This window comes from Takifugu rubripes, chromosome 1, assembly GCF_901000725.2.
Source record: "Takifugu rubripes chromosome 1, fTakRub1.2, whole genome shotgun sequence".
Classification (NCBI taxonomy): domain Eukaryota; kingdom Metazoa; phylum Chordata; class Actinopteri; order Tetraodontiformes; family Tetraodontidae; genus Takifugu; species Takifugu rubripes.
In genome coordinates, this window is record NC_042285.1 from 8,204,174 (window position 1) to 8,339,865 (window position 135,692).

At 41.3% G+C, this 135,692-nt stretch overlaps 15 protein-coding genes, 1 long non-coding RNA gene and 4 other non-coding genes across 50 annotated transcripts in view; 11 read left to right on the forward strand and 9 right to left on the reverse strand.

Annotated features, from left to right (window-relative positions):
- The first annotated feature begins 3,449 nt into the window (after positions 1-3,449).
- On the forward strand, positions 3,450-8,055 carry LOC115249867 (uncharacterized). Of its 2 annotated transcripts, none has more exons than XR_003888495.1 (2): positions 3,450-3,674; positions 7,161-8,055. It is a non-coding gene; the product is annotated as an uncharacterized lncRNA (long non-coding RNA). The 2 variants fall into 2 exon arrangements; XR_003888496.1 differs by lacking the exon at positions 3,450-3,674 and adding an exon at positions 5,059-5,522.
- Positions 3,688-6,443, reverse strand: LOC115249843 (glycine-rich cell wall structural protein 1.0-like). 2 transcript variants are annotated; one of them, XM_029836281.1, is made up of 5 exons: positions 6,320-6,443; positions 5,221-5,271; positions 5,060-5,143; positions 4,172-4,872; positions 3,688-4,132 (listed from the first exon to the last, which is right to left on the reverse strand). In XM_029836281.1, exons 1-5 carry the CDS (start codon positions 6,372-6,374, stop codon positions 4,076-4,078), a joined length of 948 nt encoding a protein of 315 aa, XP_029692141.1. In that variant the 5' UTR covers positions 6,375-6,443; the 3' UTR covers positions 3,688-4,075. The 2 variants fall into 2 exon arrangements, with proteins under 2 accessions (XP_029692141.1, XP_029692136.1); XM_029836276.1 differs by having other exon boundaries at positions 3,688-4,872.
- mrpl38 (mitochondrial ribosomal protein L38) lies at positions 7,191-9,843 on the reverse strand. The gene is made up of 9 exons (XM_003977372.3): positions 9,694-9,843; positions 8,950-9,138; positions 8,713-8,844; positions 8,423-8,625; positions 8,202-8,274; positions 8,052-8,097; positions 7,730-7,888; positions 7,457-7,593; positions 7,191-7,368 (listed from the first exon to the last, which is right to left on the reverse strand). The coding sequence occupies exons 1-9, from the start codon at positions 9,776-9,778 to the stop codon at positions 7,232-7,234; spliced, it is 1,161 nt and encodes a 386-aa protein (XP_003977421.1). The 5' UTR covers positions 9,779-9,843; the 3' UTR covers positions 7,191-7,231.
- Positions 9,844-9,966: 123 nt separating this feature from the next.
- trim65 (tripartite motif containing 65) lies at positions 9,967-14,603 on the forward strand. 2 transcript variants are annotated; one of them, XM_011618536.2, is made up of 8 exons: positions 9,967-10,135; positions 10,577-11,013; positions 11,214-11,309; positions 11,693-11,923; positions 12,117-12,285; positions 12,351-12,458; positions 12,548-12,765; positions 13,047-14,603. In XM_011618536.2, exons 2-8 carry the CDS (start codon positions 10,600-10,602, stop codon positions 13,353-13,355), a joined length of 1,545 nt encoding a protein of 514 aa, XP_011616838.2. In that variant the 5' UTR covers positions 9,967-10,135; positions 10,577-10,599; the 3' UTR covers positions 13,356-14,603. The 2 variants fall into 2 exon arrangements, with proteins under 2 accessions (XP_011616838.2, XP_003977431.2); XM_003977382.3 differs by having other exon boundaries at positions 12,369-12,458.
- A 199-nt stretch (positions 14,604-14,802) lies between these two features.
- wbp2 (WW domain binding protein 2) lies at positions 14,803-22,791 on the reverse strand. The gene is made up of 8 exons (XM_003977371.3): positions 22,576-22,791; positions 21,646-21,754; positions 21,324-21,459; positions 21,108-21,200; positions 17,069-17,215; positions 16,861-16,983; positions 16,357-16,433; positions 14,803-15,758 (listed from the first exon to the last, which is right to left on the reverse strand). Exons 1-8 carry the CDS (start codon positions 22,632-22,634, stop codon positions 15,711-15,713), a joined length of 792 nt encoding a protein of 263 aa, XP_003977420.2. The 5' UTR covers positions 22,635-22,791; the 3' UTR covers positions 14,803-15,710.
- Positions 22,792-22,897: 106 nt separating this feature from the next.
- On the forward strand, positions 22,898-39,254 carry unc13d (unc-13 homolog D (C. elegans)). 4 transcript variants are annotated; one of them, XM_029836014.1, is made up of 35 exons: positions 22,898-23,037; positions 23,637-23,818; positions 24,373-24,484; positions 28,911-28,967; positions 29,047-29,103; positions 29,187-29,294; positions 29,375-29,434; positions 29,543-29,609; positions 30,377-30,557; positions 30,736-30,780; positions 30,861-30,932; positions 31,006-31,075; positions 31,147-31,251; positions 31,394-31,486; positions 31,577-31,677; positions 32,031-32,148; positions 32,426-32,547; positions 32,621-32,711; positions 32,782-32,838; positions 32,919-33,016; positions 33,233-33,284; positions 33,388-33,518; positions 33,618-33,735; positions 33,809-33,961; positions 34,482-34,577; positions 34,650-34,856; positions 34,947-35,021; positions 35,101-35,180; positions 35,445-35,559; positions 37,534-37,605; positions 37,689-37,772; positions 37,851-37,971; positions 38,056-38,179; positions 38,254-38,474; positions 38,794-39,254. In XM_029836014.1, the coding sequence occupies exons 3-35, from the start codon at positions 24,473-24,475 to the stop codon at positions 38,904-38,906; spliced, it is 3,276 nt and encodes a 1,091-aa protein (XP_029691874.1). In that variant the 5' UTR covers positions 22,898-23,037; positions 23,637-23,818; positions 24,373-24,472; the 3' UTR covers positions 38,907-39,254. The 4 variants fall into 4 exon arrangements, with proteins under 4 accessions (XP_029691874.1, XP_011616836.1, XP_029691882.1 ...); XM_011618534.2 differs by lacking the exon at positions 24,373-24,484 and having other exon boundaries at positions 22,899-23,037; XM_029836022.1 differs by lacking the exons at positions 23,637-23,818; positions 24,373-24,484 and having other exon boundaries at positions 22,961-23,037.
- A 489-nt stretch (positions 39,255-39,743) lies between these two features.
- unk (unk zinc finger) lies at positions 39,744-47,726 on the reverse strand. The gene is made up of 15 exons (XM_011618532.2): positions 47,424-47,726; positions 46,763-46,972; positions 45,215-45,391; positions 44,996-45,117; positions 44,713-44,848; positions 44,520-44,637; positions 44,362-44,446; positions 43,947-44,251; positions 43,592-43,657; positions 43,319-43,502; positions 43,135-43,236; positions 42,874-43,059; positions 42,620-42,801; positions 42,141-42,401; positions 39,744-41,992 (listed from the first exon to the last, which is right to left on the reverse strand). The coding sequence occupies exons 1-15, from the start codon at positions 47,570-47,572 to the stop codon at positions 41,834-41,836; spliced, it is 2,442 nt and encodes an 813-aa protein (XP_011616834.1). The 5' UTR covers positions 47,573-47,726; the 3' UTR covers positions 39,744-41,833.
- A 184-nt stretch (positions 47,727-47,910) lies between these two features.
- LOC101070785 (histone H3.3) lies at positions 47,911-49,873 on the forward strand. Its single transcript, XM_003977370.3, has 4 exons — positions 47,911-48,067; positions 48,762-48,899; positions 48,988-49,141; positions 49,222-49,873. The coding sequence occupies exons 2-4, from the start codon at positions 48,772-48,774 to the stop codon at positions 49,348-49,350; spliced, it is 411 nt and encodes a 136-aa protein (XP_003977419.3). The 5' UTR covers positions 47,911-48,067; positions 48,762-48,771; the 3' UTR covers positions 49,351-49,873.
- On the reverse strand, positions 49,775-55,405 carry LOC105418641 (uncharacterized). Of its 2 annotated transcripts, none has more exons than XM_011618543.2 (16): positions 55,215-55,405; positions 54,929-55,036; positions 54,658-54,733; positions 54,014-54,170; positions 53,871-53,916; positions 53,730-53,788; positions 53,593-53,628; positions 53,194-53,246; positions 52,977-53,109; positions 52,683-52,897; positions 52,566-52,611; positions 50,769-50,834; positions 50,634-50,693; positions 50,344-50,429; positions 50,075-50,169; positions 49,775-50,008 (listed from the first exon to the last, which is right to left on the reverse strand). In XM_011618543.2, exons 1-16 carry the CDS (start codon positions 55,273-55,275, stop codon positions 49,974-49,976), a joined length of 1,332 nt encoding a protein of 443 aa, XP_011616845.2. In that variant the 5' UTR covers positions 55,276-55,405; the 3' UTR covers positions 49,775-49,973. The 2 variants fall into 2 exon arrangements, with proteins under 2 accessions (XP_011616845.2, XP_029691994.1); XM_029836134.1 differs by having other exon boundaries at positions 54,014-54,176; positions 55,215-55,356.
- Positions 55,406-55,689: 284 nt separating this feature from the next.
- Positions 55,690-61,200, forward strand: LOC101070558 (butyrophilin subfamily 1 member A1). Of its 12 annotated transcripts, XM_029836153.1 has the most exons (13): positions 55,690-55,823; positions 56,090-56,133; positions 56,230-56,275; positions 56,705-56,810; positions 57,179-57,296; positions 57,589-57,687; positions 57,887-57,994; positions 58,143-58,301; positions 58,476-58,616; positions 58,776-58,827; positions 58,916-58,942; positions 59,301-59,327; positions 59,481-61,200. In XM_029836153.1, exons 4-13 carry the CDS (start codon positions 56,779-56,781, stop codon positions 60,038-60,040), a joined length of 1,323 nt encoding a protein of 440 aa, XP_029692013.1. In that variant the 5' UTR covers positions 55,690-55,823; positions 56,090-56,133; positions 56,230-56,275; positions 56,705-56,778; the 3' UTR covers positions 60,041-61,200. The 12 variants fall into 12 exon arrangements, with proteins under 12 accessions (XP_029692013.1, XP_029692034.1, XP_029692040.1 ...); XM_029836174.1 differs by lacking the exon at positions 56,705-56,810 and having other exon boundaries at positions 57,133-57,296; XM_029836180.1 differs by lacking the exon at positions 56,705-56,810 and having other exon boundaries at positions 57,182-57,296.
- On the reverse strand, positions 61,111-84,169 carry itgb4 (integrin, beta 4). Of its 5 annotated transcripts, none has more exons than XM_029835904.1 (43): positions 84,135-84,169; positions 79,537-79,623; positions 78,176-78,258; positions 77,875-77,957; positions 77,561-77,662; positions 77,270-77,474; positions 77,090-77,186; positions 76,832-77,003; positions 76,344-76,607; positions 76,158-76,247; positions 75,955-76,077; positions 75,712-75,879; positions 75,556-75,632; positions 75,260-75,468; positions 75,049-75,152; positions 74,860-74,955; positions 74,586-74,718; positions 74,363-74,479; positions 73,882-74,000; positions 73,758-73,791; positions 73,490-73,684; positions 72,981-73,084; positions 72,187-72,245; positions 72,048-72,071; positions 71,813-71,961; positions 71,518-71,697; positions 71,282-71,430; positions 70,680-70,887; positions 70,274-70,591; positions 70,026-70,189; positions 69,743-69,923; positions 69,341-69,478; positions 69,074-69,256; positions 68,868-68,996; positions 65,368-65,535; positions 65,123-65,269; positions 64,681-64,815; positions 64,301-64,450; positions 63,732-63,920; positions 63,500-63,655; positions 63,223-63,387; positions 62,139-62,258; positions 61,111-62,045 (listed from the first exon to the last, which is right to left on the reverse strand). In XM_029835904.1, the coding sequence occupies exons 1-43, from the start codon at positions 84,155-84,157 to the stop codon at positions 61,915-61,917; spliced, it is 5,928 nt and encodes a 1,975-aa protein (XP_029691764.1). In that variant the 5' UTR covers positions 84,158-84,169; the 3' UTR covers positions 61,111-61,914. The 5 variants fall into 5 exon arrangements, with proteins under 5 accessions (XP_029691764.1, XP_011616831.1, XP_029691758.1 ...); XM_011618529.2 differs by lacking the exon at positions 84,135-84,169 and adding an exon at positions 82,644-82,704; XM_029835898.1 differs by lacking the exon at positions 84,135-84,169 and adding an exon at positions 79,882-79,953 and having other exon boundaries at positions 61,111-62,042; positions 79,544-79,623.
- A 10,482-nt stretch (positions 84,170-94,651) lies between these two features.
- On the reverse strand, positions 94,652-115,069 carry sap30bp (SAP30 binding protein). 4 transcript variants are annotated; one of them, XM_029836305.1, is made up of 11 exons: positions 114,921-115,069; positions 112,231-112,406; positions 105,285-105,391; positions 104,375-104,419; positions 101,639-101,678; positions 98,366-98,454; positions 97,188-97,279; positions 96,984-97,096; positions 96,860-96,918; positions 95,487-95,577; positions 94,652-95,336 (listed from the first exon to the last, which is right to left on the reverse strand). In XM_029836305.1, the coding sequence occupies exons 2-11, from the start codon at positions 112,346-112,348 to the stop codon at positions 95,158-95,160; spliced, it is 933 nt and encodes a 310-aa protein (XP_029692165.1). In that variant the 5' UTR covers positions 112,349-112,406; positions 114,921-115,069; the 3' UTR covers positions 94,652-95,157. The 4 variants fall into 4 exon arrangements, with proteins under 4 accessions (XP_029692165.1, XP_011616823.1, XP_011616822.1 ...); XM_011618521.2 differs by lacking the exon at positions 114,921-115,069 and adding an exon at positions 112,537-112,740; XM_011618520.2 differs by lacking the exon at positions 114,921-115,069 and adding an exon at positions 112,503-112,739.
- A 2,258-nt stretch (positions 115,070-117,327) lies between these two features.
- On the forward strand, positions 117,328-123,712 carry LOC101072816 (cerebellar degeneration-related protein 2-like). Of its 2 annotated transcripts, XM_003977378.3 has the most exons (6): positions 117,328-117,698; positions 120,266-120,378; positions 120,558-120,706; positions 120,798-120,962; positions 121,043-121,250; positions 121,355-123,712. In XM_003977378.3, exons 1-6 carry the CDS (start codon positions 117,620-117,622, stop codon positions 122,120-122,122), a joined length of 1,482 nt encoding a protein of 493 aa, XP_003977427.1. In that variant the 5' UTR covers positions 117,328-117,619; the 3' UTR covers positions 122,123-123,712. The 2 variants fall into 2 exon arrangements, with proteins under 2 accessions (XP_003977427.1, XP_011616820.1); XM_011618518.2 differs by lacking the exon at positions 117,328-117,698 and having other exon boundaries at positions 120,283-120,422.
- Positions 123,713-123,831: 119 nt separating this feature from the next.
- trnar-ucg (transfer RNA arginine (anticodon UCG)) lies at positions 123,832-123,904 on the forward strand. The gene has a single exon. It is a non-coding gene; the product is annotated as a tRNA-Arg (tRNA).
- A 153-nt stretch (positions 123,905-124,057) lies between these two features.
- trnam-cau (transfer RNA methionine (anticodon CAU)) lies at positions 124,058-124,129 on the forward strand. The gene has a single exon. It is a non-coding gene; the product is annotated as a tRNA-Met (tRNA).
- An 82-nt stretch (positions 124,130-124,211) lies between these two features.
- On the forward strand, positions 124,212-124,283 carry trnam-cau (transfer RNA methionine (anticodon CAU)). Its single transcript has one exon. It is a non-coding gene; the product is annotated as a tRNA-Met (tRNA).
- mrpl58 (mitochondrial ribosomal protein L58) lies at positions 124,270-125,900 on the reverse strand. The gene is made up of 6 exons (XM_011618517.2): positions 125,543-125,900; positions 125,401-125,425; positions 125,262-125,321; positions 125,069-125,151; positions 124,778-124,947; positions 124,270-124,507 (listed from the first exon to the last, which is right to left on the reverse strand). Exons 1-6 carry the CDS (start codon positions 125,732-125,734, stop codon positions 124,423-124,425), a joined length of 615 nt encoding a protein of 204 aa, XP_011616819.1. The 5' UTR covers positions 125,735-125,900; the 3' UTR covers positions 124,270-124,422.
- Positions 125,901-126,103: 203 nt separating this feature from the next.
- On the reverse strand, positions 126,104-126,175 carry trnaq-cug (transfer RNA glutamine (anticodon CUG)). The gene has a single exon. It is a non-coding gene; the product is annotated as a tRNA-Gln (tRNA).
- A 275-nt stretch (positions 126,176-126,450) lies between these two features.
- On the forward strand, positions 126,451-134,630 carry daglb (diacylglycerol lipase, beta). Of its 2 annotated transcripts, XR_003888440.1 has the most exons (16): positions 126,451-127,144; positions 127,236-127,387; positions 128,288-128,462; positions 128,545-128,812; positions 128,933-129,055; positions 129,462-129,589; positions 129,689-129,815; positions 129,896-129,979; positions 130,801-130,878; positions 130,965-131,045; positions 131,354-131,481; positions 131,704-131,772; positions 132,115-132,187; positions 132,272-132,525; positions 132,961-134,369; positions 134,427-134,630. XR_003888440.1 is itself a non-coding variant. In XM_003977376.3 (15 exons), exons 1-15 carry the CDS (start codon positions 127,050-127,052, stop codon positions 133,154-133,156), a joined length of 2,031 nt encoding a protein of 676 aa, XP_003977425.1. In that variant the 5' UTR covers positions 126,451-127,049; the 3' UTR covers positions 133,157-134,630. The 2 variants fall into 2 exon arrangements, 1 of the variants encoding a protein (XP_003977425.1); XM_003977376.3 differs by having other exon boundaries at positions 132,961-134,630.
- Positions 134,631-135,619: 989 nt separating this feature from the next.
- Positions 135,620-135,692, forward strand: part of spag9b (sperm associated antigen 9b) — a 27,396-nt gene continuing 27,323 nt past the window's right edge. For 2 of the 4 annotated variants that reach the window (XM_011618514.2, XM_011618515.2), the window contains exon 1: positions 135,622-135,692. This exon is cut by the window's right edge and continues 529 nt beyond it. The gene's annotated coding sequence lies outside the window, so the exon portion shown is untranslated. The other 2 variants (XM_029835965.1, XM_029835960.1) reach the window with 2 other exon arrangements.

Genomic DNA, 135,692 nt, shown 5'->3' on the forward strand with positions numbered 1-135,692 from the left:
AGGATAATGGTGAATATCTACAAATTCAAAAAGGCTCCCATGGTTAAATGCCATCCATCCATCCGTTCTCTACCGCTTATCCGGGTCGGGTCGCGGGGGCAGCAGCCTAAGGAGAGAAGCCCAGACTTCCCTCTCCCCAGCTACCTCCTCCAGCTCATCCGGAGGGATCCCCAGGCGTTCCCAGGCCAGCCGAGAGACATAGTCTCTCCAACGTGTCCTGGGTCTCCCCGGGGGTCTCCTACCGGAGGGACATGCCCTGAACGCCTCACCAGGGAGGCGTCCAGGGGGCATCCTGACTAGATGCCCAAGCCACCCCATCTGGCTCCTCTCAACGCGGAGGAGCAGCGACTCTACTCCGAGCTCCTCCCGGATGGCAGAGCTTCTCACCCTATCTCTAAGGGAGAGCCCAGCCACCCTACGGAGGAAGCTCATTTCAGCCGCTTGTACCCGTGATCTTGTTCTTTCGGTCATTACCCAAAGCTCATGACCATAGGTGAGGGTAGGAACGAAGATCGACCGGTAAATCGAGAGCTTCGCCTTTCGGCTCAGCTCTCTCTTCACCACAACGGACCGGTGCAGAGTCCGCATTACTGTGGACGCCGCACCGATCCGCCTGTCGATCTCCCGCTCCATTCTTCCCTCACTCGTGAACAAGACCCCGAGGTACTTAAACTCCTCCACTTGGGGCAGGATCTCCTCCTTTACCCGGAGAAGGCACTCCACCTTTTTCCGGTCGAGAACCATGGCCTCGGATTTGGAGGTGCTGATTCTCATCCCAGCCGCTTCACATGCGGCGGCGAACCGATCCAGTGATAGTTGGAGGTCACGGGCCGATGAAGCCAACAGGACCACATCATCCGCAAAAAGCAGAGACGCGATCCTGAGGTCACCAAACCGGATCCCCTCAACACCATGACTGCACCTAGAAATTCTGTCCATAAAAATTATGAACAGAATCGGTGACAAAGGGCAGCCCTGGCGGAGGCCAACCCTCACCGGAAACGAGTTCAACTTACTGCCAGCAATTCGGACCAAACTCTGGCACCGATCGTACAGGGAGAGGACAGCCCGTATCAGCGGGCCCGACACCCCATACTCTCGGAGGACCCCCCACAGGACCCCCCGAGGGACAAGGTCGAATGCCAAGTCCACAAAACACATGTGGACTGGTTGGGCAAACTCCCATGCACCCTCGAAGACCCTGCGGAGGGTGTAGAGCTGGTCCACTGTTCCACGCCCAGGACGAAAACCACATTGCTCCTCCTGAATCCGAGGTTCGACTATCCGGCGGACCCTCCTCTCCAGTACCCCTGAATAGACCTTACCAGGGAGGCTGAGGAGTGTGATCCCCCTATAGTTGGAACACACCCTCCGGTCCCCCTTCTTAAAAAGAGGGACTACCACCCCGGTCTGCCAATCCAGCGGCACTGCCCCCGATGTCCACGCGATGTTGCAGAGTCGAGTCAACCACGACAGCCCTACAACATCCAGAGCCTTAAGGGACTCTGGGCGGATCTCATCCACCCCCGGGGCCTTGCCACCGAGGAGTTTTTTAACTACCTCGGCAACTTCAGCCCCGGAGATACGAGAGCCCATATCCAGGTCCCCAGGCCCTACTTCCTCACTGGAAGGCGTGTTGGTGGGATTGAGGAGGTCCTCGAAGTATTCCTTCCACCGATCCACAACATCCCGAGTTGAGGTCAGCAGCACACCATCACCACTATACACAGCGTTGACAGTGCACTGCTTCCCCCTCCTCAGACGCCAGATGGTGGTCCAGAACCTTTTCGAGGCCGTCCGAAAGTCGTTCTCCATGCCCAAGTCTTTGCCTCGGCAACCGCCGTAGCTGCACTCCGCTTGGCACGCCGGTACCCATCTGCTGCCTCAGGAGTCCCACAGGCCAGTAAGGCCCGATACGACTCCTTCTTCAGCTTGACGGCATCCCTCACCGCTGGTGTCCACCAGCGGGTTCGGGCATTGCCGCCACGACAGGCACCAACCACCTTGCGGCCACAGCACCGGTCAGCTGCCTCAACAATGGAGGCACGGAACACGGTCCACTCGGACTCAATGTCCCCCGCCTCCCCCGGGACATGGTCAAAGCTCTCCCGGAGGCGTGAGTTGAAGCTCCTTCTGACAGGGGACTCTGCCAGGCGTTCCCAGCAGACCCTCACAACACGTTTGGGCCTGCCAGGTCTGTCCGGCATCCTTCCCCACCATCGGAGCCAACTCACCACCAGGTGGTGATCAGTTGACAGCTCCGCCCCTCTCTTCACCCGAGGGTCCAGAACATGCGGCCGCAAATCCGATGACACAACCACAAAGTCGATCATCGATCTGCGGCCTAAGGCGTCCTGGTGCCAAGTGCACATGTGGACGCCTTTATGTCTGAACAAGGTGTTCGTTATGGACAATCTGAGACGAGCACAGAAGTCCAAAACACCACTCGGGTTCAGATCAGGGGGGCCGTTCTTCCCAATCACACCTCTCCAGGTCACACTGTCATTGCCAACGTGAGCATTGAAGTCACCCAGGAGGACGAGGGAGCCCCCAGAAGGGGCACTCTCCAGCACTCCCTCTAAGGACTCCAAAAAGGGTGGATACGCTGAATTGCTGTTTGGACCATAGGCACAAACAACAGTCAGGATCCGTCCCCCCACCCGAAGGCGAAGGGAGGCTACCCTCTCATCCACCGGGGTAAACTCCAATACACAGGCACTGAGCTGGGGAGCAACCAGAATTGCCACCCCTGCTCGTCGCCTCTCACCATCGGCAACTCCAGAGTGGTAGAGAGTCCAACCCCTCTCAAGAAGACTGGTTCCAGAGCCCTTGCCGTGCGTCGAGGTGAGGCCAACTATATCTAGTCGGAACTTCTCAACCTCGCGCACCAACTCAGGCTCCTTTCCCACCAGAGAGGTGACATTCCATGTCCCTAGAGCCAGTTTGTGCAGCCGGGAATCAGACCGCCAAGGTCCCTGCCTCCGGCTGCTACCCAAAACACAATGCACCCGACCCCCTTGGCCCCTCCTGCAGGTGGTGAGCCCATGGGAAGGGGGTCCCATGTTGCCTCTTCGGGCTGCGCCCGGCCGGACTCCATGGGCAGAGGTCCGGCCACCAGGCGCTCGCCAACGTGCCCCACCCCCAGGCCTGGCTCCAGGAGGGGGCCCCGGTGACCCGCATCCGGGCAAGGGAAACTTGGCACCAAAGTTGTTCAGCATCATTAGGGGGTCCTGGGCTACGCTTTGTCTGGTCCCTCACCTAGGACCTGTTTGCCATGGGTGGCCCTACCAGGGGCATATAGCCCCAGACAACGGAGCTCCTAGGATCATTGGGACACGCAAACCCCTCCACCACGATAAGGTGGCAGCCCAGGGAGGTTAAATGCCTTCATGGAAATATTAAGAGCAGTTATGTGTTTGACTCCATGAACTGCAACTAACTCAACATACTTCGGTTGGTGTCAGTCGATTCCCATAATGCACGTGAACAGTGTTATCGGTTGGAAATAACTTGTTTTGTGTCTACAGGAGTGAAACCAGTGCTTTTCTCAGACTGGGAGAAGATTGACAGTGTGGAGACAAGGGTGAAGCCATTGGAAAACCCAGAGAAAAAATATTAACTGTGCAGGAAATGCTCCAAGTTGTGCATAAGTGAAGCAAGCATAGCACCTACAGGTGAATGAAACAGTTTGTGGTGCATTGATGGATATCTGCTGTATTTTATTGTAATGAACTAAATGTCCTTTATACTTTTGTTTACAACATTTAACCGTTTCTACATGCTGGGTTCTGGCCAAAGTGTACCATAAGACATGGTTTAGAAAGTTTAACATGACATGTTGCATGTACCACTATTGACAGATTTAGTGTAACAGTAGGCCAAGCAAGATTCAAAAGCTTGAGCTGAAATTTGAGTATTCAAGTTGACATTTGCCAATGCCTGAAGTCCAATAATTTGAAACATGTCAGGTCTATAACACCAATCTGTTGGCACCATGTTGCTTTAATACCCATGGGGGAGAGAAAAAAAAAAAAAAAGTCAACTTTCCAGAAGTACATGTTAAGTCCCACGACGTTTAGTACACAACAGTCCAAGTTTGCTGTCTCGCCGCACGCCGGTCCCGATTAACAGCCTGCGCCCCGCCGCCGTAGGTCGCGTTGGACGCGTCAGCCTGCGCCCCGCCGCCGTAGGTCGCGTTGGACGCGTCAGCCTGCGCCCCGCCGCCGTAGGTCGCGTTGGACGCGTCAGCCTGCGGCCCGCCGCCGTAGGTCGCGTTGGACGCGTCAGCCTGCGGCCCGCCGCCGTAGGTCGCGTTGGACGCGTCAGCCTGCGCCCCGCCGCCGTAGGTCGCGTTGGACGCGTCAGCCTGCGCCCCGCCGCCGTAGGTCGCGTTGGACGCGTCAGCCTGCGCCCCGCCGCCGTAGGTCGCGTTGGACGCGTCAGCCTGCGCCCCGCCGCCGTAGGTCGCGTTGGACGCGTCAGCCTGCGGCCCGCCGCCGTAGGTCGCGTTGGACGCGTCAGCCTGCGGCCCGCCGCCGTAGGTCGCGTTGGACGCGTCAGCCTGCGCCCCGCCGCCGTAGGTCGCGTTGGACGCGTCAGCCTGCGCCCCGCCGCCGTAGGTCGCGTTGGACGCGTCAGCCTGCGCCCCGCCGCCGTAGGTCGCGTTGGACGCGTCAGCCTGCGCCCCGCCGCCGTAGGTCGCGTTGGACGCGTCAGCCTGCGCCCCGCCGCCGTAGGTCGCGTTACATGCGTCAGCCTGCGCCCCGCCGCCGTAGGTCGCGTTACATTTGTGGTCTTCAAATGAGTTTGCCAGTTTTCCAACACGTTTTAAGATTGAAGCCCGTGTTTCCACTTCAATGGTTTCCACTTGTACTGAAAGAAATAGTGGACTCCTTTCACATTTTTAAGTCTGACCTTTCGTCACATGAAAATTAGACTTGAGCTTCAACCTGCAAACACTGTCAGTGCAACAGTTGAGTTTCAGTTGCAATAGAGCATAGTTGTGATTGGCAGTTAATGCCAAATATATTAAATAGTCACATTCAGAATAGAATCAAACCTTTTGCATTTCTCTCCAACTTGGACTCCATTAACTGGAGAAGTTCAAGGACCTTCCCTAAACCAAGGTCTTTGGGAGATGAGTCTAAAGCCCAAGCAAAATTAACTTTAATTTCATGGAACAATTATACTACACATTTTAATTTGGGTGCAATCGTTTACCTTCTTTTTTCTGCAACACCTCTCCATTTACCCCAACTACTGATGGTGAACCTGCACATTAAAAATGGCTGTTAGTTTTTCTTTCGCAATATGGCTCTAAAAGCATAAACAACTTTTCCTAAATTGTCTGAAGTGTGCCAACATGTCCCCAAAAGCAGCTGCCAAGTTAAATTTTTTTTTTTAGACGTCGGGACAAAAACATGGACAGCGTCAGTATATTTAATAGACATATGCGATTGTGCACATTTTGTCATGATACTTTCACAGAAACAAACATGGGGTCAAAAGAAGTCACCACCAAGGTATTTTTCTAACCAAAATGTTTTTAACAATTTCAGGCATCTTATCACCTCTTGCAATATAGTTACATTTTCCTAGAGGGAAACAACTTTGAAATTTGAGACTAAGGGTTAGTTCTATAGGTTTACATGCCTTTCATCTTGCCATCCCACTGATTAATCACAGGAGGCATTGTGTTAAGCAATCTTGTTAGGACTTTTTTTGCTGGCATGAAGATTTTTTTTGACAGCAGTCTTCTTTCACAAGTCTATGTACATATTACCCAGGTAGGATGATAAACAAAATAAATTAAACTCCTACTCAAAGACTTCATTGAAGCTACTTATAGGACAACTCCAGAATGTTCTTATGAGCTGCCACACAGTTTCTACAGCCTCTTCAGCATGTAGGTTGTCCTCTCCATTCAGATTTTTGAATTATGAGGAGTTTGCATTTTTCCAGAGGAAATCTCTCCAGTCATATGGCTGTAGTGGCGATTTGTGTGTCAATTATATATTAGTCCAATTCAATTACAATTTTTACCATCACCTTAATATAAATTTGCCAAGTTATCTTCATCTAGGTAGCCAAGGAGCTTTCTAGACAGTTTTGTATTATAAGCTTTAAGAAATACTTTGGCAGTGCCCAATGTTTCCCAGTACAAGTCCTTTAATGTTCTGTTCAAAAATAAACAGGCTAATTAAGGCTGTATCCACCAGATATGGTCTTGAAGTCTATAGAGTCCATTACTCACCCAATGAGTGCAGTTACAAATTACCAGTATTGAAAATCTAACAAAATGCAAAAATAATACACCCACCTGTGACCAGCCAAATAGCCAGAACAGACATAAACCTGGTCCAAACTACTTCCATTGTAAGAGCTTCCAGTCCCAAGGAAGACTCTCTGCCTCAGATGTCATGTTTTAAAGCCCATCCTTCAGGCAGAACAGCTGTTGCCAATGAGCTCAAATTGATCCTCATGAGTCAGCCCTCACTGTGACTGAGCCCCGTCTCTGGCACCTTTCAATCTCACAAGAATAGATAAAATTTCTTAATCTGTTTGGGTGTTTTCTCAAGATAAACGTGCATTTATTTCACATTAGCCATCAATGCCTGAAAAAAAAGAAAAGTTCAAACTTGAGACTATTTTTGGTTAAAGTATACTGAACCGATTACATTCAGCTACATTAAAATGTCATTTCATGTCATCAGCAGTATACCAAAAATTGTCCATACTTATATGTCCAAAATACTGATGTATGCATTGTTGGGTCACCTTCATATAATCTTTTTTTTATTTTTACAATAAGTTTGTGTGTGTGTGTTTATGTGAGAAGGGGGGTGTTTTTAACATTCTAAAAGGGGAGAATTATGGTCATTATTTTTAAGCCAATTTAGCAACAGGCAGTGATTATCTTTTAAGGGTTCCAGTAGTGTAACCAGCCTAATGTACTGACACATTAGATTCTTTAATTTCCAAGACGTATCAAGAAATTTTGCAGTGTGTAGGTTGTCAGAAGAGATGTCAAAAAAAAGCTTAGCACTGGACCAGAACCAATGTATCTCAAAAGTCTCAGCTGACCTAGTGTCTTATTTTAGCCTGGTTTCCCTTTTATTTATTTTTTTTTTACATCTTTTTTTTGTGTACTTGTGTACTAGAAAAACTGAGAAGTAGACAATGCAATCACATCAGGGTTAAAGGGTGCTTTAATTATGGTAAGTATGTATCATCAGTATATTCCATATGTGTGCTCCTTTCCATCTCTGTATCTGTCCAGGTAGCGCAGTGGCCGTCTGTGAGGGTATTTGACCTGTGGAGGGTGGTAAACTGGAGGCCTGATGAACTCGAAGACCGGCTCCTTCATGCCTGTAGGGATCAAGAATCAATGCGAGAAATGACATATTATTCATTGAAATTCTACTACTTCAAGAAAGAATGTAATTAATTGACTCACTAAGCGTGCTGTGAAAAGTTTTGGTGACTGATTCATCCCACTGGGACTGGAAGAAGGCCAGGCCTGCAGGAGTGATGCTGTCCTGGTGCTTCCTGTAGAACTCTAATGTGTTGAATGTACGATCTTTAAGGGAATGACTGAAGGAGAGACATCGGCTCAGTGTCTTTTGCACAATTCACAGAAAACAATTTTGTGACCAAACATCTGTACATACTTCCTTTCAATGCACCAAAGTTGGAATGCTGTAAATGATAATCAGGTATGTTTGCTTACCATTGCAATGGTCTGATATCCTCCTTGAAGTCGATGCGTGCGTCCTGTTTAAAGAGGACATAAATGTAGCGGTGGAAACCTGTTCCTCTCGCAGGGAAGGGTGGAAGGTAGTGACACAGCTCTTGACCAGCCTGCACTGCCTTTCCTGGTATGTTTCCTCTGTGGTAAACATGTATAGCAAAAATGGAGGTCAAAAGATATCTTCCTCAACATGAAAACATGACATCAACTGTAACACAGCAATCTAGATACATTAACCATAACAAAAACTTGTTCTAAAATAAAGATTTATCATCCAACATGACATTAAAGACGTACTTACACCAGCCAGTGGATATATTCAGCTTCATTATCCAAGAGATGCTCATCTGAATATTAAAACATGCATTTATGTATAAAATTTTGAATAACTATAACTCCACCAATTATCTTGCTTCATTTATATAAAACTGGATGAAAATTTCATCCTGACCTGGACTAGTAAACAGAAGAGTCCACAGGGAGCCCTCCTCTGCATCAAAGCTAACCTCAGGTAGAGATGCAGTCTAGATGGGGGCAAAAAAAAAAAGCAAAGGATAATGGTGAATATCTACAAATTCAAAAAAGCTCCCAAGGTTAAATGCCTTCATGGAAATATTAAGAGCAGTTATGTGACTCCATGAACATCAATGAACTGCAACTAACTCAACATACTTCGGTTGGTGTCAGTCGATTCCCATAATGCACGTGAACAGTGTTATCCTGGTTATAGCAGATGTGGAGTGGGACCTGTGGTATGAAATAGGCCATTGAGAAAAGATCTTTGAAAACTCCATAATGATCTGCTAGCCTCTTTATCTGAAACGGGCCATTGCTTTGTTCCCAGGTCTCTTGTACGCGGTCTAGAGGGATTTTGACTGTGAAAGAAATGAAGTTAGCATATTTGACTCAATTATAGATTTAAACATGAAGTGTTCCTTTTAGATAGTGTATGGTCAGCTTACAAGTTTGCCTTCTCAGTGCCCTTTCCAGTTCCACATTCTTTTTGTTGTTCTTAATGATTTTCTGCCTCTCCCTCACTTGAATGGTCCTGCAGGGTCTATAAAATGGCATTCCAATGTCCACTCGTTCAACATCTGCAACAATAACCTTCTGTGATTTTTTTGAAAGTTTAGCCTTGACTAAATAGCTCATAACAGTTTCATATAGTCAGAAGGAGAAAACCCCTTGTTCTTCCTCACCATTTACAGGATCAGCCTTTTCCAAATAGCCCCTGTAGGTCTTCCACCACACTTGTTTGTTTTTAGCCTCCTCTGCTTGCCTCAGGTAAGGAGTGTAGCTGCGGTATTTCTCCAATGACTCCAGGTTTTTCACATCAATCTCATCATTTGGCATTGGTCCCAGAGGAGGAGTATGTTTACAGACAATTGCTAGCATATGGAAAAATTCCTTAAAATTAATCAATTGTGGTATGCACAGATGTTATGTTTTTAAATGGCCGCTTGGAATCTCATCAAATTTATTCTGAAACAGAATCACATGCTTAATTACACACTTTCCACATTTTTAAAACAGAGAATAAACATACAATGTCTGATAGTAAAAAAAAAATTAAAATGCCCGTATACATGTCGGAAAACTACCTACAAAATAGTAGCTCGTCCAATTATATCACTAAAATTGCGCCTTATAATAGCCAATTTAGGATGCAACTAATTTCTGCATATTTTATTGGAATTTAAAACAAAAGATTCCACAAATTCCGTTTAATCGACAACAATAAAGTCTGACACAATTCGAACCACATGGTTTTTTTTCTTAACATTTCACCCACGTATGACTTCTCACGTTTTATCTCGATTTCGACACGCTACTGCGACAACACGCTAGTTAATGGTGCAAGGACATGCTTATATACAAATACGAAAACTACATTTTCACATTTAACTCTATGTAATCATTTGAAAAATAAATCGTAGCAATACCTGTAGTAACAAGTGTCCTCGCAGTATTGACAACTAAATCTGTTGCATTTCGCAAAGCAAAGGAACGTATCATGCGCAGCGCCATCTTGGAATGAGTTCCGGGGGTTGGGGGGGAGTTCCAAAAAATACGGTAGCCGAAAGGGAGAATACTACTCCTTTTATTTTGTCTCTTTTGCAACTTATTTGTTTACTGTGAATAAGACGTGCTTGAATTATGATATTAACTACGTGACATATGTCTGTCAACAGCGTGTGGTGTTGGTTAGTTTGTTTCGTCACCACAACATTTTAATGCACTATAAATAGTTACAAAACCGCTTCCCGACGACACGTGAAGGCAACATTTTTTGTATATTGTCGTCATCAGTGAAGCTATCCCAGCCTGACGGCTTTCAGCTTAATTATAGATGCTGTCCACTAATATAGATTTCAAGTTGAAGCGGTAAGCATCGGTATTAAGTAAATAGTTTGGTGTTGATAAGCGGAGAATACAAACGTGAAGTGAAAATACATAAATCAGTTTGCCCCTATGTTCTGATTATTGCTGATCTATAAGTGATGTAGACTGAAATGTTTAAAAGCTAACGTTAGCTAGCATTAGCGTTTATTTTACTTGGCTAAATAATGTTATTAAATTTCATGCTAATGTCGCTGTTTGGACCGAGATATTTACTGATATTTTGTTTGTTAATATTGAAGCTTTATGACTGACGCATCAAAAAAATGTGAATTTTGAGAGTGTTTAGCTATCTATTCTTGTTATTCTTTTGTCTAATCAAGGAAGGTTAAGTGACATAACTGTAATTTTGTGATAAGGTTATAATGTATAGGTAGCTTTTAGTTCTATAATCTTGATTATCCTCCTTTTTTCATTTTTCCATAGGTGTGTCACTTTCATGGTTAAAAATGGATTCTCAAAATTCAAACTTGACCTGTGCCATCTGTCTGGAACGTTTCAAAATCCCTGTAACCATCCCCTGTGGTCACACTTTCTGTCATACCTGCATCAGTAAATACTGGGAGAGCAAATCTGATAAATATCAGTGTCCATTTTGCAACACCAAGTTTGACACTAGACCCATGCTGAAGCGCAATGTGTCCATGTCTGGCCTTGCTGAGGCTGCAAACAGCACCACTTGTAGAGAGTCACTTTTAAGGGGAAATGATGGAGTGAAGGCCATGCAGCTGTGTGATCGCCATAAAAGGCCTCTGGTTTATTACTGCAAACAGGACAGAACACCTGTGTGCCATGAGTGTGGCATTTTTGATTGCAAAAATCACGAGAAGGTCTTGTTGGAGACGGAAAGAGAAAATCAAGAGGTATGTTAACATATTGTATACGACAATATAGTTTCACCAAGCTAAAGTTCCAACAACTCTGGAAAAATTAGTTTTTTATCACCTGAAGGCTGATGTTTTGCATGGACTTTCCAATGTTCTCCCCTTCAATGTGTATGTTAAGGTTGATCATGTGCCACAATATACATTTTTGCTGTGTTCATATGATGCATGTGTTGCAGCTTCTGCTAGAAAGAAAAAGCAACGAGGTTGGGAAACTTATCAAGGAGACAGAGGAAAAGATCATCAGCCTAACAGAGAACATTAGTCAAACCAAGGTGAATTCCAGCCAGAAGTCCCCTATTGTCTGACAATTAGCTCATAAAACAAGTGAAACAGCCATGGAATGAAAATTATTGAGTAGGAGAAGGATAAAACTTTTGTGTACTGTAGGTTGCATCACAGTGGCTATAATCCATAATTTATCTATTACAAATGTGCTCTCATTCAATTTTCAATTAAAGCTTGTCATTAATTTGTGTGCTGCTAATAATAGTGAGTAATTAATGCCAGATAATATTGGCAACATTCTGAAAATCAACTTAAACTAAAGGGTTATTGGTTAGTCTTGAACATTTAGACATTTTATCGAAATGGACATCCATTAAGACATTGCCATGTTCATAACAGCCATCTAATAATTTGTGTTTTTCATTAACAGGTGTCTTTTCAGCAGACATCCACATGGGTCAACATCAAGTTCTCCAGCATGATAAAAGTACTGGATGAGAAGCAGAAGGCAACAGAGCTCTTTATTAAGGAGCAGCAAGAAATCACTGTCAGTGAAGCAGAGGCTCGACTCGCCGAGCTCCGAGAACACAGCAGGATATTGCAAGAGAGCCAGGCCCGCTTAATGGCTGTACGTAACCTCCCTGACACAAAGCTCATCGAGGTTGGTGCCTCCGTTGATATTTCTGTCATTTGGCTAAAATTGAAAAAAGTAAATAGATGTGCTTGATTAAGAACATTTTTTGTGGATTTTCTGTTTAAATGCAGCAACATTTACAGCCTAATGCAACGTTATATGCATATTTCTGCTCTCAGACTGTAAACGAAATGGTCACATTTACCATTATTCTCAACAGGAATCAGTGGTCATTGAAGTTCCACGTCTGAAGGGCGTTGCCACAAATGTAAAGCCGAATATCCAGGATCATTTGAATGCCGTAACAGAGATACTTTCCCGCATCTCCAAGCTGGTATCTGATGACCTGGACAAGGCTGTGAGCTCCACTGAGGGTCACGAGAAGGAAGGTAGTCAGTCTCTTGAAAAGGCATACTTACACTTTAAGTCTAAATCTGATTTTTTTTTTCTCAAGCTTCACACTGTTCTCCAGGTTCTCCTCAGGATAAGAGGCCAGTTTTAGCTGTGGTTCCCAGTCCAGCTGCCCCAAGTCACCCTGGCGGAAAAGAGGGTCTCGGTGCCTGTGAGATGTTAGATCTTTGCTCTCTGACGCCTGCAGTTTGCGTCTGAACCGTGTAACTCACTTCCGTTGTTCTCTGTGTCTCTTTACAGACCGATGCTCCCTGACATTTGACCCCCGCACAGCCAACGGAAACTTGTTCCTTTCCCAGGAGAATTGCAGGGCAGAGCATCTGACATCTGGGCCTCGCCCTGTTCCACCACACGAAGCTCGCTTCGATCACACATGGCAGGTGCTCTGCTTTCAAGGTTTTACGCACGGCCGGCACTACTGGGAGCTGGAGTTGTCCAAGCCGTGGGCCTACCTCGGGGTAAACAGTCACCACTGTCGTTTCATCCATCCACATTAGCTGCACAACATAATATTTAAAACAAAATATATACTATTATACATAAATTTAAGGTGGTACTTGGACTACAGTTCAATAGTTCCTTTATCTGTTACTTTAATCTTCTGCTCTACTACATTCTGGATGCAAACTGGATTGGTCATTTGGAATTTCACCAGAGTACATTTCTCAACATTACTTTTACTGACGTACCTAAATGCTCAAATATTACAACAATGAATCCAGCTGCATTGTTTCGACAGGTGACCTACGAGACCATTCCCAGGAAGGAGAAGGGGAAGAGGTGCATGGTGGGTATGAACGAGCTGTCATGGAGCCTGCAGCTTGACGATAACAAACTCAGTGCATGGCACAATGGCCAGCAAGAGACTCTGGTGGGCAATACGCAGCACAGTCGCATTGGCATGCTGTTGGACTACGAAGCAGGGACGCTGACCTACTACGGCGATGGCCAGACCCGACTCCACACCTTCCACTGTGCCTTCACACAGGAGCTGTTCCCTGCCTGCTGGATAGGAGAGGGAGTTAGCATAACCCTGCGCTCCAAATGAGCTGACTGAGTGGAGCATCATCATGTAGCCTCCCGGAAGCACCCCCTGGTTGTTCATTTGAAACTCTGCACAATGACTGGATTTTTGGAAGCAGAACTGATGGTGAAATACACATGCTCCATCAAACTTCTCCTGAAAATTAATTACAAACTGTGGTCTGATATTACTCAGGGCTGTGTTGCTGACTAATGGCATATTTGATTTACCTTGAAAATGCTGATAGTATTTTTGCTACCACAAGGGAAAATGGCTCTGTTCATTTAATCACTGTGTTGATAATCATTTAAAGGATTTGAGGTTTTTTAAAATAAAGATTTTCAGATTTTAGCTTCTCGGTATAAGTATTTTCTGGGTTCTTTTAAAAAAAAAAAAAAGCAGAATACTTAAACATTTTTTAACCCAGATAAAGCTGATTGATAGATAATGAAATTACAGGAAGCACTTTCTCAGACCTGACTTGAAATCCTGCCAGATATTTAGTGGTGATATTTGTCAATATTTATACATGTCTTCGCTAATTTGTTATTTTGGTTTCTTCAAAATGAAAATCATGCATCAAATCACTCTTGGATTGTACACTACCCTAACTGTAAAAAAACATTTGTGAAGAACCCGTCTACGGTACATTCATCCTACATGAACCGCCACATTTGGGATGATATCACAGTTTTGTCTAACATTTTGGCACATGAGCTGTTTAGATTGTCACTAGACTTACATTACTGCAGCCTATTCAGTGACATGTTCACAGGCTGACTCTTGTGTGCTTTCAAGAAAAAGTTTGGCTGCTGAACAGCTCATCTTAAAACACTAAACATGTAAATACAGGTAGCATTCTGGTATCATTAAGTCTTTGCAAACTTTAAAGCTCAATCAATGTGAATCTTTTTGGTGACTTCAGGAATCACGCTATCCATTCAAATGATTACCAATGTTCCATAAAAACTTCTTTCATACAAAACTGAAATGTATGAACTTCTGGTCAAGGCAGGGAGACTTCAAGTAGTCATTACAGCGTTGTAATAATTTTCCTTTTACAGTGGAATATGGGAAAGCATCTATAGATTTGCAATATGCTGTTGAATTTTTAGCATTTTAATGTTGAAGCTGGATATAAATGCTGAATTTACACTAATATGTGTACAATTTTAGCTATGTGGGCATGAACTCCCACAGAATGTTTGTTCTCCTTCGCAACGTGGGTTAAAAGAAGGAACTGATAAATTATTGATGAATAACTATGAACTTCATTGCAAAAAACTGATCACTCAGCCTGTTAAAGTGTTTTGTGATGAACTTGCTTGACTGTACATATGTAATTTTTTTTGTGTGCCAGAAGCACTTAAGGGGGTGTAATTGATTTCTCTTTTTTGTTTTTACATAACATGCAATAATGTTTGGAAAATTGCTGCCCTTTGCAAAAGTTGTAAAAAAAAACCAATTGTGGTTTACATGAATTAAGATAAATTTAATAAACTCAAATGTACACCTCATAATAATTAGTTCATGCTTTAACAGATATTCAATAAATTAGATTATAATAAATATAGCTTTACATACAGTCATGACAGAGCAGAGGAGCCGGGTGCATAGCATTATGATACGACTAGATACGTTGTACAGACAGGTGGCCGTAAGAAAGAACTGGAGACTCAGACAATACAGAAATAATAAAAAGAGGAAGAGTAAGTAGACTGAGTGCTGTTCTTAAGTGTTCAGAGACAGGAAGTGACATCATTGGGTGACTGCTCCACTCTACTGCACATTAAAACGATAATCCTCTCCAGTCCGTTGTTCCCTTCCAGAATCAAGGATTTGCTCCTGGGGCTCTAATCTTTATGGTCTTCTCGTCTTGCAGAATCATATTAAAGAAATCTACTGTTGTGAAAACTTCTCCACATTAGCGTTCCTGCGAAAATAGACTTTTTTCCCTTTTGGATCTATTTAATAAATGTCTGTACACACAAATCATAGAAAAATAAATCACTGCACTCACCTGAATAGATCGACCAAGTGATTAAAACCCACCTGGTTCAGTACCGTAATAGAAAATTAGGAAGCTTCAATGCAGCTGAAGATAAATACTGAAATTCTTGGGGAAACAGTGAAAAAACTTCCAAATGTGGTCACAACTATCTGGCTTCTTTTGTCACAAATATCCTCAATACTTCTCATGACATTGAAGCTGAATTACAGTAAAGGAATGCAATAGGTGCCAAATGAGGGAGTTAAGAGTAGGATAGGAAAGGGGAACATGACAATATTGAAGGAAAATTGGTTTCCCTGGAGTCCACGTGGAGAAACAAGGTGATCTGTTAGGATGGAGATTCAAGAATGAAATGAAGTCATGCAGCTCTACTGGTTCTTCTTATCTTCTGGAGGGGAGTAGGGAGGAGGCTTGTCCTGTGAGAACAGTTTTCAAGACAGCAGCAAATCGTTTCAAAGTACAAACAGCATAAAAGCAGACTGTTGACTTTTTGTTTATATTGTTGACTTCAATAAAATGCCCAGATCATCTCTCCTAGAAATTCTTAGAACCCAAAAGCAGGTAGAAAACAGTAGTAATGAGACAGTCCAGGGACTAAAATGGGCATGCTGAAAGAATTTAATACATTCAGGAAATTCAGCTGAAGTCCTTCCTCAGCCAGTAATCGAAAAACTATTCAAAGCTGCAATTAATCTTGTGGCTGAAAAGTAAACATGGCCCTCCCACTGCCAAAAAATATTAATTATACACAAATTTTAAAGAACATGATATGCAATAGCAAAGATATTCCAAGTGTTGACATTTAGTGATTTCAAGAAAATAGAATAGAAATATTTTTGAGCATGTTGATGAATGTTCTGTCATCCAAGTGGAAGCTAATGCTGGGCTTAAGAAAATTCATCTGGAATTTTCCTAAACAAAAAATCAATTTTTGAGCACAAAATCAATGCTAGAATGACAACATCTGCTAAAACATCAGGCCTGATATTAACCAGACTAACAGAGGCAGCTCACCTGTGGCAGGTACAGATGTGTAGGGGGCAGTGTGGCATTGCTGGCACTTGCTGCTGCTTCAGCTGCTTTGGCCTCCGCTGGAAAAGAGATGGCTTACGCGTATTATTATTATTGGGTTTTTTTTTATTTGTTTTTTCCCCACAAATGAATCAGGCTTGCAAGATGGCGCAATCTAATTGGCTGTCAAATTGATAAAGTCATAAATAAGCACTCAAAGAAAAATGGAAGTAACGAAACATGAAAATATTAGATCCACATCTTTCATTATTAGCAATACATTCAAGATAGTTGTAAACTACTGTCCTGAACATAGCATTTTCATTGAGGGAACCATATGCATTTTTTACATGGTTTAGCAAAAGTTGTAATTCTCTCAAAGGGTCCAGGGGATAGTTTTCCATGGAAAGATTAGTAAGAGTTAAAAAATGAAAAATAATAAAAATCCAAATGTGTAAGAACAAAGGCAAAAACCTTCTGTTAATAGTAGATACAAAAGAGAATCACCTGCTGCTGAAGAGGGGAGGTCTGGGTCATGAGGGGGCTGTTGACCAAGAGGAGCAGAATAAGGAGGCGGGGGAATGTAGGCAGCAGAGGCATCAAATGGTGGGGGGGTTGTATAAAATCCATCTGGGCAGAAGTAGAGACAGGTGCACTTTTGCATGGCTCGATTTGGAAAAACAGCAATTAGGATGGGATTGTTTACAGTTCCTACCTGGTGCAGGAGGACAGGGATAAGAGTATCCAGGTGGGGGACCACAGGGGTACATCTCATTAGCAGGCGGAGGAGGATAAGCACAGGCCCCATTGGCCATGTAAGGGCATCCATCAAAGCTAGCAGTTACAGGACAACCTCTTGAGGCTGAAAGAGGATAAAGCAAGTGGCCAGCGATGATATGTTTAGCCGCATGTCGTCGCTTAGTCGCTGGTTGTCACGGTGGTGCCCCAAAAACCTTTATAGACAAAACCTTTACATAGGTGGCCTTTATAGACAATTGGAGCACTTTTTGGGGAAAACCTGGTCTGATTAGGAGAGACGGTGACCATCCCACACGGGATGGTGCCTCTCTCATTTCTAGTAATTTGGCAAATTTTATTAGACCCAAAGTGACCTGACAATCCAGGGTCCAGACCAGGATGCAGAGCTGTAGTCTTACACACCTCTCTGCTACTTCCATAGAACCCTCATCCACCAACAATAATATATTTAACACTATAGAGGTAGTCTCTGTTCCACGGTTAAAAGTTCACCAAGCACAGAGCAGGGGAGCGGTCAATCACCATAATCTTATTAAAATTAATACTAAAGCACAAGTTGGAGAAACTAATATCACAATTAAATGTGGACTGTTAAATATTAGATCTCTTTTGTGTAAATCCTTGTTAGTACACGACCTGATAGCGGACCATCACATTGATTTATTTTGTCTTACTGAGACCTGGCTTCAGGAGGAGGAGTATGTTAGCTTAAATGAATCTACTCCTCCTACCCATCTTAATTATCATATTCCACGTGTTACTGGTCGAGGAGGGGGAGTGGCAGCAATCTATCACTCCAAGTTATTAATTAATCCTAGCCCAAAATATGGCTCCAGTTCATTTGAAAGCCTTACTCTTGGCATCACCCATCTGAACTGGAAGGCAGAAAAGCCACTTCTGTTTGTAGTTGTATATCGGCCCCCTGCTGGGCCACATTCAGAGTTCATGTCTGAGTTCTCTGATTTCTTATCTGACTTGGTCCTTAGAACGGACAAAGTCATTATCATTGGAGACTTAAATATCCATGTAGACGTTGTAAATGACAGCTTTAGAAATGGCTTCATTTCATTACTTGAGTCAGTTGGTTTCCTCCAGCAGATAAACATACCAACTCATAACTTCAACCACACCCTAGATCTAGTTCTGACTTATGGTGTTGAGGTAGAACATGTGTCAGTGTTCCCTCAGAACCCACTCCTGTCAGACCATTCTTTGATCACTTTCACATTTATGATTAAGGATTCTTCTATGCTCAGAGCACAGTCTTACTATAGCAGATGTCTTTCAGATAATGCTGTAGCTAAGTTTAAGGAAGTGATCCCTGTGCTAATCCCAGGACCACCGTGTGTTTCCCCAGGGATAAATCATTACAATCTTAGCCCTGCTGAGGTTGACTCTGTTGCTGAAGGTGCAGCAACCTCACTGAGAATCACGCTTGATTCTGTTGCCCCCCTGAAAAAGAAAATAGTAAATCAGAGGAGGTGTGCCCCCTGGTATAATTCACATATCAGGACCCTCAAGCAGAAAGTGCGAAGACTGGAAAGGAAGTGGCATTCTTGTAAAATAGACAGCTATCATGTAGCCTGGAAAGACTGTCTATTAGTTTACAAAAAGGCCCTTCGCAAGGCTAGAACAGCTTATTCTTCTTCTTTAATTGAGGAAAATAAGAGCAACCCCAGGTTTCTTTTCAGCACTGTGGCCAAATTAACTAAGAGTCACAGTGTTTTAGATCCACGTATCCCTTCTTCCCTTAGTGGTGAAGACTTCATGAGCTTCTTCACTGATAAAGTTCTAGCTATCAGAGAGAAAGCTTACCAGGCCATCCCAACAACTGGACCATCACCAGATGTGCTGACTGTGGGAACATACAGGTTCTCCAACGAGCCCTTAAACTCCTTCACTCCTATATATTTTTCTGAGGCGTTATCACTAATTCAGAAATCCAAGACCACCACGTGTCTTTTAGATCCCATCCCCATCCCCTGTTGAAGGATGTTTTACCATTGATAGGCAGTCCTATCCTGGACCAGATCAATGGTTCTTTAGTGACAGGTTATGTACCCCGGTCCTACAAGGTGGCAGTGATTAAGCCGTTGCTTAAAAAAACATCACTAGATCCTGATGTATGAGCAAATTATAGGCCAATATCCAACCTTCCTTTTATCTCTAAAGTTCTTGAGAAGGTGGTGGTGACTCAGTTACTGGAGCACCTGCAGAGGAACAACCTGTTTGAGATGTTTCAGTCAGGTTTTAGAGCTCATCACAGCACAGAAACAGCACTTCTTAAAGTTACTAATGATCTTCTCATAGCTTCAGATCATGGACTGGTCTCTATGCTGGTTCTGCTGGATCTCAGTGCTGCTTTTGATACAGTTGATCACAGCATCCTGTTACAGAGACTGGAACATGTGATTGGGATTAAAGGGACAGCACTAGACTGGTTTAGATCATATTTATCTGATAGATACCAGTTTGCTCATGTCCATGGTGTTCCCTCCTCATACAGTAGGGTTAGCCATGGAGTTCCTCAAGGTTCTGTACTTGGACCAATCCTCTTCACCTTGTACATGCTTCCCTTAGGGAACATTATTTGGCAGCATGGGATAAATTTTCATTGTTATGCTGATGACACTCAGCTTTATTTATCCATGAAACCAGAGGAGACAGAGAAGTTAGTGAAGCTCCAGACCTGTCTTAAAGACATAAAGTCCTGGATGTCTTCACATTTCCTCCTCCTTAACCCAGGAAAAACTGAGGTCATGGTGTTTGGTCCTGAACCTCTCAGGGATAGATTAGATCACATGATCACTCTAGATGGTATCTCATTAACATCTAGTCTCTCTGTGAGGAATCTAGGAGTACATTTTAATCAAAATCTCTCCTTCAACTCACACATTAAATTAGTCTCTAGAAGTGCCTTTTTTCACCTAAGGAACATCACAAAGATCAGGAAGCTACTGGCGCGGCATGATGCTGAAAAGTTAGTCCATGCATTTGTTACTTCCAGGCTGGACTATTGTAATTCTTTATTATTAGGGTGTCCAAACAACTCTTTAAGAAGCCTCCAATTGATCCAAAATGCTGCAGCCACAGTTGTGACAGGTATTGACAAAAGAGATCACATAACTCCTGTAATGGCGTCGCTTCACTGGCTGCCCGTTAAATTTAGAATAATTTTTAAAACCCTTCTTTTGACCTACAAGGTCCTCAGAGGCCTAGCTCCATCCTACCTGGAGGAGCTAGTGATACCTTATCAGCCCAATAGACCGCTCCGCTCTCAGAATGCTGGTCTACTTGTGGTTCCCAGAGTTTCTAGGAGTAGAATGGGGGGCCGAGCATTTAGATACCAGGCCCCCCTGCTATGGAACCAGCTCCCTGTCGAGGTACGGGAGGCTGACTCCATTGCTACTTTTAAGATCAGACTTAAAACCTTCCTCTTTGAAAAAGCTTATTGTTGTTAATTCTGTAGTTCCAGTTATTATCATAGACAGACAAATTATCATACTTAGGGGGTCGTCTAATCGTTAGGTCACATCTTAGCTATGCTGTTATAGGCCAAGGCTGCCGGGGTCCGGAAACATGATCACCTGACAGGCCTCTGTCACCCCATTGGGTCATGGTTTCCTCTCCTCTGGACCCCTCCCCTCCCCTCTCCTCTCCTCTCCTCTCCTCTCCTCTTCCCCCTCCTTCTCCCTCTCCTCTCCTTCTCCTCTCCTTCTCCTCTTCACCCAGCCGGCCATCAGCAGGAGGGTCCCCCTACATGAGCCTGGTCCTGCTCAAGGTTTCTTCCTGTTAAAGGGGAGTTTTTCCTTGCCACTGTTGCTTGTCTGAGGTTAGGCCATGGGATTCTGGAAAGCACCTTGAAACAATTTTGATTGTATAAGACGCTATATAAATAAAGATTGATTTGATTTGATTTAATGGAGGGGAAAGATTAAGAAAAATGTTTTAATGAAGTATATCACATTTCATCATTGGCATGTAACCCCACATACCTTGAGATGCAACTTGCATCATGTACTGTCCAAACTCTATTGCTCCACCTGCAGGAAAGACGATTTTAAAAGTCGCACTGCCCTCCCAGCCACCTGTCAGAGTAGAGGAATCAATGTATGTGTTGTGTGATGCACAAACCTTAAACTTGTATTTGAAATTTATCCACAAAGTTGTGAATAATTTCAAAAAAGTTGTATAACTGAACACAAATGTACCTCCAGGCTCCGCGTTGATTGTTCCCTTAATATAATTGGCACCTAGTACAGGTTGCTTGATCTCGCAGCCTTTTATTAGGTAGAAGGGCATCATGAAGGACTGTAGCACATCACGCCCTTTAGCCAGAAAAATCACCTGAGAAAGACGGAATGTGTTAGATCTCATATAGGCCTCTAAGCCAAAGCTTCTTTTGCCTTCCATTTTGGACACGGAGAAAACAAAAGCTGCTTATAAGTAGAGAAGTCCAGCAGATATGTCATCAGTCACAGATTTAGCTAGCATCTTCATCTGGGTAAATGATTAGAGTTTCTGGTTTCTTACCCTGTATGGAGTAAGATAGATGCTGCCCTTCTTGCTTTTTCTGAAAGCTTCAGGCAAACTGTCCGCATCGGAGAGAACCAGCTCCACGTTCTCACGACTTATCAAAACACTGATCACACAAAGAAAACAAAGCATTTCAACTGCCTAAAGATTTTGTCTATAAAGGCATTCCTGTTACACTACATCTTTTTGTCAGCTTATAAACGTAAAACAAAAAAACAAACATTCGACATATATATATATTCACATATATATATTCATAATGAATCAAAATTCAATGTCATATCTTTGAAATTAAAATGAGATCCCTGGGTTTAGATTTCAATCCAGTGCCTTAACAGGAGCCATTAATTGCGTGTACTAAATAGTATAGTGGAAAATGGATTAGACTATCTAGTGACAGGTGTAAGGACTGGTGCAGGTTGACCTAAAATGATTTAATTATTATGCAAGTTGTAGAAGGATCACTGTGGTTGTGGCTATGGAACACATTTTCTACAGTTTAAGAGGCCTATATACAAGCAAGCATGAGTCTGATTAATTTTAAAATTCTCTGATAAAGTAGCATTTCTCTCTAAATATCCATATATAGATTTATGTAATCGCAGGTGATTGTGTCGATGATATATCACATTGAAGTCCTTGTTAGACACAATACAATATTTTGTTTAGGAAAAAGTACAATTCATTATTGTAAAGTCTTCCCTTTAATCTCCGTTGGTTTAATATTGGTGATGATCTATGTGGTACTATTTGTTTCGTCACCTGTATGATGTAATATAACGAAGATAATCGCTACTTAATTCATTTTATTATAATAAGCAAATAGAAAAGATGCACGCTTCTATCTTTACATTAAAGCTTTGGGGGAGTCTGGCTCGAAAGTGGACACTTGACTCGTTAGCTAAGTTAGCTTATTATTTCCGTTACCTTTCACTGTTGTTGATGATAACTCCACCGGACTCAGAGTTGTTCTGGTTCAGAGACATGTCGCAGGGTTCTTTAACAACAATACAGGCTGTGAGGGTCTTCTATCAGGAAAATTTATCCAGAATTCGAGCCAAGGCTCCGATAGCGGACCTCTCTACGCTGACAGAAGGGATGTTTTGAGTCTTACTGCACCTGCTCTTCCGCGTTACATTAAGACCCGCCCCCACATGACGTAACAGAAGACGTCAACATTAACGTCGTATACTGCCAAGCTCTATGTTTATTACCTTGGGAATAGTTTTGGTCTATAATCAACAGGCCCTGTGATATACTCGCTGTGTGTGTGTGTGTGTGTGTGTGGTGTGTGTGTGTGTGTGTGTGTGTGTGTGTGTGTGTGTGTGTGTGTGTGTGTGTGTGTGTGTCTAAGCAGGCTGTGCTGGGTAACCATGATGCTATTTGCAGGTATGTACCCTAAAAACATGCTGTTTTTGACACCTTGTCAAAAACTGATATCAAACAGAACAATATTCAATGATAAGTTTTCTAATTCACTTAGTTTAAATAAGTTTAGATCCTTAGAAGCTGGTAGATTTTCTAAATCCTCTTTGGGATGGCAATATAGATGAACTGTTATATGGATGATTGCTCACAAACAATACCTTTAAGGTGTTAAATTGTGCCACAACATTTAGGCATTTGTAGTTCAAGACAAAGCACAATTATATTCAGGATGCAGGATTTTTAAAAAAACAACTCAAAAGAGTTATTTACAATTTCTGCATTGTAAAACATTTTATATAAATACTTGCACTATATGACAGGCCAGTTTTTCCTTCTGTACTTAAAAAAAACCCCACATCAGACGGCATAAAACACAACAGACAGCCTCTTAACAGAACATATAAAAAGTAACACAGGCTAAGTCTACTAATATGCAAACCTGAATACTGGAAATCAGCTGCATTAGAGTATTCTATTCAATGATGATATTAATGTGATAAAACAAGTGTGCCAGAGAAATGTCTGAAAGTGTTTGAAGCCACTAATGTTACCACCTTCAGGAGGAAGTGATCACTTCCGGCTTCTATGTGATCTTTCTACAAGACAACGCTTCCCTATACCACAGAGGCACACTAACACACACGACAGTATTATACCAGACAGAATCTGGATATAAATCATAATGTCCATGCAAAATGAGCATCAGAGCGCTGAAGACAAGCCACAGCAAACACCTGAAAAGGTAACGAGAAAATATTTTTCTGGATGATTTAGAAATTTTACTAAATATTGGTTTCGGTTTGGTTTCCTGTCACATTCATAGCATGACACCACTGTGATAGGGGGATTTTAAAGCTTTCTGAAAATTAACTTTTAAAAATAAACTTTTATTTGTCATTTCTATTTTGGTCTTAAGCACTATAAATTGTTATTTGCATTTATGTAAAAACGCCACATCAAAAGATGTTAGCTCTGAGTCACGTTGGTCCAGAGCCTATTTAAAGATGCAGTGACTTTGAGTCATTGCAGCCTAAAAACACTCCACTGAATGTATCTGTAGGCCAGTGTCTCAGCTAGGAAGATCAGCTAACGGACGAAAATCAGTCCTCCAGCTGACAGTAAAAGGCTTACCGCGTTAATCTTAGATGCGGATATTCATTTACCGGTTGTTCGGGGTATGCCTCGGTGGTCTGTAGCATATATGCTACAATCAAAATAGTCTCTAGGCACTTTATAGAAACCCAGGGCCTGATCCCCAACAAGCAACAGTGGCAAGAATAAACTCCCTTTTAACAGGAAGAAACCTTGAGCAGGACCAGGCTCATATGAGAGGTCCTCCCTGCAAAGGAGGAGAAGGGGGAGGACAGAAGTAGGAGAGAAGAGACACTTCTTGCTGATGGCTGGCTGGGTAAAGAAAGAGGAGAAGGGAGAGGAACAGGAGAGAATAGATATCATAAATGCAAATTTTTTTTTACACAGAGGATTTTAGGGTCTCTCGTCCAGACTACTTGCAAACACAGTTGTTTTAAGATCAATAACCACAAGGTCCCTCAGATCCTTTGTTTGTAATATTGATGTTTGATCCTATTTCTGCGTAATGTCATGTATGTTTCTATTTGTTCATGTGGCATTTTCATTTGCAGTTCTCCTTACACTAGTAGGCACTGCCATTGGACCTTAATATGAAGGGCTTTCTCCCAACAGTAATTGCTATTAGGATGGGGCATTCTACCAAGGAGGTTATGTGACAGCTGGCATCTGTCAGCAAAATAACTCAAAAGTTAAGACTGTATTTTAATGAAATTTTCAGGAAATGTTAATCATGGACGAAGGAGGAAGAGATAATTAAATTTTGGTGATGTCCAGATTCTGGACATACTTTGACCTTTGACCTTCCAAAGGGCTCCAGTATATTATGTAACAACATAATAGGATAATTTGTGAGGTTTTGTGTAATTTTCTTGACCACTTTATCCCTTTCATGGTCACAGGGAGGGTGCACATACAGGCGAAAGCCGGGTACCCCCCCTGGATGAGTTGTCAGCTCATCACAGGCCCCTATGTGATCTAGGCATGATTACACAATGGGCCCAGACCAGACCCTCCACCCATCAATCAAATCTCCCAACAAACTGCATCAAACCAGAAAAAATGTGCTGGTGTTAATAGTTATTTCCCTATTAAATGTAAACACTTTAATCTTTGCTTTCCAGGAAGGCGGTTCAGCAAAACATCCACAGATGAATGAGTCATGCAATAATCTAAAATTTTATCTCATGTGTTCTGTTTTTATATCTGTTGTAGTGCCTAGGGCATATACTGAGGGAGCAAATTAGTATTATTTCTAATACATGCAAACAGTGGATGACTCTGACCATCTGCAGTGACTCTCAAGAGTGATGAAACATCATATCTAAAGATAATTCCAATCGGCCTACAGTGGGATAGCATTAATATAAATCCTATTTCTACTGTATTTTAGACTCTTAAAATAACAATAACTTTGGTGAACATGTTTAACATATTTGCTTAACGAAGGACATAATTACGTTATAGTTATTCTGCAAAGAAAGTTTAATTTGTAATGGACATGATATAGATAAAGCTGAATTTAACTGCATTAGGATAATGTGTGGGCTCACCACCTGCAGGAGGGGCCAAGGGGGTCGGGTGCATTGTGTTTTGGGTAGCAGCCGGAGGCAGGGACCTTGGCGGTCTGATTCCCGGCTGCACAAACTGGCTCTAGGGACATGGAATGTCACCTCTCTGGTGGGAAAGGAGCCTGAGTTGGTGCGCGAGGTTGAGAAGTTCCGACTAGATATAGTTGGCCTCACCTCGATGCACGGCAAGGGCTCTGGAGCCAGTCTTCTTGAGAGGGGTTGGACTCTCTACCACTCTGGAGTTGCCGATGGTGAGAGGCGACGAGCAGGGGTGGCAATTCTGGTTGCTCCCCAGCTCAGTGCCTGTGTATTGGAGTTTACCCCGGTGGATGAGAGGGTAGCCCCCCTTCGCCTTCGGGTGGGGGGACGGATCCTGACTGTTGTTTGTGCCTATGGTCCAAACAGCAGTTCAGCGCATCCACCCTTTTTGGAGTCCTTAGAGGGAGTGCTGGAGAGTGCCCCTTCTGGGGGCTCCCTCGTCCTCCTGGGTGACTTCAATGCTCACGTTGGCAATGACAGTGTGACCTGGAGAGGTGTGATTGGGAAGAACGGCCCCCCTGATCTGAACCCGAGTGGTGTTTTGTTATTGGACTTCTGTGCTCGTCTCAGATTGTCCATAACGAACACCTTGTTCAGACATAAAGGCATCCACATGTACACTTGGCACCAGGACGCCTTAGGCCGCAGATTGATGATCGACTTTGTGGTTGTGTCATCGGATTTGCGGCCGCATGTTCTGGACACTCGAGTGAAGAGAGGGGCGGAGCTGTCAACTGATCACCACCTGGTGGTGAGTTGGCTCCGATGGTGGGGAAGGATGCCGGACAGACCTGGCAGGCCCAAACGTGTTGTGAGGGTCTGCTGGGAACACCTGGCAGAGTCCCCTGTCAGAAGGAGCTTCAACTCACGCCTCCGGGAGAGCTTTGACCATGTCCCGGGGGAGGCGGGGGACATTGAGTCCGAGTGGACTGTGTTCCGTGCCTCCATTGTTGAGGCAGCTGACCGGTGCTGTGGCCGCAAGGTGGTTGGTGCCTGTCGTGGCGGCAATGCCCGAACCCGCTGGTGGACACCAGCGGTGAGGGATGCCGTCAAGCTGAAGAAGGAGTCGTATCGGGCCTTACTGGCCTGTGGGACTCCTGAGGCAGCAGATGGGTACCGGCGTGCCAAGCGGAGTGCAGCTACGGCGGTTGCCGAGGCAAAGACTTGGGCATGGAGAACGACTTTCGGACGGCCTCGAAAAGGTTCTGGACCACCATCCGGCGTCTGAGGAGGGGGAAGCAGTGCACTGTCAACGCTGTGTATAGTGGTGATGGTGTGCTGCTGACCTCAACTCGGGATGTTGTGGATCGGTGGAAGGAATACTTCGAGGACCTCCTCAATCCCACCAACACGCCTTCCAGTGAGGAAGTAGGGCCTGGGGACCTGGATATGGGCTCTCGTATCTCCGGGGCTGAAGTTGCCGAGGTAGTTAAAAAACTCCTCGGTGGCAAGGCCCCGGGGGTGGATGAGATCCGCCCAGAGTCCCTTAAGGCTCTGGATGTTGTAGGGCTGTCGTGGTTGACTCGACTCTGCAACATCGCGTGGACATCGGGGGCAGTGCCGCTGGATTGGCAGACCGGGGTGGTAGTCCCTCTTTTTAAGAAGGGGGACCGGAGGGTGTGTTCCAACTATAGGGGGATCACACTCCTCAGCCTCCCTGGTAAGGTCTATTCAGGGGTACTGGAGAGGAGGGTCCGCCGGATAGTCGAACCTCGGATTCAGGAGGAGCAATGTGGTTTTCGTCCTGGGCGTGGAACAGTGGACCAGCTCTACACCCTCCGCAGGGTCTTCGAGGGTGCATGGGAGTTTGCCCAACCAGTCCACATGTGTTTTGTGGACTTGGAGAAGGCATTCGACCTTGTCCCTCGGGGGGTCCTGTGGGGGGTCCTCCGAGAGTATGGGGTGTCGGGCCCGCTGATACGGGCTGTCCTCTCCCTGTACGATCGGTGCCAGAGTTTGGTCCGAATTGCTGGCAGTAAGTCGAACTCGTTTCCGGTGAGGGTTGGCCTCCGCCAGGGCTGCCCTTTGTCACCGATTCTGTTCATAATTTTTATGGACAGAATTTCTAGGTGCAGTCATGGTGTTGAGGGGATCCGGTTTGGTGACCTCAGGATCGCGTCTCTGCTTTTTGCGGATGATGTGGTCCTGTTGGCTTCATCGGCCCGTGACCTCCAACTATCACTGGATCGGTTCGCCGCCGCATGTGAAGCGGCTGGGATGAGAATCAGCACCTCCAAATCCGAGGCCATGGTTCTCGACCGGAAAAAGGTGGAGTGCCTTCTCCGGGTAAAGGAGGAGATCCTGCCCCAAGTGGAGGAGTTTAAGTACCTCGGGGTCTTGTTCACGAGTGAGGGAAGAATGGAGCGGGAGATCGACAGGCGGATCGGTGCGGCGTCCACAGTAATGCGGACTCTGCACCGGTCCGTTGTGGTGAAGAGAGAGCTGAGCCGAAAGGCAAAGCTCTCGATTTACCGGTCGATCTTCGTTCCTACCCTCACCTATGGTCATGAGCTTTGGGTAATGACCGAAAGAACAAGATCATGGATACAAGCGGCTGAAATGAGCTTCCTCTGTAGGGTGGAAGCTCTGCCATCCGGGAGGAGCTCGGAGTAGAGTCGCTGCTCCTCCGCGTTGAGAGGAGCCAGATGGGGTGGCTTGGGCATCTAGTCAGGATGCCCCCTGGACGCCTCCCTGGTGAGGTGTTCAGGGCATGTCCCTCCGGTAGGAGACCCCCGGGGAGACCCAGGACACGTTGGAGAGACTATGTCTCTCGGCTGGCCTGGGAACGCCTGGGGATCCCTCCGGATGAGCTGGAGGAGGTAGCTGGGGAGAGGGAAGTCTGGGCTTCTCTCCTTAGGCTGCTGCCCCCGCGACCCGACCCGGATAAGCGGTAGAGAATGGATGGATGGATGGATGGTGTACTGATTAACTTAGTATAGAGCTGTTGAATTATTCTACATCAGATAAAAGAATAATTCAGTTGCAATAATCAAAGTTTTTATTCTCTCTGTTTTTAAATAAACTCTACTTCGTACACTGTAGAAACAACTAAAAAAAAGGTCATATTCAGAAATGAGCAGTAAGGCAATATACAGTGATTGTTTAGGGTTTAAATTATTTTCTTTCTTTGGGAAGAGCTGTCCTGGGTATGCCCGCAGAATAGCACTGATAAGAAAAATACGAATAAGGAAGGTATGTGGCACCTACAATGCAATCATCAAAGCTCATAATTGACTTCATGCATCTCATGAGGAAATAACTTTTCATTCAGGATTTTATGGAAAATGAAAATCCTGAAGAAAAAGCCAGGAGACACAAGGAACAAGAGGTATAATCATTATGTGCTATGTTCTAGATGAGGAAAATGATTTATTTTCACCATCTGTGTTCTCACTTTATCTGTGTTTAAAGTTGAAGCCTCTGTATAAGGAGCTGCTGTACACCATCATTCATAAACTGGGCAACCCGTCCTCAGGTGACATTTTTACCGACAGCCAGCTTCATGAATACATCAAGGAGGTAAATAGCTCAGCTCTGCACTTGCACCACCACCACAACCAACGGAGCTGCTAACATCTCTCCTTTCATTTTCCTACTAGGCTTTTGGAATGACTGAGCAAGAACATGATGCGCTTCTCAAAAAAGTAGAAAACAGTGAGGTAGGAAAAGTTTGATGCAGTGCATGTGCATTTAAAAACAACCAATAGATCATTTTAATTGCTACTTGTTAGATAACCTGCAGTTAATCATAAATAAACCCTTTACAGCCTCCAGTGTACTGCCTGATGGCCACAGTAAAGGAAGCCAAGGGGATTCTGGGAAAAGACATTAGTGGTAAGCAGCCAACATTAGCATTTATAGTGATTATCAGATTTATGTTTTAGTAAAGCACTAATAAAATAACAGCAGCAAGCCTGGCTTCCCAAATACTTTCTATAGATCTAGTACAAGAAATTAGAGAGGAGCATTGACATTACATGAACATAAGAGAGGAGCAGTGCCCCCTATGTTGAAGAAAGCTTGGGGCTAAGTGCCAGCCTCCACAAAGAGCAGTGAGCCAGAACTATACAGAAAGGTGCAGGGGAGAAAGAACAGAGTTGAAACAAGTGCTCAATACAAGAGTGAGCAATACTGGCAGAGAGGAAGAATTGCACAGCACCAGCGTATATTAGTTAATGGATCAGAATGCAGGCTCCAGAAATATTCTGGAATATAACTAACAGCAGCTAGCAAAACAAAGACACAAGCTGCTGATGGGTGAGCCCCACCTACAGTGGGTAACCCTGGACTGTGCAATCCTGTGGGAGTTCACATAACCTTGAGTGAGTAGTCACATTGGTCGAGAAGCTCATGTTGCAATACATGAGCAGAGGTATACAACATCAACAGGAAACATTTATCAACTACAGTGACGCTATGGAAAAAAGGAACCAAACACAACTTAACTGCCCAGTTCAGCATCAAGTGCAGCATGCTGGAAAGAAATGCCCTCTTGTGACTATGCTCCTGCATACACCTGAGCCATTCTTGTTCTTCCTTTATAATTTGGGGAAAATGTGATATAGGTGTTACATAATGATGTTCTATATTTTTTTGTATAGGTTTTAGTGACCCTTACTGTCTGTTAACCATAATGGAGGATGAAGATGAGAGTCGAACATACCTTTCCAGAACTAAGCCGTCTAAATCTGTCGTAAAAGACGCTGTTTCAGTGGAAAAAATCTACCAGACTGACATAAAGGTCCAGACTCTGAACCCTATATGGAACCAGACCTTCATCCTGTAAGTCTATCTATCTATCTATCTATCTATCTATCTATCTATCTATCTATCTATCTATCTATCTATCTATCTATCTATCTATCTATCTATCTATCTATCTATCTATCTATCTATCTATCTATCTATCTATCTGTCTGTCATGTGTCCTCAAGCATTTTTAAATTTCTTTTTGATTTAGAGAATTTGATGACATCATTGCGATGAGCTTTCACCTTGAAATATGGTGAGGGATCCATCCAGAACTAAAGCTGCTACATTCCCATTTCATTGCACCCATATCAACAGGGATTTTTTCTGTTTAAGGGATAAAGATGAAGGTGTTTCCCTCACTCATATACTGGAGGAGATGAAAGGCCACCTTTCCAGTATAAGAAGGTATCACACTGTCTGTAAGCAATGACACATAACCAGGTAGCCAAGCAAAAGCGCTGAATGTGTGTGTTTTTAGAGTGATTAAGGAGGCAACAAAGGAAAAGGGTACTGATGACTTTTTGGGAAAAGTGGTCCTGAAACTACAGGTAATACGCTACAGGATGTGTTTTTCATATTTCTCTGATTCCAGTCAGTAACCATATTCTTTTTACTTAAGGAGCTTCACTGTATTGAAGATAATTGGTACGATTTGGAGCCCAGAACAGAGACCTATCCTGATCGGGGACAGTGCCACTTGCAACTTAAGTTCATCCATAAATCGGTAAAAATGCTTTCCTATACAGCTTAAAAAAAAAAAAATCCAAATCCCTTTATTTACTTGATTGTTACTGAATTAAAGTTACTTCAGAATGGAACATTTCTCTTTATGGTTTATTGATTGTTCTGTTTTTGGGGACTGACAGAGAGATGGGTCCCTGAGTGCTGGTCGTAGCGCTTACATCAACTATTCAGGCATTCTGCAGCAGTTTGTCCAGGCCTACATCACCAAGCAACAGGAAAGAATAAGCATATATTCCCTCTAGAATTAAAAAAAATAATCTCCAAATATGATTTTTTCATGTTGCTCTCCTATCTTGGGCCCTCAGACCTCTGGTCCTTGGAAAGGAGAACTGTGTGGTGAAGCTCAGACCCTGCTCGAGTTCTACGCAACACAGAATGACCTTTCACCTTTTCTTCAGGACCTAGCGTAAGCACCGTGGCAACTCAGCATGTGATTTTATGAAATTGTATACAGTGTTCTGAAAAAAATTATGATTCAGTTGATTTAAAATAAATAAATAAATAAAAATAACCCTGACTGCATCACAGATTAGGTCTCATCACATATTACTTATTACAAGTTATCAAGTTTGAGCATCGACTTTCTATAAAATCACTAGCTTAAATTATCCATCAATGACAATATTACTTTACTTGGATACAATGTTGTAATTGTTTCAGTCTGCTAAAACTGTGATGACTGTAGTTTGGAACATTTTATTTAGCGATGTAACCACAAAACCTGTCCTGCTCATTTTTGTTAATATTTGTCTCTGACAGGAAGTGGGTGGCCTACAGCAAACTTTACCAGAGATTGGAGGTAGACTCTTCTGTCCTGTTTCAGCAACTAACAAGCATAGAATACCACTGGCATCAGCAGGAGCTGCCCTATCTACAGGTAAGCCTGATACTGAATTCAACCATTTATGCTATCAATTAGACATCACATTTGCATCATCTCAAGAAGGCTCTGCTGTACAGGTGAGTTGTGGCTGTTTAACTCCTTATTACACCTCTTGTCTCTTTGCACCAAAAGAAGGTATCGTGATTCACAAATTTTTGTGTATCAAAAATATTTTTCAGTGGATTTGGAGAGTCTTTCACATTCTGCGTACTAAAATATTGAAACCAGGTGTTGTTGATTTTTCTGAGGAAAACGTTCTCTCTGTGAACAGAAACAGGAGCTTGGTGACTCTCTTCATGGCTTGCTGCAGTATGGTCTCTGTCTGGTCGCCAAATACAGAGATATTTTCCCTCCAACATCCACTGCAACACCAAAGTTGTACACACTGCTCAGGTATGTGCACTGAAGGTGTTTGTAGGTTTCCTAAAAGGGTCATTAAGTTATTATTTTTGCACATTTATTTTAGAATACTGGCCCAGATCTGTAAGACCAAGGCATTTCAGAAAATGAATCCAGCTGAATTTGACCTCCGTGATGAAGTCAAGGAGGCCATACTGGTTAGTAACATCACAACGTGATTGCACATGTGATGATCTTTGATGAAATACTGTAGGATTTTTATGCCAGACAGGAACAGAGGAGTGGTTTTCCATTAAAAAAGGTTTACATCAGCCAATGACCAAGGTAAATATATTGTTTTTTATAGAATTTTGATGTGAGCATGCATGTGACAGCGTGTGTATTTACAAACCACTCACTCATAGGACTTGTCGGAGATTGTGGATGCTCTCTCCAGGTTTATAGGAGAGGTACAGGAAGATGTCAAACACAACAAGGATGTCTGGAATCGGGTGTTTGTCAGGTATGATGGATCAAAGACAATGTTTTTCTTTCAAAGACACAGACCTGATGGTGTTACAATGATCACAGCTAATTTTACTACCCAGCATGCTGCCTGCCCCAATGTAGTTACATAGATTTTTTCTGTGAAGCCACATTTCCCCTGAGGTTTTATAATGTTACACTATTACAAAAAGTGATTTGCAAATCAAATATCATATTCTAATCATCATCCTAGTGCTGTGCAGGTGGATTCATTTACTGTCATCTACAAGAAGCTGGATTCTTTAGTAAGTTCCCAATAGACCCAGTGAGTCTTTTCACAACTATTAGCTTTTCTAATACAATTTTTTTTCAATTTAACTTGAATTTAACTCATTTTGTTCTGCACAGCTGGCAAAGGAAGTGAGGGAAAACCTGTCCCTGATTAAGGGTCATATGGAACAGAAGCTGGCCAACAGCCTGTTTCTTGTTTACCAGAGCCTTCAGAATATCCAGAAAGACAAGGCTTTCTTACAGAAGAGGTCAGTAATGACACACTTCATTTGATATAAATGATATCAGCCCCACTCATAATCAGATCAGTTAGTGGACGATAAAACTCAATGTGTTTGTGATTTCAGAGGAATTCTTGAGCTGACAAACTTTCAGGAGGACTTCAGGGAGGCTCTGCCTTACTGGCTGAACCAGGAATTTAGTACAACCCAGGAGAGGGTGGAGAGGGCCGTGCAAGTAGACCAGGTAAGTTTTTTGAAGTTTTACGCTAAATTTCTTTTGCAGTTCTTTCAGTACAAGTTGTTTCTTTCTTTTACAGCTCCACCCTTTGCAGACTGGTGCTACACCAATAAAACACAGCTCTTCAGCTGTGGATCTGGTGTCATGTATCCAGCCTATCTGCCAACTGTGGGAGAAGCTCTCCTGGCCTGATCCTGAGGAGGCCTTCATGCTCATGGTCAAAATCACTGAGGTCAGGAAAATCCAAGTTCTGACATTATTCCAAGAATACCACAAGTCCCCCGGTGCCTTTTTTGTAAAAGTAAAGCATACTGAAGTCCCATCTAAGGTGTCTTTTTTACAAATGGAACTTAAAAGCATGCACTTACCAGTGGATAAAAAAGATGGAATGTTCTCTAATGTACCTATGGAGTAGATAGGCACTATACAATAACCTCTAAGATAGAATTCTTTTTAATAGAGACAAAACCATGAAATGACTCTAGGCTACTATCTCTCAACAAAATCCCTCCTTTTCTCCCAAACTGAACAAAATACAATGAACTGCAATTGATTTTCTAGTATTTGACACACTGTGCAAATACACTAATTTCATTTAGAATAGATGTCTTGTAAATAAACCCAAATAAAATGTCCTTTCTGTAAGTGTATCCTTCAGAATGGTTGTAATGTGTCCCCTCCTGACTACACGCACAAAAAAGAGTTCATCTTCTGAAAGTATGGCACTTACAGATTTTTTGGTGCTTTCACAGGATGTGTGCAAGATTGTGGTGAACTATTGTCAAATCTTAAAGCGCAAGGTCTGGCTACTGTCTGAGAACTCTGACCATGGCAGTGCTATAAACATGGTGAGTGCGACGTGAGAGGAAAATGTTTTTCACAAAGCAAGGATTTATTTTGTTAATCATTATTTCGTGCAGTTGTGTGTAGTTGTGAACGACTTGGAGTACCTACGGTCAGTGATCGCCAGACTCCCTACAGAGCTGAAGTGGGCAGTGCTCCGAGACCAGACCCAAAATGTGATCGGAGAGAGCCAATTCAACAACACCCTGCCGTTGCAGCTTGAGCAAGCTCAAAGTTTTCTTTGTCGAGAGATTCGTTCTGCATTAGACACACTTGGAAAAAAGGTATGGCATCAACCATCCGCTTTGGCACAGTCAGAAAATACTTGTGAAGGAACAATCTTTATGATTAGCCCTCTTGCACTGGCCTATCAGTTAAACACAGATGTTGAGAGCCATGTAAGAAGCATGTCCACTAGACAGAGACTTCCCTCCATGTCTACAGAGGATGTAAGTGAGAATTAGTGTGATTTAATCTAAACATAATATTGTAGTGTGCACATGATGACCATCCTCTGTTCTGTTTTAGGCTGTGGCCCCACTGATGCGACATCTAGAGAAAGAGCTGGGGTACATGAATGAAAACCTGGTTCAGGAGAACTTCAACAGGTGTGAGACCTAACCGTGCAGCTCAGTTACTAGTCTTATTGTTATAAAGTATTTATATACCTTTTTACAAAAACAGTTGTGTTAAAAGTAAATGCTTGATATGCTGAAATAATGACTTATAAGTGGAATAATTCATTCTGCATTTCATCCACTTTATTGGCTGGAATTATAACTGAAGTTTGCAAAAAATTCAAACAACTTGTCTTGGTGACAATCATGTAAAAGGATGTGGTTTTGAACAACCATGTTTTTGTTTTTATGAAGTCTATTGACTCCTCTGTGGGAAAATTCTGTGAGGATCCTCCACCAGATGGCTACTCAGCATCCACAACAGGCGCAATTCATGGTGTACTGCCAACGGCTGTTGTATACTCTGCAGGTTGGTTGTCAACTCCAGGTTTGACTGGGTTTATACAGTGGTATGAGAAAGTTTGTGCACCCCCTCTGAGGTTGTGTAATAATGGACTCTGACTTCACACAAAATTATCTTGGTGGCATGTCCTTCATTTGCCCATAAGAGTCAAGTGTTAGCTTGATTTCCAAACACAGATGTTAAGTATTCATAGTATGCAATTGTATGAAATTAAATCAAATGTTAAAAATAGGCTGTGCAAAAATGTGGGAACCCTTGTCATTTTGTTGCTTTGATGGCCTGTAACTAATCATCACAAGATAATTGGACACACAAAGTTGGTTTGGTGAGCTCGTAAAGCCTTGAACTTAATTGACAAATGCATCCAATAATGACAAAAGGTATTTAAGGTGGCCAAATGCCAGTTCTTATTCTGTTTGACTCTCCTCTGAAGAACATGGGAGCCTCAAAACAACTTTCTGATACCTCAAAACCAAGATTATCCAGCATTATGGTTTAGGGGAAGGTTACAAAAAGCTGTCCAAAAGATTTCAGCTGTCAGTTTCCACTGTCAGGAACATTGTGAGGAAATGGAAGGCCACGGGCACAGTTCTTGTTAAGCCCAGAAGTGGTAGGCCAAGAAAAATTGCAGAGGTAAAGACAAAGGATGGTCAGAATGGTTAAAAACAACCCACAGACCACCTCCAAAGACTTGCAAGGATATCTTGCTGCAGACGGTGTCACTGTGCATCGGTCAATGATACAGCACAATTTGCACAAGGAAGGGCTGTACGGAAGAGTGATGCGGAAGAAGCCTTTTCTTCACAGTCGTCACAAACTGAGTGGCCTGGGGTATGCGAAAGAACATTTGGACAAGCCAATATCATTATGGAATGAGATACTGTGGACTGATGAAACAAAAATTGAATTGTTTGGTCACAACAAGAGGCGATATGCATGGCGGCAAAAGAACACAGAGTTCGAAGAAAAACACCTGCTTCCCACAGTAAAATTTGGTGGAGGTTCCATCATGCCGTGGGGCTGTGTGGCCAGTGCTGGTACTGGGAATCTTGTTAAAATTGAGGGTCGGATGGATTCCACTCAGTATCAGCAGATTCTTGAGAATAATGTTCAAGAGTCTGTCACAAAGTTGAAGTTGCGCCAGGGATGGGTGTTTCAACAAGACAATGACCCCGAACATTGCTCAAAATCTACCCGAGCATTCATGCAGAGGAACAAGTACAATGTTTTGGAATGGCCATCCCAGTCCCCAGATTTGAATATCATCGAGAATCTGTGGGATGACTTGAAGCAGGCTGTCCATGCTCGGAGTCCTTCAAACCTCACTGAATTGCAGAGGTTTTACCAGGTGGAATGGGACAAAATACCATCATCCAGGATCCAGACACTCATACAGGCTGTTATTTTTGCAAAAGGAGGCTCTACTAAACACTAATATGATTTTTCTATTAAGGTGCCCAAATTTATGCACAGGCCTTTTTTTTGTTTTGGGGCATATTGCACATTTTCCGTTAACCCAATAAACCTCATTTCACTGCTGAAATATGATTGTGTTCATCAGTTATTTGATTTATCAAAATTAAGTTGTGAATTAAAACACCCAATGATTGGTGAATAAAAATAATGCCAATTGTCAAGGGTGCCCAAACTTTCTCATACCACTGTAAAGATAAACAAGACTCTTTTTTGGTTGCCCAGTTTTAATTGCAGCATAATAGAACAGTTCAGAAATTTGAGAACATTCATACATGAAAACTAATGTGAATTAACTGTTTCTATAAACTATTGTGTTCAATATTATTACCGATAAATCAATTGATAACATGTTATATTATAACGGATTTTATTTTCATTACAATATGTTTAGGTTTTTTTCGGCTTGTGACCTTGTTGTAATGGAGGAATGTGTGGAGGAATCTGTGTAACTAGAAAAACTAAAATTCATATTTTTGGTGCTCTTTTAATTTGTATGAACATCAGTGTATGGAGCAGTGCTTCTACGCTGAAGGGAATGGGCTAACTCTGAATACACTGCACTCTGAAGACTACAAGGTGAGTTCATGGACATAAAATATGGTCACTGTAGCAAATATCAGCTTGTAATGGAACATTTTATGTTTCCCTCCCAACTTTAGGCCCTCAAAACATACCTGACTCACAATTGCCTGAGCAGCCAGCAGCTTGTGGAGAAATTTCTTGAGAACAAAATCTCAGAGCAGGTGAGACAGTCGGTTGGAGGATGACACTACAACAAACACAAGGCAGTTGTTCAAATGCTTTGTTTGTGTGTATGACAGGAAGGCTACAGTGGAGAGAAATATGGGGCTGTTACCCTTCTCGTATCCTACAGGAAATCAGACTACATGCTCCATGTTGAAGTACTGAATGCAGTCAACCTCCTTCCAATGGACTCTAATGGTAACACCCACAGCACTGTTGTTCATATGATTATTATGGTAGTGAAACGTTGGTATAACAAACTGTGTCTAATGCTTCTGTCAGGCCTCAGTGATCCGTTCGTGCAGCTGTGTCTGGAGCCCAACCATGTTTTTCCAATGGTGGAGACCCGCTGCACTCAAGTCAAAAGATGCGATCTCAACCCACTGTTTGATGAAGAATTTGAATTGTAAGTTTTGGCTTTATGCAGATCTCAGGCATCCCTCCTGTTATGATCTAAAATCTGACTGTTCGATGCTCCAGCATGGTTTTTCCGGATCAGTGCCTGGCTCCCGGGGCCTGTCTGGTTGTGACAGTTCTCGATCATGACAAGCTGAAGAGAGATGACTTTGAAGGTGAGGCCTTCCTGGCCCTCAAGGATGTTCCAGGGGTCAGAGGAATAAAGGAAGAGAATGAAGTCCCTGCACAGCCAGACGTTAAACCAGAACAGATTCGACTGAGGCTAATGCATCCCAAGCCAAATGGTAGTATTATCCATCATGGAACACCTGACAAATGCTACAAGGCAAAAGCATATTACCAAAATGATTAATGATTTTTTTAATCTGAAAAATTATCTAAAATTTATAAAAGCTTTTATCATAGTAAGCAAATTGGAATTTAAAGCCAGAATAGCTTTTTATTTTTCCATAAATCCTGAGGAGTGATGATTTTTTTAAATTAAAGAATGTTTTTAAATTAATTTATTAGAAGTTAAAAATAAATTTAGACAGTGATATTTTTTGCACGTTTCTTCATCTTTTAAAGTTGAGTTCTAATTCTAAGGACTATTGTTTCTTCTAGAGGACAGCTTTCTGAGGTTGCTGGAATCCAGAAAAGGTGAGCGTGCGAGTCAAGCTTTTCTGAAGAAACGAAGACAGAGAGAAAGACAATCCCAAGAAAGCAAGCAAGTGTAATGAAGACTCAAACCCCTTCTATCTTCAAAAATATAAAATTTGTTTTAATGATCTGTACCAAAAACAAAGATAGAAACACTGGCATTGAATGAGCTGTAAGCATGTGTGCACAATATGCTGAGCATCACAGTGATAACATTCCAACGCCTGTATATTACACAACTGTCCGTTTCCTGATGTTAAATCTACTCAGTGCACCAGATAATGGTATCATATCAATCCTCTATGTGTCAATATAAAATATAGGAGACTACATTTGACACGCTGGGCTGTAAAAGATTACTACAAATGTAAAAATTTTGGCAGAGAAATTGTGCTCATGCTGCAATAATAAACTTATCAAAATGACCCTGGACAAAAAATGTGTTAACATTAAAAACTTAAAGTAAAAATACGGATTATGTAATTCAAAAAGACTACACATCTTATCTGAGTACATTTGTTTGGTTGTGTTAACATGCTTTTCCCCCTTTCAGTTTGTGTAGAATACCACAGAAAACCTGAGAGCTTTCATCGAAACCAATCTTGCCACCAAATATTACTACATTCTTAAAAATGTTTTCTGTTCATTCTTAAGAGAATTGATAAGATTCAATATATATTCATCTTAGAAAATAGGAAAACTTATAACCTGACTGGTATGACAGCTGTATTCTGGCTGTGATGATAAAGGCATCAGAAATAATTAATGTGGATGGTTTTTGATTGTTATTTGTTGAAACAATTAATCTCTAAACAGAACAAACCCACACCATCCATCCGCAGTTTACGGAACAATGACCTGCATTTTCACACGAGCATCTGAATGAGGCAACAGAGCCTCATACTGATCAGCACTTTTTCTCACATCTGGTTTAATATATATTCAGTACTGCACACACTCCAGTATCAACATTACAGTAATTCTTATATAATTATTAACTTTTCTTTTCTCAGAAGGGAAAGCTCATCTATTTTTTATGTTGTCTTACTATTAAAAGAGAGCTGAAAATTAAGTCTAATTGTTTTGTGGAATTTTTTTTAAAAACATTACATTTCAGAATTTTGAGGGTAGCACTGTAGCTGCAGGCATGTTATGACCGTTAAAATTTCTAATGTTCATATGAATTATGTCATAGTTCACCACCTGGATGTTAACAATGTTATACAAGAATTGATTATTTTAAATGTTTAAAAAAATAAAATGATCAGATATCAAACTAGCATTCCCATCATCCACTGTGGTTTTCAAAAACTAAGGAAATTAAAGTCTTTCTTTTTAGTATATTCTATTATTATCTAAAACATAGGTTTAAATAGGCTTTTTACAATTGAGAACCATGTGGCAGGACTAAAGAAGGGCCAAATCAAGACAATTCTTTGGATAAATGAATTACAATACAATAATTAGCTGCAGCCTGGGTGGAATTATGTGAGTAAAATAAAAACTGAAATATCAGGTATTAATATAATAATATATTAATATTAACAAGATTTTTGACTTTTAACAACACTGCATCATGAAACTGTTTTTAAGGGTGGATGACAGCAGAAATACACTCAACGGTCATTATAAAGAGGCCTTGCTACTAAAAGGTTTGACCCGATTTTGCCTTCAAAACTGCCATAAGTTTTTGTGGCATACTTGCAACATGTGAACCTGTGAATGTTGAAAACATTCCTCAAAAATTTTGATCCATAGTGACATGTTGGCTACACATCGATGATGGCAATCTCCCAATCCATCACATCCCAAATGTGTGCTATTGTATTGAGAACTGGCAACAAAATTATCCTGCTAGAAGTAGGCACCAGAAGATGGATCCACTGTGGTCATTAAGGGCTTGACAAACAGGGTTTGTACATTGTACATGTGGGGACATTACACTACCACCATCAGCTTGCACCGTGGATCCATGCTTTCATTTTGTTTAAGCCAAATTCTGACCCTACTATCAGAATGTCACATCTGAAGTCAACACTCATCAGACCAGACACTCTTCCAATCTTCTCCTGTCCAATTTTGGCAAGCCTATTCAATTTGCAGCCTCACTTTCCTGTTCTTAGCCAGCAGAAGTGGCACCCGGTGTAGTCTTCTGCGGCTGTGGACCAACTTCCTCAAAGTTTTAAGTGTTGACCCTTCAGAGATGATATTCTAAATTCCTTGGAGGTAACGAGTGGTTATTTGAGTTACTGTTGCCTTTCTTTCCTTCATCTCAAATCAGCCTGCACATTCTCCTCTGAACTCTCAAAGCAATCATGCAATTTCATCCACACAACTGCCACTCAATGGATATTTTCTGTTTTTCAGGCCATTCTCTGTAAACCCCAGAGAAGGTTGTGTGTGAAACTCCTAGTAGATCATCAGTTTCTGAAATATTCAGACCAGCCTGTATGGCACATTCAGTCACTTAACTCCCCCTTCCCTATTCTGAAGCTCGATTTGAACTACAGCAAGTTGTCTTGACCACGTATATATGCCTAAATGCATTGAGTTGCAGCCGCGTGATGGGCTGATGTTTGTTACCAAGCAATTGAATACCTAATAAAGCGGGCGGTGAGTGTACGTTCTTATTTGATATTGTTATGTCTTAACACATTAAAATACAAGTTGTACTTAAATATCATGGCAATTATAAAAATACATTTTACAATCTATAAAAGAGTTCCTAGTCAATTGCTTGTAAAATGTACCGGTGGTCCAAAACACTGAAAATTCATGACAAGAGCTTTTCACTTGGTGACCTGCGCTGGATTAGCAAGTTGAACATTAGTGAACGTCATCAATAAAAATACAAAACCATGTCTCATTTTGTCATTAACAACAATCTAAGACCTTTCTTTGACCTTAATGTCAATGTTAAGTAATGGTTTAGATGGAAGGCTGGTATCTGTGAATTCAGGACTCTAAGGGCTGGAAACAGCTGTGATCCCAATGGGTAGTGAAGTCAAGAAAGTGGCTGCTCCAGGGTCTGTTCAGAGCAGAGTGGGCACTCTGTGGCTGTGGAGCAGCTATCACATTGGAGTCCATGGCCACAGGGCAGCGACACTGAGCCTTGCTCTCCACAAGTTACACAGCACTGCCGCCTTTGCTTCCTGTACACTACCTGGAACACAAAACATTTACACCTCAAACATTACCTACAAAAAACATGATTATTCAAGCTCTGTGTGTTCCACATGAAGGTTAACACCAGCCTTGTGTGTGCCGCTGATTCTAAGATGAAATATTTTTTTGAACTGTATAAAAGTTACCTGTTCTACAGCTTGTAAGCAGCTACAGAGTTGAGCCTGCAAACTAAGTATGGACTCCAAGGGAAGCCGGTGGAGTAGCTGGAGTTGGTGAAGTGCTAGATGAGGATTGTCTCCACTCCTTAAGCTCTCCAGCGCCTCCTGCAGGAGAGAAGCCTTCCTCTGAGCCTCTTCCTCGGCCTGTCTGGCTCTCTCTGCCTCCATGGCTAACCTTGCTGCATGGGCACGTGACTCTTCTGCATCTGCTTTTAATGCTGCCCAAGACTACAATAGGCACAGAGTATAAACAATAAAGTGTTTCTGTAAATACTGGAAAAATACACAGATCATAAGTGTTATCATATTTGACTGGTTTGTATGGTCTGCTCTGACTGGTGAAACTACAAATCATGAAGGTGGTCATACTTGTCAAAAGGTAAATGTGACTGTGCAAGGTCACCCTTAACTTATTGTCAAGATAACATGCCCCAGCAGTAACCAACCTGAGCTGTGTGTCTCCAGCTGTGACCCCACTGTTTTAATGCTCGTTGGGCTTCCTCCAGTTCTTGTTTGAGACGAGAAGACTCAGCACAGAGGCCAGAGGCCAGAAGGGTGGGTGGTGTACCAGGAGAACCCTGGCCTGAAGGAAAATGCTCCCAAATATTGGGGCTCATGCCATTTAAGCCTGCGAAAAAAATGGCAATGTAATAAAACAGTGTACACATACTTTCAATGACATAAATATAATCCAACAGACCTAAAGAATTATGTGATGGACCTAAGAAGGTACTTTCTGATTGGCTGGGTTGAGACAGGTGAGAAGAAAAGAATGGTGATGTGTGCTGCCTGATTGGAGGAGAGGGTGAAGGGGAGCTGAAAGGAGCAGAGCTGCTGAAGGATCCTGGGATGTTGACTGGAGCAGAACTTTGGAACTGGCTCCCTCCTTTAAAAGACACAAAAATTGTAACTTATATTGATTTCCAAAAGTCAAATTAAAATTAAAGTCAACTTAAAGTACCAAGCATCACTCCCACGTTGGACAAATTTGAACTGCTCTCTAAGCTCCTCTCTAACGCCGACACACCAAAGTCATTCAGGTCGAGATCATCCAAGGCCGATTCTGTAAATATACAACACAATGAGGTATCACATGATTATTTTTAGAATTAGACCTTAGTGAAGAGCTATACACTTTCACCTACCAACAACTGACTCCACAGTCTCACTGGTAGGGTAAAAGGGCAGCGCATTAATATTCATGCCGGATGAAATGCCAGATCCAGGTGTTCCTAGTGGGGCAGGACTGGGTGGTGTAGCAGCGAGACTGGAAGGGACACTGGAGGACAGACTCAAAGGGCTGCCAACAGGTAGACACACTAACAAATCCTGAAAGATGAACAATTTGGAACGTACTCATACATAGTCCTCTTTCTGAGAGAATAAATCTTAAATGTGAGCTTGAGGTAAAATCATACCTGTTTGCTTTGTGTTGAAGCAATTTCCCTGCTCCGATACTCAAGTGCAAAACACCTCTGCTTAGCCTGAAAATGTAGTTCAAAGAATAAATGGAATGGTCTGGAGGTCTCCATACATTCAAAGGGAAAAGGTATGTTTCCTTTTCTATATATCTATAGAACTAGTCTAAAGAGAGCATTATGGTTGAAGAAACAAACTGAAAACTTTCCTCAGAAACCTCAGAAAAGTACAATCAACAAATTTTAACAGAATTTAAAAAAATAATTAAGTTTTGAATTCTTATCTCAAAATACTTTTCATTCAATTATCATGCTTCACAATTTACTCTAATTAATTTTTGTCTTGGTTTCTTACCTGATCCTCCCTCTCAAATCCAGGTGCCCTGCAATACCCTCCCTCTCCTGCCCACGGTGATGGGGGTTCCGTTCCTCCACTTGCATGCTCACAAAAAGAGAGAGCACTTCCCAGCAGTCCCTGCTCCTCTGCACATGAGCCTCCTGATACTGAGAATGGGTCTGGTGTACAACCAGATACAGATACAGGCCCTATATTGTGTCTGCTGGGACTTGAGGAATCTTCAGGTGCAAGGATTGGTTCTGGAGGTCTGGAAGGTGGAGGGGAGCTTGTGGGGAATGGAGGATCCTCTGAAACTAGGGGCTCTGGAGGTAGTTTAAAAAGGAAAGCAAAATCCAGTTTTGTATAAGAATGCAACAATCATATTGTAATGTAAATGAACTGCTAAGAAAGGCTTAGATAGATGCTAACTTACTTTCAATGTGAGCAAAGGCACAGAACGGCCCTCTGGGACAGCTGCCACACTGCTGCATATCATTACACTTAGTGGATTTATAGATCTTTAAAAAGAGAAATCAACATGTAACACCTTGGACTATAGTTTGACTCAGACCTCTGCAGAAAGAGACAAACCTCCGGATGAAATTGTTGCTCTGTTCGGGTGTGACAATACTGACAACCCTCGGCTGCCTCACATTTACTTGGATCCCCCCATTCCTCACTCTGTTTCACAGCAGGACATGGCAGTGCTCTGTAGAAACAACATGCAGGAAAACTACTAAATATATCTGCAGTGGGCTAAATTTCAACACGATATAACAAGCACCTGTATTTGTGTTTGTGTGGGCTCCGCCTCCTGTCTTTGCTGTTATGGTAGTATGGACAGGCGTAACCTTGACGACAAAGACGAGGAGGTTTTTTACAGAGTTCTGTCTTGTAGTGGGACAGCACATAGTTGTGATCTAAAGGGTTAAAAAGAAATATGCGGACAGTTTAAATAAGGTAGAAAATGGACAGAATAACCTCCTACACAGTTTAATGGATGTACTTTAATCAATATTGACTCAAACCACAACCCCTCAGTAGGTGAATTTTAAAACACTGAATACCTTGCCAGCGTGGTTCTTCACTCAGTATCTTCTCTATGAGGGCCGTACTCGCTGCCTGTCCTGACTGTCCATCACCCTCTGTGGCCCCTGTGCCTCCCTGAGACTCCATTACCTGTACTTCTCTGTAAAATCAAAACAGTTTTTAAGATTGGTAATCACAAACGCACAATACCAAAGTTTGACTGTTTTTTCCAATTAGTATAGAAATTGATATTGCACCTGATATCATAAACAGGGCTGCGCAGGTCATGTGACCCATGTGCAAAGGCACAGTGGGAGCCATTTTTGCTGCAGTGTCCTTTTGCATCAGTTTCATGGATACAGGATCCAGTCTTATAGTAACGAAGATGATATCTGCGTTCTGTATCACCTGCTGTCCGGTGTAAAAAAGGACATCTGTAACACAAAGAGAAAAATTACCATTTAATAAACATTTGTTATTGTTTGGGATCATGCATTACTACAGTAGCTACTACAGGCATTCATTTTTACCATTTTAATCTGATAAAAAATTAACTGCATAGTGATTTACAATCAAATTACAAATAAGCACAAAAAGTTGTGAATCCTTCTCCGACCCCGCTGACCCACTCAACTTGACTCTACCGGCAGCTTACTTTACTTACATTCAATTTCCCTACGGGGATGAATAAAGTACATCTTAATCTTACTTAAGATAATGTATTTGTGTATGTATTTTCTATGATCTACGCCTATTCTCTCCTCTCCTACCTATTGTCTCCTCTACCTGTCCTCTCCCTTCTCCTCTCTCAACCCAGCCAGCCATCAGCAGGAGGGTCCCCCTACATGAGCCTGGTCTTGCTCAATGTTTCTTCCTGTTAAAGGGGACTTTTTCCTTGCCACTGTTGCTTGTTTGGGGTCAGGCCCTGGGATTCTGTAAAGCGCCTAGAAACAATTTGGATTGTAAATGACTCTATATAAATAAAGATTGATTGATTGATTGTCACTGAGATGAAAATTAGAGTGAGATGTCACAAAGTTGTGATTTACCATCAAATATCAATTAATTTCAGATTAGCATTATTCAATACAGTCTTTAATTTAATTATGGGTAATTCTTTCTAGGACTAAAAATGTTTATATTTTACAGCGAAACATTTACAAGAGGTCTGAACGTCAGCTTTGCATTCTAAGGTGAGAGCAGCAAGATGGATTAAACCAAATGTTCACACATCATCTTGCATAAATGAATGCATAAAATACAAACCAGCTTCAAATTCAATCAACTTCCAGGGGAGTATTCACGTTTCCAATGTCCAACTGTCACTAAAGAACTTGTTGTCCTTTAAAACAAACAGGCCAAGGACAAGCAGGTCTTTAAGAGAGGCAGCTATGAGTGGACCCTAATCATCACATTAATGGATGACAGGGACAAACATTGTTTTTGAAAAAGAGATTCACATACAATATTCTGCACCATTGTGGTTCAGTTGAACTTCTTAATTTCCATGTGAAAAAATAGAGGGGGGAGCTGTGCTTCTTTCTATCCAATTAAGGTTTTGTCTGTTGCAGATAAATAGTGAAGTGTTTTACCTCCTGTGTGAGTAACTTATTTTTTTTAAAATCTTTTTGATGCAATTTTTAGCACCAATTTAGTGGAACTAGTTATACAATAATATGTACAACTAATAATATCCCTTTAGGAAACAACAACAGCAATATTACTACCATTAGGTCCAACAACCCCCTTCATTATGAATAAAAATAATGAAGTGCAATTATGGTGGAATTAAAAAGTTTACTTACTCATCACCATCAGGACATGTGCCTGTTCCTTCATCATATTTGGTACAATAGATATCTGGACTGTAGTTGAATGTCCCATCACGTCTGCGGATGGGCCTGCGCCGCCGCTGGTTCAGGAAATGCCAGTGGAAACAGGAGAAAGGTCTGTGCTGTGTACACTTATGCTGTACAAACAGAGGGCACTGCTCCGTTCTGAATTCCTTCAAATATCTAGGGATGCAAAAATGTAAAAGCCATAACCATTTTTTAACGTAAATATATCTTTGTAAAACTTATTAAGAGGTTTCTCGTTTGTCTTATTTTATTGTGGATTTAGTTGTTTTTACATTACTCTGGTTCAACTGCAAAGCTTTCCCGCGTGTGCATATACACACGTGTGTATACGCACATACATACATATATATATATACATACACACACACACACAGATAGATAGATAGATATACTGACAAAGACTCACTGGCCAACCATAGGCCTCTTTTAGAGACTACTCCAGTTACTGTATAAAATAGCCCCTAAAATTCATTGTTTAGTCATTCGAAATGGTTTTAACATGTCTTAGTCACTTTAAATGTACGCGAAAAATTCAGTTGGAGTCTTGTAAAGGTAACCACATGTGAAGTTGTGTACACTTAGCTAATCCGGCTAACTAGCGACGTACGTGTAATGCTGAGGTTTCTCGGGCTGCACGTTCAAAACGGTTGCAGGAGACGTCGAACCTCCAGCGGGCGAAGACGAAGAGGACGAGGAGGGTCCCCTGGTAGTCGTCGCTGCCGAACATGATGGCGGCTGCGAATGTGCTTTAGACATTTTATCAATTTCACGCCCAATAACGGGGAGATTGTTTTTAGCTTACTGGCTAGCTATTATCGTTAGCTTCAAAATCCGCATTCTTCTAGGATGTGAGCTTGCGCAAGGCAGGAGGAAGTAGACGCAAGGGGACCACTCTGGACAACGCGGAACTATGGGTTATGAAGTTCAATTAGCAATACTGATAATAGAGCCTAAAATTAAAACATTTATAACATTGCCCATCGTATGTTTATAAATACTGATGTTTTAACAATACGCGACGCCATTTCTTTGTTTTGATCTTCTCTCGCGTTCCTCTTCGGTAGACATTTTCTATTGGTTGTATTGCTTGTCTGTTTTGGAAAGGGAGCCAATGATTGTGTTATGGCCACAGAAGATGACGTCACAAAAAGTATTAATAGTCGACCTCAACAGTCCTCCCGACACATTTCTTCTCAGCGATTACGCAAATACTTATAGGGATTACAGAATCATTGCGGGATTATCCTAAAGGTAATATTGAATTCTTGTGAGTTTATCATGTTCCTAGCGGTTATTTGCTTTAAAAAAAATCGATATCTCAGACGATCGAATTTGCGTATGTTGTACTGCCTCTTAATGGACAGACGTTCAGACGTTCACTTGCTAACGTTAGCTAAATATAGAACAATAGAGACCTTTACCGTCGAGTGTTTGATTTCTACGTCAATCTCGTTGCTTGGTGTTGATGTTACATCCTGTTACCGAAAGTCAACATAATCTCGACAGATACTACCTGACGAGGCTGGTGCTTGCGTTCGTAAATGTGTCAAAGCTGTATTTGAGGTGTACCGAGGTAATGTCGCTTCGAAAACCGGTGGAGGCAGCTTTTGAAAATGGCGAATAGCAGAAACTATATGTTCTAATAGTTGGAACAGGCGCCAAGTGCCCAGAGTCTCGCTGTCGGTATCGAGAGCATCTGAAAGCTGTTGTGCCTTTTGAATTGACTTTGCCTCATTCTTTCACTTTCACGTTCTTAATGTTTCTAAAGTCTATAATAATACAACGTATTATACCATTTCCGACGCTCTAGTTTATACAGGGGGGAGGGGCGTTATATCGAGCGCTGACCGTAGCGGCTTTTTGCTTGCTCTGCACTCAGAACTTGGTCTATGTCAAAGTAACCACGAGTTATAATCTGTGATTTCCATTACATTTTTGTATTTAGCAACTGCAACATGGCCCGTACCAAACAGACTGCCCGTAAATCCACCGGAGGAAAGGCTCCAAGGAAGCAGCTGGCTACCAAGGCCGCCAGGAAGAGTGCCCCATCCACTGGTGGAGTGAAGAAACCGCATCGTTACAGGTATTCAATTCTACAAATAGGCCAAAGAACACCACCTACATGCCCTGTTGTTTGTAAACCATATTTAATGGAAAACATCTCTTTGCAGGCCTGGTACTGTGGCTCTCAGGGAGATCCGTCGTTACCAGAAGTCAACCGAATTGCTCATCCGCAAACTGCCCTTCCAGCGTCTGGTGAGAGAAATTGCCCAGGATTTCAAGACTGATCTGCGCTTCCAGAGTGCAGCTATTGGAGCTCTCCAAGTAAGAATACATACACAAATAAATCAAACTTTTGGGTGGTTTTGTTTACTTAAACTAATGCACTTCCCCTCCTCTTGCAGGAAGCCAGTGAGGCTTACTTGGTGGGTCTGTTTGAGGACACCAACTTGTGCGCCATCCACGCCAAACGCGTCACCATCATGCCCAAAGACATCCAGCTGGCTCGTAGGATAAGAGGAGAGAGGGCCTAAGTGGCTCGTGACAGCATGATCAAGAGAAAATCCTATTTATCATACTTAACCATTTTTGTGGACATTTTTTTTTCCAGTTCTTTCGGAATTTTGTATCTTAGACTGGGACAGTTCACCATCATTCCAAAAGCCCAAGTACATGTAGGGTAGTCGGAAATCTTGTGCAGTAGCAGTACCTGCCTATGTCGTGGTTCATTGTGTTTTAGCCGTCACAACCTTTTTGGACTTCCTTGGATGGAGTTGTCTCTGCACAAGGATAAACTTGCAACATTTTTGGTGGTCCAGGATTTCCTCACTATCTACCACAAAATGCCAGGGTGTCTCACTCAACTGGTTACTTGTGTTTGGTTATGGCTACTGTGGCTCATACACAGTGGCTACTGGCCAGAAGTGTGACAGACCTTCCTGTACTTTCCTGGACTGCTTTTTACATCTTAATCATGCAAAATCTTGGCAGCTACATTTAATACTATTTATGAAATTGTTGTCACATGTCTTTCTATTAAAGGTCTTTATGAGTAGAGTCCTTGGTGTTTTGTACTTTTTAATTTTTTATATATATATAAAAAAAACACTGGTGAAATGGAGCATAATTTATTTACAGGTAGATAAAAATCATGAAGTCATACAAACCACTCTGTGTGCTTAAAGCCAGTGGCTGCAAAAGGGAAAACATGATAAATATAATATTCATGTTAAAAATGTTACCTGAATTGTATCTCACCAATGCGACAGACTATTTCTTCACATTCCTTGATGGTGCGGGCTCTCAGAACCACACAGCAGAAGCCTGTCGACAGGGGGGTTTCTGGGGAGTCTCTGCCAACAGAACCAATCACAAGCTAGAATCACATCTGGGTCCAGCCAATTGCAGCACAGCTGTTATGACGCACGTTGCATCGGCAGGGAGAGACCTAAACTGCAGCTAGTATGGCTCACTGAATAGGTGCACATGCAAGATTTAGCCAGCGTGTTGGAAATTTAGATACTTACGCCACACAGAATGCAAATATTGTGTAATCTGGTTGATTCAATCTGCCAACGCATGAGATTTCAGGATAGTGATGCACAAACAGGTCCTGAATGAGAATTTCAGACAAATTTATTTGTAAAATGTTATTACTATAATTAAACAGCTAGGTTTTAGGTGTTTTCACTTCACAAAAGCTTAATATTGTCTAAATACTGATGTTAGCAACACAGTCAACCACTTTTTTGTGCATCACAATGTCATTTTAGATTAATTATTATATTAAGATAATAATTAGACTCAAATACTTAACTACTTTGCTGCTTCTTTCTGTGCAAGTCAGATGTGTTTCTTTCAAATCCAGAAGCACCTCCTGAAGACAAACAGGAGATGACATATTGATACTGACAATGCAACTGTCCTACAGGAAGAGGACTGGCTTTATTACCTTGCTTTGCAGGTTTTTCTGCAACACCTGAGGAATAGCATGCTGCAGCACCTCCTTGTCTCCAAACTTGTAAAGATAAATTTTTAAAAAAAAGTTTTTGTTCTGTTATTTGGAGCATATACACTGCTCAAAAAAATTAGAGGAACTCTTCGAAAACATCAGATCTAAAGGGGGGGGGGGGGGGTGATCTTGAATATCTTTTCTGATAAAAGGTAGGTGATGTATTAGTCACAAAATGATGCCACATAATTTGATAGAAATGAAAATGATCACCCTATAGAGGGAGGGAAATCAAAGACACCCCAAAAATGAAAGTGAAAAAATAATTCAGCAGACTGCTCCATTTTGCCAAAATGTCATTGTAGCAACTCAAAATGATTCTCAGTAGTTTGTGTGGCCCCCACATGCTTGTATGCATGCCTGACAACATCAGGGCATGCTCCTAATGAGACGACGTGTAAGTGTACACAGCACAGACCTAAACATAATGTCCCAGAGGTGTTCTGTTGGGTTTAGGTCAGGTAAATGTGGGGGCCAGTCAATGGTATCAATTCCTTCATCCTCCAGGAACTGCTTGCATACTCTAGCCACATGAGGTTGGGCATGAGGTCGTGGACCAGGAGGAACCCAGGTCCCACTGCACCAGCGTAGGTTCTGACAATGGGTCCAAGGATTTCATACCGATACCTAATAGCAGTCAGGGTGCCATTATCTAACCTGTAGAGGTCTGTGCGTCCCTCCATAGATATGCCTCCCCAAACCATCACTGACTCACCACCAAAACGGTCATGCTGAATGAAGTTGCAGGCACCATAACGTTCTCCACGGCATCTCTAGACCCTTTCACGTCTGTCGCATGTGCTCAGGTTGAACCTGCTCTCATCGGTGAAGAGCACAGGGCGCCAGTGGCGTAGTTGCCAATTCTGGTGGTCTGGCAAATGCCAATCGAGTTCTACGGTGCTGGGCAGTGAGCACAGGGCCCACTACAGGACGTCGGGCCCTCAGGCCACCCTCATGGAGCCTGTTTCTGATTGTTTGGTCAGAAACATTCACACCAGTGACCTGCTGGAGGTCATTTTGTAGGGGTCTGGCAGTGCTCATCCTGTTCCTCCTTGCACAAAGGAGCAGATACCGATCCTGCTGAGGTTTTAAGGACCTTCTATGGCCCTGTCCAGCTCCTGGTGTAACCACCTGTCTCCTGGAATCTCCTCCATGCTCTTGAGAGTGTGCTGGGAGACACAGCAAACCTTGCAACGTCACGTATTGATTTGCCATCGTGGAGGAGTTGGACTACTTGTGCAACCTCTGTAGCGTCCTGGTGCCGAAACATCGCTATTAACAGAGATGTTGATCCAAGCCAAATGAATAACTACAGGAGTAGAAAGTCAGTCAGTAAGAAATCAGCCAAAAGAGATGAGGAGGGGAAGAAGTATCAGTGGCCTCAACCTGGAAAGCCATTTCTGTTTTGGGGGCCGTCTCATTGTTGCCCCTCTGATGCACCTGTTGTTGATTTCATTAATAAAAAAGCAGCAGAAACTAATTAACAACCCGCTCTGCTACTTAACTGACCAGATCAATATCCCAGAAGTTTGACTGATAGGTTGCTATACTCTGATTAAAAAGTGTTCCTCTATTTTTTTTTGAGCAGTGTATATACACACACACATACATACATACATGCATACATACATACATACATACATACATACATACATACATACAGACAGACAGACAGACAGACAGACAGACAGACAGACAGACAGACAGACAGATAGATGGCAAAAAGTGCTTATTTACCATTCCAATATTTGCTTTCCCCATAAACTGCACTATGTACACAATTCTGTCGAGGGGAGGTTTGTGTTATTCAAAGTGCTCCATAAACTATTAATAAAGCTCCAATATCCAACTTGCCTCCCTTCTTTAAGACATTGTGTCGGGGAGCTAATCTGTCCCTTGGAGGATGGATGTTGGGGTGGGGTTGGCCCTAGCTGCAGATCAGGGTTCTCCATCCGCAGTAGTTGCAGAAGTTTGATGAGAGGCCGGAAAACTGTTCCATCCTGAGCCTTCCATCGCACGACAGACAAAGACAGTGGGCAGCCTTTCAGCTGTGACAGAACAACACCTGCCTTGAAGGAAGAGTACAGAGTGGGATTTTATACAGAGGGAGAATCAACAGTGTTTCAATGTTTACACCTTTGAGAGTACCTGTCCGCTTTTGGAATTCCTCAATGATGTTCCATTGATTTCATCAATGACATCGCCACGACAAATGAACTTGTCAAAGTCAGCCTGACTACCAGGTGTCAGGTCAAGGACAAAGACACGTCCCCTGAGATACCTGAGAAGAAAGACGGTAAGGTAGAAGCTTAGGAGAGAGTGATTCATGAAAATGTGCCAATCTTAAATGTAAAAAGGTACAAACCTTAAAACTAACCCTACATCTCTGCAGGGCACCACATCATAAGTCTCGTATACCTATAAATTCCATTAAAACCAAAGCAAAAAAGCTTTTTTAATTCTGTTGACATCCTGTTCGATTAAGTGTGAATGACAATGCATCTGGTAGTCTCATCTTCTGTTACTGTTGATTTCTTATAATTCTTATATTTTTTAATTTCCAAAGTTTTAAGATTTTTTTTAAACCAAGATTCTTATACACAGGATCACAAATAAAACACACAGCTTACATTTGTTTCCTCTCCCATAAAAATAATACATATTCATCCTATAAATTAAACAATTTGGGCTGATAGCCCAAAGAACTGAACTGTGTTAGGAGTGAGTATAGTTAAGTTTATGAGTAACTGTTTCAGTGTCTTACTGGAAGGAGCCAGCTCTCATCCAGAAAACTGCAATTCTGCAAGAGATCAGAGGTGGCTGTTATATTTGATGACTATCAGAGCATATTTTCAGCATTAAATTTCCAAACAAAATATTAAATAAGGAAGTTAATCTCACCTCCATGACCAGTTTGAACTCTTTGTGAGACAAGACGAGCAGCAGTGACATGAAAGGTTCTGAAAGGTGACAATTTGAGTTGGACTCTGAATACCATTTATTACAAACTACATGTGAGATTAAATAAATTGAAATCCTCACCTAAAAACTCCTCATTTCTGAGAATGGATACGGCTGGACTGTACCACTGAAGGGCAGATGAAGAGAGAAACAGCAGTAAAGCCAGCTCTTGAAATATCTTCCATTCTAAGGAGAATGTCACAATCATATTAATGTTTCCAGACCTCCAGGACTCTTGGCGTGTGCAGCAGGTGTGTAATGAACTGTGGCAGAATCTTGCGGCTGAGGGCCAGCCTGAGCAGGAATCGGCCTCTTCCCTGAGCAGAGATCAACTTCTTGCAAGCTTTGGTCTGTTCCACAGCCAAGGACAAAGCAGACAACCTGCAACTCAAGAGGCACAATAGGCGTTAAGCAGAGGTCAAATCTGATTTTTGAGGTTCTATGTATAAGTGATGCATTAATATGCAAATCTGTAACGACGGAGCTATGTGAAATTTACACTAGCATTGATATGGTATATCAATATATTAGCATATAAAATACCTATATCAGCATGAACTTAAGTATGACCTAACCACAAACTTGGTGGTTTCAGCAATTTTTGAGCCGATCTTTTTACATGTTTTATTTTAATCAATAAATCTATAGTTCACATTGTTATTTCATATTGTGTTTATTTATTTGTGCATTCCTAAATGTCTGAAACCTGTCAGGAAACTACAGCTGGAAATGAGTAAGGCAATTGGCACATGTACTAGTATTTTACTACTCACTGGTTCTGTTAATATATATATTATTTGAGTTTGTATGATTTAAAATGCATTATATACACAGCTGATAGGAAACAGGAAACATCTATAAAACCTACCTGCCACAGGCATCTTGGTGGGTAATCTGTTCAAAACACTGCCAATAATCTCTGTGCACCAGACTGAGAACTGGCTCTGGAGAAGGCAAACACGCACGCACGCACGTACACCCATCCACCCACGCGCGCGCGCGCGCACACACACACACACACACACACACACACACACACACACACACACACACACACACGACTACCGATGTGGCGCCCCGCAATGACCTCACACGAATATGCACATAAAATATTGTGAAAGGTTTTGTGTGTGACTAACGCTGTAGACCCTTCCTGAGGAGCAGTTCCAGCAGCTGACAGCAGGAAGCGAGGTGAGGGTTGCTGTCTGTCACAGCGTCCCCATCTGCCTGCAGATTCAGCACGCACACTTTGAGGGGAGACACAAGCGTAGACAGGAGATTTTATTCCATCATCTCACATCTGAACAGTGTTCAAGATTAAATACCGTGGACGAGCCGCGGCATACGCGGAAAAAACAGGAAGCAGCTGTAAACGGAGCGGGAATCATCCTGCGTGTAAAAACGTATATTATTCTTGATCTTTACCTTTGAGGGTGCCGAGCAGAGGGTCCTTTGGTGCCATATTGAGGCGCACAGGTGCGTTCATAATCTATCGGCGATCACAGCGCCTGATGTCGTCACACTTCCGTGACACGCTCCCATATCCAGACAACACAGTGTTAAACATGGTTAACATATTCAAACAGCCGTTGGGATCACTGAAACAGACTTGTGGAATAACAAATATATATGCAGCAAAAAACAAATTTACGGTATATGCAACACACCGAAGTATGGAATAGATTGTAGTTTAGTTTTTCTGTTTATTTTTCTAAAAATAAGACCAAGCCTAACCAAGAGCCTGAAATCATTATGGAAGGGAATAGAATCAGGGGAAGCTTGGAAGCGTTCTATGAATTGCAACAATGTTTATCCGCCATCATGAAGATTTCTCCCAGTTTTCAACGAGTCAGCAGCGACCTCCCGCGGTCTTTCTTACGACACGCAGGTCGCGCGGGCGCAGATTATCTCGCGCACGGTGTCTCGTGTCGCAGTTGAGCAGCAGTTGCGGGATGGCGGAGGACTGAATGATTGACCAGGCAACAGAAGAGCCGCTCAAAGTTATCCGCCGCTAGAAAATCCCCATAGGAACAGGTCAGAATCGATGTTTTCTCTGCATAGCAACAACTTGAATCAGAGAAACGCATATAATCGTGCTGCTTTGGAGGCTATGATACTGGAATAATAGTGACTGGATTGCATACTATTTACGTTTTGCATTTGTAGGTGTCTAATTCTTTTGCAGTATATTACTATATTAAATGCTAATTTCCTGACAACAGCCATGGCTACAGCGCACTTATTTCTAATGATTCGTTCTCATTATGGCGACGGCTGTTTTTCTGTTTGGATGCTGACAGGCAGAGGTTGTCCGTCAGTCCCAAAATAGAAATCCACCTCTTGGGTTCGTACAACAGTGACACCGGTGATAATCCTGGATATTCTCTAATCTTATCTGCTTCCTTTTGCCCACGGCGTGTCTTTGCAACCCAAAACACAGCAGGACAACTGTGTGAATACCCTGCACACACTACATACACAAAGAGGTTAGTAAACGTATCTACGTTTTTCTTTTTCTTTTTTTCTTTTTTCTTTTTTTTTTTTTTTTACTGAAGTGATACTTGCTGTAATGTTTGATTAGTTAACAAACTCATAGTGAGCTGACGTTATCCTGGAGCACTCGTGTAGACACATGATTGACTGGTTGACTGACGTGTGACTAATGCCATGACTGGAATATATACACTAACATTACAAAAGCTGTGCTGGCCCATACTGCATGGGGCCTGTCCCAGGCAGACCACAGTACTCCCCTGACCCCTCCCTTGGGATTTAATGATTAATCATTCTTTTTTGTGTGCAACAGATAAACATCCATCCATTATTTTTGCCCCAAATCAGTCAGATTGACAGTCTACATTGCCTATTCAGAGTATCAGGCTTTTGCACTTACATTTTTCATCCTTTACTGTCAGTCTCAGCACTCTCAAGCTCAACTGCCACCCCCTAAACTCCAGAAGGATCAGCAAATCCCTTCAGAACAGCAAACATGCAGAGGCGGACTGCTGAATCAACAGCAAAGTACTCCAAACATTCCCCCGCACCCTCCGCAGTGTTTTAAAAAAAGACTGTTGCCTCAGATCTCCTCAGGAATGATTTTACCATTTCTGTGACCCACGGATCCCAGCAAATCCCCCTCTTCTGCATTAATGCTGCCTATTCTGCTTGCTTTGGTCTAACGTGTGTTTACTGAGTAGGTTTGCTTTGTGGGCGCCTGCTTCCTCCTATTGCAGCTTCAGATTCTAATGAGCTCTCAGTGGACTCTGCAGAGCTGGGATGAAAGTTCTGCAGTGCTTTTCCTCTCTTTCTCACTTTCCATTTCACCACTTCTCATAAATTACAGATTTGAACCCAGTCAGCTGTTTTAGCTTTGACCGACTGTGTGCCAGCAGGCTAAAGCTTTTCATCATCACAAGACCTCTCTCTCACTCCCCAACTACCACCATGATGAAGGAGTGCTTGCGGTTCCTTATTGAACCGGCCAAAAAGCTCAAGATACGACTCAAGGTTTGACAAATAACCGACTAAACTAGCTTTGTACTTAAGTTCTCTTGTGACGGTGCCCTTTTTTGCAGCATAACATTTGTGTTTTATTGCAAATTTAGATTTTTCAATTAAATCTGGACAACAAATAATTAAATTGCTGATCTAAATTGCTGAAGTATTCCAATTTGAGTATTGAGTAAAATTAGAAGTCACAAACATCACAGGAATTAGTGATCTAATGACTTTGTGTTGTTATTGATTTGCAAAATCACAATTTCCTGGAGGAAAATTCCCCATTTTTTCTTTGCTTCAGGAATCTCGTAAACAAGTGAAACTTCAGAAGAAGGAGCCACTAGTGGAAAGTCAGTTATTTATTATGGAGCTTTCAAGAGAGCTCAACAAAGTATGCCAGGTAAGACTTCTCTTTCTTTATTTCACTTAGACAACGGCTTTGAATCTTCACTATACAGATATAGATGTAGGACACATCAACAACAACAGTTGGGAATATTTAAACTTGATCGTTTTACTAGTTATATTTTGACATTTCACTGAAAGTGTCCACTTTACGAATCGCACTAGTGTATTTTAATTCTGTCATTGTACCACAGAGGTCAAACATCCTCTCTCACATCTGGACCAGTGAAGACATCTGGCCAGCCAGTGTGTGCCGAGATTTTATCCTGGAATGGGCTGCTGAGTTACAGAACAGGGTCCAGGTACGTACTCGTGTCACCTATAATTAGACACTAGTTTTTGGTCTTAAATTTACAGCTCCAAATCTATTTTTCTGCTCAGACGTTTCACTTAATGGCTTGTTTTTTATAACCTGATAATAATTGATTTATTTGGGTGTTTCTTGTTCAGATAAGAACTGACCAGTATGAATCCCAGTGTGAAAAGCTGGAGAAGAAAGAATGGAAGCTACACCTGCTGTGCATGCTGGAGGCAGGCGGGGAGCATGACATCGTGTCACACAAAAGGACGATAATGGACTGGACACGGGAGATTAAAAGCAGACCTCAGGTAAGTGTATAGGTGAACAATAAGGACACTGCATGATTAAAGCGTGACCCACTTCCATCCTAAAGTCTCATAAAGATGATTAGGCTAAACCCTGACCTCCCTAATCATTGTCACCTCGGCACTGGAAATAAACAATGGAGTAAGTCTTTGTGTCTGCTCATCCTCTGCTTACAGCCCACTGTGTGGCCCGGCGAGCCTGTGCTCATGATGCTGGATGACCTGGAGTTCCAGTGGAAGCGGGGACGTCTGCCAAACCTGCTTCCAGCTGTAGAGCTCATCATGTTGGCTGTGCTGAATGCAGACAGCTCTGTCAAGGTTGGGATGTCACATTAATACTTTTAGAATTCTCAATGAACTTCTCATTCTTTTAGGTGTAAAAACTGAAATGTATCATTTGATTCTTAAATTCACCTTGACCTATTTTGTCTTTACTGTCCTTTATGTGTGTGTATGTTTTTGCATTTGTGTGCACAGAGGGATGTGACTAAGCAGTGGCTGGTAAGAAAACAGAGGACACAGTTTGTTGGTGAGGGTCTATCTTTTCTTTCATGCAGACAAACAACAGCACTGTCAGTCTTCTTGATACAATCAAAAGGACCATTTTGTTTTTTCAGATGCCCTCCGCTACATACCTCACAGTGGTGAGTCCTTAAATGAAATCCCTGTGTTTGATACAGCTTTGACTGCAATGTCAAATTGTATAATGATGGTGGCAATCAAGGAAACAAGTTAATTAGTTTTTAGGCTGGGTAATCTTCTTTCACTTAGTTGTTTAGAGCAAATTCGAAGATATATAGACATCTGCAATAGCAGCAAATCTGTAGTGGTAGATTTGGATTGACTCAGGATTTCAGTGAGTTTTTGCTATTGAAAGCTGTCATTGACAGCTTTGACACGGGGCAGCAGAAACGCTGTAAACAACACAACTTGTTTATATTATTTAGACTACCAATTCAAAAATACATGCTTCAAACAATGTATTGTGCTCAATCTTTACAGTGTGGAACTGGATTTGTGATGCTGCAGGTATGAAAACTGTGAAATTACATTAATTATGAAGGGAAGTAATTTCATGAGCAGTACAGTGTGCTATGTGCTATATACCATGAATATTTTACTAAATGGACTTATTTCTTTGTAATCCATTACCACTTACAGTATCTAATCTGTTCTTCACAGAGGATGTGACTCTGGACAGCAATTCAGCCAACGCAAACTTGATTATCTCCAGTGATGAAAAGCATATGCGGTGTGGCCTGGAGCTACAGGAAGTCCCACAGGGCCGACAGCGCTTTGATGGCTGGTGGTGTGCTGTGGGCAAGGTGGGCTACACCAGTGGGCGCCACTACTGGGAGGTGGAGGTAGGTGAGCGGGATTGGCGGCTCGGTGTGGCAAAAGAATCAGCAGCAAGGCAGGGCTTCCGCTCCCTCAACACAGATACAGGATACCTGACCCTACGTCTGGAGAGGGGCACAGACCTGAAAGCCCTGACGGTTCCTACCACCCAGCTGTCACAGAGGGTAACACCGAGGAAAGTTGGGGTGCTCCTGGACTACGAACAAGGCCAGTTGTCCTTCTATGATGTGGAGAAACGGTCACACCTCTACACCTACAATGAGAAGTTCACTGAGAAACTTTACCCTCTGTTTGGAACTGTGGAGGTGCTCAATGACCTGGTGGTTCGACCTGCTGATGTCCGGCAGCCATGCCTCTGCCCCGGGCCCTGCCTCTGGACCTGACTGGTAGACCCTCAGCAACAACCTGGTCCTGCTTTTATAAGCTTCTTGATTCAGTGAAATCAAAAACCCAATCTGCAGATTGCCTTTTCTGTTTGGATCAAGATCAATCTGCATTCAACTTTCAATCACAAATTTACCTAACAAAGAAAAAAATGTCTTTCATTCATAACAAGACACAAGAATGCTCATAAACAACGGTGACATGAAAGTTAATGGACTCCTTTAACAACATTAGTTAATGGGCATGTTTATGTCAGCAGTAAAATAAATGGGTCAGAACTCTATGATCATGTACGAAACTGAGCTGACCAAATCTCCTTGTATAAAATCTATTTCTCTGGCCCTGCATTGTTTCTCGTTGTGAGAGTGTTTTTGGTGTCATCTTGAAGGATTCCCTTTACCAATATCATTTAGCATAAAAACATGGATAAGGTTTATTTTGTTTTGTGTTGTATGTTAGTTTTTTCCTCTTTCCGTTTGAGAAAGTGACTGCAAAACGGTTTAGATACAACTCTGGAACTCTACAATCTTTATAGACAAATACATTTAAAATCAATTTCCACATCTGCATTTTTATTGTATTTTTTAAGTTAATCTTGCATGAATATGATTGTTACTTGCCTTCATGAGCAGCTAGGTAGAAATCTACCCCCATATGCCCACATGTGGGCAAATCTGCATGAAGAGTGTTTTTGACTATAGTAAAAATAAGCATTTTAAGTCTGTTTTTCTGGGACTTAAAACTCAGCCATGTTTATAGCTGAATAATTTTCAGGGTTATTAGGATTACAGGAGCCTAAAAAAATATTTTTATGACCTTTTTTAACTTTTCAATGTGAAAATATAAATATTTCACAAATGCAATAGATGCATGTAGTCAACTAATGAGTCAAACTAGATGAGTGCAGGTATAACTTAGATTTCGTTCTGATTTATTCTTTGTCTCAGCCTACTGCAAACATCTGTCATGAGTGAGCTTTGTTTATGTTTACCTCTCTTTTATCAATAAATGAAATGTAAATATTTCATCTTGTCTTCACTGCAAAAATACAGTAGTAGAAATTGTGCTATTTATTTTAAAAGTTTATTAAGTGCATTAGGACTGAATAAAAGGGGAAACATGCAAATATGTAAAGGATACAGAAAGCAATGATCTCAAGTACAAAAACGTGTGTATTTCTTTTTCTTGGTGAGAAGGTAGCCCATTTACCCACAGTGTTTGTGTTTTTTTTTTAAATCTTACTGTATTACAAAACATAGATCATTGGGAAAACAATCTTTCTGACTTGCATATTTTTCTTAAATACTCTAAAATCCATTGCTCTATTCTATTAATTACTTTGAAATGGTCTTGCCTGTGATTTATTCTTGCTCTTTTTAAGTAAAAATATCTTTAAAAGTATTAAATATGTTTGCTAAAAGGCTCTTACTATAATACAAATCTATCAACAAAAGCACAGAATCAATGTTTACGCTCTTGATGACTCAGGATAAGATCAGCTGGCACACAGACGAATAGAAGAGAAGAGGTCACTCAAGCTTACTGTACTGAAGTCAGATTACTGCACTGGTTTAAAACACCTGTGCATCTTATCTGTGTTAACCAGAGGAGCAAGATGTGATTCACTTATACAGAAACCAGTATAAAGATAGCAGACAATGTGCGAATACATGTCAAATAGAGGCCACAGTGTGTAACAGATATGACATAATGGCCTTCTACCTACTCACTACATGGAAACCTTTTTGCTAACATATAGGCAGACGCACATACACACACCTGCACACATGCACAACACACAGAGACATTTTTCTCATGTTTGAGTGCTATGAAATTTTGACATTTGTTGAGATCTTTGCTGATTGGGTTCTTGTTAAGTTTCATAAAACATCTTCTTGGTGATGGTGGTTCCTCCCATGACGCTTCTCTGAACCACTTCCTTGGTGACCTGACGGGTGACCGTGCCGCTTGTCTCCATGTGCTGTGTGGTCATCATCATCCCTTCTGTCGACAAACAGAAGGGACATGTGAACAGACGTGTGTAAATACGTTCTGGATTTCAGCAGAATGGAGGTTAAACCAATTCTTAATTTGTACCTGAGAAGAAGGGATCATTGACTACGGTGTGAGACACATTAGTTCGTGTGCTGACCTCTGTTGGCATGTGGAAAACATCTCGTCTCACCATTGATTGATTATTGTACTGAGACAAAGCGCCTACAGGGAGCAAGAAAAGACATACTGGTACATTAGAAATGATTAAAGGGTTTTGTAAAATAATGTTAAAAAGCATGGTGTGGTAATTCCCCTACTCTTCTATGACTGATGGTAAAACAAAAAAAATACCTTGTCCTGATTAATAGGCTCTTATGCCCTCCATCTTATCCCCAAAAATGATGTGCTCGCTGTGGTTTCCACAAACACGACCCCTTTCCCACCAGCTTTTAAACCAGCTTTTATTTCCAGGAATTTTAGCACTTGGGTAGAACATTCCAGGTACGGTAATCTGTGTTACTTCTATTTCTACAGCACCTCAGAGCTTTTGAAGTTTTCACCTCAAAGAAAATTTACTCAGATTAAGCTGATGGAGTGGTACTGTGCTTGGACCCACTGTGCCTTTTGTGGGCTTTCAGCTTCTACTAAGTTTGCTTGCATTTCTTAACTGCACCAGCTTGTCAGCTATTTTTCCATAGACTTTCAAATTGTAATCTTCCTTCAGAAAAGTCCTACCCCTCTGGTGAGTACTTTTATTTGGGGTCGGGGAAAAAAATTTCACAGGTAATTTCAGTGGAAAGATGTCGAAGTTTGAGGGAATACCAAAAGTTCCTGCAGTGGAAAAAGGTCTAAAGACCTCTTAGAAGGTAATTCCAAGTCTCCTCGGAAAGTTTTTCAAACAGATGAATAAAAAAATCTGCAACAAATTGGGCTTCTGGCTGCCATTCTAGTGGACAGACATGTTAAATTACCTGTTGGTAATTACCCTGATGTCTTCTGGTGGAGAAAATGGGATTTTATAATTATACAAATTTATAAACAGAAAAAGTACACATTAGGATGCCTTATACAGTTGCTAAAATGTGACAGCCTGCTTTTGTTTGTTGTCAAAACATATGGAGTTTTTTAAAATTATTATTCACATGTGCATCTGTCGGAGTATCAGTATCAGTGGGATTTGGCTTACTTCCATCCTGAGACTCAATTGTAATGATCCCCTCCCTCTCTGGACCGAAGCCCTGTGTAGTTCTAGCCTGGACCTTAAACTTGTAGGGGACATTCTCAACCAGGTCTGGGACGGTCAGACTCATCTCTGTACTGTCGCCATTCACCTGGAATGTCCGAACATCTCCTGAAAGAAACCAAGAAAAAATTATGTAAAGGGAAAACTATAATTAGGTTATAGTTAAGTTAAATCAGTAATGTATACATCTGTAATGATTATGTAAAACCGCAAGCCCTACCACCACCATGCAGCTGTTCGCAGGTGACAACATAGCCAAGGATGTCTCCATTTGGTTTACGAGGTTTCTCCCAGCTGAGCTGCAAGGAATCTGGGCTTAAAGCGGTGAAGACCAGGGGTCCCGGAGCACTGGGGGTACTTAGTGTGAATGGGGAACCTTCAGGAATAAAAGGATAAGATGACAGACATGGCTCCTCCAAGAGGATGTCAAAAGAGTTCAGCACAATCTGTACCTGGCATGGGGGACAGTGGACTCCTGGGGTCGACAGCAGACTCGATGGTGATGACGCCCTCTCTCTCTGGACCCCAACCCTCCTGACTTTGAGCCTTTACCTTAAACAGGTAAGAATGGTTGGGCAGCAGGTCTTGGATGATCACCGAGTTCTCTGCTGGGTTTGTCACATTAATGCGCTTCACCTCACCTGGAGATCGTACATGGATGTTTAACACCAAAACATTAAAACAAATGTTAAATTTGATTTCCCCTTAAAAAAACATTTTGAGTATATTACATTTTAAATGGACCTCTGATAGCAAACATCTTTTTGTGAAAGTATATACATTTAGTGAATGTATGAAAAACATATAGTTTATTTAAGTAAACTGATTTGATTGAATTTTGCATTACTTGAGTATTTTTTAAACATTTCAAGATTAGCTACGGATTTAATCTCTCTAAATGCCTGAAATAAAAAGGAATGAAATGTCACTGAAGATTAAATTGAAATGTGACCAATTTTTTTAAGAATAACTGCAAATAAAATAATTCTTGAACCGTTATATTAATAGAAGCAAAGCTCACCTCCGTTAAGTAGCTGATATATAATGCAGTAGCCCAGGATGTCTCTTTCACAGTGGGGTTCCTGCCAACTCACCTTCAGGGCGGTCGGACCCAAAGCAGAAAACACCAACCTGCTTGGGGTGTCAGGAACGCCCGGGGAAAGACGTGCATCTAATAGGTAAGGAGTAAATAAGTAATTCAGTAAGTAGTAAGCAAAAATTAATCTTGGATATAGGTAAAAACAATATGTACACTCCAAGCTTTAAACGTGACACATTCAATACTAAATTGCAAATAACAGTATTAAGGGAAACACCGGAGCTGGATTCAAAACACCAAAGAAGGATGGCCTATTCATCACAGCCAGTAAACACAACCATGCACATATGCTACAAACTTACCATGGAGCACCCTATCCAGATTAAAAAGGGCTTCATTGACGTCTGAAGACTGGGTCCTTTCCCTTGAACCCTGAAGCAGACTGTAGCTGTGGGGGCTCTGAGGACTGCTCTGCATCCTACTGTAGCTGAACCCACCTGATGGCGCATTAAGCAAGAGAAGCGAGGAAGACAATGCAGACAGTCAAAGACACAGTTGGTAGGGGTCAGGTGAAGGTGGTAAAGGGAAGGAAGAGGAGGGAAATGGTAGAAGCAACAGTGATAGTGAGCACCCACAAAGTCAGCAATGGTAAGCTTTCTGTGTAGTGAACAGCACCAACCCAGCTAGCCACAAGCCCCAAACCCTTGCTCATTCCTACTCTTGAGGAATTTTATCCTTCCAGCTGTTTGTATAGCCCAAATATGTTCTCTGTCATTTGAAAAGAACCAAACCCCTAAAGCTTACCAAAATCTGGGAACTTGCTTGACAATTCTCCCATGACGATAGAGTCCCGAATGTTTTCATCTGTGTAAACTCTGTTCTCTGAGCGTTTCCTCATGGTCACCTCTGATGTGTGAAGTCCTCCACTCATGTTGGTTCGTTGAGAGCTTCCTACCACAGGAGGAAAGAATAAAGGATAATGAACATCATACCCTGACATTTTGGGTGAATTTCACTCCATTTGCACAAACGTCTTATGCAAATCCTACCTGGTCCAGACAAGTAAGTGGTGGTTGTTTCTGTGTTAAAAGATCCACCAGCCCCTCTGTAGTTTGAGCTCAGCGTAGACATGGGAGAGGATGATGCTGAAAGGTTGCGGATACCCGATCCCCCCGGCGAAAGGAGGCTCTGTTCCCACTTCCCATTCATGAAGAAATCTGTAAAACACCACAAGCCAGCTCTGTTAATCTAGAGAATATACAGTGGTATGAGAAAGTTTGGGCACCCCCCCTGAGGTTGTGTAATAATAGACTCTGACTTCACACAAAATTATCTTGGTGGCATGTCCTTCATTTGCCCATAAGAGCCAAGTGTTAGCTTGATTTCCAAACACAGATTTTAAGTATTCATAGTATGCAATTGTATGAAATTAAATCAAATGTAAAAAAATAGGCTGTGCAAAAATGTGGGAACCCTTGTCATTTTGTTGCTTTGGTGGCCTGTAACTAATCATCACAAGATAATTGGACACACAAAGTTGGTTTGGTGAGCTCATTAAGCCTTGAACTTAATGACAAAAGGTATTTAAGGTGGCCAAATGCCAGTTCTCATTCTGTTTGACTCTCCTCTGAAGAGCTGCAACATGGGAGCCTCAAAACAACTTTCTGATCACCTCAAAATCAAGATTATCCAGCATTATGGTTTAGGGGAAGGTTACAAAAAGCTGTCCAAAGGATTTCAGCTGTCAGTTTCCACTGTCAGGAACATTGTGAGGAAATGGAAGGCCACGGGCACAGTTCTTGTTAAGCCCAGAAGCGGTAGGCCAAGAAGAATTGCAGAGAGGCAAAGATTAAGGATGGTCAGAATGGTTAAAAACAAACCACTGACCACCTCCAAAGACTTGCAAGGATATCTTGCTGCAGACGGTGTCGCTGTGCATCGGTCAATGATACAGCACAATTTGCACAAGGAAGGGCTGTACGGAAGAGTGATGCGGAAGAAGCCTTTTCTTTACAGTCGTCACAATCTGAGTCGCCTGAGGTATGCGAAAGAACATGTGGACAAGCCAATATCATTTTAGAATAAGATACTGTGGACTGATGAAACAAAAATTGAATTGTTTGGTCACAACAAGAGGCGATATGCATGGCGGCAAAAGAACACAGAATTCGAAGAAAAACACCTGCTTCCCACAGTAAAATTTGGTGGAGGTTCCATCATGCTGTGGGGCTGTGTGGCCAGTACCCAGTCCCCAGATTTGAATATCATCGAGAATCTGTGGGATGACTTGAAGCAGGCTGTCCATGCTCGGAATCCTTCAAATGTCACTGAATTGCAGAGGTTTTGCCAGGTGGAATGGGACAAAATACCATCATCCAGGATCCAGACACTCATTGGTGGCTACAGAAAGCATCTACAGGCTGTTATTTTTGCAAAAGGAGGCTCTACTAAATACAAATATGATTTTTCTATTAAGGTGCCCAAATTTATGCACAGGCCTTTTTTTTGTTTTTTTGGGCATATTGCACATTTTCTGTTAACCCAATAAACCTCATTTCACTGCTGAAATATGATTGTGTTCATCAGTTATTTGATATATCAAAATTAAGTTGTGAATTAAAACAGCCAATGATTGGTGAATAAAAATAATGCCAAATGTCAAGGGGGCCCAAACTTTCTCATACCACTGTAGTACTGTTAAGAGTTGAATCATTCCGATTTGAACCATGTAGGGCGGATGATGTCAAGCAGCCCAAGACCAAGCGCAGCCAGGCTACAGAAGTCACAGCATTGGGTTCAGGCCTGGAGATCTGACCACTTACACATCAAAGTAACTGTTTAGAATTGCATCATCTACAGGCAACTGGAAAAACAGGAGCTACAGTTGACTTCACTGAATGCTAATTATAACTGTATCTTGACTATACATAATTTACACACGTAACATGGTCTTTTGAATAGTTTATCACTGCAACATTATGTTTTTATCATTGCATATCTGTTGCACCAACATTCTTTTTTCAGTAATTGTAACACTGTAGACTCCCTGATAGGATCCTTTGTCCTGTCCTTATAAATGACAGTGACTGTTTGCTGCATATTTCTTTGAAATTTGATTAAGCTGGCACATACTTATTTCTACTTAAAAGGCAATTGTTGTTTGTAATGTGCCCTGTAGATCTGGCACGTCACAAAAACAATTCAAAGACAGATTTTCCATGAAATTTATTTTGCGCACGACACATGGGGAACGCGCAAACACGTGTGTGTATATGCTTGTGTGTTGGTATTTGTCTAAGCAACAACTTAACCCCCTGGAATCAGAAATATGCAAATTCCTGAGTGCATATCCTGTTCACTGCCCTGTAGAGATGCAAAACTATTACTACCTTACAGCTGCACAGCCACTAAGCCTGTACACACTGAAGACCGGTTCATGCTCACTGCCTTCCCAGTGGGATGAAGCGAAAATAGAGAGATAGGCCCCTGGAAAAGCAACTCGCCATCAACCTCGGATGTGGTCCTAACTGGCAGATGGGAAGAAAGATAGGATAGCTGCCGGTGGGGTTCTACATGATTTGACAAATATTCAAAGGATCAAATCAAGCTGGGCAGAAGAGAAACACTGGATGGTTTCAATGCCACCTGCCAGCCAGCATGCCAGTCTCCTGCCTATCTATCTGTGGCTTTGATAGCGCAATCTTCACCTGGCAAAAATGTGGGGGTATGGCTGAGGTGGGGGGCTTCGTCTGAGCTCGAGTCTTTGCTAAGTCGACTGGGGATGATGTCCACTCGCTTTTGCCACGCCACCTTACGGAGATCCAGGTTGGACCCCACCAACTTGACATATTCCCAGCCTTGTGTTTAGGGTCGGAGAGAAGCAAGCAGGCCAAAGACTATTTAAATTCTAGTAAACACAAATCTTTTTAATTAAATTATAATTACGTAATAAATATACAAAATTAATGACTAATTGCTAAATCTAATATTCATCATTATTTTAATAGCATATTGAATATACTCCATAAAGAGTACAAAACTATAAATATATCGCAATATTTGACTGATTTGGTGCATTTATCTTTGTCTTCTAAATGATCAATGATGACGTTTTTTGTCCCACAAGAGGCAGGAATTAGGTACTATCAGTTCTAGGAATATTTTTCTCCACAAAACACATTTTTGCAAAAGATATCCTGCAGCATCAGGAATTCCACTTTGCCACAAGTAGTCATGGATGATTACAGATGACATTGTTAGTGGTTATTGTATACTTAGTGCTTAACACCATATACTATCATGTACAGCGCATACATATACTCACTTATCAAACCACGATGACATTAAAATGTGCGAGCTTACATCCCCTCACCAGTCAAATCATACTGCTACTACTTGATGTTGCATGGAAATGTGTTTAACAGAAGAATTGGAAATGAGAAAGGCAGGGAGTGACAAAGCTAATCTTTCTAATCCTAATGGTTCCAAAAATAGTTCCAATACAGATCAAGTAATCTGTCACAGTGTGGTTTTGTTTCTGGGTACCCACCATCACCAGAGACACTGGGAGTCTTGGAGCCAGTTGGGGACTTCAGCACTTCATTGCTGTACATCAAGTAGCTGTCATACTCATCTCCAGCCTCTGCATCCACAATAGGAATATCTGGGATGATGGGTACTAAGAAAAAGCAAGAGAAGGGGAATTAGATCTTCACTATAAATACAGATGGACCTGTCACTCATATTTTGACTTACTGGACAGCGGTCTATTAGGCTGTGATGCCAGGTTAATGCTAGCATCTCTGAAGGGGCCCCAACCCACACTGTTCTTGGCTCGGACCTTGTACTGGTAAGTCTGGGCATTCTGAAGGTTCTCAATTAGTAGCATTCTCTTCTTGGGATTGTCAATCTGTACTTTCTTTGGAGGACCCACGGGGCCTGCAAGAACAATGCTTAGAATTAGAACCATGAAATGTAAATATTTCTATAACTTTTTCTCTGTTTGGGGGGTCAGGTTCTTACTCAGCTCATCATCAATGGGTGTATATATGACCTCATATGCTGTTATGTTTCCATTGGTTTCTGCAGGCTCCGCCCAACTCAGCTGAGTGACAGTTGGGCTTATGACATTGAAGGCCAGACGTCCAGGTTCACCAGGTACTGCAGGACATGTAAAAGGAAATGTTCCTTAGCAGGGCATTCATCAATATATTCATTATGCAAATATAAACTCGGTAAAAGATTTAGACTACTTACAACCTTTTAGTTTTATTAGGTTTTTAAAAGTTAGTTTTAAAAAAAGCCACAGAGAGAACAGAATGTATTTTATGAGTAGATAAAAGATTGGACTCACACTAGGGGAGATATGGCTAAAATTACTGATAATAATATAAATATTCTAATCAAGCCACCTAAAGCAATTACCATCTTCCAGTGTCTGACAGGTAACAATGTCTGTTTCATAGCCATCACCCTTTGTGTTGTAGGCACACACTCGCATTTCATAATCACAAAAAGGGTACAGGTTTGTTAAGTCAGCACGAGGACTCTTCACATCTAACACTTGAGCATCTTTCTCTGGGTCACCATAGATCCAATACTTGACCTAAACTCCAGGGAGAAAAAACACACAGGTAAGAAATGCATTGATTAGAAATGACAGCTTGTGATTCATGCTGAAAGATCGATAGATGTGGATATGATTTACCTTGTACCCCATCGGATTACCAGGTGGTGGGTCCCAGTTTAGGTGGATGCTCCTGGGTCCAGTGGCTTTGGCTTTAGGGTTCGAAGGTGCAGAGAGAAAACCACCAGGTAAACTAGCTTTTGGGCTTATGTAGCCCTTCTGTTGCTTTTGGGAAATCTCTGGACCTAGAGAAAAATCCACACAATCTGATTCATTACTAGGACCTCCAGAAAACATGTCATGCAAAAGAATAAATCATCTTGTTTCACCTCCATCGATGATATTGACAATGGTGGTTTTCCTCTCTCCAATGGAAGCATTGTTGCTTGGGTCAAATAGCTCTAGCTGGAAGGTTTCTGGTTGGATTTGCCCAGGGAGGGTCTTTGGATCAATCAGAATGTTTTTCTCAGTTTCTCCAGGGCTAAACTTTAGTGTACCAGAAAGGTCAAAGCGCTGGGCCTTTTTGGTGCGCCACTTTATTGTAGCTGGGCTGTCCTGGTTACGACTGCGGGCCACAGGTATGGTGAAGGTCGGGGCAGATGTAGTGAAATTCTGGGTACTCTTTTGGAACATAATCACACTGGGCTCTGGGTGGAACAAGATAGAATGTGAAATGTGAATGTTGAAAAATGTTCCAAAAATGTAACAATGTAAAGTGCTTTGTGGGGAATTTACCCGGTTCATCTGCGATGGTGATAGTGGTTCTTGGGTAACGTCCCAGTTTGGCACCGACTCGTGGGTTACTGAGATCCATGACAAACTGTTTGATTTGCTTGTCTTCCATCAGGCCATCCTTCTCACCTAGTTCAAGCAGACGAACAGGCACAGTTTTCTGGGTCTCACCAGGACCATAGTTTAAGTCCCCTTCCACTGTCACATAGTCCTAACAGACACAAGAAGAACTGGATTAAAACGCCGCTATGTTGCAGATGGGGGTCCAGCCAAGTGAAGACCTTTTGCAGTTCTCAAAATTATTATTATTATTATTTCACCAAAACTATGATATAATTGCCTCAGTGGATGCAGCAGGTAAATTAGAATCAGCCCAGAGTAGTCCGAATGTCAGACCGGACCGGACCAGACTTTTCGGTGCTCCAAAAGAATTCCAAATACAAACAGTATGCCAAGTATTAATGCATAATCTAATTGATTGCTGCCGTTAAATTAGTTGTGGCTCCTATCTCGCTGACTAACTTCTTCATGGATTGTGGTAGTGGGAGGTAAAAGGTCAAATGTTTTTTTGTAGGGTACAAGGATATCCCACTATATGAACTTACCAATTTATCCTTGGCTGTGAGGTCCCGTGTGCGGTAAGTCACCTGAGTACGTCCGTCTTCGATAATTTCTCTGCTTACTGGTATGTTGACCAAACCATCCTGTCTGCTGTAGGTGTAGGCCGGCTGAAGGAATGAGAAAATGCTGCTGGCTGGAAAAGAGGAGAGAAATATACATAATCGAGTAGATGTAAAAATGAATTCATGATTGCAAATCCTTGTAATCTCAGATTGTTCACCATGATCTTTGATGATGGTAATGTTGACAAAGCGTTTTGCGATATCAGCAATTCCCAGGGGCACATCCACTGCCTCCAGCTGTAGCTTTTTCTTGTCATCATCTTCTTCTTTAACAAAAAGCGGTACATGGACATCTAGTGACTCCACACCTTCTTGGAACTCTATGGCTCCCATAGCCTCTGCAGAGGGAAATTTGCCGTAAAAACGCAATAATGATTAATATTATGAGTTGTTCAACAGAGATCAGACCGTGATCCATTGGTTTTATTTATTTAACTGCATACTCTTCATTACCTCTGTCAGTTTCCACGGTGTAGTAGCCAGGAACCACTTTGAGATTATGCATGCGCCCAGACTGGACATTCTTCTCAGTGAGTTTGACAATATCAGGGAAGCTACTACGAGGAGCAGACAAGACTGTATCTACAATTGTGTAGTCCTGCCTGCAGTGCACAACGGAGAACAAGGTTAGAAAATCTAATCCTCTAATGTTTTAAATTGGATAGCATTGTTTCAATCACAGTGTTACCTTTTTCCAGCATTTCTCTGCATTCTGTAAGTCCAAAAATAAAATCCATTTAATTTGCATTTCTTTTGTTACAAAAACAAACAAGAAGGTCCACTGAAGAACAGGTCACAGACAAATGGACAATGTGAAAATATCTCACCTGAAGGCAGTCTTCTGTACCTTCTGGGCGGAAGGAATCTGCTTGTATAATTCATTGAGCTGGTTGGAAAAATAAACACAGCACTTTTTTAACAGTGTCATCTTTGAATTTTTGCTGTTTTACTAAAGAATTTTTTTTCAACAAATAACCATTGCCATCTCCACCAAGATTGTGTGATAGCCAGCTGTCTGGTTTTTGAACAAAATAACTCAAAATGTTGTGAACATATTAATGACACTTTCAGGAAATGTTGACAAGGGGCCAAGAAATAGATGATTACATTTTGGTGATGTTTTGGATTCCAGAGGGACTTTGACATTGCTTTTCCAGAGATCATAGACCAAGATCAAATCCCAAGGGGGTTTAAACATTAAGCAACCTTCTATGTTATTCTTTTTTTTAAATAACAGCCTATGTACTGTATATACTACATGTGTAAACCACAATATGTGGAGAAGTGACCTGCTTGGTGGGGTATACACTATCCATGTGCTTTTTTTCCTACTTCGATTCTTTATGGATAACATAGTGGAATCAAATTTCCATTTTCCATTTAGAGTCACAGACCCAGATCGGTCTGCCAAACAGTAATGACTTATTTTGTCTGTCTTTTTTCATTTAGCCATTTGTCTTGTATAAATATTTTACCAAAATGTATTATTTACATATTTATAAGAAATGCAACGTAATGTAATGTAATTTTATTAATTGATTTATTAGTATTTTATTTATTAGTATTTTGCATGTCATACATGCAAAATACTATATACCTGCCATGAAAAAAATACACTCACATTATCAGCCACTTCAGAGCGGAGCTGTTCAGCGTCTTTGGATTCTGGGCGTGCTAAGTTGTCAAAAAACAGCTTGTCCAGCCGGAGGGAAAGTGGGAAGGGGACTACAAAGGAAAAGAAGAAACAGGCTGAAAATGTATTCCTGTCTTCTTAATTGCTTTTTCACTTTTTGGGTCACAGGGAGGGTGCACGCATGGGCAAAAGGTCCTGCCCTGAATGGATCTCCAGATCATCACAGGGGCCCTGATGATATGATATGTGAGCATTTGTGGGTTCGGTACCTTGCTCAAGGGTACCTCGGCAGTGCTCTGAAAGTGTTCAACTCCCCTCTACTACCAGAACACTTTCCATGCTTTGCCATGTTTTTGTCTGTAGCAGGGCTTGAACTGAGACCCCTCAGCTTCTCAGCCCAGTTCCCTAACTGAAACACTTCCCACTCCTTCTTTGACTTCTGAAAAACACAAGAGGTGAACAGGACCTTTGTCCAACAGCAAAATCTGATAACTCACTCATCTCTTTAGGGTTGGGCTTTACTATAGCCTGGGGGTGATTGGGTCCTCGATGTACGTTATCGGTGACCCTCCAACGAACGACATCAGTTCCTTTCGGGGGGCCAGTTCTCACCATCGGTGTGTCCAGATGATCTGAGGTGAGCAAAGACTGACGGAAGAGATACTCGTCTTCCTTCCAGCCGACCATCCGTCCTGGACACAACAAAAGTCAGTATAGTCCCATATCAGAGTACAAAAGATTCAAATGTGGACAGCTGTGTTTTACCTCTCCTACAGCACGGAAGTAGAGCAAGACAACTCTGTATTGAGACAAAATGAAGGTTTTATGTGATCTGATAAATACTGCATAAGTAGCAATCCTTTCTGGGTGTGAATGGAAGTGTTCATACCTGCCAACAGGTTTTGCAGCAGGCACAGTATTTCCAGCAGCAGAGCAAGAGAAGAGCCAGCAGTAACAAGAGGAATAACAGGAGAGGGAGCAACCACAGGAGGCTGGCAGGGGGACAGTCTAACAGCAGGCCATAAAAACAATAATTTGCAAATGAAAATTAGACAGAAAATTAACAGTTCCCCAGTCATCATGTTATCTTCCAATTAACAATTGCAGTACATTTAACATATCACTATTTTTATAGTGGAAAATGTTAGATTAGAATGAAGATTTAAATAAAGCGGTCTTGATAATAATATTGACAATGTGTTGTGTGGTGTATTCATGACAAATAAAGATGTTGTTGCTTTTACTGGGAATAGAATTGTCTACTTAAGCTATATTCAAATTAAAAATTTAGAATTACATGCTTAAAATTTGTAATCCTTAATAAACTATGGTCATTTTTGAAATTCCCAGGTAAAAAACATGCCGCTCACCCTTTTTTTTGAGCACCTGGACCTCCAAGTCTTTATCTTTAGGGTTTTCAACTGTGTAGTGGTATGTACAGTCGTCATCCTCATCACGGAAGCTGCAGGAATCAAGCACCTGGTCCGCTGGAAACAAGTCCATCAAAATCCATCAGAATGGTTCTGCTGTTTTTCCCAAGTATTTTTTTTTTTTGTTCAATTGAAAGTGACTGGATTTGGACTCAGTCCTTACATTTTTTAAGTTCATCAACCATGACAACTGTGAAGGGGCACGCGTCACAATCTTTCTTGTCTTTCTTCTCTCCGGTCTTCCAGGCCTGGCACTGGACACAACTTCTTGTAGCCTCACATGCACCCAACTGAGCCTAGAATCACACCAAATATACCTGCAGTGAAGATGGTCTGGAATAGCCGGATATTAACATACCTTGACATTACACACACACACACACACACACACACACACACACACACACACACACACACACACACACACACACACACACCTGGAAATTTGGCTCACAGGTTGAGGTCATCTCAATACCAGAGGATGGACATGCACAGCGGCCACATAAACATTTACCTCGGTCATTGCAAACACCCTGTGCAGACAAAGACATCACAAAAACTCAGATGTCTGGTAGCACTGTCCAAGTCCCATCTTAGCCCAGGGAACAATTTCTGCTTCTACTCACGCCTTTGCTGTCCAGACAGGTTTGGTTGCTCTTAGGACATTCGCAGGCATTTCCCTCCCATCCCTCTGTGCACGTACACTTACCCATAACACAAGAGCCGCGATCTACAGATAAAAACAAAGGCCTTTTATAATTACACTTTAAACAATTTATCAATAAATACATGCAACTTATTAAAAAATATATTATTTTAACAACTCAAACACTGTACCATTGCAAAGGAAACCTCCATATCTCTGACACTGGGTCTTGTCATATTCACAGTAGGGTCCTTCAAACTGTTCTGGGTTGTAGCATACACAGGTTCCACATTCCATGCAGTCTCCACGGCCTGAACAAGGCTCTGTCATGCCTGGGCCTATACACTGGCCTGTGACCAGAGCCGAAGCACTAGCTGAGCAGTTACAGAATGTACTTAGCCTGAAGGAGAGAGAAACATTTCTTGAATCTGATGTTAAAAATGTTTCCATTATAACTCAAGTAGAATGATCAGTGTGTATTTCTCACCAGCCATCGTGGCACTGACACTTCCCACATACAAGGTCACCTTGGCCATGACACCTGGGAGCATTTTGGACAACTGTCTGTGAATGAGATGTTATGATTTTTAAAGCATCCTCTTTTTAACATTTGTTGTCCATCAATTACAATCTGTGCGCATACCTTCTCACACTCGCATGTTGGACACAAAAGTGAAGCTTTAACATTGACAGCATCATTGAAAGTTGTTGGTTTGACTCTTATTGTTCCCTCTCTTTCATCCTGTTCAGTCTGACAGACAGGCCCATCGTCGATCATTCTCTGAGCTTTGAGTCTCATTTTGAACTTTCCCTGTGAACAAACATGTTCAAGATATTCATTTGTTGGCTGTAACCTCAAATTTTAATGAGAGGACCTTTTTCTTACTATTTCTCCAGGTTTGAAATCAAAATCTCCATATTTGGAAAGTTTTTTACTGGAAGAAAAAAACTGTGCTTCAAAAGCTTTGGGTCTGTCCTCAGCACGGATGCTCATCTTAGACCGGATACTCTGAGAAGACAAATAAATTCTTTACCAAACAGTCTGAGACATTTTTATTCAAAATGCCACAAAATTAGATGTAATTTTACCTCAAAGGCAGTTTCCATAACTTGCAGTATATTAGATGAATCTTCTTGCAGCAGACCAACCTCAGCAATGGGGAAATACTCTTTGAGTTTCTATGGGGGAAAAAAGGAAAAAAATATAGTCATATTAACCACAAAAAAATTTGAAATTTATGGTAAAATTTTAGCACATTTGGAAAGTTTACCAACCTGGTAGTATGTATAAGAATGGTTGGTGACAGCAAAGATTGGAATGATGTTATGTTTGCCCAGTAAACGGACCAGTGTGGGTATGGATGGGTAATCCTGATATATGTCTTGTGTGTATTTCCCGGCTGGATCCAAGTGGCAGCCCTCGTCATTGCGTTTTACGATGCCCGATAGCACGTTAGCACCGTCAGTTTCGTAATGGAAGGCTGACTCGGTGGAGAAAACGAGTAGATGCGTGCTGTTACTGCGCCAACCAATCCTATCCTGCATTAAAAATTTACAATTCAACAGGTGCATCCAAACTGTGCAGATTTTAACAGAATAAAGGAATTTATAATCTGAAAATCAATTTTTTTTCGCCCTAGTTAATTTTTTATCCACTTGGCATTACGAGGTTGAAAACATTAACGCCATGTTAATGTTTAAATTCATAATAAGCATTTGGAATTTACAGATATTCTGCAAAAAAATATGTGTTTCCTACTTACTCCACAAACTGCAGCTTGCAATATGGCATCAAAACCTCCTTCAGGAGCATCCAGATTGCCAGATATTGTTTCATTTTTGAGCTTGGTGTTGAAGAATTCCAAGTTACTTGTCAGATTGATGACATTTTGGAAAGAAAATGGAGGGTCACTGTTTGCCCATGGTTTAGCAAGCCTGAGAAAATTGAAGAAATAATAAGAGGTCAGACGCACGAAAGCATAATTTCATCCAATGCAATGGTGTCACATTTTGTCTCTTACTTTGCAGGTCTCATGTCTGTCTGAGGCTCAATAACTTTGTCGACAAACTTTCCAAAGCCAATGGTGTAGTCATCTGACAGCTGCTCCACTAATGAAGCTACAAGAAACCACATTACCCATCAATGCTAGAATGAAAACAAATGTTTCCTTGCAAAGCATTTTCTCTTTTGAGTTTCTAACCCAGTTCTTTGCCCATTCTCTTCAAGTTGTCCAAATCATCTGACATGGAATTGGAGAAGTCCATAAGAATATAAAGATCAAGGGGACCTTTGGTTGGAGCAAACACCTCTACATCCACCATCTTCTCCTCTCCAGGCAGAAAACTCATGCTCATCAGCTGTGGGGAGACTTGAGACTTCAGAAGCTGCATGTTGATTTGCTCCCCCTTAGAGAAAAAGGACAAAGTTAAAATTCAGTCCAATACACACATTAGCTCATAAGACTGGTGGAATGAAGATATTGAAGACTTACTTTCTCTACATTCCTGCTGCTCTGAGCCGTGATCATAGCCGCAGCACTGCAGCCATGAGCAAGTATATTCTCTTGCAGGTCACAACGAGGGCCATTGAAGGTCTGTTTGAGCCAGTAGGTTCATTAGTTTCTTTTTCTTTTATGAATGACCTATTTATTTTTCCTAGTGGTTAGGCTCAATTATTTTTAATGTATGTAAGTCAAATTGCAAAAGATTAGCTACTATCCCCACTTATCAATATACTCAAGAAGGGTAGCATTTTGCCAATAACCCTGTTTTCATAACTTTCATTCCTGCTATTTTGTCTTCTTACCTCTTCAGAGCAGTATGCACAGCCTTTTCCAGCTTGCAGGCACTCTGAGCAGGATTTGGCCCTGGAACTGAAGCAGTAGTTCTCTGTGGGGGTAGGGCAGATTGGGTGGGGTCAGTAGGGTGGGGCAAGAGGGGGCATCAGAAGGAAAGGCAAATCAATCCCAGAAAACATATCTAGAATAACTGCAGTAATACTGAACAGATGTTAGAGAACATCTTGAGAGCAGATTTGCCTAGCAGTGGGCACCTCCGAACATAGCCTCAAAAACCCACATTTCAAATTATAAACAATAATCCCTTACCTTCAGCATGACACCAGCTCAAAAGGATGGCAAGAAGCCCAAGTCCTACAGAGAGATGACATTTCCATCTCTCCATTTCCTTCCTGGAACACAAACACTATATTTGCATACATCTGTACAATAAAATCCCGTAAATGCTGCATGTGAATAACATTTCTCCACTGAGCTGGAAAATAGCTCCTCCCTGGGTGAAATCACAGGGGTAATTTGAGCCACCTGTACTTTCCCTCAATTAAATTCTGAGAAAGTGAAGATGCCAGACACTCCTTAAACAACACCTCAACCGCTCAATAACAGCCATAGGACAAAGGATCAAAATTCACACTTGAATCAAACTCTGATAGTTCAAAATGTAATCTAATGTCTGGAGATGCAGATATATTCATCTTTGTATACATCATGTCTATTGATTTTTTTTTCCAGTTCTATTTCAATCATATGTGTAAGGAGCTTTAAATTACAGACTAAAAAGAGTAATTTGCAAACATAATAAAATGCAATGGAACAGTCACCCCAGGACAGGATGGGCAGGTTTGGCTGAAAATATTTGCAGTGGCATGTTGAGCTGATATCTCAAACAAGGGTTTTAGATAGAGAACAATCTGATGTATAGGATGCCATCAACATGATCAACCTGCATGTGTGAGGTGCAGACTTAACATAGAGCTCCGTGTACCATGACACATCTAGACTGAGTGTGTGCGCGGAATTTCTCCTTGAGGTGAGAGAATGACCTGTCCAGGTTAGAAAACACAGTTGCAAACCACTGGGGGAACATAACCTTCGCACATCCCTGTGACCAGACTAACAGGTGTCCAAGTGTACTTGTTTCCAGGTCATAATGTTTCATAAATCACAAAGAGCGGTGAAAAAACAAAACAGAACAAGGTAGCGTTTATTCTACAATAATAATTGGTTACCTCAATCTCAGAATATTGCAAATGTGTTCATAATATTATTTTATATTTTCAGACACATGATGGAAGTAAGTAACATTCTAGCCATTTCTGTTTAATCCATAGTTTACAGTCAGCCTGAAGACACCCGAGAGACAGATGTCCTGCTGAGTGACCTTCCTTTGAGTTCAATCACAACTGTACACACCTGGAGAATTTCAGACTTTTATGGATTTCTATAAAACATTAATAGTAAAATCTAAACTTCAGCTCTTAAATGAAGTTTAAAAAAACTAATTTTACATGCGAGATTTGAAGCTAATATAAGTCTTTTTTGCAAATTAACAGTAAAACAACAACAGCCTCCTCGTTCAGCACTTAAATGTTGAGAAATGTGAAACGACAGTAGAGAATACCATTTGGGCATTTATTGCCAGAGACAAAGAGCTTACTGATCAAACAAACCTCTTACTGTGCTCTTGCCCAGCCCAAGTCCAAAAGTCCAAGAATAGATGGAACAAGCCTTCTTGCTTTAGACAAGGTTTTCTCCACCTGCAGAGAATAAAAACTCCGTCAAGTCCTCGTCTCCAGGTTCACAGCCCTGAAGGAGAGGAGGTGGGAAAAATTCCAGTTCAGCTGTAGTGTCTGTGGTTTCTTCTGCTCCTGTAATGTCCAGTCTGGTCAAATATTGACTTATTTGACTCAGCGGAGTTGTGTGAGAGAGACAAGAGAGAGGATTTGAGTGTGTGGAACAGAGAGAGAGAGAGTCAAAGGAGAATCAGTGAGACTCAGCAACGGATTGAAGATTACTATGTGTGTGCGGTGATTAGGTCCCTCCTTTAACTTTACACCCACAGACACACACATGCATGTATGACTTCCACAACCAGGTGAGTGTCTCTGATAGGGTCAACTCCCTTGTTGTACCTCTAGCAATCCTCCACCCTGTTAGAATAGCACCACACCTCTGTGTGTCAGTGCCCCCCCCCCCCCCCCCCCCCCGCCCCCACCTCTGCTACATTCCACCCCAGAGTTCACCTGTTTGGGCTTGTGTGTATGCCAGGCCCCTCCTTCCTGCTACAGTTCCTCCCAGACTCTTGGGAGTGGCACACAGCGCAAAAGTGCCCGCAGGCTATAGGAAACAGCTTTGTGACTCTAGTGTTTACACAACTGTGTGCTCATGTTAGCTGGCCCACTTCCTACTCATGCGAATGCGCAATATGTTCTGCATCTAACGAAGTAACACTCCCTTCATTTCAAAGAAGATATAAAGTTGCAGTATGGTCTGCATTCCTAAGTTGAGGAAACACGGTGTCAGGGTGACCCTAGCATTCACTTTCAATTCTGTTCCCACAAAGCAACAGTCAATTGTGCTGATGGTGCTAAACTAAAGGTCGCTCAACAATTGTTTCAAGAGAGAAAGCAATCATTTTCTGTGTTTAATGTTTTAATGATGTGTACAACCATCTTAATAAAATCAAGACTTTACTTAAAAATGAGTTATTCACTATATTAACAGCTGTATCAAAATTATTGACCAAATTCTTCTGAGTAAGCACCTCTGAAGTTTAGGTGTATTTATTGTTTGAACAGCAACCAAAACCTCAGAAAGAGGTTTGAATCAAGGATATCTCTAGTTGAAGGTTCACCATAGACTAACAATATCAAAATGTCACCGAACAACACATTTTAAGCAGTGCTTTACTGCAGCTGATGAAACTGTCCTCAAGGAGATGCAACCAAGAACTACACGAGTCGTACCAAGCATGTAATTTGTCATTTTTTCTATAATCAGTTAGGGTTTAGGGTTAGTAGGCAGATCTCACAATTTCAATGTAAAAAAAAAAAGAATATCTCGGTTTATTGGGTTTTAAAGATTTTTGCTGTTATGCTGATTATTTATGCATTCTTCAAAAGAAGGATCAAAGGATACATTTTGGTATAAAGTTTTTTTCTTTTACTTTCCAGATCAAACTATTTAGTTTGAAATTCATTTGTATTTTGGTTTGTTTCTATTCCTGTGTGGTTGAGAGCTTTAGAACACATGAAAGTTCCTGGCAAAGGTCAGTGTGTGTTAAAGATGAAAATGGTTCCTTGCGGAACACCTTACTCTTTCAATACCATCTTCACCAAATATCACATATAATATTTTTGGTCTTCTTAAACCCAGGGTACCAATATTTTAGGAAGACAAAACACTCTACTGCAACATTTGCAGTTCTGTTCCAAATATTTTAAAATTCATCGTCTCTCTTTAAAACCAAGACTCAATCTAAAAAAGATGGAAAAAAATAAATTGTGGCCACATAATAAATCACAGGAAGTCATTTTTAAGGAATTAAAATGCTCTTTCATGTCATTACTCCATTTCAGTTTAAAACTGGACAGTGAAGCTTCTAGAACAGAGCTGAGGCAAAAAAAAAAAAAAAAATTGAAATCAAAAACGGATTAGTGGAAATACTGTTGCTGGCGGTACAGGAAGAGGAGATTGGTCCCTGGTTCTCTGGGGGATTTTTTTTTTTATATTACTTTACATTTTTTTCATGCAATATATTGTGAAAATCCTAATATCGACTATTTAAATATTCCCAGCAGTCAATGGTGCATCGGCTAGAGGTTTCTAGGCCATAACTGGAGTGATGCTCAGATATGTGGTCAGTATCATCACAAATCTATTCTGTATAAGACATAGGAGTCATTTATTACTTCAGTTTTGGGTGAAATAGGTTATCAAAGAACATTTCTTTGGCCTGCACCAGTCCGCACATCAGGTGTTAATGGCTGACCGGGGTGGATGTGATCCACCCAAAACCAAATGACCCAGTTATTCTCAGGCCACTGTACATTCCACACAGGGCAGTCTTAACTGACAGTTCAGCTCCTGGCAACCAGATCTGCCTTTGATACAATGTGGGCAGCCTGTGGAGCAGAAAACAAGCTCTGAGGAAACCACTGTTGCCCCAAACACTGCTGTCTTGGCTGAAATTTGGACTGTAATGTAATTTTTAAGTTTTAATCTAGGGCCAGTGGAAGTGATCTAAATGACAATTAAAATGCAACAATTAAATCAAAACAAAAAGGTCAATTTTTAAGTACTGACCATAAAAATGACAACTTTGAAATAGAAAAAGGCACACCCCCGTTTAACCCAACTCTTTCTCCCAAAATAATCAGAATACCAGCCAAGTGTGGGAGAGGAGTTTGTGTGGAAGAATAAACGTTCATCTGTTTTTTCTTTTTTAAACAATAATACCTCTATGAACTTTGTAACAAAATCTTAATGCTCCTCTACAGACTGATGGGTGGAGACATTTTCAACTCAGAGAGGATTCTGGGAAATAAGAGCTTCACAGTGCTTTTTAACAAGCTGTATCCATCATATTTTGAAAAAGACGGCCCTCAACAATGGCTATAATATTAATCATTTTCATTTTTTCCATGCTATTGTGGCAGCTGTCATTATTGTTGACATTATCAATAGTATCGAACATGCTCCATATATTTACCCCTCCAGGATCAACACACTTCACTGCCTCTCACTGAAAAACACACAAATGCAACATAGTACTTACTTAGAGGAAGATGCTGGCTGGTTCAGCTGAACTTATGAGCAGTAAAATCTGACCTGTAGGAAAATCTGCTGTGGAAAACCAAAAACATAACCCTCCCCAACACCCACCCCCACCCACCCAACCAAAAGTGCATGTGTTTTTGGAGACAGAATTCCTCCACCCTCATCTCCCTTTCAGCTCATTCTGAGCTGAGTTCAGCCAGTGCCCAGCTGCTCCCCCATTTGCATGACAAAAACTGCTGTTTTTGGATAAGTGAGTTCATTCAGGGCCTCTCCTCTTTTAATTTCACCTCCAAAAGTCTGAGGGGGTGATGTAGATCACAGCACAAGTAATAATGGTTTATCAATTTAGCAAATAAGAAAATTAAATAATACATTTTGTGTGGAGTTGCCTACCAAAGTGGAAAAGGTATATTCAAATCAACAGAACTTCATTTATGATCCATCTCTTAGAATCTAAATTGTAAAGGCCCTTTAAAGAAACCCAGATCCCCAAAACAAGCAACAGGTAAAAACTCCCTTTTACCACATGTTAATGGGTAGCATAGAGTAGAAGGGAGAGAACAGACAGGATGGGAGGAGACATGTAAACAATACATTTCATGCATTAGTTATAACGGACAAAAATTGAGGGGGTCAGTGGGGCCAGTCAACAGGCCATTTTGTAACTATGGGGTTTGCAGAGAGACAGAAAACAAATCTACAAAAAAAAATAGTATGGCTAGAATTAGTAACTGTACGACTATGGACTATAAGCTCTCTCTGATACCTAGGTGTTCAGACAAGGTAATTCAAACAAGTTATGACAGTTTAAATATCCCAAAAATAGTCAAAAGTTATAGCATCTAGCATGGAGTAATTTCTTTTTAGAAATTGCTTTATCAGCTTTCAATTATGTTTGACAAACAGCAGCTGAGTGTTGCTGTGTGGCGCCGAGGGACAGTTGGAGTAAAGTCTTGACTTGCTTGGAACAGACTGTACTGGGTAGAACTGCCTCAAGTCAACACGCACCTGAAGCAGATCTTGTAACATCAGTGAGTCAGAGGAAGAAGGATTCATCAGGAAAATCTGTGTGTCTGCTTGCACACTACTATAACCTTTAGACATGATAACTTACAAATCATCGTTACAAGTGTCACTGAAGTCATTTCCACGTGATTTTAGCTCAGTACAATCATCTCTGAAGGGTTAAAATAAGTAATCTAAAAATATTATATAAGAAATGAGTCAAATAAAACTTAGTTATAAAAATCAATTACACAGAAGTGTAAATGTAAAAGAAAATATAAGAATTTAACTAAATTGCCCATTACAATCTTTTTATCTCAAGAGATCTAAAGATTATCTAAAGACAAATTTGTCCTGAATATTTAACACTATGGAAATCAGCCAAATTAGGATCAGGAGTCACAAGTAAATTATACTTAATAATTGTTATGTTATGGATTTTTATGAGAATATTTTTGATATACAGTATGAAAGGAATACTGACCAAGTGCCAAAATAGACCATCATATCAAAGGCCTATGTTAGATGTGTGACGGGCCCCTGAGCTGTGGCGTTGTCTTGCTGTGTGCTGTCTGGTTTGCGGGTTTCCAGCAGGGTGGAGCTAACCTATTTGGAGCACCTGGCCATTGAGCTGCAGGTTATAAAGCCCCACATGGTTCAGCATTTGGTGGCTTTTTCTCCTACCTCTGCATCTCCACCTCATGTGCCCAGCTGCTTTGCCTCTTGGTGAATTATTGTTTTTTGCACTGTGTTGAGCCATGGGCACTTGTTTCAATCAATCAATCAATCTTTATTTATATAGCATCTTATACAATCAAAATTGTTTCAAGGCGCTTTCCAGAATCCCAGGGCCTAACCCCAGACAAACAACAGTGGCTGTGACGAGTATGGTACGGACCCAAGTGCAGTACAAAACAGGCAATGAACTGATGATCAGTTAACAGGTTTATTAACTGCAATCTGGCAAACAAAGAACAGTTTGAGGGCGGGGCAGTGGACTTGGTCGAGGCAGGCAAAAAGTCAGTAACCGGGAGGCAGGCAGAATCAGGCAAACAATCCAGAGGGAGACTGGCTGAGCTCGTGGTCAAAACGGAAGACAGAGTTAATTTACCAGGGGTCAGGCAGAACAGGTGGGTCGTACACAGGCAGGGTCGATACCGGGAAGACAGGCAGGTAAACGCTGGAAGGTCATGCATAGCAGAGAACAATCTGGCACTGAGTGAGTGTGAGGCTGGAGAATATATACTGGTAGGTGAGCTGATTGATGAGTGAGGGCAGGTGTGTGATCAGTGACTGAGAGCAGGTGTGTGATCAGTGACTGAGAGCAGGTGTGGTGATCAGAGGGTGTGGTGTGAGCAGGGCAGTGGAAAGGTACTGAGTCCATGGGCTGGAGCAGAGTGCGACAGAACCCCCCCCCCCTCAAGGGACGGCTCCCGACATCCCCAAAAAGTCCCATGAGCCAGGGTGGGAGGAGGGGGAAAGTGGAAGGCGGGTTAGAATTCCTGAGAGGAGGACAAGGTCACCTGCAGATCTCCCGTCTGTGACCGGGAATCCTCCTCTGGCTCAGGAGCTGGAGCCGCAGTAGGGCCGACAGCACGCACCCCTCGACGAGGAACGCCCCCGACCATGCTGTGAGAGGGCTGATCTGGATGCTGCCGATGAAAGTCACGGAGGAGCTGTCGGTCCAAAATGTGACGAGCAGGAACCCAAGATCTTTCTTCTGGGCCATAACCCTCCCAGTCAACGAGATACTGAAGGCCTCTGCCACGAACACGGGAGCGGATGATGCGGCGCAGGAAGTGGCTGTAGAAGACCGGACGGGGCCTGACGAGAAGACTTGTTCTGGTTGCAAGTAGGGCAGGCATTGACATATTCCCGGGTGTCCTCCTCTAACGAGGGCCACCAGAAGCGTTGCTGGAGGACGTCACAGGTTCTCTGGATCCCCGGATGACAGGAAACCCTAGAGGCATGAGCCCACTGGAGCACTTCTGACCTTAGGGTTGCAGGCACATGCAGGTGAGACAGTGGCAAGGAAAAACACCCCTTTAACAGGAAGAAACCTTGAGCAGGACCAGGCTCATGTAGGGGGACCCTCCTGCTGATGGCTGGCTGGGTAAAGAGAGAGGAGAGGAGAGGAGAAGGAGAAGGAGAAGGAGAAGGAGAAGGAGGGAGAAGAGGAGAGGAGGGGAGAAGAGAGGGAGAGGAAAAGGAGAAGGAGAAGGAGGGGGAGAGGAGAGGAGAGGAGAGGAGAGGCACAGAGCACAGATACGCACACAAAAATAAACTATACAACGGGTCAGCGGGGCCGGAGGTCATCATGCAGCTCCGAAGCCAGCGATACCTGTAAATAAATAGGGGGGGGGCAGAAAAACTACACAAGAATCAGCATAACTAGTCTGCTTGATGAGGAGAGGAGAGGAGAGGAGAGGAGAGAAGAGAAGAGAAGAGAAGAGAAGAGAAGAGGAGAGGAGAGGAGAGGAGAGGAGAGGAGAGGAGAGGAGAGGAGAGGAAACCATGACGCAGTGGGGTGACAGAGGCCTGTCAGGTGATCATGTTTCCGGACCCCGTCAGCCTTGGCCTATAACAGCATAGCTAAGATGTTAACCTAATGATTAGACGACCCCCTAAGTATGATAATTTGTCTGTCTATGATAGTAACTGGAACTACAGAATTAACGACAATAAGCTTTTTCAAAGTGGTACGTATTAAGTCTGATCTTAAATGTAGCGATGGAGTCAGCCTCCCGTACCTGGACAGGGAACTGGTTCCATAGTAGGGGGGCCTGGTAGCTAAATGCTCGGCCCCCCATTCTACTCCTAGAAACTCTGGGAACCACAAGTAGACCAGCATTCTGAGAGCGGAGCGGTCTATTGGGCTGATAAGGTATCACTAGCTCCTCCAGGTAGGATGGAGCTAGGCCTCTGAGGACCTTGTAGGTCAAAAGAAGGGTTTTAAAAATTATTCTAAATTTAACGGGCAGCCAATGAAGCGACGCCATTACAGGAGTTATGTGAGCTCTTTTGTCAATACCTGTCAGAACTCTGGCTGCAACATTTTGAATCAACTGGAGGCTTCTTAAAGAGTTGTTTGGACACCCTGATAATAAAGAATTACAATAGTCCAGCCTGGAAGTAACAAAAGCATGAATTAACTTTTCAGCTCCATGCGGCGTCAGTAGCTTCCTAATCTTTGTGATGTTCCTCAGGTGAAAAAAGGCACTTCTAGAGACTAATTTAATGTGTGTGTTGAAGGACAGATTTTGATCAAAAGTTACTCCTAGATTCCTCACAGAGAGACTAGATGTTAATGAGATACCATCTAGAGTGATCATGTGATCTAATCTATTCCTGAGAGGTTCAGGACCAAACACCATGACCTCAGTTTTTCCTGGGTTAAGGAGGAGGAAATTTGAAGACATCCAGGACTTTATGTCTTTAAGACAGGTCTGAAGCTTCACTAACTTCTCTGTCTCCTCTGGTTTCACGGATAAATAAAGCTGAGTGTCATCAGCATAACAATGAAAATTTATCCCATGCTGCCGAATAATGTTCCCTAAGGGAAGCATGTACAAGGTGAAGAGGATTGGTCCAAGTACAGAACCTTGAGGAACTCCATGGCTAACCCTACTGTATGAGGAGGGAACACCATGGACATGAGCAAACTGGTATCTATCAGATAAATATGATCTAAACCAGTCTAGTGCTGTCCCTTTAATCCCAATGTTTAATCAATGTTTACCAGCTGTTTACTGTAAATGTTCAGTGGTCAAACGCGATTCAAGTGAAAACCCACATTGCTTCTACGTGGAACAATTACACTTTATCAAATGACAATAGACATAGGTTAGGAGAGATGGTGTCCATCCCACACGGGATGGTGCCTCTCTTATTTCTAGTAATTTGGCAAATTTTATTAGACCCAAAGTGACCTGACAATCCAGGGTTCAGACCAGGATGCAGAGTTGTACTCTTACACACCTCTCTGCTGCTTTCATAGAACCCTCATCCACCAACAATAATATATTTAACACTATAGAGGTAGTCTCTGTTCCATGGTTAAAAGTTCACCAAGCACAGAGCAGGGGAGTGGTCAATCACCATAATCTTATTAAAATTAATACTAAAGCACAAGTTAGAGAAACTAATATCACAATTAAGTGTGGACTGTTAAATATTAGATCTCTTTTGTGTAAATCCCTGTTAGTGCACGACCTGATAGCGGATCATCACATTGATTTATTTTGTCTTACTGAGACCTGGCTTCAGGAGGAGGAGTATGTTAGCTTAAATGAATCTACTCCTCCTACCCATCTTAATTATCATATTCCATGTGTTACTGGTCGAGGAGGGGGAGTGGCAGCAATCTATCACTCCAAGTTATTAATTAATCCTAGACCAAAATATGGCTCCAGTTAATTTGAAAGCCTGACTCTTGGCATCACTCATCTGAACTGGAAGGCAGAAAAGCCACTTCTGTTTGTAGTTGTATATCGGCCCCCTGCTGGGCCACATTCAGAGTTCCTGTCTGAGTTCTCTGATTTCTTATCTGACTTGGTCCTTAGAACGGACAAAGTCATTATCATTGGAGACTTAAATATCCATGTAGACGTTGTAAATGACAGCTTTAGAAATGGCTTCATTTCATTACTTGAGTCAGTTGGTTTCCTCCAGCAGATAAACCTACCAACTCATAACTTCAACCACACCCTAGATCTAGTTCTGACTTATGGTGTTGAGGTAGAACATGTGTCAGTGTTCCCTCAGAACCCACTCCTGTCAGACCATTCTTTGATCACTTTCACATTTATGATTAAGGATTCTTCTATGCTCAGAGCACAGTCTTACTATAGCAGATGTCTTTCAGATAATGCTGTAGCTAAGTTTAAGGAAGCGATCCCTGTGCTAATCCCAGGACCACCGTGTGTTTCCCCAGGGATAAATCATTACAATCTTAGCCCTGCTGAGGTTGACTCTATTGCGGAAGGTGCAGCAACCTCACTGAGAATCACGCTTGATTCTGTTGCCCCCCTGAAAAAGAAAATAGTAAATCAGAGGAGGTGTGCCCCCTGGTATAATTCACATATCAGGACCCTCAAGCAGAAAGTGCGAAGATTGGAAAGGAAGTGGCATTCTTGTAAAATAGACAGCTATCATGTAGCCTGGAAAGACTGTCTATTAGTTTACAAAAAGGCCCTTCGCAAGGCTAGAACAGCTTATTCTTCTTCTTTAATTGAGGAAAATAAGAGCAACCCCAGGTTTCTTTTCAGCACTGTGGCCAAATTAACTAAGAGTCACAGTGTTTTAGATCCACGTATCCCTTCTTCCCTTAGTGGTGAAGACTTCATGAGCTTCTTCACTGATAAAGTTCTAGCTATCGGAGAGAAAGCTAACCAGGCCATCCCAACAACTGGACCATCACCAGATGTGCTGACTGTGGGAACATACAGGTTCTCCAACGAGCCCTTAAACTCCTTCACCCCTATATATTTTTCTGAGGCGTCATCGCTAATTCAGAAATCCAAGACCACCACGTGTCTTTTAGATCCCATCCCCATCCCCTGTTGAAGGATGTTTTACCATTGATAGGCAGTCCTATCCTGGACCAGATCAATGGTTCTTTAGTGACAGGTTATGTACCCCGGTCCTACAAGGTGGCAGTGATTAAGCCGTTGCTTAAAAAAACATCACTAGATCCTGATGTATGAGCAAATTATAGGCCAATATCCAACCTTCCTTTTATCTCTAAAGTTCTTGAGAAGGTGGTGGTGACTCAGTTACTGGAGCACCTGCAGAGGAACAGCCTGTTTGAGATGTTTCAGTCAGGCTTTAGAGCTAATCACAGCACAGAAACAGCACTTCTTAAAGTTACTAATGATCTTCTCATAGCTTCAGATCATGGACTGGTCTCTATGCTGGTTCTGCTGGATTTCAGTGCTGCTTTTGATACAGTTGATCACAGCATCCTGTTACAGAGACTGGAACATGTGATTGGGATTAAAGGGACAGCACTAGACTGGTTTAGATCATATTTATCTGATAGATACCAGTTTGCTCATGTCCATGGTGTTCCCTCCTCATACAGTAGGGTTAGCCATGGAGTTCCTCAAGGTTCTGTACTTGGACCAATCCTCTTCACCTTGTACATGCTTCCCTTAGGGAACATTATTCGGCAGCATGGGATAAATTTTCATTGTTATGCTGATGACACTCAGCTTTATTTATCCGTGAAACCAGAGGAGACAGAGAAGTTAGTGAAGCTTCAGACCTGTCTTAAAGACATAAAGTCCTGGATGTCTTCAAATTTCCTCCTCCTTAACCCAGGAAAAACTGAGGTCATGGTGTTTGGTCCTGAACCTCTCAGGAATAGATTAGATCACATGATCACTCTAGATGGTATCTCATTAACATCTAGTCTCTCTGTGAGGAATCTAGGAGTAACTTTTGATCAAAATCTGTCCTTCAACACACACATTAAATTAGTCTCTAGAAGTGCCTTTTTTCACCTGAGGAACATCACAAAGATTAGGAAGCTACTGACGCCGCATGGAGCTGAAAAGTTAATTCATGCTTTTGTTACTTCCAGGCTGGACTATTGTAATTCTTTATTATCAGGGTGTCCAAACAACTCTTTAAGAAGCCTCCAGTTGATTCAAAATGTTGCAGCCAGAGTTCTGACAGGTATTGACAAAAGAGCTCACATAACTCCTGTAATGGCGTCGCTTCATTGGCTGCCCGTTAAATTTAGAATAATTTTTAAAACCCTTCTTTTGACCTACAAGGTCCTCAGAGGCCTAGCTCCATCCTACCTGGAGGAGCTAGTGATACCTTATCAGCCCAATAGACCGCTCCGCTCTCAGAATGCTGGTCTACTTGTGGTTCCCAGAGTTTCTAGGTGTAGAATGGGGGGCCGAGCATTTAGCTACCAGGCCCCCCTGCTATGGAACCAGCTCCCTGTCCAGGTACGGGAGGCTGACTCCATCGCTACATTTAAGATCAGACTTAAAACCTTCCTCTTTGAAAAAGCTTATTGTTGTTAATTCTGTAGTTACTATCATAGATAGACAAATTATCATACTTAGAGGGTCGTCTAATCGTTAGGTCGCATCTTGGCTATGCTGTTATAAGCCAAGGCTGCCGGGGTCCGGAAACATGATCACCTGACAGGCCTCTGTCACCCCACTGGGTCATGGTTTCCTCTCCTCTCCTCCTCCTCATCAAGCAGACTAGTTATGCTGATCCCTGTGTAGTTCCCCCCATTCATTTACAGGTAAATGAGCTCAGCCTTCGGAGCTGAGGGATGACCTCCGGCCCCGCTGTATAGCGTATTTTTGTGTGTGTCTGTGCTCTGTGCCTCTCCTCTCCCCTCTCTTTACCCAGCCGGCCATCAGCAGGAGGGTCCCCCTACATGAGCCTGGTCCTGCTCAAGGTTTCTTCCTGTTAAAGGGGAGTTTTTCCTTGCCACTGTTGCTTGTCTGGGGTTAGGCCCTGGGATTCTGGAAAGCGCCTTGAAACAATTTTGATTGTATAAGACGCTATATAAATAAAGATTGATTTGATTCCTATGCTCCTATGATGCAACCTTAGACTGAAGTCAGATGTGAAGGTGGAACATTCCAACTCCACCTGCAGCACACATGGGATGGTGAACTGGTCAGCCTGAATCTCAGCTGAGTAATTTCAGAAAAATACAAACATGCAAAACTCCATAGAAAAACACGTCTACCAGAACACACACACGTGCCTGTAGAAAGTAGATTTTTTTTTTTTATAAATAACTAATCAATGTCTTCAGTCAAGGTGGGGCCGATATGATTCAGTATTGGGTGCCAATACCAATGTAATTAATTCCAGAATTCGCATCTTGGGGTGCATTGTGTTTTGGGTAGCAGCCGGAGGCAGGGACCTTGGCGGTCTGATTCCCGGCTGCACAAACTGGCTCTAGGGACATGGAATGTCACCTCTCTGGTGGGAAAGGAGCCTGAGTTGGTGCGCGAGGTTGAGAAGTTCCGACTAGATATAGTTGGCCTCACCTCAACGCACGGCAAGGGCTCTGGAACCAGTCTTCTTGAGAGGGGTTGGACTCTCTACCACTCTGGAGTTGCCGATGGTGAGAGGCGACGAGCAGGGGTGGCAATTCTGGTTGCTCCCCAGCTCAGTGCCTGTGTATTGGAGTTTACCCCGGTGGATGAGAGGGTAGCCTCCCTTCGCCTTCGGGTGGGGGGACGGATCCTGACTGTTGTTTGTGCCTATGGTCCAAACAGCAGTTCAGCGTATCCACCCTTTTTGGAGTCCTTAGAGGGAGTGCTGGAGAGTGCCCCTTCTGGGGGCTCCCTCGTCGTCCTGGGTGACTTCAATGCTCACGTTGGCAATGACAGTGTGACCTGGAGAGGTGTGATTGGGAAGAACGGCCCCCCTGATCTGAACCCGAGTGGTGTTTTGTTATTGGACTTCTGTGCTCGTCTCAGATTGTCCATAACGAACACCTTGTTCAGACATAAAGGCGTCCACATGTGCACTTGGCACCAGGACGCCTTAGGCCGTAGATCGATGATCGACTTTGTGGTTGTGTCATCGGATTTGCGGCCGCATGTTCTGGACACTCGGGTGAAGAGAGGGGCGGAGCTGTCAACTGATCACCACCTGGTGGTGAGTTGGCTCCGATGGTGGGGAAGGATGCCGGACAGACCTGGCAGGCACAAACGTGTTGTGAGGGTCTGCTGGGAACGCCTGGCAGAGTCCCCTGTCAGAAGGAGCTTCAACTCACGCCTCCGGGAGAGCTTTGACCATGTCCCGGGGGAGGCGGGGGACATTGAGTCCGAGTGGACCGTGTTCCGTGCCTCCATTGTTGAGGCAGCTGACCGGTGCTGTGGCCGCAAGGTGGTTGGTGCCTGTCGTGGCGGCAATGCCCGAACCCGCTGGTGGACACCAGCGGTGAGGGATGCCGTCAAGCTGAAGGAGTCGTATCGGGCCTTACTGGCCTGTGGGACTCCTGAGGCAGCAGATGGGTACCGGCGTGCCAAGCGGAGTGCAGCTACGGCGGTTGCCGAGGCAAAGACTCGGGCATGGGAAGAGTTCGGTGAGGCCATGGAGAACGACTTTCGGACGGCCTCGAAAAGGTTCTGGACCACCATCCGGCGTCTGAGGAGGGGGAAGCAGTGCACTGTCAACGCTGTGTATAGTGGTGATGGTGTGCTGCTGACCTCAACTCGGGATGTTGTGGATCGGTGGAAGGAATACTTCGAGGACCTCCTCAATCCCACCAACACGCCTTCCAGTGAGGAAGTAGGGCCTGGGGACCTGGAGATGGGCTCTCGTATCTCCGGGGCTGAAGTTGCCGAGGTAGTTAAAAAACTCCTCGGTGGCAAGGCCCCGGGGGTGGATGAGATCCGCCCAGAGTCCCTTAAGGCTCTGGATGTTGTAGGGCTGTCGTGGTTGACTTGACTCTGCAACATCGCGTGGACATCGGGGGCAGTGCCGCTGGATTGGCAGACCGGGGTGGTAGTCCCTCTTTTTAAGAAGGGGGACCGGAGGGTGTGTTCCAACTATAGGGGGATCACACTCCTCAGCCTCCCTGGTAAGGTCTATTCAGGGGTACTGGAGAGGAGGGTCCGCCGAATAGTCGAACCTCGGATTCAGGAGGAGCAATGTGGTTTTCGTCCTGGGCGTGGAACAGTGGACCAGCTCTACACCCTCCGCAGGGTCTTCGAGGGTGCATGGGAGTTTGCCCAACCAGTCCACACGTGTTTTGTGGACTTGGAGAAGGCATTCGACCTTGTCCCTCGGGGGGTCCTGTGGGGGGTCCTCCGAGAGTATGGGGTGTCGGGCCCGCTGATACGGGCTGTCTGCTCCCTGTACGATCGGTGCCAGAGTTTGGTCCGAATTGCTGGCAGTAAGTCGAACTCGTTTCCGGTGAGGGTTGGCCTCCGCCAGGGCTGCCCTTTGTCACCGATTCTGTTCATAATTTTTATGGACAGAATTTCTAGGTGCAGTCATGGTGTTGAGGGGATCCGGTTTGGTGACCTCAGGATCGCGTCTCTGCTTTTTGCGGATGATGTGGTCCTGTTGGCTTCATCGGCCCGTGACCTCCAACTATCACTGGATCGGTTCGCCGCCGCATGTGAAGCGGCTGGGATGAGAATCAGCACCTCCAAATCCGAGGCCATGGTTCTCGACCGGAAAAAGGTGGAGTGCCTTCTCCGGGTAAAGGAGGAGATCCTGCCCCAAGTGGAGGAGTTTAAGTACCTCGGGGTCTTGTTCACGAGTGAGGGAAGAATGGAGCGGGAGATCAACAGGCAGATCGGTGCGGCGTCCACAGTAATGCGGACTCTGCACCGGTCCGTTGTGGTGAAGAGAGAGCTGAGCCGAAAGGCGAAGCTCTCGATTTACCGGTCGATCTTCGTTCCTACCCTCACCTATGGTCATGAGCTTTGGGTAATGACCGAAAGAACAAGATCACGGGTACAAGCGGCTGAAATGAGCTTCCTCCGTAGGGTGGCTGGGCTCTCCCTTAAGAGATAGGGTGAGAAGCTCTGCCATCCGGGAGGAGCTCGGAGTAGAGTCGCTGCTCCTCCGCATTGAGAGGAGCCAGATGGGGTGGCTTGGGCATCTAGTCAGGATGCCCCCTGGACGCCTCCCTGGTGAGGTGTTCAGGGCATGTCCCTCCGGTAGGAGACCCCCGGGGAGACCCAGGACACGTTGGAGAGACTATGTCTCTCGGCTGGCCTGGGAACGCCTGGGGATCCCTCCGGATGAGCTGGAGGAGGTAGCTGGGGAGAGGGAAGTCTGGGCTTCTCTCCTTAGGCTGCTGCCCCCGCGACCCGACCCGGATAAGCGGTAGAGAATGGATGGATGGATGGAATTAATTCCAGAATTCAATTCTGAAAATCAGTTTTGGGTTTCCGCTTCGGAATTCTGGGATGGATGGATAGATAGAGATAGATAGGAGGAGATAGAGATAGAGATAGATACAATAAAATTGAAAACTAATTTAAAAAAACTTTTGTAAAAGGCAACATGTGAACCATTTATTTACCTCATTGACATGTCTGTACAAGTGTAAAAAAAAATCTTACATTAGAAACATGAATATGTTGGAGAGAAAAATTAAACAAGTAAAAAATGTTTACACATGCCACTACCAACATAACACAACCAGAACTACAGATAGAAAAATAGACAGATTTTCAGGTAATCCTATCAGGTGTCCCAGTGACCATTTTGTGATCTAGTTTTTATGTTGCCATCATATTTAAAAACTGTCTCGTTTCACCAGCGTAAGATTTGTAGACATCTTACAGATCGATAAAAGGCTTCCTCTTACAGTGCTGATCCCGGAAAAATGAAGGCAGTGCCGCCTTTAGTATAGCATGTCTGAAGGGGACTCATGGGTGAGTTTTAAAACTGTCCATCAGTTTGTTTGTCCCCTCTCTGTATCCTCTTAGATATATAATGATGATGATGGCACAACACTTCCAGCTTCATAATGCACCATTCGGACTCTGGCCTCTTCACTGCTTGGCCTTCTTCAGGATGGTGCCCACCGCAGAGATGACCGTTGTCTTGGTGCCGGTGGCAGTGGTTGTCACAGAGACAACAGCGGGCAGCGTTGCGGTCGTGGTGATGATAGTGGGTTGGGCCAGGGTCACTGGGATTGCAGAGTCCCATTTGCTTTTCCTCTTCTGAGCATCTGATGGGGACAGAAATCAAGTGATGTCAGTTGATTATCATGACCCATATGCAAGCCCATGTTTGTAACTAATGTCAGTCATTTCCACCATCAGGGGTCACAATCAACAGACTCGTGATGGTGGGGGGTGTCACACTGGTGGCTGTTCACCTGTGGCTGTGGTGGTGCTGGTGCTACTGGCGGTGGAGGCTGCTGTGCTGGAGGGGTTGGTGCCTTTTTTAGTTCCTGTGACAAACTCGATCTGTGGACCAAAAACAGATTTCACAAAAGTGACTCAACTACTAGAGCTGGTAAAGGTGTGATTTAATTAATTTATTTTTCTACTTTATTAAAAGTTTCTGTTTTTATTTCAAGTCATACTGCAGTATGCTTTGTGTTGTAGTTGTTAAACTTGTAGGTTCATTCAGGTCTAGTTCATCATGTGCAGCTTATGATAGCATGTTTTTGACAACTTGCCCAGGTTGTCTGTATATTCTCAATCATCCAGGTCATAATTATCCAAGGTAGTTTTCTTTGTCAACTGGACTGTTTTTCTTCTCTTTTGTAGATGTTTTGCCTTCTATCCAGAAGGCTTCTTCAGTTCTGAACCCACTGGAAACAGAGCTTTAAAATATAGCCCTTGTAGACAATTAGCATGCTAATGATCTGGGTGGTCACCTGAGTCGTTAGCAGGGTCGTTGGTAGGGTCGTTCACCTAGTTTCAGTTGAGGTGTCTCCCCTTTGCCTGCTGGCTCACATGGTGGTGAGTCACCAGATCTCCTGAAATGGTGTGAATGTTTGGTTTGTTGTTGGAAGGAGTGGAGGAATTCATTGTATGTGGGTGATAGGAAGTGCCTTAGCCCACCACCTCTGTTTAAGGATGGATTTTCCATTTTGACATGGATGGTTTCCTTGACAACCCTCTCAAACCAGCGGTCTTCTCTGGCCAGTACCCGTACTTGGTTGTCCTCGAAGGAGTGCCCACTCTCCTTTAAGTGTAAGTGGACTGCTGAGTCCTGATCTGAAGAGGTGGCCTGTCTGTGTTGTGCCATTCTTCTGTGGAGAGGCTGTTTGGTTTCACCAATGTACAGTTCCTTACCTTCCTCCTGGCACTGTACAGCATAAACAACATTACATTGTTTATAGCTTGGTGTCTTGTCCTTCAAGTGTACCAGCTTCTATCCAAGTGTGTTGCTTGGTTTAAACTGCACCAGTATGTCATGTTTTTGGAGGATCCGCCTAAATTTCTCAGAGACCCCGGACAGATTTGCATTTGTTTCTCTTCTCTTCTTTGCTGGAGTTTCATTTGCCCAGGTTATTATGAGAAAGCCGACTTTGAGGACCACCACTGACATGAATTTGTGCTATATAATCAAAAGTTATTCAACAAAATAGTTACTGATGCATAGTTCATGCAAATACAGTGGCTTTAAAGTTTGGTCTGAGTTTGTTACTGATGAGGAAAATGTGGCTGCTGTAAACTAGTCAATTGTACAAAAGTACAAAGTGGACATATTCTTTTGTTTGTTTTTGGTTAGACTCACTTTTGTCCTCTCCTTCTTGGCTTTCTCTAGTTTGTCCATCTCCACTTTCTGAGCTTTGGCTACAAAGATAAAAACATCTGTGAGCTTTAATCACGCAATTGTTAAAAGTAGTAGCACCACTTACCAAGAGATTCATAGTAGGAGTCCTCTGACCAGCCATGAGGGTCGAACATATCATTTGGGTAGTTGGTTCCAAGTTCGTCTATTTGGCAGAACTGAATGAGCTTTTCATATATACTTTAAAAAAAGAAAATTAAATAGTTTTTAAATAAAGAAAATAATGCATTTAATGATGAATGTGATGCCATTCTTCAGCTAGGCTCCATACCTTGGGTTTCTAAACTCTTTCTTTTTCTGAATGTGGTTGTTTGTATCAAAGTCTTCATAGGTCTTCCTTTCAAAAAGCTTGTTTATCTTTTCCTGTTTAAAAAAAAAAAGAAAGAATTCTCCCTCTTATGAAGACCTGACTTCATCTGCTGTGTCCGTCACAAACACAAATGATATGCAGTATGACACGCTGGAGTGTGGGCTGCTGTAAATGGACCAATTTTAAGTAAAATCTAGAAACTATTTGACAACCAGGGTGAACCAGGCCAGGAGCTAGCAGATATAGCATTGGTCATCCATTGTGATAGAAGTGGACCACAATATGATAGTATACATTATATATTAAACTTCCACTGGATCCAGGAATTCTCTTCAACCTGGATGACTCAGACGTTGCTCTGAGTTATCCTATAATGACGGAAACAACACAACATCATTATAGTCACAACATCTAGACGGCACGTTTTTTTAAAAAAAAAACAAAGAAAACCCAACATTTTTTGAAAACTAGTCAATTCAAACCAAAAGCTGGGCAATTTAAATTAAATCTGTTATAACAGCACCAACTACATGTAAGACCAGAACTATTGTTGTCTTTCTTTCAGACCTAACCTTCTTAACTGTAGGGCATGGATACCAGGGCTGTTCTGGTGCATTTGAATCATTCATTGTTGGCCTGATAGGCATGGAGGTGTGCCAGCTGCAGCAGGAATTACTGCTGAGCTCTTTTCTGAGTCAGGCTCCTGTCCTGACCTGCCTCCCCTGTGGACTGGACATACTTTACTGCAGAAAAATACAGCAGACATAGCTGGTGCTTGTAGCATGAAATCAATAGTGTGATAAACAACTGCTGGGGTAATTACAGGAGTTGAAGAATTTATGCAATATTTGTCTGCTTCAGGGTGAATTTAAGTTAAACATAAGAAAGCAATCCAGGTTATCAAACCTAAAAATGGAAACTGGAAGAGACCTTGCACATGAGTCTCTGCACATGAAATATTCTGTGTCTCGTAGCAGCATGTCTTCATGAAGTAGGAAAATTATAGTAAAACTACACAACAGCGAACACAAAACAGCAGCCAACCCACTCAGCACCTCCTCAGTTCTAATTATCAGACAATGCACTACTTTGCATTAACAGTGACAAACATAAGCATATAGCTGCGGAGGTGTGTTTACCTGCAGCTGGCTAGAACACCGACCAGGGGGCTCTGGGGGGATCCTGATCTCATCTGGTGACATGTTCCTCACCTTCTCCGAGAACAGAGCTGCAAGAAAGTCAGAAACTTGCACATCAGGTTGACAAAGTTATTTTTCCCCATCACATCTCACCTTTAAGTCTTTATATGCTAGATGAGGAATAACATCATGAATTAGGAAGTGGTGGAACTGAAGTCTTTTCAATTATATTCATGTGACATGAAACATTTCTGACTTTGTGATTCAGCTATTAAAACGTTGTTCTCAAATGTAAAATAATTTTGTGGGAATAAAGATGCTTTTTTCAATAAGTAAGCAACAAGTAAGCATTCTGTATACTGTTGAAGTTGGAAAGAAATTGCCCTGGTAATTCCACAGCATTTTTCATTTTTACTTATGTGGCCTGAATTCTCTTCCATCCAGTTGTAAAATTTTATGCCCGATTTTATCCAACTACTAACAAATTTCTGTGTATTTGCTCTGACACAATATAACTTTCAAAGTTCTACCCCTTGCCTGGTAGTTCTGCAGCTACAAGTTCAGTATAAATGTACAATAGGGCGAGGGAGCTTGTTGTTTGGGCTTGAACTGAAAAGGGAGGCTCCTCTCTCATCCCACCCACTATGTTTTTCTTCTCCTCTTGTCTCTTTCTGCCTGCAGGGTAGACATTCCTTGGCTGTCGCTCACTTCTCCGACACAGCGTTTACTGTCATTCACTACCATCAATCAAGATCTCAGTCAATGCTGCAAAATATGTAAGAGTGTGTATTCATGTATGAAGGACCTGAGAGCTAGTCAGCAAGTATGAACACGACTGAAAATAAGATCATTTTCTGAAGTGCTGCACTTTAGTGAGGCTGAAGGCTGGAAACAACTCTAATACTTGCACTCATACTCAAGAAAAATGAAGGTCAACATGAACAAAAGTCTTCAATACATCATATTTTCCATCATTAAATGCACTCCAAATATCACCATTTTAATCATTCACATGGTCATAGTAGTTACTTTCCATAACAAACTGAATGATAAAATGCACTACAGTGAACTAGCCTGTCTGTGGATTTGTTCCTGAAGTGCCTTACACCCTCTGCTATCTTTGTTCTTCTCCACTTTCTGCTGAACAGGTGAGATAACTTTGTGACCTGACACCATTGCCCTAATGTCTGTAGAGTTCAAAGCAGGAGCAGAACCACATTCCTTCTGGGTCATCTCTGCAACCAAGGAAAATGAGGAGCAGGGCGTTGCCTGAGCCGGCAAGACGTATAACTAAGAGTGAGCATGTTTAAGCTCTGCATATCTTCAACAACAATGAGTGAGGTCTGCAATACTGAAAAAAAAAAGAAAAAAAAGACTGGCTATAGGTTTTTTTGTTGCACACGGCAACAAGACAATACCCTCACAGGGCATGCCTGAGTCACAAAGCTGAGGAATCGTTTCTATTTCACTTGTGTGCAGACACTCAATCATGTCTTATATATGTGGTTTAAGAGATATTTAGCACCAAGGGAGTCTGCTAATCCTCTCTAAACAAGGAATTAGGTGGAATTAGGTGACTAACTTGAGTATAAAGAGCAACATAAACTCCACAGAAGTAGAAGTGCAAACAAATCTAATTCAGCACTTTGAGGTGAGGCATATCAAGCATATCAGGAGGCCTGTCAGAAAGACCTCCAGATATGCCAGAAAGGACATAGAGCCATAGTAACAAGCAGACAGAGGAAAGATTGTACTGTCTAGAAAAGTCACCATCTGTCTCCCAGGACAACATTGAGAAAGTCACAGTCTGTGCCCTAGGGGAATTTTCTGGACAGACACACAAAGTCTGCCCCTTCACAGAGCAGACAAAGAGCTATGCTCAGCCTGCTGACTGAGGCCTTTGGCTCAAAGCACTGTGACATTTACTGATTTTCATGACTGATGAGCCAAACTTCACCAGCAACATGTTAACTCTAGAACTATGAGACACACATTACACTTCCGGTTCTCTGAAAATTACCGTATATCAAATAATAAAGGACTACTTTACATAATCCACCTTTACAGTGCAAACTATTTAACATTATAATGTTACCAAGCAAGTGTTGAAATTAATCAACTATGTATTCATAATCAGCCTACAAGCCCATAAAGGCAAACAGCAGAAGGTTGTGTTGTAGGATTCTGTCGGAAGCCACTCCCTCTATCACTCACACCTGCTGTGATCTGGTGTTCAGACACACCTGTATACGTCATTTCTTACTCACCAAACCACTGACAGCTCCCACAGTGAGTCTTTCATTACCAAAGTCTACTTGTTGATTCAGGCATTTCCTGCACCAACACCCAATCAACTTTCAAAAGGTATAAATTAATTCCAACAATAGCGTTGGACAATAATGCCAAAGTAAAACTAATTTCTGGTGTATACCAGTAAGAAGCAGCGATTACTAAAACAATTATTAATGACGTTGCATTAAGTAATGTGCGTCTACATTGCATCAAAGACAAAGTTCACATTCTCCAAACATTGTTCTACAACAAATGATGCTCAAAACACTAGAAGATGCAACATAGCAGCATATATCTATATAGGGATTGTACTCCACCATGCTCTCTGCAGCTTCACAGTGCTCAATAAGTGCGAAGTGTCAAAATGATGTGTCAAGACAAACTCTTGAATTTCAAAGAGACTCAGAATGGGCAAGAAAGGTGATTTAAGTAACTGTAACAGACCTGCCGGAGTATTTTAGAAATTAATGATCTACTGGATTTTTCTGCAAAACCATCTGCTGATGAGAAGGCAAAGGTACGGTAACTCAAAGAACCACTCTATACATGCTCAATGCCTCAAACTGTGAAGTAGAAAATGACCAAAACAGTTGCCACTACCATCAACTAAGAACTGAGTGCTCACCAAAAATGGACAAGAGAGGATTGGTCAGATGAGTCTGGAATTCCGCTACAAATTTGATTGTTATGGTCAGAATTTAGCATAAACAACATAAAAGCATGGCTCTATCCTGCCTAGAATTAACAGTTCAGGCTGCTGCTGGGGGTGGTGTAATGTTGTGGACAATAACTTCATAGCACACTCTGGGTCTGGTATAAATGTCAGAGCCTACCTGAGAATTGTCATTGTACAATTGATTATTTAAGTATCATACTTTGGTTATAATGACAAATTTTTAAAGAAAAAATATAGTTTGCAGCATGAGAATGCTAGATTTGCACTGGTGGTAGCACATGATTTAAGTCATGCTATGTACTCACCAACTAACTCACTGGGGTCCTTTTTTTCTTCTTCTGGGATCTGAAAAGGAAACAGAAAAGGGAGGAGAGGGACAGAGCAAGAGCTATTCATCTGATTTGAAAGTATATATTTCAATAAAGCATCCTTTCAGAAAATTGACTGTCAAAATGTCCCATCTGTACCTAAAATGTACAAATATATGGCATTCTAAGGAGAAAAAAAAAAACAGGCCACTTGAGCAAATCAAGGCTTTGTAAGGAGCACTGCAGCAGAAGGGGAATTATAGCACAGCATCTAAACTATGTTGTCTGTTGTGCCAGTACTGCGGGCACAACACAGGTTCAGTACAAAGGAACAGTACTGTTATTCACAGGCATCGTATCATTTTCGTCAAGCTGCTGCACAAACACATCAAGAGAATTGTGCTAAATATGGACAAAACACAAAGAAGAGAAGGGAAAAATATGAGTGCACACTAAAGAGAACCCTATATTTTTCCGCACAGTCTTCCCTTTGTTCAATCAACATGAAGAGTAAAAGAACTAGTTGGCTTTCCAGTGTACTGCAGATCTGCAAAGGTGTTAATGATTAGTAAAAGAGACAAACATGTAAAGCAGTGACCATTTCATGACTACAAATATAATTCAATACTTGGGTTTCTGCATGAATAGACTCATTTTACTCAGGTGATATTGAATCACCACAGCCTATTTACAGCCATACAATACCTGTTAAGAAATGTGGACTTGATTACTTTATTAATAATATTAGCTTAGGTGCAAATAAAGGCATGGACTGATTGTCTCCAGTTAAGCATCAGTAGTTTTTTCCTACCATTAGATTGGGTAGGCCCCTGAAAGTCAAGTTATCATAATTTAATTGTATACACCAAATCAGAACAGAGGTCATTTCTGTTTACTTTTTCTATAGAACACATCTGGACCATGTTCATTTAATAAATTGTTACTAATCAAAATTATGTTTTCATTTTCCATGTTGACCTACCTACCTACACATGAAAAAAAACACCTGAACACATACCAGAGTTTTACAGTTGCACATGCAAAATTAATATTTGTCTGCTGCAAAGTCACAGTGATACAGACCATTTTCCACAAAAACAAGAAATATGCAGATGAAAATGATTTCCGATCATACATTGGTAACACAATGAAAGTCGTGTGAATACAGAGGGAGGTTTCCCCATCAGCCTACAGGTTTTAACTTCAGTTTATGTTTTCATATGTGATTAAAAGTTCCTATGATGACTCTTTTCCAAAAAACAAACAGCTGTTAGCCTAAATGACAAATCATCAACTATATAGGTCTCAATATGCTTCTACTTAGCCTGCTGGGAACATGAACCTATCTCCTGTGCAGATGAGTTTTTCATTTCACCTGCAGAGGACTATTTTCAGGTTGGCTCTGCAACTTCCCACCAAAACAGTAGAAGGTAGGGCAACTTTAGCAGACTATCCACTGTGCAACTTCCCAAATATAGATCCAAAACAAACAGTGGCATCATTTATTACTTGTATTTACAGTAAGCTACTTTGGATTTAATGAGAAGGGCTTTGGCTAGCAAACATCATACACAACAAATCACTCAAAGAATCAGACAACAAACTACGAGTGAGCAATAACAAACAACGCATCACTGTGGTGATTGCAGGGGGTCCACTGATTAAATATATAAGCAAAACCCATTGGAATGTATGTGATTGTGAGCACTACATTTTCAAAAACATGGAGAAGAATTGCATTACATCCCTGTTTTTGAAGCACACCATAAGTGACACTAGCGAGGCAAAGGTTACCTCTGCTACTAGTAGTAGCCAGAGTAGCTCTGCCACTGCTGGTTTGAACACAGAGCAGAGCAGTAGCACACCTGCTGCATGTTTGCAGAGTGTAAAGTTTCACAACAAACAACACAATTTCTTATCAGCTTATTTCCTGCCACAGTATGAATGATGGCCAAAACAGGGTACAGCTGAATACAAATATGTACACTTAAAGATATCTCAATGTACAAAAACACATCAAAACCTTAACCCTACTTACCGGTACTATATGCAGTAACTTACTATGTGTATATACTGTTATGCTGTTTATCTGCCATGGCTCTGCTATCCATTATTATAATATGCAATTTTAATTATTATAGAATATTTTTCTAATCTTCAATTTTGTTTCATATTTTCACAACCATTTCTTGTTCCCTTTTCTTTATCCAGTACATTGTTCTTCTATAGTGTTTTTAACTTAATTAACTTCACTTGGTGACAGCCCTGCACAAGAACTGATGAAACCTCTTGGATGAGAGGTGAAACATCTTCATGAAACTCAAACAGTCCAGTTGCTATGATTCAACAACCAGAAGAACAACTATGGACCATATTAAGGGAACATGTATACAAGAAAAAAAAACTTCTACATACACATAAAGCAATATTATTCCACTAGCAGTCAGTGCCTACAAGCTAACCTCAACAGACCTAACCACACCATTGATTTAGCTCACTGTACAATACATCAGTTAAGCAAAGCTTAATAATAAACTCAAGGTCCTCCTCTTATCTACACCAAGTGCCTCACTTCCCGGTCAAGTGTCCCAGTGATCTACACATAGCACCATCTAGTGAGAATGTGCCTTCACATCATGTGGGGCCAGTGCTGCACATGTCTTTTGGTTATTAACAAAACAAGTGAGGAATTAATCAGCTGTAACCCCTGTCCAAATCAGATCCACCAAATACCTCAACATCATCTGTGTCCCTCCCCTCTTCAGATTCGTCCATTTCCTATGAAAACAAAAATGCACAAAGTTAACACACCCCAAGGATCAAGAGAAGACTTAGCAGCAGATGCCAGATGACATCCATCACCTATCAGGACTGCAGGACTGTCCAAAAATGTCTCTACTGTAGAACTAGTGATTGTTAAAGGAATAGTACAAACATTTTAGTCTTAAATATAAATACAAATATTAATCTGGGTTCATACATGTGTGCTCGTATACACGTTCTTTGTTAAAAAAGTAGAGGCAAACAGGCAAGAGCCATAAGGTAGAAAAGACTGGCAATATTGCTCCAGTCATGTGTCATGCTGTTTGGTTTAGGAAAGATCCACAATGAGCCTGAAATGCAAGGACCTCTAACTTGTCTCCTTGAAATCAAGTATTTGTAGGAAAGTGACAATGATAACATTTAAGTGATATTGGTGTTTTAAAAGGTAAGATATTATTTTGTTATGACTGATTAATAAACAAGCACACTACTCTCTTCAGATTCTGAAGTTTTCCTTTAACTTCACAATTATGCAATATGTTGTTGGTCTATCACATAAAATTCAATAAATTTTATGCTTTTAACCTGTGGAGCAACCAAACAGAATTAAAACATACTGCAAATTACTTTTTTCTCTCTCCATACTTAAACTGCCTAAATGCCAACATTTTAGTAGTTTTTCCTTGAAGAGTATCAAACATTGGTGCAACAAGGAGTTCGTAAAACCACAAAATTTCCCTAAAATGTCAATAGAAAGCACATCTGAAAAGCAAATATCAGGTTTCAGCTTTCTCAAGCAGCAGACTTTTTCTGAACTGGCCACAGCTGTCGAACTTGGAAAGAATCCAATTAACAGTGGCTTCTGAAGGGAAATACTGACCGAGTTGCTCTCTCTGCTCTCTTCATCTCCAGATTCCTTCTCATCAGGACCCTCAGTCCGGTTCAAGTCATCATCGCCATAACTGTACACCAGACTCCCCCCTGGCCCTACAAGTGACAGACAACAGTCAAGTCAGAAAATGAGAAAAACACAATACTCACATAAGAGAGAAGCAGATGTGTCAATTTGGCAACTCAAAGTGCTGTAATTTGTGGTTTATTTACAAAATTAATATAACTTTTGTACAACACAGGTTGTACAAATGCCTCAAGTGTATCTCTAGCATTTTCTCTATACTATTTATCCACAGATGGATAAATAGAAGGCACAAAGTTAAATCTATTAATCACAATGGAAATTCAGGATTGACCAAGCATTTCTTTTTAGTCATCATTTTTACAATCACCAATGTATGCAATTAAAGACAACGGGGAAATTACCCAAATGCTATAAATGCGCAAACCTTAATCCCAAAATTCTTCTGAAAAAAGGAGCTGACCCCAAAAGTCTTACAATCAATAAAACCAACAGTTTACAATGATCTTTGAAGATCATGGGGTAAATACAACAGCTGAATGGAACAAATGGACAAATATTTTGAGTTTTTGTGCGGGTCTGCTTAAGTTTGAGCTTTGTATCAGCTGTATGTATACATGCCGTGTCTGAAACTACCGGTACTCACCTATGCAGTGCACTCAGCAGTCTGTATGCCATATTGAAGTAGTGTGCGAATGCTCAGTGAGCATCGTTGTACCCTAGTGCACTTAATCCCACAATGTACTGCAAAAAGTAGTGTTCAACTGATGCACCCTAACTTGGGTAATATGTCCCACCTATTGATGGCTGGGGAACTGGGGCCTTGAGAGATGTTATATAAATATAAGTATTGTCAGATATGTGTTTGATACATTACTTACTATAAAGTGTAAAATTTTCTTTCACTTTAGTGACATATTGATGTTTCCTGCCTAATCTGTTTTTGCCATAAAGACATTAGAATTTATGCAACTATAAGCATTGTTAGCTTGTTTCTCCTTCATACCATTTTAATTATACTTTACTAGAGTTGTTGCACTTTAAATGGAGATTTAAGATATTGTTAAGATTGATATAAACATACTGCAGGCTCATCTATTGAACTGATTTCTTTAGGTGATGATGATGTCCAAAGTTTGATCCACAGCTGGGTGAATGACTACCTGTTTTCTAGGAAGAGGTTTTCTGGAGGTTCCATGCTTTCACCATTCCTCAGGCAGACATTGGGCAAAATGGTGCAGCATGCAATAAGCAGGCGCCAACTCCAACCTGGCCACCATCATATGACGCACGTGCTCTCTAAATGTTGTTCGGGTCTGGACATACAGGGATAACCAACATTTCCTAGGATGCAATAACCCTCAGGAGGGCACAGTCCCTGAACATACACAGGGCTGTGTTTCAGGCCTCTTAACTATCCAGTGAATAGGTCCACAAACAGACACTGGTGGTCACATGTAGATTGAAGATTAATAGAATTAAACAGTTTTCTATTAAAGTAACACTGAGCTTCTGCACCAGGGGTCTTGATCCTAAAGTGGCATCCATCTATAATGGCCACCACTTTGGCAAAAGCTGGTGATCCAGCCGGGCATTGAAAGCCTGCAGCAATTGTCGTCAGGTTGTCCTATAGAAAATATAATTGGATATTTTTTCAGGGCAAGTACTTTATCTGAGACAAAACGAATGATGTCATTGGCTGTGGAGCATGGAATTGAGAAGGTTCTTGCACCTACTAGTCTAAAAATGATTAAAAACCCCACCTCCAGACTCCAGCAATTGCAAAATCAATGTGAAGTTTACAATTCTTTTCAGAGGGGGTGCAGTTCAGTCATTTTAAAATATTTCAACATAAAGGTGGGAATAAAAACCATAATCAACCATTGTTGTTTTTTCTGTGACTTTCAATTTGATGAAATCTTTATCACAAAAGGAAATATAGTTCTAAGGAAATGTCGATTCTGTGCCAGAGGACAGGATCTCAAAATATTTTTTTTAAAAAGATGACAAACAGATCAAAAACCGGTTTGAATTTTGGAAGACAGTGGAAGACTACTTGAGAATATACCATTACGTCAATGTGCAAAAATGTTACTGGACTTTAATTATTTTAGTATTTTATTTATTGATATCAAGTTACCTTATAGGGGACTAATACACTAACAAATGTGTGTTTTTTATTTTGATTGGGTTAAAATAATAGACCTGGCCGCGACCGGGTTCGTATTTATTATGCGACGCTATGACGTCATTTAAACTGCGCCGGCGTATTGTACTAAAGGGAATTTCAAATTCAGACTCAATCCAACTCCCCTATGTACTGACTTTCGAACATAGCATACATTTATATATTCTGGAATGTAATCGGTGTTTCAATAGTTACCCGACTTTTAAACAAACTTCCGTTTGTATGTTTTAATGATGGGTCAATGCTTCCTCATTACCGACACAGGGGAAAACAACCCAATATCGCAAAGTTGTTTTTCCTGCAGTGATCCGTAAACAACAAAATTTTCATGGGACCTAAAGTTATTAAAATGTTTTTGTAGCGGCTTATATTGTGCGTTTTAATATCGTCGTACTCAAACAACACCAGGGCTACATGATTCCTGAAAATTATGCTAGCCTGATTAGGCCAAATCTTGAATTGCAATAGACTGTTTTTTCTACCAGTTTTAAGGAGATAATTGTTTGTAGTATAACATACCTATTTCTTCTATGTCGGGTTCGGAATCCGGTTCTGAATCATCTCCATAGTCTGCTAAAGAAGAAAGAAGAGCACTCTTTTTGCCGCTCGCCATAACTTTAAGCGTTCTCAATCTGCACCCAAATCCTGAACTGCTCCATATCACTTCTGCGCAAGCGCAAACAAACATTTACGCATGCGCGGACAGTTCCCACTTTCAATGAAAGTAGTTCCCACTTTCAATGAGTAAGACAAAAGGCAGAAAAGACTTCTGCTAAAATAGAAAAACTACATTATGCATTTGTAATCAAAGCAAAAGAAGAAATATCTTTGACAAAAATAAATAACTAAAAGCAAATAGATACATACAGTACGTGTGGTAAAAAAAACTCCTCAGCCATTAGGCCAGCATCCCTGCTGAGAACCAAGGCAAAGGATTAAAAAGAGCCATTTTTCCACATGCTTTCCACTGGATATTAAAATTAAAATACTGTATTGCACAAACATATTTTGCAAATATGTCTTTTCAACAGTCCAGCATCACAGTTTCTCTGTTCACATCATTTTTTCAAGCATGTTGAAATCAAATTTTACTCTGCATTGTATGTTGCACGATTCATATTCAGATTCCTTTATTTGTCCCACACGGGAAAATTTACAGCGCAACAGCAGCAAAAGCACGCAGAAAAAAATTGAAATATGAATAGAGAATATATATAAAAGGATGTATATATAATAATACAACATAGATAGATTGAAAAAGGTAAAATTAAATTATTAGAAAATATTTCACTTTGTCCTATTTACTGTAGTAATAAAAAGCCATCATGGTAATTTAGACTAAAGTCTGAAAAATAGTGCCGCTAAAGTGAGTTTTGTTTTCAGAGTTTGTGTGTAAAATTAAAAGACAAAAAGAAATACTGGTAACAGTTTCAAGGTTCATGTCACAAAAACGACATATCACATTAATGTCACATTTTTTGGGTTTATAGTTTGTAAGAAATTCTGCATAACTGTAGAGAGATCCTTCTTCATTAAACATGACAGTTTGGAATAAGACACAATGTCGTGGATCTCATATGAAACACCAGAAGAGAAACAACGGACTGAAGTGTATTTTATGCTGCCCTGAATATCATACAATCTTGCCCTTGAACAGCACAAAACTTCATCAATGATATGTGATATGGACATATGCTGGTTAACATACTAATTTCAGATTTTATAATAGTGGGGGGAAAAAAAATTGCATTAATTACAAATACAATGTAATGCAAAATAATATACAACTACAACGATGAGTTTATCATGCAATGTCGATGCATGTGCCAAATTTTCTTGGTCGTCCAGTTTGTCATCTGCCATAAAGTGTTCTGTTCACCATAAAGTTTTAACATGTATAAAAAGCAGACTGGAATGGTCCCAGTTTCTAAAAACATTTTCTTTTTCTTTCTTTTTTTGCAGTTTTCAGAGGTCCAGATTAAAACTCGTCCTCAGCTGTGGATGAGTGTCACTCAGCTGAGACAGCTTTGAAAGGTGTGACAGTACTATACATTCTACATACTTTAAATGTTTACCTATTGCATTTCATTTCCACCCATGTTTCATAACAATATGTGCACATCACACTATGTTAAGTTAGTAAATTGAGCTTTTTATTAAGCTTTTTATTATAAGAAATAGCCCAATACACAAGAAAATTTCACTCTATTTCATGACATATTTTCTCAGTAACAAATTTAAATCATGTTTTCATCATAGATTTTATGCTAATGTGGTGTGTTACTCTAAATCAGGAAGCTATATGCATCATGTTAATAGTACTGTATGTTCTTGGACTTCTGTGACAACAAAATTTCCCTCTGGACATCAGAAACTAATTTATCCATCTGTCTATGAAGGTATTTACTTCAATGCCTCTTATTCATTGCCAATAGATTAATGAAAATGGAAAAACATTTTAATAGTGGCTGAGAAAAAGAAAGCTGACCATCACATTAGGGATGGAAGTGTAAAACATGTAAAATATTTTTTCCAAGCAATTACTGAAAGAAAAAGGCCGGGTAACAACTTTCCAAAACAGGAGATCTATGATATTGGAAAATGCCACCATATAAAGGCTGGAAAGGCTGGAAAAATGAGTATCAATTCCATCCCTTATAAATCAGATCTCTCTTCTTTGTTATCTTCTTTGCAGGCGCTGGACAGCAACTGCAATAATATCAGTATAAAACTGCAATCTTTGTCTAGAGAAATGCTTTGGACCCATGTTTTCAGCTGGGAACAATTCTAAACTAAAATCTGGTGTAGTTTTTTCATGTTATAAATCTGATCATTAGCCACAACAGCCACTCCACACACTCCTACTGAGAGTAACTCACCTTGCCATGGCTGTGCTCCACTAAAATTACCTTCTCACCTCATAGCTCAGTAACTGCAGTGTGTGGATTTTTAAAGCTCACTTTCTTATGCAGTCACTGCCTTGGCATTATGTGGACACAAAGCTCAAACATTACAGGCTAGCCCCAATGTTGGCTCTTGCAGTGTTATCATAAGCTCATTTTGGTTAGTTTCAGTAATGAGGACAGGTAAACATAAAAGTAGGAATTTGGTAACTGTTTACTCAACATACAGACCCGTAAGAGCTAAACTCTAAAAAATACCCCCAAACAATGGTGGTGTCTTTTTTAACCCTATTTTAACACCACAATTAAATAATTGCTGAGCCAGAAGGAAAAGCTCTCAATCTACCAGTCAATCTTTGTTCCTACCCTCCCCAATGGTTGTGGCTGAAGGAACAAGGTCGTGGATACAAGAGCTTTTCTCCACGAGGTGACTGGGGTCTCTCTTAGAGATAGGGTGAGACTCTCCGTCATCCGGTAGCGTCTCAGAATAGAACCATTGCTCCTGTGTATATCAAGAGGTCATTTGAGGTGCACCTGGTCAAGATGCCACCATGGTACCTTAATAAGGAGGTGTTCCTGGATGAGCCCTCAGGGAAGGCCCAGAACCAGGTGGAGAGATTACGGTATATCTTCACCCTGACCGGGAGCACATGACCGAGTAAAGAGTAGTCTGGGGGTCTTTGCTTGATTTGTTGCACATCTCGTATAAGCAAAAGACAATGGATAGATAATTATATAACTGATTTAAAAATGTTTATCATCATATACTATGGATTTTTTGTTTTTTAGTTACATACAAGGAGTTTTATACAGTATTGCGCCATAAAAACGTGTTTACAGTACCTCGCTCGGCCAACAGAGAGCGCCGTCACTTAGTAATGATCAACTGAAAATAAAAAAACCTCAACGTTTTCCACGTTTCTGATATCAACAAACCACCACCAAGTTAAAGAAATGATTGGCTGTGATATTCAATCAAAAATATCTTTCCTTTTTATCCATTTGGCCACTGTAAAATGTTTTGAAAAAGTCATCACAGTGCTTGAATGTCCTGATTCCACATGTGTCATTGATATCTGTGAATTTCAGCATCACTCTGGTTTGACGGAACTCAAATCCCTTCTGGAATGAATCAGATCTCATTTCCGTTCACAACAGTTCAGTGGGCCATTTCGCAAAGCCTGTGAAAATCATGTGGGTGATTATCAGGAAGAACGTATTTGCTGGTTTGTCCGCCTTGCTGTCAGCAGGAGTGTAGAGGCTGTACTCTGGAGCTCTGATGTTTCGGTTTTCCACAGCAGCAGCAGTTAATACAGGCCAGAAGTATCATAAAGACAACTGTGGCTGTCAGGGACAGAATATAGTTGGATACTTATTTTTCCATTAAAATACTATAGAATTGCACTCAATCACACTACTACATACAAATTTTCTAAACTGTATTCAGACAAAACACAACTGTTAAAAGCACTCTGAGTAAAGGCCCTGAGGCATTTGCTCTCTGCTCCTGTGCGATTACAGATGCAAAAAAGTGGAACGAGGCCACAGGAAATCTTTTTTTTTTTATAGGATTCTGTCATGAAACCCTGATTCTCTGAATTAAATCTCAGGAATCCAGACTCATTTCTTTCCTGATGTACATAACTGATGAAGCATCTCTTGAAAATTGAATCAGGCCTTTCTCTACATCTCTATATTCATAATAAAGGCAACCTGCAGCAGGAAAGGACATTTTTACTGGAGACTATAAATTCCTTTGTGATTAATTGTAGAATCTCCAACAAATTGAATAAGCATGAAAATAAAGGCTTGTACTGACCCATGAACAGGATGACCACAGCGAAAGTTCCAATTTCTAGAGGTTTAGCCTGTGGAAGAGCCTGCAATTTGGTCCACACCTTCTGAATTATATCCATGATTTCCTGTTTCACATCCATAGTTTGAGTGCTCCGTTGGAAGCTGTGAGAAGTTTCCTCGGGTTTTCTAGGCCTTATTCTGTAAAAAGAAAAAGCAACAGTCAATGTTTTTATTATGTTGTAGAAGTGAAGTTATTTTCATTTCAAATTCCAAACTTTACTTTAAACGTCTTACCAGCAATTAACCCAGAGCTCTTGTTAATACAAACCATTCAGCTCTTTAAAACTCCATGTTCCACGAGTCAGCATTTATTAAACCATGGCACCGCTAGTTATTCCACTGATTAACTTCCTGTTCCACCATGTGTATGGAGGAATGTGTGACTAATGGTCATTCGCTCTACCAACCTGCGTGTGCTTATATTTGCACAGCGGTCGCTCTATCGCACATGTTTAACTTTAAAAGGAGACTATTTCAGGCCTGTCATTTGAACACCTGAGTCTGTCCTCATCAGCAGCTGTGTTTGGGTGACAGGCTGATATGGGACCAGCTGCACAGAAATGCCGAGAGACGCTCAAGATAAATGGAGATATACTCAGAATGGACATGTGTGACTTAGTGATCTGTTCTGGGGCTTAGTTGATTCACGAGAACACTTACTGGTTGGAACAAAAGTCAGCCCCCTGCTGAACTGCCATGTAAAAAAATCATATTGATCAACAAAAGTCTCAAGGAAATGCTTGTTAGCAGTCGACCCTGACCTGTAATGTACCAATATGTAAAAATGATACAAAAAAGACAATTTTATTGAAGAACCTAAAACCAAAACTTAAATTAAGATAAAAATAAAAATATGATAAAATATGACAAAAATAGTGTGAATAATGAATATTCAATATATATAGATTGAATTAATGGGCCTTGCTGTTGCCAAACTAATGCAGATTTAAAATTGTGACTGTACAGATTTACTTGTTGCTCAGAGAACTGAGTGACAAACCGATTTGTGGCTAATTAAAATGGTAAACGTCAACAGCTGTACCTTTTCACATAACAGCTTGAACAATAATTTTGTTGTACTTCTGAGGGATTCTAAAGTGGGACTATCAAAAAGCCTTTGAGGTTTCAAGGCTTGATGAGCACCTCAAATTTCCTCAAAACTTTAAATTTGATCTGTACCCTGCCAGACATTATACTTTTCTTTTTAAACATTTTTGGAGTTTTGGAAACTCACGCAACATTCAATTTAACTCTTTTTGACTGAAGAAGTTTGTTGTATTTTGCATTTCTTCCATAGTCACTTACTGATGAAGTCAGTTGGTTCCAGAAGTGGAGATCAGTTGAAATTCATTAACAGTTATTGTATGTTGGTTTGAAATCAATAGTTTTTTGGCCTTTTTAATCTTTGAATGAGTGTGAAAGTCTCTTTGATCCTTAGACTTTAGACTTGTTCGATATTATTTCTGCTTCATGCACAAGCTGAAGATGTTTAATGGGATTCTTAAGAGCATCTACATGTTTTTAATGAATTTCCATTTATATCCTACCACTGAAAATATGAACCAAAGAAGCAACTGATTTAAAAGTCCCCATAATTATTTTAATTTACTATAATATTAAAATAATCCTACAGCTATGCTAATTGATAAATGCCTTCCCAAATTGATTTTCACTGCCCCCGTTATTTATAACAAAATTTCTTGCCAATGTGACAGATTCCTTGGGTTATTCTAATTAATGTAACATCAAAAAGTTCAATTTATTTTAATTATTAATTTCAACTCATAAACCAAATCAGGTGCACTGAGCAACACAATATTGGGTAAGGTAAGATTTATTTGACCTGGATAACTATAACATGGATGAATGAGAATTTACACAGAGAATATATGTAATATTAATTAAATATCATTTCTAGTTTAAATATAATATTCACATATGATTACTTATTTCATTTAAAATTTCAACCTTGACTATGGTCAAGGGAACATAATGACAATGATTATTGATGCTCACAGTATTAAATATTTATTATCCACATGAATGAAAATCAATCTAGTTTTACAATAACTTTGATGTAATACCTTACCTTGATATTAACTATTTTTAATATACTCTAGTTTATTTGATTTAGGGCTTATTTAAACTTATGAACCTATATATTTTTGAGGCTGTTATCAGAATTTTTCTGCAGAAATATAGTTCCATGAATGTTTTGCTTATTAAATATTATATTCTGTATCTGGGTCAGATGAATTGTTTTCAGTGGAATAAGGAAAATCCATCAGAATTAGATCAGGTAAGGAAAAAAGCAAATGTGGAAGGATCTCGATATACTAGTTTCTTATTCCTATTATAAAATAAATTATAGGATCGGAGTATTTGCAAATAGTAGTAGTATCGTAGTAAATAATTTCAGATTAGATGAACATTTGTTATCTAATACTTGAAGCCTTTTGCTTGTGACCCCAGTAACCTGTACCAGAATAATGCTGCAGATTTCTGTTAGTATTCTGCAGATTTATTGTCCTTTTTTCCCACGAGGATATATTTTGACAACCAACAGCTTGTGTAAAGTCAGGAAGGGGCTCCTACCTCTGCAGCTTGCTTGACTTTAAGACTTTGAAGAGAAACAGACCCTGTTGTACTTACAACTGTCCCCACAATGCTGCACATTCGTCTTCTTGTTTTTGTACGCCCCCTTTTCTCACACTGGTATGGAAGTTGTGCTGCCTGCTGATTTCAGATTCGTCCTACTCGGTCAGATCCAATTCACACGCAAAAAATGCATGAAACTGAAAACAGTTTCATGCTTTCTTGAAACTTTGAGCATGAAGTCCTGCTCTTGTGTCCCTCCTTCTTCGCTCCGTCACTCCCCATGCTCTCCTCCCCCCAAGCCTCTGCTGTCCAGCTGAACAACTCTCTCCTTTTTCCTGCTCTCTCTGTGGTTGCTATAGACCAGCTGTGCCAGGGCCTCTCTTTTTTGTGTTTTGTTACCATGATGATGAAGCTCCTGCCAAAAAGACTTGGTGTGTGTGAGTGTGTGTATTGAAGGGGGTTTAGGGGTCCATCTGGTGTGGAGCCAGCTGATTTCCATGTTCCTCAGGATTGCATGTGCATTGTATGTATGTGTGTTTGCTATTAGAAACCTGAAGTCTTCCTCCAGAGAGGGTCTCACAAAGAACACGCTAAAGAACAATGAGACATTTCCTTCCTCTTTGTTATTGTGTATTTTCACAAATACACTGTAGTTCATTTTTACTTTGGTCAACGTCGATGGCATGGGTTTATACCACCGGTATTATAGAGTTTTTGGACTTTCTTATTCATTTTACTATTTCATGTAAATTAAATCAGTTACTTGAGATTTTTGTCACCTGGAAGAAAATTTGAATGTCTGAGCCAGTTTTTATTCCTCTTTTGATTTGATGATTATTCAACCAGAAATTAGACCTTTTACTTGAAACCTCAAAAATAATTCAATCACTAAATAAGGAAGAATTACCTGGCCTGAAAAAAAAACATATACAGTGCGTAGTCATGCAGATTTGACCTGTTTCTGATTTGTAGCCAAATGAAATAAAGGTCTATGAGGCCATGTCTTTAAAATTAAAAAAAAGCATGAGCAAAAGCAAAAGACATGAGCATGAGGTTAAGCTGTAGTTAAATCACCCTTTTCAGGATTCATTAACTGATGTCATTAGAATATCTTTTTTGTTTCTATGTGATCAACAGGAATCAACATTAACCTGAAGCAGTTTTGTTCAATAGGCTCATGACTGAAAATTTGTTTAAAAATGTACCTTCCAAACCACTGTAGAAAATAATGTTATGGTTGTTATACCTTATCAAGAGTAATTACTGTATGCATACAATATTCCATTTCTTTTTCAACAACTGAAAAACATTGTGAATTTATGTTATAAAAAGTCATGATTTTTGTACTGTTACTTTGTTATACTCATACATAACTTACACAAATGTACTGTAGTCTTCTTCAGACAATAGCGTGTATATGTGTGCATATGTTCACACTCATCTATTAATCAGCACATTCATCAGTGGGCAGACATCTGACAGCTAAAAAATTTGAAGTCTGATGATAAGTGTATAATGATGTATGATGACCCCTGTCAGAATCAGAATGCTTCTTCAAATTTCTGTTTCTAATTTATTTTTATTGGCAAGAAATACACGTGGAAAAACAACCAAGTGAGAAACTGATTTGCTTAATGCTGAGCGTATCTTCTGAGGATAGCACAGATGGCATCTGATGACAAGTGGAACAGTACAACATTACACAACTCATTTATACAACTTATTTATACAATTATACAACTCCCATATGAAAATCTCCAGAAGAACCGATTTATATAGAACACAATAAAAATAATTTCTAGAAATCCCTTGTTAGTGGCTTGCATGAAAATGACAAGTTCTGGCTAAACGTGCTCCTTACTTTTTAAATCAGTTGTTGGAACCGTTGAAAGAAAAATTGAGACGCCGATTTTCACTGTAGACAAGAGGGATATGAACTGGTGACAGGTGTAGCGCTAAAGAGTGTCCCCTGGTTATCAATTTAAGCTCTGCAACCCAGGACAAATTTGAGTTGAACTCCATTGTAAAGTACAGGTCCCGCAGTACAGTACAGATCAAATAAAAGACATTTTTAAAGTCATGAAATACAAATTATATATTTGCATTTGTGAGGCGAATAATGGTGTTTTGTTTTTTTTTTTGTTAATTTTGTATAAAAAAATACCCCCAAACAAAGTGTATTTATCTATTCTATCATGGCCCTTCCAATATTAAAATGTGGACTAATGAACTGAATATGATTTTTTTCCCCCACAAAACTCCATACATTTATGGACACCAAGGTAGACTAAGTGTAGAAGCCATGTAAATATTAACTTCCACGGAAGGATCTTGGCTACATTTAAACTGATTTCTCCTGGATATGATTTTGGTACAGTACATTCAAACGTCGTGGGGTTTGAAAGAAGTGCTCCCGTTTCTGAGCATCCCGTGAATGCACCGTGAGCCCACAGCTGATGATAGAGGAAGTGCTGTTGTTGCAACACCGCTGCTGCCACGTCTCTCATCTGCAGCTGCAGAGGCTGCAGCCGGTCAGAGCACCGGGATGGGCCCGTGCTGGGAGGTGGGCGTATGAGACGTGTGAGGTGGGAGTGAACACAAAGAGGAAACACGTCGATTCACAACACAGTTCTCCCAGACCGGACGCAGCCTCTCTGCAGCTCCGCCTTGAAGAAGCGCGTTTTCCCTGCTGGAGGAGCCAGCCCGCCGGAGCTCCATTGTTCTCACATAGCAGCCTGTTTCTCTGCTTTTCCATGCTGAGCTCAGGGACAATGGAGGAATTCGTTACCGAAGAGGAAGAGCCGTGGTACGACCAGCAGGACCTGGAACAGGGTAAGACATCATCCTCCTCCCTCCAGCATCTCCACTGTCAGCTACTGCGTAAAGTGGTCTTATCTCAACAAAGATTAACTGTTATCTAAATAGATAATTTCCTCCTAATGCAGTGGCACTGATGTTTAAAATAGATTCAATAGATAGCTAAATAAAGACTAAATAGATTCTAGTAATGGCAGGCCACAAAATATAACAATCTTTAATGAATGCTGTGAAAACTTGCTAGCAGGGCCTGGTGAGCAAGGAGACGCTCGGATCATCAGACACGCAGGGAAATTAGAATATGGAAAATCAAACCGGCAATGAGCAGATATGCTTTCTTATTAAAAGTGGACTATGTACATTTTTTAGGCGAGTATTATGTATCTCTTGGTCTGTCCATAAATAATATACAATTGACTATGTTGTTTCCTTCATTTAAAAGAAAAAATCAATTTACACCAGAAGATTTAATGTGTGTAATTTAAGTTTATATTCAATTCCAGGTAAAAATGTTAACGAATTAGTCTTTTTCTGCCACAACGAGTCCAGTTGGGACATAAGTACCAGCTATAAGTACCAGCTTGGTGCCAGTTACAACCAATTGGAAAAAATGGAAATAATTCCATATTTTAATCAATCAAATTCTTAAAGTAAATTTTTGCTCAAAAGATGCCCAACATTATTAGCTAATCCATCTCACCTCCTAATAATGAATCACTTATTTCATTAGTTATTACCATTTGCAATTCTGTATAGGCTCATGTGGATAAAAGCAATTATACACATCACTTCTTGTCTGTAGAATTTAATTATAGCAAGAAAATGGTGTCAATGCAGTATTTATTATTTATTAAACAGACTTTTTGTACCTGCAGCCACGTACGAGCAGCAGAGGGAACAGGCAAGAGAGTATCCTCGTACAGCTGTGTCAGATGGCACATTCTGTCTTGGCTTTATAGTCTTGACTGCACTGATGCCTTTATGTTGCAGTGCCTTTTTGTCACACAGGAAACACTGGAATGCTGTGCCATCTGAGCAAAAACTGTTTTTTTACATACTTTGCAATTGAGGAAGAATACTAATGAACCTTAATAGCTGAAAAACAGCTTGTCTTTCTGGTGATAGTAATGGTCGTAATAGTTTACCGGTAACTGTTGATGCATGGAGAAGACGGCATGGGTCTTCACATTTGTGATCCATCTTAGTTTGGGCTTTTTGTGTGTTACTCAGAGCTTTTGCTGGCTCACGGCTTTGCTCTAAACCTCTGGCTTGGCGTACATCTGATGAGAGGCGTCTGTTTAGTCCGCTCAAATTCTGATTCTCTGCTAATGCCACGTAAGCATGACGTCTTGCACAGGAGAGAAAGCAAGAGTCTTGCTTTCCACATGTCTCCAAATCTTGTGGACGTTGTAACAAAGCAGTGGGCTTGGAACACATCATCGCATTCCCTTCACTCTAAGAAACTAAAAATGACACGCTTGATGTTTTTAAAAATGCTCAAAGGGGAGTCAAGGCTGGATGCAGCTGTCCTCTGGAAATACAGGAAATAGATCTGCCATACACATTAATAGAAAACTGATTGTGCTGGAGTTCCGGTATCAGTGGTTTCATTCCCTGTGGGTCAGGCCGCCGGTCTGTGCGCAATAAACACACCACGTTTAATGGCATGGATTGACTCGCTAAGTTGTTTACTAATGCACTTAGTTCTATTGATCAAATCTCCTCCAACTTCTTTATTTTCTTATTGTTGAGGCTGAAGGATGAGGATGAAGTTTGCTATGTCATTCATTTTTTGATCCCTGACAATAATAGTCCAAATACATCACAAAACACCTCATTTACCAGTTTTGTGTAAATTATCAAGAATTAAGGAATAATGGAAAAGCTGGGTCATCATCTCTTTAAGTAATGAGTCTTTTACTGTGATACACCCTCACAGGCCCTAACATACTTGATATATGGCTGTCATACAGGCCAAACTTGGCATTCATCCTTGTAATTACTTGATGTATTAACCAGGACAGAGCCAGGATTTTTAGTACTGCTGACTCATTGTAGTGTTAGACTAATCGTACAATTTCACCTGCATATTATGTGCTCTATGTAATATTCTTTTTTATTTTTTATTTTTGGTCAACAGTACCTTGCTATTCATGGTATTAAGCACAATTGTCTCCCTTACTCACTTTTAACCCATTTGTTTCATATTTTAATGGAGATGTGCCTCTTGGCATCTCTCTCTGACCTTCACATTCAGTTGGCAGAGAGAGAAGAGAATCTGCAGGGGATGGGGGGGGCATCCAACTTTTTGTCCATAATTGAAGTCACTGCAGTCTGAGACAATCTGATGGACTCTGTTATAGCCTTGCCTGAAATAGAATAAGTTCCAAATTAATCCTGAAGCTGAAATACGACTGCATAATGCTCTATCTTAATCTCCAAAAGTCTTTTTTTTAAAAAAAACTTTTTGCCTTTTCCTCAGTTTTTCCTATGCTACATCAGTTTGCCTGTCTCCATTCAGCCACATCATTTTGTTATCCACTCAGAGTAGGTTGTGTCCTTATTCTCTTTCTGATTCTTAGACCTTCACCTGGCAGCTGAGCTGGGAAAGACTCTGTTGGAAAGGAATAAGGAGCTGGAAGACTCCCTGCAGCAGATGTACATCACAAATGAAGAACAAGTGCAAGAGATCGAGGTAAACCTGCCCTCAGTCAGGCAAGGATGGAACACAGAAAACAGGTTGGAAGATTGGAAAGTGTGGGACAGGGTTATAGCCATTGAAAACAAGAGTTTTAACACATTTTGGATCTTGGCTGGTGTTAACAATTTGTGAATGTCACGTACTAACGACTGTCTGAAAACCTTTCCCCACAGTACCTCTCAAAGCAGCTGGATGTTCTTCGTGAAATGAATGAGCAGCATGCCAAAGTGTATGAGCAGCTGGATGGGACGGCTAGAGAGCTTGAAAGCACTAACCACACGCTGGTGATGGATAGTAAGGCCTCACAGCAAAAGATAGAGATGTGAGTAAGACATGGACTTCTCGTAACACTCAATCCTTTATCTGTCTCCGCTTGTTCTCCAAATATCTTTCTGTCTTTCCCTCTGGACCAGGTTAACAGGAACCATTGACACTTTGCAGAACCAGGTGCGGTCTCTGTCTGAACAGGTGGAGCAACTCCGCTCCATGGAACAGCTAAGAGTCAAGAGAGAGAAGCGAGAGCGTCGTAAGACCATCCACTCCTTTCCTTGTCTGAGGGAGCTCTGTACAGCTCCCAGGTACAGTACTCTTTTTTTATTGTCTTGCAGGAGTTAACTTGCTCTTCCTGACATGCACTGTATAAATTTGTATGTGACAGGTATGAGGACGAGTTTGTTGTGGGCAGAGTTGAAAGCTTCACCATTGATGTAAAGCCTCAGCCATTTGAAGAGGAGAACCAGCATCTGAGGGAGGCAGTGTCGGCTCTGCGGTCAGCTGTGAGAACTGAGAGGGGGCGTAGAGAGGGTGTGGAGAGGGAATGCACCCTGCTCGTAGCGGAGTTTTCCCGACTTCAGACCCGAGTTCAGGTAAGGTGCAGGATGGGTCAAAAGACTAGACTCAATCAATGACTCAATCTGGTTCTATTAAGATATTCAATTTCAATACATTGAATGTGTATGTTTGTTCTCAGGATGCAGAGAACTGCCAAGAAAGAGTTCGGGAGCTGGAGGATGAGCTTCAAGAGCTGCAGCAGCTACGCCGCGCTCGGACTTTCCTGCTAGGTGGTGAGGACGATGGTGTAACTCTTACCCAGACCGTCCTCAATAGCACACCAGAAACTGACACCTTCCTGGAGGTGGAGGTTGAAGAGACTGGAGGTGGTGTGAGGGAATGCAAGGAAGGTGGGGGTAGCATCCAAGGTGAGGTCCTCCCTGACTCTACCCCAGTGAGGAAAAGCTGCAGTGACACAGCACTCAATGCCATTGTGGCCCGTGATGCATCTGGCCGCAGGAGAGGTAGTTACGCTCTCCATGCCAACAGTGTGAGAAAGAGAGGAATGTCCATCCTCAGGGAAGTAGATGAGCAGTACCACGCTCTGCTGGAGAAGTACGAGGAGCTGCTGGGGAAGTGTAGGCGTCACGAAGAGAGCCTGTGCCACACTGGTGTTCAGACGTCCAGACCTGTCTCACGAGACCCGTCCATGAAGGACTGTGCAATGGGGCCCACACCGGCACCACCCCCAACCCCAGTCCAGTCCCCTTCCACCCCTGAGGCAATTGAGAGCATCAGCAAGCAGGTGGAGGCAGTTGATAAGCGGCTGGGACAGAACACTCCAGAGTACAAAGCCCTTTTTAAGGAAATCTTCTCTCGGATTCAGAAGACCAAGATGGACATCAAAGCTACCAAAGCTGCTAAAGTCAGTAAGTCAGGCAAATCTAGCAAGTCGAGCAAACCATGACGTGTAGGGATGGGATCGTTCATTCTCAAGTGCAGAATTTTGTGACAAGGGCATCAGTGTCAAGATTCTTAAAGAGGATGCTACTTAAAAAAACACTTAATTCAACAATTAATGCAGTTCCTAATTTTTCCCCCAAAACTTAAATCCTCTAGAATACCCTTGATAATGATGTGCATGTTATCTCCAAAAAGAATTGCACAGATCATATTTCAAAAATTAGAAATACTCCCTCTGAAGCAGTGTGTTTCCTCCAAGAAGTTCGGTTCACGCATTTATCTGCATTTGTACCATCAAAAGTCAGGATGCTTCAAATGAAAGTGATTTGTATTGTTTTGGGTACGAGTAAAAAAGTTGAATGTTACAGATGGAGTGAGACATATCACAATCAGTGGATTAATTAGGAAGAAGTTAACACAGAGGGTGGGGATTCAAGGTTGTCCATGTTTCATTTGAGTAAATACTTGGCAGAATGTAGCATTATGACAAAAAGATCTTCCTTATTGTCATGTTCTACTTTGTTTAAGCTTCACTATGTTGCAGTACTATGACACACAGTTTTAAATGGATCATCATTACACACTGTAGTGAAAATGCAAACCAGAACAAGATACACAGGTCTAAAATGTACCACGCTGTGCTGAAGTTATTCATGTAATTAATATTGAAGACTATTAAAAACAGGAAACAAGTAAAAGTCTAAACAAATTTGGTCCTTTTTGTGATAACTGAATTACATTTAATGTTTCTTAAGATAGTGCGACAATATTTATGCAACTTACATATAGATAGCACTGTAATTGGGAATAAAACAATTAATATATATGTCGACATTGTTGTTCAATTGGGAAAAGCAAAGGGAACATTTTTTTAGTTTATGTGTGCTAAAGTTATTTTCTGTAGTTCAGAATGCTGGCATGACGGTCCTGCTATTTTGTAGGACAATCTGGACAAACCTTATTTTTATGTTTTCTGAATTCTAATCACAGTCAACTAAAAAAAAAGGTAGACAAATGTTAAGTCATATTCTTTAACTAGGCATATGAGAGTTTTTCTAAGCTAGTATAGGTAGGCTTTAATCCAGGGCTTTCTCACCAACAGTCTTACCAAGTAATAGAATTAACAATTATCCCCTCTGCATAAATCTTTTTGCAATCTTTTTTGTATGTATGGTATTGACTTTATATTTTAAGACAAAGCCAAGCTTCAAAAACCTTACATGTGTCAGCATGTAACAGCACATTGCTTGTGTCAGCCAAAATCTTATGGGAATGTGTCTTAATCAGTATGGAATAGTTTTTGACTTTTCTGGACATGAAGATGTTGAAGTTTCTGTAACGTCTTACCTTCTATCTATTTAGCAACTATATATGTTAGTTAATAATTATTTTTGTGAATGTCTGTTTTATCAGTGCCTATATTTTATTGTTAAAGACTCATTGTGACAATGAACATATTCCATTTGATTTAACTGTAATACATGTTTAAATGTGGCCTGCGTTTAAAAAGACAAAGCTTGATGTGCTTTGCCATCCATTCGTTCATCATTACAATATCTTATCATAATAATAAATGTGTCGATAATAATAATAATAATAATGTGTCCTTATTTACCTTGGGATCAATCAATCGATTGTCGATTGACTGTCGATCAGTCCGTCACAATCAGTCAGACAATAATGAGTAGACTGCAGTGTGAGTACTTCTCATGTGACCGCGTGGCCTAATGGATAAGGCGTCTGACTTCGGATCAGAAGATTGAGGGTTCGAGTCCCTTCGTGGTCGCTTTTTATACAAACTATTATCTGTATGTATATATTTTTTCAAGACAAACATCCTAATTTTAATTGCTTTGGTGTCTATTCAATATAGCTATTCTGTAACTGCTAAAAAGTATTAAGCTATGACAAGTTATCATTCGTCAAAACAGTTAAAATTAGCAGAGTGGCGCAGCGGAAGCGTGCTGGGCCCATAACCCAGAGGTCGATGGATCGAAACCATCCTCTGCTAAGAAATTTTGCTCAACAAAGAATTCTCAATTTTAAGTAGTTCTAAATTTTAAGTAAGTAAGCCGAAGTCTCTGTGTACAGTAAGCAGAGTGGCGCAGCGGAAGCGTGCTGGGCCCATAACCCAGAGGTCGATGGATCGAAACCATCCTCTGCTAGCATTTTCAATTTTACAATTTTTAATAATGAATAAAATTTGTAGTTTGCATTGTACCGATTAAACATATAGCTGTGGACAAACAAAAATATAAGAAAGATAAAACAACAGCATTGATGTACTGTGGAGCAAAACAGCAGTTAATCTAAATCCACTCGTCTGCTCTTCTTTATGACTGCATTCATCCTCTTTTGGTTGAGACGGTCCTTGTTCCTTTTCTCCAATCTGCAGCAACACACACACAGAAAATCACAACAAAAGCATTATTACACCACATAAACATGTACAACTGGTTGAATTATTTGTTTATAATTATTGCAATTATTGGTGATAACAATAATAACAATACAACAACAATAATAATTTAAGAAATTATCTAATTCATGTGGATAGACACAGCATTCAAAAATATCCAAAGTGTTTATTTTTATTCATGAAGTAACATCTGTATTTTTATAGCTTGTATGGAATGCTGTATTAATTGCATGGTAATACCTGGTGGCCCTGAGTGCTACGTCTTCTGCCGTTGGTTCATGCGGTTTCTCACTGGCTTTAGCTATGATGGCAGCAATCCTCTGAATACAATCTGAAAGGTTTCTCTGCTGACTCCGGCTCAATTCTGATGTCACCAAAAGCTCACCAGCCTTATTGATATGGTTTTTGTTCTATTCCAGAATGTTGGAGGTTAACACAGAGGGTTTTGGTTATATACTGTATTCATGGTTTCAGAATGATGAGAATTAAGGTAAAATATTTGTAAACATAGTTTATGACTCCAGGACAAACCTTTTCAATGATTTTCTGTCGAACATCCTCTGGGATCCAGTCTGCTGTGTGCACATTAAATCTCACTTCTGCTTTTGTGCTGACTATAAAGATAGAAATAGAAGAAAAAACGTACATAACATACCATTCACAGATAATACGGATATGATAAATATCGCCTTTTGTAATATCACAGTTCAAATTTGAAAAGTACCTTTATTGACATGTTGACCCCCTGGTCCACTACTTCTACTGTAGGATATTGTCAGACGTTCTGAAACCAAGGATAAAATGAACATTTAAGTAAAAATATTGCGGAACATATTCATTCTGCTTTCGTCTTGCGCATTTACCGATTGGAATTTGCACTTGGGCACTCTGCAAAATATAAGAAGTAGCAATTTAAGCATTTACTTTAATAAAAAAAAAATAGGGATTTAGTCTCATGTCCCTAGCTATATCATATCAAAGACCATTAATAATTAGGAAACTAACCTGTACTGAGTTTGGTCCCCGACTGCTGCAACCCACACTCCACTGTGAAGTATTCTTATTATGTACCATCAAACACTGATCAGTCAGTTGTTTGATGTGCTGAGGAATTAAGTTCAATCCGGCTCTACGACAAAACAAATATCTTGCAATGTGTGCTGCCATATTGCTCGGCGCTCTTCTTCTTCTGTTCATTGGCGGGTTTCAACCATGACTTTAACGGAGCACACCGCCCCCTGCTAAAAGTGATCTTTTTGAATGCACATCTCTGTTTTCATGTAGAATCCTCTCTTTCTTTTGTCTGTGGGTATCATCCAAAGAGACTTGACTATGCATACTTGCAAACTTGTCCGAATTACTCAATGTCTCCCTCCACTGGGATTTCATTCCCTAATTTTCTACATTCTCATTTACATTTTTGCTTGATTTCCTCTGTGTGTTATGCGTAAAAGCTCAATTGATATATTTACGTATATAATTTAAATTGATCTCTCTGTCCTGTCAGACAATATAACACAAATAGTGCTGAAAAATTGGATATAAAACGCAGAAAAAAATACTTGCAGGTTCCACCGAGATTTGAACTCGGATCGCTGGATTCAGAGTCCAGAGTGCTAACCATTACACCATGGAACCGGACGTAGGGCGAAATTTGCTAGTACAATAAATAACTAATCATATCTGAATTCTGATCACAGCCAACTAAAAAAAAGGTAGACAAATGATACACCTACAGACCACACAAAGTAAACATATTTAAAAAAAATATGTATGCCAAAATATAAAACATTAATAAAATGATGCAGCGTAATACCTTTAGTAATACCATGTTGAAGTAGAGAAAATGGAGGTGGGGAAGATGGAACAGAGGTTATGAAGAGGTTCCTGTTTCCCGAGGATACATTTAGCAGACGGATACTGCTGGTCAAAACAAAGCAGACCCTGAATTTTCCGATTATCAATGTTTTTGTAATTGCATTTGTTTACCTGGTAACGAGTCGTTGGTGTGTGTGTATATATATATATCTATATATATAGATATATATATATAGATACATTTTGTATACTCGGCTAGTTATATTTTGAGTTCAGCTTTCGAGGAAGTCTGTCTTCCCCATATGATAACCGTTGGTTGGCTAACTGTATTAGCTAACTAATTGTATTAGCTAACTGTAGACCTGTAAGGTCTAAATTCAGTTGGGTGTTATTAATCGCAAAATTGGATTAAGTGTCTGTTTGAATGTGGTACTGAAGGTTTACACGTCGTTAGCATTGCAACCAAAGGTAGTGTGCTAACTTCCATTGCGCAATACAGGGAAGTACAATGTACAGTTACAGCAGGGGAGGCGACCACGACATGTGGTGTTTGGTTGTATCCACTGTAGATGCTGTTTCGGCTGGGGAGAAATGCAGAAATTAAACTATTCGTTGTTTAAAAGTAGGAGGTCTGCTTCGTAGTTGTGGAAACGGCAACATCGTTTGTGATATTTAGGCCTAATCTACCTGAAAAATGCCTGGACTCGTGGTGTTTAATCGGCGTTGGGGGATAGCAAGTGACGACTTTGTGTTCCCCGGCTTATTTGAACTGTTTATCCGTATACTTTGGTATGTAAACCAATGTGTATTAATTCATTAATTCATTTGCACAATGTAGAGGGACATAACAATTTCACCATCTGTGTTGTGTTTATTTTAGGTGGATTGGCACCATGATCCTGTTTACTTACCACAAGGGTAATTTTGATTGTAACGGGAGTGCAGTTCTCCGCACGTATCTGGTTGGGTTGCTGGTTGTACTGGGACTCATCATCCTGTCGCTATGTGCTATTGTCTATGTCAGTGCCCAAGGCAAGTTTTTTTCAGTCCACCTATATACAAATTGTTTTGAAAGGTATTTCCATTCGTGCACATGCCATTACATCTCTTCACAATTCAGTTAAGGATTACAAAAATAATGTCCGCAAGTATATTAGAAATAGAATCAATTCCAGTTTAAGACATCTTTAATCTGTACTAGGCACACTGCAAATTAAAGAGATTTACCTTAGCCCAATATTTATTGGTAGGTACTTATAGCTATCAATAACTGGAATAATTGTTTGCAAAGGTTAGGTTGTTGACATGTGAAACTGTATCTCGTCTAGTCACCATTAGGCTTTCAATATCTAATACTGGGGTGTGTCCATTGCCGTACAGATAAGCAATTTTACACATCTGTTGCAGCACAGATAAGCAACCGGCACTTCACCATATAAAACACAATTAAACATCAACAGCCATTTGGATGGGTGTGACATGTTTCACGTAATGCTGGCCACACCATTTGCTTGCAATACAGGAAGTAGGTAAACATATTACAACACACATTCTATTCAGTGTGACTCATTTTCATGCATAACAATGAGAGATGCACCTTCCTTCAAGTCAAGTTTCTACAAGCTGACATTTTTTAATCGCTGAGCAAAGATGGATTTTTAAATTCTTTTGTAATTTTTCCAACAGCTTTATGGCATTTAAACAGTTTAAGGTAATACTAAGGAGAAGTTGTCTTCATTTTACTTCATTGTCAAAATAATTTTCAGGTCTTTTTTTAGAATAGAGTTGGACTTAGTCCTAGCATTCATTACCCTTACAGACTCTGTATTCCTATGAAGCCTTGTAACTACTTCTACTTCTACTTCTAACTACTTCTACTTCTTCTAGCTACTCAGCCAAAGCTTACATGTAGTTTTGTTGTGGTTTTTTTAGGTACCATCACAAACCCAGGTCCCCGTCGCTCCATCCCTGCCTTAGTGTACCTCCGAGCTCTACTCTACATCCCTGAACTGGTGTGGGCATCTCTGGGAGCTCTGTGGGTGTCTGGTGACAGCCGAGGCTGCAATCCTGCCACCGTAGGTGCTGTCATTTCAGCAGTGGTTGCCAGGTAGGTTGAGTTTCCAGCTTCATTGTTTTAAGATCTAATGAGTTATCTTGTCTGAGCATTTTCATTTTTGTTCTCACAACAGCTGGATCATTCTGCTGATCACCGGGTTGGGCGTGGTGTTTGTATTTGACCCACTGGGGGACTCCCGCCATCAGCCACCTGCCATGGAGCCACTTGGTGTACAGGATATGGAGAGCAACAGGGCCTCCCAGTTCTTCTCCACAGCTCGTTCCTTGGCTGTGAAAGTGTGGGAGAGCAGACTACGTCTACTGTGCTGCTGCCTGCCACAAGACGAAAGTCAACGTGCTGCATTTTCAAGCATTGCCCAACTTTTTAGCAAATTCTTCTCTGTAAGTATCACCTTTTCTCAGGGTTTCAGTCTGGTTTGGATTAAATCAATACAGGTATCACTAAAAATATAAAATAAATACAATACATAACTGTTACAAAGTTGTAGGTCTCTTTTTCAGGACACTGACCTGGTTCCCAGTGACATTGCAGCTGGTTTGGCTCTGCTGCACCAAGACCAGGACAAGATGGAGAGAAGCCGAGATCCAGAAACCATAGTTGAACACAGCCCATCTTCTCCCATTGTAAGTACAGGAATGTGATGATAGTGGGAAAAAATATATTAAACCCAGATACATTATTGTCTTTTATATATAAAAAAACAAGAATGATTCAGAGCATGTTATTTTCCTATTCTTGTTTGATGCAGGATTTCAGCTGGTCAGCAGTTTGTGATTTGTCAACTCCAGATTAATTAGTTTTCAATTCATGCAGAGTTTTCCATTTACAGTTTGTTGTCATCTTCTGTAATGTTTGCTTAAAAAAGTTTATCAGTGGGATCTTAGTATCAACTTGTAGTATCAACTGTCATAACCCTGAAGCCTAGAATAAAATGCATTTGCATGCTGACATTGGATAAAGTCAACCTAGTAGATGCAGCCTTACATATCCATTACATCTTGAGTTTTCTACTTTATCTATTGTCCAAAGGAAGAAGATTTGGAGGTGGAACTGGAGAAGGCTGCTCACTACATGCAGTTTGCCGCAGCAGCATATGGCTGGCCTTTGTACATTTACTCAAACTTGTTCACTGGACCCTGCAAACTCTGTGGAGACTGGTAAGACACAAACAGCAATATCAGTCATGGCCCCTGAATATCTAGAAAAAGTCAAATATTAATGTTTTTCACACCCCTATCAAACTATGCGTGTTCCAGCTGCAAGAGTTCTGGAGCTGACTACGACATCATTGGGGGAGACCATCTGGGTTGCCATTTTAACTCTATCCTACAAACGACTGGGTTGCAGTACAGAGACTTCGTTTACGTGAGCTTTCACAACCAGGTATGAATCTCACTAGTGATTTCGTTCTGCTGTTTATAGTTATCTTAAACAGTGTCTTTGAGCCAGACTTTATGTTGCAGATCTATGAGATCCCCTTTTTTGTGGCTCTGGACCATAAGAGGGAAGCTGTTTTGGTGGCTGTTAGAGGAACACTGTCATTAAAGGTGACCTAGGAGGGTTCTTTACTTTTAAAAAATTGTTAGTACAGTGATCGCTCGCTATATCGCGGTTCATCTTTCGCGGCTTCGCTGCTTCGCGGATTTTTTTTGCGAGTCGTTCATTGCAGTTCTCAAATATAATCGAAGGTGGCATATCCGTTTATAAAAATCTTCTTGCTCAGAAAAAGAAAGAGCGCCAACAACTGCCTATAACAATGTTCTTCTCTGGGAGAAAGACTCCTGCGCCTCCAGTAGAAACAGACGCTCCAGCGGAGCGGAGTCAGGACGCAGAGGCTCAGCTGGGACTGAAATACGCCAGTGACAATGTTTCCAACCTTGTATTACTAGATTAAAATTATTGTTTTAAACAAATTTTGGGCTTTAAAACAGGTTTTGATGTTTGGTTTCATTCTACTGTTCAGTATTGCATTGTAAAATAATTTAAAAAAATAAAGTTGCTACTTCGCGGATTTCACTTTTCGCGTGTTACTTTTGGAACGTAACTCCCGCGATAAACGAGGGATCACTGTATATATTTTCACACCTTTAGTGGGCTTTGTAATATTTAAATACTTTTCATTTTCAAATTCACATTTTTACCACATCTAAATTTTCAACATTTGATTTGTTGCTTGTCTGCTATTTTTAAGATAACTTTTGGTTTCGCAAGTCTTATCACTCATGCTTTGTTCAATTTACATTTTACTCCCAACTCATCCATCTTATTTTTGCAAGTCCTAAACAGCAAAATTTGATACAAAAAGCAATTTGATCGCATTTGATCTTAAAGTGAGCTAGGATTTAATGTGTAGGTGTCTTTTCTGCAGGATGTCCTAACAGACTTGTCTGCTGAATGTGAGAACTTGCCAGTAGAGGGAGTTCCTGGAGCCTGCTATGCTCACAAGGTCCATTCAAACAGTTTCTTTATGTGTGCAGGCCATTACTCACACAGACCTAATTAATCAGGGTTATTTTTTTCCTTTCACTGCAGGGCATTTCCCAGGCAGCGGGTTACATCTATAAGAAGTTGGTGAACGATGGCATACTAAACCAGGCACTGTCCATCGTACCGGTAGGAGTCCAACTTTTCAGCCGCATGGGCTGTGGCTGAGCTATATTTTTCATTGCTATTGTATGGATAAAGGTATTAGTCCTGATGCACAGTATAACCACAAATGTTATTGTTAGTCTATAAAAAGGAGAAAGTAACTTATGTTTTTTGTGGCTGTGACTGATCTAGTTGTAAATTTATATTGCTATATAGGATTTCTTGAAGCTCATACTGTCACAAAAAAATAACAGAACCTTGTGATACAGAGATATATACCACAAACAACCTATATATCAAAAATGATTAATTCTGCATTTGTGCATTTACAGGAGTATAAGCTTGTCATCACTGGACACAGTTTGGGTGCTGGGACTGCCTCGGTGCTAGCTATTCTGTTACGGACTTCCTTTCCCACCCTTCAGTGTTATGCCTTCTCACCACCAGGGGGACTCTTGAGGTAAACCAGGCTGAGTAGTACTGTTCTAGTGATACTCAAAAGGAAACAAATTGAAATAGCGCTTTGATAGGATTCAATTAAATATTTTATTTTTCTAGTTCTTGTGATGTTTATGGAATGTTGCACTTTCAGGCTGTTGCATTGAAATGATTTTATGATATTTTTGTTTTTTAAATGATACTTTGAATTTGTACTAGAATTATATCTTTCTTTTATTTACAGTAAGGCTTTAGCTGATTACTCCAAAGACTTTGTTGTCTCTGTTGTGCTGGGAAAGGATCTGGTTCCCAGGTAATTTAAATGTTAAGTTGTATATTGTTTGATCAAAGTGAGATTTTATGGTGATTGCTTAAGATATATCACAAATAGCACTTATCCTGCTCCGTAGATTTATTTTGATAAAGTAGTTTTTTACTTGTACAGAGGTATAAGTAAAAAAAATAAATTATGACATGGATACCTAACTAAAGTTTTTAATTTGTGTGCTAGCAAGACTCTTCATCAGTCCAGTATATGAATATGCTGTACAGATTACAGTGTAATGGAGACTATATTTGAGTCTACTCTGTTGCGCAGCTTTCTGTTCATGTTCCAGTTTTTTTTCCTTAAACCCATCTGCATTTCCTTGCCCAGATTAAGCATTCCCAATATGGAAGATCTGAAGAGACGTATACTAAAAATAGTCTCAAATTGCAATAAACCAAAGGTAAAGACCACTCAAAACACTAGCATCTGTGTATGACAGTCACAGGCAGTAATGCATTTTTTTTTATGTTGGCTTCTGCCATAGTACCGCATCCTCATTCAGGGATTGTGGTACGAGTTGTTTGGAGGGGATCCAAATGACCTTCCAACTGAAATGGACAACAGGAGGGAGGAGGTGCTTAGTCAGCCACTGTTGGGAGAGGAGTCGCTGATCATTCGCCATTCTTCATCCTATCAGAGCTTGGGCTCAGATGACTCGCCTGCACACACAGCTGTTCACTTACCACTGTTCTTGCCTGGACGTGTTCTCTACATTACAGAAGATGGGCCATCGCGCAGGTGCGTACACACAACACACAGTTTACAGTAAATTACTGATAATGTGTATCCCCAGATAATGCAGTTATTTTTTTTCTCCAAAACTTGGACATAGTTCTTTTGAAACTACTTCATAATAGGTCTGTTTGAAAGAAATGTAAGTATAGATATTGAAATTATAATGTTTTCGCAATCCTTATGCCGTGTTTCATTCAAGCCTTTGGTTACTATTTTGTTAACATGTGTTTTTTAATCACTATGTGAGTGATTTAAAAAAATTTTTTTTTTTACAAAGTTGTATACATGTCTTTTCCTATTGTCAGTTTATTCATTGTTTATTGAAGTGATTATTATTTTAATAATACATAGATTAAAAATGTCTTCTCAATAATCTCATGGTTAAATCCCTGTTGAAACATATCTACCGCCAAATGTCTGCTCTGCCTTTTCCCACAGACCCTGTTTTTCAAAACCCCGGTATCGTGCAGACTGGTCGGATGAAATGGCATTCAGGAGTATCCTGATCAGCCCCAGGATGCTTGTAGATCACATGCCTGACTGCGTGCTCCGAGCGCTCAACACTCTCATCAGCAACCGTCCGTTCTCCCTCTGCCCGTCGTCTTTCAATGACAACCAGCACAATGTGATCTGACGATGATGCCTCCTTATGAATGTGCTTCCTTACTGTCTCATGAACACAGAGAGCTACAGCAGGATTTTACGTGCTCAGTCAAAAAAACACTCCAAACATTTTTGTTTGAGCAAATATTAATTTAGATTAGTTATCATATTTACTTTTTGTGCAACACTAGGCATTTTTTCCTTTTAGTTATTCATACCTCATTCTTTCAGAATTCTTGTGGGCCAGAGGTTTACATGCAATAATCTTACGTTGATTGTGCCTTTAAAAGCTAATCCTCCAACTGCTTCATTGCTTGGAATCATACAACTTTTTTGCACAGGAGGGAGACACATTCTGTCTCGCAGGGAGATTCTGTCCTATGAAAGCATGTACACAATGGAAAATCGCCTATATCATTAGAAATCTTGACTGGCAAGAAGGAAAACACACTGATGAGACTGCTATAAGTAAGATTATAGATTAAAAGGAACTTGGAGTAAATATCTAGATGCAATTAAAGGGGAAGGTAGTGGTTACCACCAGAATAGGAAAAAAAGTGGGAAAAATGTGTGTGCAAAAAGTACTTCAGCCCTCTTTCTGTTTCATTGTTAAATTCAGGAGGAGAGCTAAATTGCAGAAACTGATTCGGAGCTTGTGGAAATTTTCATGAAACATTTAACACAAGCTATCACAAAGCAACTGCATGTAAACTTCTCATCCACTGACATTTTGACCTCAAGTTCCTTACAATAGTATTAATTATGAAACAATCATTATTATAAAGCAACCTGATTTATTAACACTGAATGCATGTACTTAATTTGAAATTTTGCACTTTTAATTATGATACCCTTTGTTTTTCCATGAACTACATAAAATATCTTTTGAACAGTATTTGAATGTGCATTGTGTACATATACTTTCCAGTTTTCGTGTAATGTCTGTCCTGTAATTCATGGTTGTGTGAGTGATCAAGGCCACTTGGTCTTGAATGTATCTTGTATAGTCTTTCTTATCTGTGGGGATGCCTTTTAAAAGTGGTCTTACCAGTGATGAGTAGTGTCTAGCTAAACATGTTGACGGAACCATTTTTTGTATAATTGTGTTGAAATTCATCAGGGTAAAGAGTGCCTATGCGAAACAAAAAAACAGGTCAAATTTTTGTGCTGTTTATTCAATAGTTTAAAACGTACACAGTTTGATGTATGTGATAACATGTCTGTGTAGATTCTCAATCATCCAGGTCATTGTATCCAAGGTAGTTTTCTCTGTCAACTGGACTGGGTCAAACCCAGTCCAGTTGACAGAGAAAACTACCTTGGATATGTGATAACACAATTGCACATTTTGTGGGAATGGGTTGTGGATAATGCTTCCTTTTTCAGGTTGTGTCATTTAGAGTTTAACTCATCTGATGCCTGCATACAGTAAATACTAATTAACACCATAAAGACTTTTGATCCTCTTTTTAGCAGGTGTATTAAATGTGGAATCCCTTCTTGAACATGGCCACTTCTAACAATCTTCATAAACTATGATTTTCAAACACCAGATATTTTCCAGTATTTTCTGAATGATATATAAAAGCTTATTCCACAGTGCATTTCTGTTGGTAGCCACAGGAAATCTAGTGTTCATATAAACTTTGCTCAAACACAAAGTAATAGACAAAGCATTTCATTAACAATGTAAAAAATGCATAGATACTATTGAGGATCCAATGCAAGCATTTTAGCTTTAAGATAAAATATGTTCAGTTTTGGAGGGTGTTCTCGCAGCAGTGAGAGGTGTCAGGACACTTTCAGAGAACTGCTGAGGTACCCTTGAGCAAGGTAAATGCTCAAATTGGGCCCTGCAATGAGCTGGCCACACATTTGAGCATATACCCTGCCCATATGCAGCTGGAATAGGCTCAAGCAACCTCCCCAGTTGTATCATTATTATTATTTCAATGTCTAATTAATTTAAGTAAATTGCCATTTTCAGAGAACATTGTGATTGTAAAGCCTAAAGGATGACTAACTGCTTTCAGCTAGTGTTTATTATATCGAATATAGTGCATATAAATATCATAGTGCATATGATATTTACGATTACTTATATATGCTTACACGTATTTGTTTTATACGTGTAATTATTTGTACCTTTGTTTAAGAACCAAAGTATTCACAAGGGCCATTTTAGATTTCATCTTTAATTTTTATATCTTACATACTGTAAAATCTTTACAGTATGTTGAAAATATGCAAATTATTTTACAGTATGGTGTGTTTAATGACCCTAAACGTCACAGGAGAATAACCCATTTAAAAGTAATTTACACGATTGAATCGAGATTTTAGCTACATCACTGTTATCTGGTGAAGGTATGCCGTTTAATTCTTACCTCGTTACACAAAAATACAGTATGCTATAAACAGTAAGATCACTTTTATGTAGCGTATAACTTTTTCGATACGGCTTAACCTTTTTTTCACTCCTTTATTCCGAAAGCACTTGAACGCAGCAGCAGGGGCTCATCTGTTGGACAGGAAAAAACTAATCAGAAGCCAAGTTAAGACTTTTC

What these genes read in the sequence shown, in the direction of transcription:
- unk (XM_011618532.2), bottom strand. Translation starts at nt 47,572, where the DNA reads ATGTCTAAAGCACATTCGCAGCCGCCATCATGTTCGGCAGCGACGACT. An exon ending in AGCCCTGTTTATGATATCAG is followed by an intron (nt 45,118 to 45,214) that starts GTGCAATATCAA and finishes TTGATTTTACAG; the next exon opens with AGAAGTACAGGTAATGGAGT. An exon ending in TGCCTTTGCTCACATTGAAA is followed by an intron (nt 44,252 to 44,361) that starts GTAAGTTAGCAT and finishes AACTACCTCCAG; the next exon opens with AGCCCCTAGTTTCAGAGGAT.
- wbp2 (XM_003977371.3), bottom strand. Translation starts at nt 22,634, where the DNA reads ATGTCTCTGAACCAGAACAACTCTGAGTCCGGTGGAGTTATCATCAAC. An exon ending in ATCATCAACAACAGTGAAAG is followed by an intron (nt 21,755 to 22,575) that starts GTAACGGAAATA and finishes TTGTGTGATCAG; the next exon opens with TGTTTTGATAAGTCGTGAGA. An exon ending in CACATCTGTACCTGCCACAG is followed by an intron (nt 15,759 to 16,356) that starts GTGAGCTGCCTC and finishes CTGTTCTCACAG; the next exon opens with GACAAGCCTCCTCCCTACTC.
- LOC105418641 (XM_029836134.1), bottom strand. Translation starts at nt 55,275, where the DNA reads ATGAACGCACCTGTGCGCCTCAATATGGCACCAAAGGACCCTCTGCTC. An exon ending in CAGAAAGAAGCAGCAAAGTA is followed by an intron (nt 50,430 to 50,633) that starts GTTAAGTATTTG and finishes ATTCTCATTCAG; the next exon opens with GACCTGTTTGTGCATCACTA. An exon ending in ATATTTGCATTCTGTGTGGC is followed by an intron (nt 50,170 to 50,343) that starts GTAAGTATCTAA and finishes TTCTGTTGGCAG; the next exon opens with AGACTCCCCAGAAACCCCCC.
- LOC115249843 (XM_029836276.1), bottom strand. Translation starts at nt 6,374, where the DNA reads ATGGAAGTAGTTTGGACCAGGTTTATGTCTGTTCTGGCTATTTGGCTG. An exon ending in GGTGTTGCAGAAAAAAGAAG is followed by an intron (nt 5,144 to 5,220) that starts GTAAACGATTGC and finishes CTTGGGCTTTAG; the next exon opens with ACTCATCTCCCAAAGACCTT. An exon ending in GTTGGAGAGAAATGCAAAAG is followed by an intron (nt 4,873 to 5,059) that starts GTTTGATTCTAT and finishes TATTTCTTTCAG; the next exon opens with TACAAGTGGAAACCATTGAA.
- unc13d (XM_011618533.2), top strand. Translation starts at nt 28,848, where the DNA reads ATGAGCAGTAAGGCAATATACAGTGATTGTTTAGGGTTTAAATTATTT. An exon ending in AAGTTGTACACACTGCTCAG is followed by an intron (nt 32,548 to 32,620) that starts GTATGTGCACTG and finishes CATTTATTTTAG; the next exon opens with AATACTGGCCCAGATCTGTA. An exon ending in TACATCAGCCAATGACCAAG is followed by an intron (nt 32,839 to 32,918) that starts GTAAATATATTG and finishes ACTCACTCATAG; the next exon opens with GACTTGTCGGAGATTGTGGA.
- sap30bp (XM_029836305.1), bottom strand. Translation starts at nt 112,348, where the DNA reads ATGGATGTGAAACAGGAAATCATGGATATAATTCAGAAGGTGTGGACC. An exon ending in CTCCTACTATGAATCTCTTG is followed by an intron (nt 96,919 to 96,983) that starts GTAAGTGGTGCT and finishes TTATCTTTGTAG; the next exon opens with CCAAAGCTCAGAAAGTGGAG. An exon ending in CCAAGAAGGAGAGGACAAAA is followed by an intron (nt 95,578 to 96,859) that starts GTGAGTCTAACC and finishes TTTGGTCCACAG; the next exon opens with ATCGAGTTTGTCACAGGAAC.
- daglb (XM_003977376.3), top strand. Translation starts at nt 127,050, where the DNA reads ATGCCTGGACTCGTGGTGTTTAATCGGCGTTGGGGGATAGCAAGTGAC. An exon ending in TTTTTAGCAAATTCTTCTCT is followed by an intron (nt 128,813 to 128,932) that starts GTAAGTATCACC and finishes TCTCTTTTTCAG; the next exon opens with GACACTGACCTGGTTCCCAG. An exon ending in ACAGCCCATCTTCTCCCATT is followed by an intron (nt 129,056 to 129,461) that starts GTAAGTACAGGA and finishes TATTGTCCAAAG; the next exon opens with GAAGAAGATTTGGAGGTGGA.
- itgb4 (XM_029835893.1), bottom strand. Translation starts at nt 79,938, where the DNA reads ATGTGTGTGTCTGTGGGTGTAAAGTTAAAGGAGGGACCTAATCACCGC. An exon ending in TTGGGCTGGGCAAGAGCACA is followed by an intron (nt 78,259 to 79,543) that starts GTAAGAGGTTTG and finishes TTTGTGTTCCAG; the next exon opens with GAAGGAAATGGAGAGATGGA. An exon ending in TGGAGGTTTCCTTTGCAATG is followed by an intron (nt 75,153 to 75,259) that starts GTACAGTGTTTG and finishes TTTTATCTGTAG; the next exon opens with ATCGCGGCTCTTGTGTTATG.
- mrpl58 (XM_011618517.2), bottom strand. Translation starts at nt 125,734, where the DNA reads ATGAACAGAAGAAGAAGAGCGCCGAGCAATATGGCAGCACACATTGCA. An exon ending in GGGGACCAAACTCAGTACAG is followed by an intron (nt 125,426 to 125,542) that starts GTTAGTTTCCTA and finishes TATATTTTGCAG; the next exon opens with AGTGCCCAAGTGCAAATTCC. An exon ending in GTAGCACTCAGGGCCACCAG is followed by an intron (nt 124,508 to 124,777) that starts GTATTACCATGC and finishes GTGTTGCTGCAG; the next exon opens with ATTGGAGAAAAGGAACAAGG.
- trim65 (XM_011618536.2), top strand. Translation starts at nt 10,600, where the DNA reads ATGGATTCTCAAAATTCAAACTTGACCTGTGCCATCTGTCTGGAACGT. An exon ending in CGGAAAGAGAAAATCAAGAG is followed by an intron (nt 11,014 to 11,213) that starts GTATGTTAACAT and finishes CATGTGTTGCAG; the next exon opens with CTTCTGCTAGAAAGAAAAAG. An exon ending in TGAGGGTCACGAGAAGGAAG is followed by an intron (nt 12,286 to 12,350) that starts GTAGTCAGTCTC and finishes TTTTTTCTCAAG; the next exon opens with CTTCACACTGTTCTCCAGGT.
- LOC101070785 (XM_003977370.3), top strand. Translation starts at nt 48,772, where the DNA reads ATGGCCCGTACCAAACAGACTGCCCGTAAATCCACCGGAGGAAAGGCT. An exon ending in AAGAAACCGCATCGTTACAG is followed by an intron (nt 48,900 to 48,987) that starts GTATTCAATTCT and finishes ATCTCTTTGCAG; the next exon opens with GCCTGGTACTGTGGCTCTCA. An exon ending in CAGCTATTGGAGCTCTCCAA is followed by an intron (nt 49,142 to 49,221) that starts GTAAGAATACAT and finishes CTCCTCTTGCAG; the next exon opens with GAAGCCAGTGAGGCTTACTT.
- LOC101070558 (XM_029836153.1), top strand. Translation starts at nt 56,779, where the DNA reads ATGCAGAGGCGGACTGCTGAATCAACAGCAAA. An exon ending in ATGCAGACAGCTCTGTCAAG is followed by an intron (nt 58,617 to 58,775) that starts GTTGGGATGTCA and finishes TTGTGTGCACAG; the next exon opens with AGGGATGTGACTAAGCAGTG. An exon ending in CCGCTACATACCTCACAGTG is followed by an intron (nt 58,943 to 59,300) that starts GTGAGTCCTTAA and finishes CAATCTTTACAG; the next exon opens with TGTGGAACTGGATTTGTGAT.
- mrpl38 (XM_003977372.3), bottom strand. Translation starts at nt 9,778, where the DNA reads ATGGCGCTGCGCATGATACGTTCCTTTGCTTTGCGAAATGCAACAGAT. An exon ending in GAGGACACTTGTTACTACAG is followed by an intron (nt 9,139 to 9,693) that starts GTATTGCTACGA and finishes TCCATATGCTAG; the next exon opens with CAATTGTCTGTAAACATACT. An exon ending in GGCACTGAGAAGGCAAACTT is followed by an intron (nt 8,626 to 8,712) that starts GTAAGCTGACCA and finishes TTTCTTTCACAG; the next exon opens with TCAAAATCCCTCTAGACCGC.
- LOC101072816 (XM_003977378.3), top strand. Translation starts at nt 117,620, where the DNA reads ATGCTGAGCTCAGGGACAATGGAGGAATTCGTTACCGAAGAGGAAGAG. An exon ending in CCAGCAGGACCTGGAACAGG is followed by an intron (nt 117,699 to 120,265) that starts GTAAGACATCAT and finishes TCTGATTCTTAG; the next exon opens with ACCTTCACCTGGCAGCTGAG. An exon ending in GAGCTCTGTACAGCTCCCAG is followed by an intron (nt 120,963 to 121,042) that starts GTACAGTACTCT and finishes TGTATGTGACAG; the next exon opens with GTATGAGGACGAGTTTGTTG.